A 116,632-nucleotide genomic window follows, 5' to 3' on the forward strand; every position below is an offset into this window, starting at 1 on the left:
CAATTTGAGAGAAGGTGATTTTCTATCTAATTCTGAAGCTTGAAGTTGAAATAGCAGAGTGATACCTGTAGCATTCTCTCCGGCTTCAAATGCACATTTGCACTTATATTTAAATGTGTTTGATTTGAGGCTCTAAAAATTCTTCACATAAAATTAATGAATGTCCAGCTGGTGTGATTCCATGGTTGAGCATCAACCCATGCACCCAAGAGGTTGCCAGTTTGATTCCTGGTCAGGCCACATGCCTGGGATTCAGGCTCCATCCTCAGCAGGGAGCGTACAAGAAGCAGGAGAAAGATGTTGATGCTTCTCTCTCATCAATCTTTCTCTCTCTCTCCCTCTCCCTTCCTCTTTCTCTAAAATCAATTAAAAACACACATTTAAAATTATCTGAAGCTCTATAGTGAATCATACTACTTACCATAGTGCCTCTGCTCTCTCAACAGCTACACCCATTTCTCAATGGGCATTTTGGGGGCTAAAGCTGCTTGCTCATTTCTATTTCAGGCATAAAGCCTAAAAAAGCCTTTATGGTAAATAACTCATGAAATAAGAATAGGTTCATGCATGTGTCTGCATTTCTGGTACCAGAATTTTAAGCAACTAAATTCCCTGGACACTAGATCTTTCTTCCTTGACCATCAATATTTTGTTGTTTTTCTTATTAACCCATGCATCCTCAATGAGGATAGTATCACTTCCCATCTCTCAGCTCCTCAATCTCTCCACTCACCCCTGCTCCACACCCCTGCCCTCCCAAAGACAAAATTGCTGCTCAGAGGGAGAACAAAACCTTACAATTTTTATGACTATAGTACAGATACAAATACAGAACATATGCAGTATAACTGTGGCATTAAAATTCCTTGGCGGAGGGGCAATTGGGGGGAAAAAGGTCTACAAAATTTCCTTAAGAAGAGACAATGAAAAAAGTTTTTCAACCTTGATTTTCTATTTTTTAAAATAACTTTTAAATTCAGAAAATAGAGAAGAAACAAATTCCCAAAACTCTTGCCACACACATGTGGCATTATCAAGCCCATAGTGCTTATTGTGTCAAAGCCCTTATGAAACCAACTCAAAAAGAGTGGAAGCTTTTTCTAGAAATAAATGATAGAGATTTGTTCAAGGTTTTTGGAGTTTGCAAATTGAGAACACAGCTAGGCAAAAACCCAGCAGTGTTCCAAAAAAGGAAGAAAAGGTCAAAGTTCTTACAGTAAAAAGTACATTCTTCAGAGGTATCAGTCCTGCACTCAGTCCTAGGATTGGTCCAGGAGGGTTATCAGTCAGATGCCAGGTGGACAGGATGATGGATGCCAGGTGGTCCAGAAGATGGGTGCCAGAGGGTCAGGTCATTTCCTGGCAGTCTAGATAATGGCTATCAGGTAGATGTCTATGTGAGTCTTTCAGGAAGTAATCAGGAGAGTGTTTAGGGGATAATTAGAGGGTAACCCAGAGGACTGGAAAGTTCAAAAAAAGCTTAAGTTCCCAGGCTAGTTAGAATAAGAATGGAATTTTTCCATATGCCTCAACTTTCATAATGTTAATAATATTAGGAGCTTGGTTAAAATGATTCCATTTTACATATTCCATATCTTCACTCTTTCCTCACCCTTTACATGTATTAATTTTAATATGATAATGGCCAACAATCCTATGACTTAATAGATTTAACAAATGAGGAAGCTGAGGCACGAGACAGTAAATAACTTGCTCAGGGTAACGCAACTTTGAGTAGAGGAACACATTGACCCTGAATGTTCCTTACAGTTTCCGATTCTCTGATTCCTTAGGTCAAGAGCTGGGTTATTTATGGGGTGTAGTCAGGACATTAAATGTGGGGTCAAATATGCTTGTTTGAGTGACTGGTGATAACACATTTACATCAAGGCCCTGGCGATCAAAAGATCCAGGAAGACATTTGGACTGCCCTTTTGATGACTCTCATCTCCTGCCAACTCTATTCATCTCTGCTTTCAACAGCTCTTTTTGCATCTTAGAGTTGGTGGAGCCTCATCAATGACATGCAGTTACTAGTAGTGTGAGGACGGAATGAGCCATCTCTTGTCAGTGGTACAGCATAGAGGGTAAGAGCACATGCTCTGGACTCAGAGTTGGATCTACTTGCTATAAAAACTTGGACAAGTTACTTTCATTTATTAATTCAGTCAATATAAATTGAGTACCTACTATGTGCAGGGCACTATTTTAAATGCTAAGAATACACCAGCAAATAAGACTGACAATGTTTCTGGCCTCATGGCATTTATATACTATGCCTCCATTTCCTTACCTATAGAATGGAGATTTTAACAGTTCATAGCTCAGAGGATTGTTCTGGGATTAGATATAGCATCATGTATATAAATAACAGCCCAGTACAAAAACTCAACAAATACTACCTATTATCGATAATACTATTCAACCTAGTCTACTTAGAAATATGCCAAAGGAACTTGTGATTTGTTATTGTCTTGCTTGTTTTATCTTATTTGAATATATTTTTTTTTAAATATTTTTTATTGATTTTTTACAGAGAGAAAGGGAGAGGGAGAAAGAGTTAGAAACATCAATGAGAGAGAAACACTGATCAGCTGCCTCCTGCACACACCCTACTGGGGATGTGCCCACAACCAAGATACATGCCCTTGACCGGAATCTAATCTGGGACCCTTCAGTCCACAGGCTGATGCTCTATCCACTGAGTCAAACCGGTTAGGGCTTATTTGAATATATTTTATAGTAGCCATTTCAATAGAAAAATCTTAAAAATGAAATTCAATATTTTCCTATATTATGTTTAAACTATTAAATAGAAAACAGAAATCATAGCAAAATTTTCCGTATTTATCTGTGACTATTTTATATCTCCAAGGAGAAGATAAGAAAAAAGTGCTATTTTTTTCAACTGTCATCACCCATACTTTAATGAGTATCTCAGAAACTATAAAATAGAGAGAGTGCAAAACCATTCCCTAAGAAAATTTATCGTGTGGCCAAATTAGTGAGTTGCATTCCCCATGCATGACCTTTTAAACTTGGTTTGAACCTAATATTGACTTTTAGTTTATAATTCTGACCGTTAAGGGACCATACTCAGGAATTTTGGAAGTGACTCAGGAAGAGACCAAGCAAGGGAGAAAGAAAGAGCTATCAGACAAAGAAGGCGGTGACTTAGTTGGTGCTAAGAAATATGACACTTTCCTATGCATATATTCAGCCCACAAACTCAGTTAACCACACAAAAAGATTAATGATTTAAGATGGAAGATTCCACACATCGTCAAAAGCTTGAAATTTAAGCCCAGTGTAGGGGAGTATAAATTGGCATACCCACTCTGGAAAATTGGAAGTTTTCTACCAAAATTCTACATGTGATTATCCTATGACCAAGAAATTCTACTCTTAGGTATAAACTGAATCAAAATGCAAATACTAAAGACATACAAAAATGTTCAAGCAGTATTATTTGTCAATAGACAAAAGTTGGACCCAACCCAAATTCCATCCACTGTAGAATGGATAAATTTAATATATTAATATAATGTAATACTGCGCCAAAATAAAAATGAACAACTATTATTATCTTCAAAAATATGAATAAATTATACAAACAATATTGAGCAAAGAAGTCAGACACAAGGATAAATTTAAAATTCCATTTCTATAAAGTTCCAAAGAGAAAACTAAAATACTTTATGATGTTAGAATCAGGGTAGTGGTAACCTTTGGGTAAGAGAAGGAGATAGTAATTGGGAGTGCACTTGAGAGAGTTCCTGGGGTATTGGCAATGTTGTATTTCTTGACCTGGGTTACAATTTCACAGTCATATTCACTTTAGGATAATTAACTGAGTTATGATTGCACATATTCCTACATGTATGCTACTCTTAAAAGTAACACACACACACACACACACACACACACACACACACACACACAGGATGGCTGGACTTAAGCCTCTAACAAATATAATTTTTTAGGATCCCCTCTCCCACAGTTGCTTCTTCAGTCCCACCATCTCACCGTTTTAGAGAATCTTCCCATTGTTAGTTTTGCTCTTTTCATTGTTATCCTGGGTGGTGGTAACTGAGTCCCACCTATGCCTCTTGCAGGCCTTGGACACCTAGCACAGGCCTCATCCCTGCCCTGAATAAGCTGTGGCCCTATAGGAAACCAACTTATTTGAGAAATAGGATTTTTAGAAATCTGGAATCTGGCAATATCTTTTTTTTCCTGGAAGAATTCTGGTATACTCTGACTTGCCCTCCTATCATCAGGCCATAGACACACACACAACAGCAGCAACAACACACAGCAAAATAAAATAAAACCCCAGCTCATCCAATGTAGTTAGAAGAAAGCAGAAGTGTAATTACACTTAGAGTGCCATCTGCTGTATTTTTTTGCCAAGTGCCTTAAACACCTCTGCTAAGAGCCATGTAATTTAAAACCTTTCTCTGAGGCATATTACAGACCTCTTTCTTGGGATTTAACCTTTAACAGAGTCCTAAGAATTCCTGTTAGGTATCAATTTGAGAAATATAGAATAACTACTGTTGTAGTGGGCATCTGTCTATGTTTTTGCCTGTGGTCCTGAGCAAGCTATGTTTGGTGACTTCCCCACTATAGAAACTGTGGAAAAACAAATATTGGATTTCCCAGATTCCTTTCCACCTCAGACATGAGCACATGAAAGGGGGTCTACCAATTAGGAGCATCTGTCACCTGAGCTTACAATTGGAGACTCAGAAGATAAAAAACTGAGACTGCCAGTTCCATTCTAATGACTTGTGTCCTGTTTCTATGGACAACAATGGGAACAGTTCTAGAAGCAAGGTATAAAAACTGAGGGTCTGAGATTTTGCCCTACTTTCAAGCTAACAAGTTCACCTCCCACAGTTTCATGGAAGCAGATAGAAGACACTAGACCCTTGGGTGAAAGACAAAAAACTCTGCTACTCATGGCACATCAAGCTGCATGACATCAGTGTGTGCACCGGTTCCCTTTGTCCCTAATTCTCAGAGGACAGTGCAGATGGGCCCGGGTAGCTGCCTAAACACACAATGGTTGTGTTACAGGAGAGGAACTTTTCATGGCCTGCTGGTAGAAGGGCAAGTCAGGGCACACCAGAATTCTTCCAGGAAGAGAAGAAAGATATTGCCAGATTCCAGTTTTTTCTATCCTATTTGTCTGGATTCTTTATAATGGCAATAAGCATATCTTCCCTTGACTCTAGAGGGAAATACAATCTCTACCTCCCAAGGCTTCTGCTCTGCAAATATTCTTGAAAGATAGTCTGGAGCAAAGCCTGTCAATGCTTCTGCTTGCAAGGCATGCAGAAATGCAAGATGTCAGAGGAGGATTGTCTCCTAACACAGCATTCAATGACCAGCATTGATGGAACTGGAGGCATCAGTTGCAGTGACTCAAAGGCTCTATGGTGCCAGTAGGGTCTTCACCAGCCCAGTTCTGCAGTGTTATTTCCAGCATTGGCCCTGGCTGCATTGTCTCTAAACCTAATTCTTTGACCCATCTGGAGTTATTGAGCTCTGGTCCATATTTTCTGTGTGGATCTTCTCACTGACACCTATCAACCTTGACTGATACACTAAAGATAAGTGAGGATTCACCTCACACAATTACATGGATGTGGGAAGAGTTTCATTTTCCAGTGAAGAGTGGAATGAAATGCCTATAGGTACCCATTCCTTGTCCTTTATTTTGGTTGGTTCATTTAGTCTCTTAGATGTTGGGTACATCATCTGCCTTCTCACCCACCTAAGCCAGGTGCAAGATCTCATCGGGGATTCTTAAAAGAAAAAGAATCTGTATCACCCAGAGGTCCTATGCTAGAGGTAAAATCCCAAGATAGAGTTTCTGAAAGTGTTGAATCCCTGGCCTGCAAGTTGCTAGAGCCCTGAAGATTTTATCTTAATCTGAGATTTAAAAAAACAAAAACAAAAAAAACACCCACAAAACAAATCAAACAAGAACAACTGTTTCATGGGGACCATTGATTAATTTAATCATTTGTTGGTCGCTTACTCCAGAACCACACTTCCTAGGGTGGGGTTCCACAGTTCTTGCAAGATAGAATTTTTGTTCGTTGATTGCTGGATAATGACATGACTTTTACTGTTTCTTGGTTAGGATACACTTTTATTGCTGAGAATCATTTAAAAATGTTATTTTTGAAAGATTGACTCGCACACAGGTCACAATTTACCATTACTATTTTAAAGGTCTGGACATTGAAGCTTAGAAAGGTTCAGTAACTTATATAAGGACAAAGAGCTTGCAAGTGGCAGAAACAGGACTCTTGTAGCATCTACACCAGTGGGAGGCATTTAGATGTCATCTAAATCTGTTAAGCTGACATAGTTTGAAAAAAATTATATTGTAGGAATATATTTAAAGATGTGGGAAAATGTTCACCATACAATAGAAAAAGAGGATGATTATTAAGAGCATGTGTACTCTAATACTAATTTGGTAAAATAAACATATAGAGTGACATATAAAGTGTGTGTGTGTGTGCGGTTGTGTCTGAATATATAGATGAATCTAAGAGTAAATATACCAAAGCATTGGTTCTTTCCATGTCTAAAATCATAGATGATTTTTATTTTCCTTTTGAAATCTCTATTTTAGAAATATTCTGGTTTTATAATAATAAGGAAATAGTTGGCTGTTTGCCCCAAAAGTTGGTCGGGTAATTGGTTAAAGGGTATATATTAGGGTTTTCCTGAAAAATAGAACAAGTAGGGTAAATACAAATATAAACATTTATTTATTTATTTATTTATTTATTTATTTATTTATTTATGTACTAGAAGCCCGGTGCACAAAATTCGTGCATGGAGGGGGGTTGTCCCTCAGCCCAGCCTGTACCCTCTCCAATCTGGGACCCCTGGAGGGATGTCCGACTGCCCTCTCACAATCCAGGACTGCTGGCTCCCAACTGCTTGCCTGCCTGCCTTCCTGATTGCCCCTAACTGCTTCTGCCTGCCAGCCTGATCACCCCCTAACCACTCCACTGCCAGCCTGGTTGATGCTTAACTGCTCCCCTCCCAGCCTGTTTGCCCCCAACTTCCCTCCTCTGCCGGCCTGGTCACCCCTAACTGCAGGGTTGATCACCTCCAATTGCCCTCCCTTGCAAGCCTGGTCCCTCTCAACTTCCCTCCCTTGCAGGCCGGGAGCCTCCCAACTGCCCTCTCCTGCTGGCCATCTTGTAGTGGCCATCTTGTGTCCACATGGGGGCAGGATCTTTGACCACATGGAGGCAGACATATTGTGTGTTGGAGTGATGGTCAATCTGCATATTACTCTTTTATTAGATCGGATAGAGGCCTGGTACAGGAGTGGGGGCCAGCTGGTTTGCCCTGAAGGGTGTCCCAGATCAGGGTGGGGCTTTCCTTGGGGCGTGGGGCGGCCTGAGTGAGGGGCCTGTGGTGGTTTGCAGGCCAGCCACGCCCCCTGGCAACCCAAGCGGAGGCCCTGGTATCTGGAATTTATTTTCCTTCTACAATTGAAACTTTGTAGCCTTAAGCAGAGGCTGGGCCTGGACAGGGTGTGGGAAAGCTTTGCTTCCCCTGTTGCTGCCGGCAACCCTAGCTTACTCTCTCAAGCTCCGTTCTGCCGCCATTTCTGTTTGAATTTGTTTTCCTTTTATAATTGAAACTTTGTAGCTTGAGTGGAGGCTTAGGCCTGCAACAGCTCGCAGAAAGCTTGGCTTGCTCTGTTACCTGGGAAACCTTGCTCTCTGTGGCTGTAGCCATCTTGGTTGGGTTAATTTGCATACTTGCTCTGATTGGCTGGTGGGCATGGCTTGTGGGTGTGTCGATGATATGGTCAATTTGCATATTATCTTTTTATTAGGTAGGATGTATGTATGTATGTATGTATTTGTTTGTTTGTTTGTTTGTTTGTTTATTTATTTATTTATTTATTTATTATGAGGGTTTGGCTCACATGCATATGGAGGCTGAGAAGTCCCATAATCTGCCATCTGCAAGCTGCAGGCCCTGGGAAGCTGAGGTGTACATGCAGTCTAAGCCTAAAAGCCAGAAGGCCAGGAGGGCTTATGTCTGAGGGCAGGAGAAGATGGGTGTCCTAGTTTAAGCAGAGAGCAAATTCTCCCTTCTTCCACCCTTTTGTTCTATTCAACCCTCAACAACTTGGATGATGCCCACTTACAGTTGTGAGAGTGATCTTTATTTAGTCTATCAATGCAAATGCTAATCTCTTCCAGAAATGTCTTCATGGACACGTGGACATAATGTTTTACCAACTATCTGGGCACCCCTTAGCCCAGTCAACCTGACTCATAAAATTAAGCATCACAAACAATAGCTTACAAAGCCTGCAGTGAGAAGGCAAGACTATTTGTATCATCATGTAGAGGGTGGTGTACAAAGCAGATGTGGATACCAACTGTTTCTAAGCCAAGCCTCAGGGTCTCATCCAAAATTTATCTTAGATTTTCTCATCTGAAGTCTCACCTGAGGGCCTACAGCTTTTATAAAACTTTCAGGACAATCAGATCTGTTTCCTAAAACAAAGGCTTTAACCTGCATCCCCCATCCTCACCCTGCAACATCAGATATTATCTCTACCCTTTAATGACAGATATTTTTGCAGTGAACAGGTAGACCAAAAACAAACTAACAAAAATCCCAAAACAACAACAAAAACATATTGGGCTTTAAACCTATTTTACCACCTTAAGCCCAGATGCTTGCTTCGGGTCCTTTCCTCTTTAAATTGTTTTGAATGCAGTGGTCTGATTTTCCTTTCAAACAGTGTAAGAGGTGAGGTGTATCAATTTTATTACTTTAAATTTTTTTATTATATAAATAATAGACATTCTTTTCAGAAAAATTGAAAAAATAAAAAAATACAATTAGAAAAAATACCAAAATAGAAGAAACTAAAAAAAAATCCTGCATAAATCTATCCCCCATCATCCAAGAACTACCAGAATTCAGATCATTCTCTAGGCACTGATAGAATGTCAGAGTAAGTTATTTCTATTGCAACAGCTTCCTTAGGCCAAGTCAATCTAGATTTTAATCAATCTAAATCAGATCTTAATGAGACATTTGCTGTCAAATATATTTTGTCTCCTTATCCTAGCCTGCATTGCAAAGGTCTCTTTTTGGCTCTGATATCAGGGCTGGAAGAGTAACCAAATGCTTACAAATGCACACCATTTTCTAGGATAGTTAGCTTGGATATTTACATGCTAAATGGCCTGTAAGTACATAGACAGACTCTGCTTCCTCCCTCCCCCTACTTAGCCCCCACCTTCCAACACATATAGCTTCTTATTACTATCTGGCTAATGAACTCACAGGATAGCTCAGGAATCTCTCTCCATCTTACTGGGCCCATCTGACTAACCTGCTAATGGGGAATTCACTTTCACCACTAATGGTAATGATGACTGTTGACTACCCCCATCATGCTAAGCACTTTAGTATACCAACTCAATAAATATTTATGAACTCACTTTGAAGTATTATTATCCCTGTTTTATAGATTAGAAAACTAAAATTCGGAGAAATTAATTTACTGTCTCAAAGGTCACACAGCTGCAAAGTAGCAGAACTAAGATTCAAACCCAGGTCTTGTTGATCCCAAAGCCCATTCTCTTAACTGTTGTAGTAAACAGCCTCACTTTCTGCAGACATGGTTCATGCTCATGGTTCTAATGATATAAGGAGAGAAGAAAACATTGGACCAAGATAGTATACACAGTCATCCACTGAAATCTTACCGCCCTAAAGATCCCACCTTCTAGCCTAAACATCAGTACTCTGGGGTCACGATTGCTACATGGTTGAGTATAGATATCTGTTAAATTATTATAGTTGGAACATAGCTCTTATCTCCCAGAAGTCCCTCTACCTGATATGATCCTATATAATAAAGAGCTAATATTCAAATTGTCTTCACACCCTCATGCCTTCACACCCTTACACCCTCACGCCCTCATGCCAGGGCCAGGGGACCTGAGGCCGCGCCCCCCAACCCAGCACTAGGGCTGGGGGACCTGAGGCCATGCACCCCGCCAGGTGGGACTGCACCTCCCGCCCAGTGCCAGGCCAGGGAACCTGAGGCTGTGCCCCCCACCCTGTGGGGCTTGATGGGGGTGGGGCCAGCTGGGTCTGGGTCTCATGTGATTTCAAGGTGAACGCAGATGGGCGGAGACTTGACTCTGGATCCCGTGGCATGCCCCAGACTCTGACAGGAGGGAGATTTTCATATACATTTTACTAATTTTCTTTCATCTCTGACACTTCTGTTATAGAGAAAGGGCAAATAGCAATATTAAAATATTTCCTCTACTTAATTCCCTTTTAATGTGCATGAATTTCGTGCACCAGGCCACTAGTTTCACATAAAAGAACTTCATTTTGGGATGCATACCATACATTTTTTACTCTGTACTTTTCTTTTCACCCTTTTCTTCTTCCTCAGATGATTGGGGGCAACAAGAACACATGTTCATGTATTTCTCAGTCTTCCACTCTTTTCTTGGACTTGAAAAGGTAGTAGTAGGAGACAGGGAGAGGCTTCTTGCTAATTCCTAGTCTCCCTTTCCTTGTAGGGAATCTGACAATGTGAGAACAGGTCATTGGGAAGACTCTAGGAGGCTATGTAATATACATAATAAAGAGAAAAGGCTTGGAGTAGAAGAGGAACACAAAACCCTTGGCGTAACTGCAACTTATAAAATACTAAAAATAAGGGAGAAAAATGAACATTGCAAAACAATTCCTTTGGCATCTTTGTGACACACGGCCATGTTTTAAATCACTATCTAAAGTTTGGATACCTAACGACTATTTCTTTGAAAGCAAAAGTGTGCTAAGAAAGAGTTACCAGATAGCAGAACATGATTCAAGTTTGGTCCTCTTCCTTCTGAAAATGAATCTTCTCACTTGCTTTATTGAGCCCATCCTGTCCTGTCTCCTTCAGGATTTTACTCTCTTCATTATCTCTTCCCATATTCCACGGATCTCCATCTCATTCTTTCTACCAGGTCCTCCCCTCTGCTTCCCTTCATAGAGGAAGAGACTCTTAGACCCTAGGACACCCTGATTGCCAATCTAGTACTTGCTTTCCTATGGGATAACTGTCCCATTCCTTTCCCAACACCCACTCCATTCCCTGTCACCTGGTTATGTGCCCACTCCATGACCAGTGATTGTAAATGGTAAAATCAACCTATCTTATTTTAAACTTTTTCTTGCCATCTCTGTAGCATGTGGCCCTGTGCATCATCCTTCCTTCTGGAGATCCACTCTTCCCCATGGTTCAGGCCTGTGGTACCTTCTCACCATGCTGTATCACCTCATTTTCTCACAGGACCTATCTCATTGGATTGTGTGGACTAAGTGAGAAGATGCAAGCAAATTACTCAGCACAGGTCCTGGCATAGGTGGGAGCCAATAAAGCTTAGCAGTTTTATAATTAATATTACCCACACTCAGTCACACCTGGCTCACTTACCTCTAAGATCATTCTTCCCGGGTTTCTCTTCCTTCTGCTACCCCAGTACATGTGGACATTTGTTGAGATTCAATCTTTGGTGCTCAGGCCTTCCCCATTCACTGTCCTTGAGACTTTCATCCATCCTCTAGGTTTTACTTATAACAGCTCAGTAGATGACCCCCAAATCTATATCGCAAGGTTAAAGTCTTAAGATTACTAGTCATTCCCACTTGGCTATTCTACATTCATATAAAATACATCACCATCTTACTATAGCCTATATTATATATTTGCTCTTTTTTCATTTCTAGTAATAGTAACACCACTCTTTCTGTAGCCCAGGCTGAAAAAACTTCCATGCACCCCTTCCTGTCCTAGACATAGTGCTAGATGCTTTATAGATATGGTTTCATTTAATCTTCATAAGAGTTCTATTGTATTTACTCATAAGGAACTGAGGCTTAGAGAAATTTACCAACTTGCTTTTGAAGTCCAATCTGTCCAACTAAAAGTACCCACTTTTTGTTCCCTGGTACTTACTACCCAACTTTCACAAATTCACTTCTCCCTTTGGAATATGTACCAGACAGAGGCCCACTTGTTTCCATGTGACATTAGAGTTTCACTTTAATTATGATCCTTATTGTCATATGTGTTGCAGATTTGCCGTCTTCTCCCCTCCATTCCTTTCTGTGCCTCACTTCTAGAAACACAATCCTTTATCCTTTGGCCTCAAATATGGCCTTCCTGTTTTACAGGGTTGTTAAGAGAACCAACAAACATTATGCCCAGGAAAGTATTACATACTCAGTGAAGGCAAATCAAATAATAACAGCTGGTGGCAAGCTAGCAAGTTTCCTGACTGTATTGGAACAGATTCAGTGACCTTCAGTACCACTTTCCAGATCTCAGTTTCTTCTTCTCTGAAGTAAAGAGGTTGGACTAAATGATATGTGTGGTACCTTCTGATTCTAAAACTTGAAGACTCTGATTGTTCAGAATGTACCCCATTTTTCACCTCAAGTAATGGTAAAGATTAATCTAATTAAACACACACACACACACACACACACACACACAACACACACACACACACACACACACTATTAAGTCAGAGTTCAGAGAAAGGCAATGTCAACAACCACTTAGAATATCCCCCTTCCCTGTTTGGAGGGGAGGGGGGGGGGGTCTCTTGGTGTTTATTTGAGTCTCTGAAAACATTAGTAATGTGTTAATGCAGAGTGATCTATAATGGCAAAATTTGTTATTTAATTGGAGAAACTGAATAAATCCGTATGTACAATGACAGATTCAAGATTAATTTGTTCCTTGGAATACAAAGAATCTGTTGTTTCCAAGAGACTTGTATGAAACTATGGTTTCATTCAAGGTCTATTTTGTACCTATTTTCAAATGGCAAATAACTAGCTATGGATTGAATTGGGTCCCCTCCCATCCCATAAATTCAAATATTGACCTCTAATACTCAATGTGACTCTTTGTGAAGACAGGACTTTGAGGAGTAATTGAGGTTAAATTATAACCTCTTCCTTATAAGAAGAGGAAGAGAGAGGTATCTTTTTCCTTCCCTCTACCTCATAGGAATACACAGTGAGAAGGTGGGCGTCTGCAAGTCAGGAAGGGAGCTCTCACCAGGCACCGAATCAGCCAGCACCTTGATGGTGGTCTTCCAGTCTCCAGAATTGTGAGTAAAAATTCTGCTGTTTAAGCCACCAGTCCATGGTGTTCTTTCATGGCAGCCTGAGCAGACTAAGATATAAGTGTTATCACATTATGAGCCTCCAGCAGCACATGCCTAAATATATATTTAGAGACCTGCTATTTTTACTATTTGTCCTTGGAAAAGGTCATGTCTTTGCACATACAGCCATAGATAAATGTAAGAGTTGTGTTTTAAGAGAGTATAATTCACTCCAGTAAAAACCTCAGTGTGCACATTTTCTTCCTATAACCAGACAATAGATTCTTTTTCTGCTGACCAAAGAAATTTAAATTGTAATAACCAAATATAATGCCATCTTGTGTGTTTTGCACTTTGTCTTTTACAAGAAAGCTGCCCAAACCTCCTGAATAGCTGTCAGATAATAGCTGAAGCCTAAGAAGGAGGATTTCTATTGCTTGAAGCAGCCTCAGGGGACACTGGACTGTCACAGGATCTGTTTTGACAATGAAGGTCAGACCCTATTCTACCACCTCCCTCCCTCTAGCCCTCCACGTTTCTATCCTTCCAAACACATCCTTTGTATCTGTAAATAAGCTGCAAAAAAAAAAAAAAGTCTTTAGAGAAAAATCCGACACCCCAAACACTAGAGGCACACCTTGGAGGTAGTGCGAGTTCAGTTCTAGACCACCGCAGTAAATTGTGTATCACAATAAAGCAAGTCACACAGATTTTGTGGTTTCTCGGTTCATGTAAAAGTTATGTTTGCACTATACTATAGTCTATTAAGTGTGCACTAGCATTATGTATATAAACACCATGAACATACCTTAATTAAAAAGACTTTCTTGATTAAAAATGCTAATCATCATCTGAGCCTTCAGTGAGTCATGATCTTTTGCAGGTAGAGGGTCTTGCCTTGATGTTGATGAAAATGCAATGCCTGCAAAGCACAAGAAAGTGAAGAGCAAGAAAATGAGAAATACCAGTATCCGTATGTATTCCACACTTACCAGCTAAGGTCTTATGTACCTAAGTCCAAGGGGTCAGATAATATCCGCTGAAGAGAGAATTTATGTTTGCATCAAATGTCTGCCTGGATATTGAAACGTTCCATAGTAGTAAATTTTATATCTGCAAAGCACATACTAGTTTTCAAAATGCTTTCACCCTCATTAGCTCCATAACTACCTTAAGAATGATCTAGAGCCATCATTCATGTTTTCTGTGAAAAAAACTAGGCTCAAGGAAAAGAGGCCCAGGCCAGATTCTAAATGGTAGGAGAGGACAAGGTTCCAGGAATTCTGCAACCTCGAGTGTACTGCCTATGGGGACATAATGGACATAAAATTCTCCAAGCCCAAAGTAACTAACAGGAAGAGAACACCAAAACATTACAGGAGAGGAGAGTCAAACGTGCCTGCAGTTTCCATTTTTGAAGCAGCTGTTTCCTGCACTTAGTGACCTGGGCAAGTTGCTATAGTTACGATGTAATTCCTCCCATGAAAAATAGGTTATTCAGAGTGTATTAGCTCCTTAATAGCATAGACCAGTGGTTTTCAAATATTTTGGCCTCGGGATTTCTTTACATTCTTAATAATGATCATAAACACTATAGAGAACTCTAGGGTGCTTTTGTTTATATGAGGTACATCTATTCGTTTTTACTATAGCTGTTAAATAAAATAGAAGTTTAAAAATATTTTATTAATTTATTTAAAATAACAAGCCAATTACATTGTATTATATTTTATTACAATGAAACTATATTTTCCAAAACCAAACAAAAATTGGCATTGTTTTTTTATTTTTACAAATATCTACCACATCTGCCTTAAAAGAAGGTGTCTGCATTCCAGCTGTGGCAACATCACACACAAAACTCTGGAAAACTCCATGAAAGAATGAGAGTAAAAAAAGTCAAATAGGGACTTACGTTTTTATGAAAATAGTTTTGATCTTGCAGACGTTTGAAAACCTTTGGTATAAACAATAACAAAACCCAGAATTTTAAGAATACATGTTTTTGAGAATATGACTTCTGAGATAGGTGATTTTAAGTACATAATAATTAATCAATAGAATCAATTGGGTATCTCAGTTCTTTTCTTTCTCTTGACTTTGAAGATAATTCAGAGCCAGGAAATTCTAACTCTGTGAAACAAAGAACAAGGCCTCCAGCGCATCTGGTCTCAGAAGGGACCCCCAGTGAGGGCGGCTTTGCTAATGCCAAACAAGTATAGGAGTACCTGGATGTAATCTTAGTTTCCTGATTAATATAAAACCTCCCTGCATGCTTGCTCTTTGTGCTGTCAGTTCCAACAAATGCGATTCAACGAGGATGTGGACAGATTGACATATTGGAGACTATTTCAAACTCTTGGACTTTTGGGTGACTCAGAGAGAGTGATAATCCTCCATTTGATGGCTAATCAGGATCAAAAAGGAGCCTCTTTGTCTTGAACACCAACACCCTTGGGCTCCTCCACCTTCTCAGGACAGATCTATCTCTGATGTTGTGAGACAGGAAACAACCTGAGTGCTGGCTGCGCGTTACTCATCCAGTGAGAAAAGTATTAATGCTTTGCCACTTGACACAGTTGGGAAATACTCAAATGCAGCATTACTTAATAAAGCAATTCAGAATGTGAATTGCTGGTCTTATCTATGCCATAAACTAAGCAAATGACAGGGAAGTCACCCGTCAGCTTTATGAAATAATGTGACCTCCCTTCCTTTATTCTTTCCTCAAATATTTATTATGTACCTGTTATTTATAAGGCACTGTGATACCTACAACTTCAAATAATTTGGCTACCGATTCTGTTTATTTTTAATTATTACATATTATTGTTTCTAAATAAGAGGAAAGCATGCCCATGAAGGAAAATTAAAATTATAATAAAATATAAAGAAGGCAAATATAATTCCCCATAACTAATCTCTTTGGGGTAATTTTAATAAACTCTCCTGTGTTTGTTTCACATTGTATAATAAGCAGCTTTAATTTTACTTAAAACTAATCATAGACATAATTTTAATGTCCAAAGTTGGTGATAAGTATCTCAATGAAGCAATCTTATGTCTTATTACAGATTTCCATAGGAGAAATTGCTTCCTGGGAGTAGAATTACTTGGGAAAAAGAATTGTGTACATTTTACAGTTCTGTTAACATACTGACAAATATATGCCCTGCAGTGTATCAAAATTACACCACCAGATGAGGGGACTTATTTCACTGTGAAGGGGCAGCAGAGCTTGCCACCCCAAAATATGCCTTTTGAAATATTGATTATTTTGAGCTGGTTATTTTTAAGAAACAAAAGATTTTTAAAGAATATTTGACACCACCCACCCCCACCTAAAATAATTCAGATAGAAAACATGCTTCAGTAGGGGAACGTTAGCATAGTCACCTTAGCATCTACAAAGTAAGTGTGGCGGAAGCTAAGCCAAGTCTGTCTATTAGATTCCCGTCTGGGTCCCATTGTTTCTGGGTGGCCTGGCAAGAATTTGTGTAGCACACATTTGCTCTTTCTCATCCACCTGTGAGTTGCCTACCTTCCCTTTGAAATCCCAGATCCTTATCTCCATCCTCTTAATCCAGAATGGCATCCAAGCCTCAACTAGCCAATATGTCCTCAGATGCCATATCCTTAGGGAGCCTCTGTATGTACATCAAAATAAATTTGTTCATTTTCTCCTGTTAACCTGTTTTGTGTTAATTTAATTATTAATCCAGCCAGAAGAATTTAGAAAAAAAAATATTTTTCCTACTCCTCAGCTTCATCCTCACCAGCATTGAGGGCAATGCTTATTTATATGCAATCTTTGCTAATAAGCTTGGTAAGAACAAAAATCCTATCTTTAAACATATTGCATTTTGGGTAAGTATTGAAATAGAATTTTTTTTTTTTTTTTTACTTTAGAGAGAGAGGAAGGAGAGAGAGGAGGAGGAGAGAGAGAGAAGGAAACATCGATGTGAGACTTAGTTCCTTTGCCCATTTTTTCCCTATCCTTATTGGGTTTTAATTTCTTTTCTTTTTAAATTTAATTTATTGGGGTGACATTGGTTTGCAAAAAAATAGAGTTTTTCAAATGTACAGCTCAATAAAACATCATCTGCAGTCTGCATTGTGTGCCCATCACCCCAAGCAAAGTCTCTTTCTGTCCCATTTCCCCTCCTGGGCCCACCTCCACCCAGCCCCTTTCCCTCTGGCTATCACCACACTGTTGTTTGTGTCTATGTGTTATGTAACTATGCATATATGTGTTATGTATATATGTTCTTTCATCCAGTCCCCTCCTCCTCTCTGACAGGTGCCAGTCTGTTCCATGTATCCATGTCTCTGTTTCTATTTTGTTCATTGAGTTCCACATATAAGTGAGATCATATGGTGTTTGTCTTTCTCTGACTGGCTTATTTTGTTTATTGTTTTCATGTTGAGTTGTATGAGTTATTTTTTTATTTATTTTTTATTTTTTTTAAATATATTTTATTGATTTTTTACAGAGAGGAAGAGAGAAGGATAGAGTTAGAAACATCGATTAGCTGCCTCTTGCACACCCCCTAGTGGGGATGTGCCCGCAACCAAGGTACATGCCCTTGACCAGAATAGAACCTGGGACCCTTGAGTCCACAGGCCGACGCTCTACCCACTGAGCCAAACCAGTTTCGGCAGTGTATGAATTCTTTATAAATTTTGGATATTAACCCCTTATCAGATGTATCATTGGCGAACATCTTTTCCATTCTGTAGGTTGTCCTTTTGTTTGCTAATAGTTTCCTTTGCTGTGCAAAAACTTTTTAGTTTGATGTAGTCCCATTTGTCTATTTTTCTTGTTTCCCTTGCCCACGGTTCCCTTCCTTCTATACAGCTAAGAGAAATGTCAGCGATTTTACTGCCTATGTTTTCTTCTAGGAGTTTTATGGTTTTGAGTCTTACATTTAATCCACTTTGAGTTTATTCTTGCATATGATGTAAGAAGGTGGTCTAGTTTCATTTCTTGCATGTATGTTTCCAATATTTTCAACACCATTTGTTGAATAGACTTTCTTTACCCCATGATATGTTCTTGCCTCTGTCAAATATTAATTGCCCATAAAGACATGGGTTTATCTCTGGGCTCTTTATTCGGAACCATTGATCTATATGTCTGGTTTTATGCCAGGACCATAAAAAAGCAGCTTGACTACAGTGGCTCCATCTTCTTTCTTCACTCTGGTCCTCAGAGTCTAGGCAGCAAGACCGTGAACAGTTACCGCTATAAATATTTATGTGGAATTCTTTCGTTTCGGAATACTTTTTAGGAATCTGGGTAATCGTGACTGTAGGTCATGAGATTACCTCGCTCAGACCTGCAAACACAAATGTCCATCAGATCCTGAAATGCCAGTGGGGGTGGGGCATATAGCGGTGATGGGGACTGTGGAAAACTGAAAGGCATCTTCCCAGCCTGAAGAGGGCACCTACTACTTGGCTCTGGTTGATGGTTGCTAGAACCTTCCATGGACCAAAGGTTGCCAGTTCTTCTAACTTTTCAGAACAGGGCCAAAAGTCTGAATTTTCGTGAAATTTTCTGATTTAAACATTTGGAACCAAATTCAAAATGAGGAAAACAACGACACCGTTGCTTCTTAAAAACCAAGGCTGCGGGGCTGCCTCCAAGAGTCCAATCTCTTTATTTTAAAAACCAGTGCCGGAAGGAAAGGTCTAACAAGTTGAAATGCCTGAGGCTAAACAGGTCAGTCAGTGATGGAGCCAGAGCTAGATGTTTGATCTCCAAGGGGAAATTAGATGAGGAAAAACACACCCCACTCCCCCTCTCTGCCTCTGCCCTTGCTTTTCTCACTTGCACGTGACCTCCCGACCAAACTCAGCAAAGGTGGAAAAGTGCCGGCTTCATCCAGCAGCAGCAGTGTCCGTAAAACATTTATAAATTAATAGACTCTTTCTAGCCAATAAATGTGGCTTTAGGTGTCAGATCGGATTTTAAATCTTAACTTCTGTGTCTCCGTCACGGAAAAAAATAAGAACTGCTTATATGGGCTGCGGAGAGGATGGAATAAGATTTCAATGTGTGCAGTGTCTGGCACAATACCAGGACCATACTAAAGACCCTGCACCTGGTAATTGTAATAATATCAGATGATGTCATGATAGTTTGCATTATCCATGGGGATGGGGATGGGGTGGGGAAGAAGATAAAGTATTTCATGGTGGGGGTAGGTTATGGATACATCTCAAGATGGAATTCCTAATAGGAGGTATAGGTGGGATTTTCTTTTAAAACCCCATTTTTGCCTGACTCCAGTGGAGTTCATGGTCAAATCCATCTGCATCACGGTGTGCACACTGCAGTCTTAAAAGGCACCCATTCCTGTCCACATTGGCTAAACGAATGGTGGAGCAAAAAATGAGAGTCCAGGTGGTTCTGGGCCAAGAAGGGGACTTGCTGGGTTTCACATGAGAAAGTCGCACCCATTCTTTTTCCTCTCGCTCTAGTCTAGGGCCACCGCAGGGACCTGCTTCCACCTGCGAGCTTTTTCTGCAGAATGCGGGAGGCCGCAGTCGCGGAAGAGGGGGCGGAGGCAGAGGCGGAGGCGGCACCCAGGGGCCGGGGCAGGGGAGGCCGGGACCATCGCAGCGACAATTTCTTTTCCTGCTGCAGGGGCGGCTGCAGCGCACTCGGATCAGCCCTGCCTGCGCGTGGCTTTACTAGGTCTCTGATCGCCCCCTTCTCTCTCTCCCCCCCCCCCCTCCCCCGCCCCGCCCCCGTGCTGCTGGGCCCCCGGCAGCGAAGGGGAGGAGGAAGAGGAGAACAACGCACGCTGCCTGCCCGAGCGAGGGAAACTAACAAAGCTCCATCGGTCCACAGAGAGGGGTGGACGCACGGCCGAGGCCAGCGAGCTGGCGCCTCCACGCCGGGGGGCCATAGCGCCGGGCTGCAGTGCCTTCTAGCAAAAGCCAGCGCGGCCCGGGCTGCAGCGGCCAGACGGATGCCAAGGCCACACGACAGGCGCGGGGGCAGCCGCCGCAGTCGCCGCCCCGCGCGGGCTCCGGACATGCAGGACTGCTGGTGAGTAGGCGCGCGCGCTGGAAGCGTGAGTGTGAGTGAGTGCGCACCGGCACGAGCGGGGGTACCCGTCGGGTCCGTGTGCACGGTGGCCTGGCGCGCCCCTGTCCCTCTTCCGATGGCGGCGTCGGGTCTGGGGTTTGTTCCGCGGGAGGAAAATGTTTTTTTTGCTGGTTCTTCCCTTCCTTCAAGTGCCCCGATCGTCCGCCTGCGTCTGCGCTGCTTCTGTGCGCCCCCAGCCGGCTCCTGGGGGTTCCTTTCACCTTGATGGGGAAGGCAGGAAGCTGTGGCTCTGGGTGGCAGGGCGGGACTCTGGCAGTGACCTATAAGCGTGTTTCTGGTTCCGAGTTGGAGACGGTGTCGACACTGAAAGAGATCGGCGCACTGTCTTTGGGGGGGTGCGTGGTGTGGAGAGGGAAGGGCGAGGGTTGGAAGAGCAGACCTTTTGCCCCAGCAGGCCATGTGGCATGCCTCTAGACGAAGTTTACTTTTATGGCGTTTATTAGCGTCAACTGTCTTAAGACATTAAGTAATTCATGAGTAGTTTACGTCTTAACTGAATACCTTTAATGAAATGCGCCAAGAAGTATAATGTCACTAGAACAATTTTCCAGAACTCTCTAAAACAACCCACACTGCTGATATCCAAGAGCCTACGGTGAAATGAAAAATGCTACAAAACCTATATCACTTTATTAACCAATGCCACCCCAATAAACTTAATTTTAAATTGCGTACGTAATAGGTAATTCAAGAAACAGAAGTTGATCTAGAAGATATGGGGGACGGGGGGGAGGATCTTAAGTGTTTGAGTGCCTTGGGGATGGGGTGGCTGTCTGGAAATCAGGTGGTTAGGAAAACAGACATCTTTCAAACTAAGCTCCACTGAGCACAGTGATTTACAAACATCCTGTTAGTCACTAAGAAGAAAGTGAAGCCCTAGGTTTTAAGGAGTTTCTGAAACTATAATGAATATGAGTAAGATGCTGATTTATGATTTCATGTTCAAGGCCCTGTCAATGGTAATAAATACAGCAGGTTTGTTCCAGCAGATAAATTACACCAGAATTTTTTTTTAAAGATTTTTTAATTGATTTTTAGAGAGGAAGAAAGATGAAGGAGAGAGAGAAACATCCATGTGAGAGCAGAACGTTGATCTGCCGCCTCCTGCGTGCCCTCTACTGGGGTTCTACCCTGAAACCCCGACTTGTGCCCTGACCAGGAATCAAATCGTCAACCTTTTGATGCACCCAACAACACCCAATCAACTAAGCCACACTTGCCAGGGCTACACCTGAATTTTTGACTTCTGTGTGAAGTTTTTGTTCATAGTTTTCTATGATGGTTTTATAGAGATTAAGCCACTGGGTTTTATTTTTTTCCCAGACCTTGTTTCAATGGACAATCTTATTTATGTTTGTGGAATGGATGCTCAATTAAGTCTCAAAAAATGTACTCTATAACTGTATTATAGTAGCATTTTGTAGCTATAAATATCTTTTTTTTTTTTAAATTCAAGTTAATGCCTTTGAGAAATAGACTCCTCCTGTTTACCACTGGCTCCATTACAGCTTCTTTATTCAAAGCCATGAAATGTTACTGGAATCTACCTGGAAAATGAACTGGCTGCTTCTTTTCAGTTCAAGCATCTATCCAGCACATTGTTGGCCACTTGGGAATCTAGCTGGAATTTATGTATCAGTTGATTCTTGGGAATTTTAAAAAGAAACTTGTTTTTTGTGTGTTTTGTTTGTTTGTTTAAATAAAACAAGCATCATTTAAATGACCACGCAGAGAATCCTAGTCTCTTGCCCATATTGTGGTCTTGAGGGCCAGTTCTTGCCTACTTTTGCCTTGTTTCATAGGACTGATTGCCAGTGTGAGGCTTAGAGAGAGACATTGAGGGGAGCAGTATTCCTGAGGAGATTTGCTTCTGGAGAGGAGAGTGTCTCTGGGGTGGGTTCCTGAGAAGGACTGATAAACGTAGTTAAAGAACTGTGAGTAATAGTTCCTTTTTTTATTATTATTTAGCACCTAGGACTTAACTAAACCGGTTTGATCATATTCCTCCTTCAAGGACTCTTCCCAATCCTACTTACAGCTTCTGTCCAGGGAGTGAGGTTGCTTTTCACAGAGAAGAAAGGCCTGGTGATTCTTGCTCAACCTGTGAGGGCCAGAAGAAACATGTAGATGCTGCCCAGGAAATGTCAGGTGCCTTCTGGGAGGACACATTTACACACTAGAGACAGTTTAATCCACTGGATTTGGGATTCCTGTCTAAAGCTAGCATTTTTTCCTCAACCCTGTGAAAGATTTATAAGGAACTTCAAATGACACCGCAGAAAATGACTCATAGTCATCCCTGAAAATATTCGAGTCAGCTTTCTGTCCCTTCGGGGCTAATGGATCACAGATGCTCAATAAATGTTGGTTAAATGAAAAACAAGCCTAGAATGTCTTTACTTCCCAACTTAACTAGTTCACATCTAGTATTGATTGTTTTTAGTCATAACTTTATATGAACCTTTCATCAAATTGGAGCTCATGCATATATTCAACTAAGATCGACTTCCTCCATCAAGGAACAATAACAATCCCTTCGAAATAAAAACAAACAAACAAAAAGCACTGTATTGGCACCTGTTGACTTGCTCATTCCATGAACATGTGAATTGTCCAGCGGGATGTGCGAGTTTACATTAAAAAAAAATCCTGAGTTGACATCAGAATGTTCAATCCAGGAATAATCTGGATGTGCCTTTTGTCACAAATTATTTGCATTTCTAAGCAAACCACATGAGTTTCTAGTACAATCCAGCATCTCCTCATGCTAAATGGAAAAGCTAATGAAACCTTTGGCAAATGACTAAGTCTTCACAGCACATAACATTTGATTTTCTTTCTAAATTTTAAATGAATCCGTGGTGTGTTTGTCCATTGATTTGGCTGGCTTAGGAACTAATTAAGATTGGTGGTTACTTAGTAATTTATGTTTATTAAAAGCAGCTCCTTTATATAAGCACAGTAATTCATGTTTTAATTGCTCTAGTTAGCCTTTTAAAGTCCTCTTGGAAATGGTTGCATTGTGTGATGTTGGATATTAAGAGTGCTATGCTTTATATTATTATTATTTTTTAATAGTTCTGACTTTCCATTCCAAGTCATTAGAAATTTAGCCCATGATTCATGTTCTAATTTCAGGACTAAAGATTTGAAAGCTGTCTGAAGTTTGCCTGGATATTAACATGATCATGCATATTAATAATGCACATTTTCTGTCTGTCATTCTTCTGTTCATGTCCTCCAATCAAGCTTGTTTTATTCTGAATAAAAATTAAATGAGATCCTTAAACATTTAATTTTTTTTCTAATAGGCTATGTTCAAAATAAATACAATAAAAAATTGCTATCACTGTGTTGAAGTAATACAAATACTGATATCCTCTGCATAATGAAACATGGCGATTCTTATCAGTATTTACTTGATTAGTAGGAACTTGAACAAGGGTTAAAGGCCTGTTTCTTTCATACTTTACTAAGGCCTGTGAAAGCCAGGGAGTGGAATTTTGATTAGATAAGGTGGCCAATTCAAGGCTGGTTCCTTGAAAGGATTAAGTGATGAAAGCATCTTTTCGGGAAGAATATTTTGGCCATTGGGTGGGGAGTGGATTAGTGGAAGGAGGGAGTGGAGGTGTTAATCTGGTGTCAGAGAATGATAGTTGGATTTTTAATCGAAAGGCTGCAATGAAGAAGCAAAAAGTTGAGACAGTCAGACATCAGAAGTCTTTGTTTTATGTGCAAGAGAGATAGTAAAGCTATGGCACAAGGGTCATCATTCACATATTCCACATTCATGGAACATCACCCACATTCTTTTCTGTTGAGCCCTAGTGTAACCTCAGAATCTTGCAAACATTTGACAGATATTTAGTAAGAAATATTAGTTCTTGAACATGTCCTATACGCCAGGCACTGTGCAAAGGCTTAACACATCATCTCAAGGATGATGGCGTAGTTAGGAACATGAATTCTTTTTGCCATTTACTAGTTGTGCGTCCTTGGGCAAGTTACTAACTTCTCTGAGCCTCAGTTTCCTCATCTTTTAACAGGGATATTAATTTCCCTCTCATAAGGCTTGGGAGAGGGTTAAATGAATAAATAGGTATAAATGGAAAGTGATTAGAAGTGTCTGGCAAAAAATTGTGCTATATGTGTTTGTTGTTGTTATTTATTAATTCATAAAACAACTTTAGGCAATAGGTATCATTGTGCAAATTTAAAAATTGAGGTACAGAGAGATTCTTGTATAAAATTGTTGCTATTTTTACTTGATGTTTTAGTATTTTGTAGTGGTATTTTTTATTAAGTGCTTTATTAAGAAGTGTTCCAATTTTGTGTTTTTACATTTGCTTTAAAAATTGTTTATTTTTTGTTTTTGCCTGGCAGTTGACATATGCAACACATATTAATTTGTAACCTCTCTCCTTATACCCAGTGATTCTGAGCTGGAAGAAAAGGAGGTATGTCTCCCTAATATAGTGTATAGCATATAGCTCATCCTATATAATAAAAGCCTAATATGCTAAGTGTCTGACCGTTTGACCTTTCAACCAGTCGCTATGACATGCACTGACCACCAGGGGGCAGATGCTCTGACCGGTAGGTTGGCTTGCTGCTGGGGTCCGGCCCATCGGGACTGGGTGAGACTGGCTGGACATGCCCTGGAGCCCTCCCACGGTCCCTCCCCAGCCCCGATTGTGCAGTGGTGGGGTCTCTCGGCCTGGCCTGTGCCCTCTCGCAATCTGGGACTCCTTGGGGGATGTCGGAGAGCCGGTTTTGCCCTGATCCCCACAGGTCAGGCCGAGGGACCCCACCAGTGCACAAATCTGTGCACGGGCCTCTAGTATTATATATTATATAAATAATGTGCAATGTAATATTATGTAATTATATAATATATATTACATACATCATATGAAGATGTTATATGCATTATATTAGGTATGTATTATACATTATATATGTATTAGTGGACCCGTGCATGAAATTCATGCACAGTGGGGGGGGGTGTCCCTCAGCCCGGCTTGCACCCTCTCCAATCTGGGACCCCTCAAATGATGTCCTACTGCCGGTTTTCAGGGATCGGACATCTCTCTCGCAATCTAAGACTGCTGTCTCCTAACTGCTCACCTGCCTGCCTGCCTGATTGCCCCTAGCCACTCTGCCTGCTGGCCTACTCTTCCCCAACTGCCCCCCGCTGCCAGCCTGATCACCCCCAAATGCCCCTCTGCCAGTCTGATCATTCCCAACTGCCCCCCTCACTGACCTGATCACCCACAACTGCTGTCCCATCCTGGCCTGATCACCCACAACTGCCCTCCCCTCTTGACCTCTAACCACCTCTACCTCGGCCCCGCCACCATGGCTTTGTCCAGAAGAACGTCTGGAAGGTCTCCTGGAAGGTCTCCCAGTCTAATTAGCATATTACCCTTCTATTAGCATAGATAGAAGCCTGGTGCACAGGTGGGGGCCGGCTGGTTTGCTCTGAAGGGTGTCCTGGATCAGGGTGGGAGTTCCTTTGGGGCATGGGGTGGCCTGGGCAAGGGGCCTGTGGTGGTTTGCAGGTATGGCCAGCCTGGGTGAGGGGCTGAGGGCTGTTTCAAGCTGGCCACACCCCTTTCAATGTGGGGGGGGGGTCCCACTGGGGTGCCTTGCCAGCCTGGGTGAGGGGCTGGTGGCTGTTTTCAGGCTGGTCACACCCCCTTCAGGGTGAGGTGTCCCGCTGGGGTGCCTTGCCATGTGGGTGAGGGGCTGAGGGCCATTTTCAGGCTGGCCACACCCCCTTCAGGGTGGGGGTCCCCACTGGGGTGCCTGGCCAGCCTGGGTGAGGGGCTGATGGCTGTTTGCAGGCTGGCCAAGCCCCCCAGCAGAGACCCTCACCCCATGGGGGTGTGGCTAGCCTGGGTGAGGAGCTGAGGGCCGTTTTCAGGCTGGCCATGCCCCCCGGTGACCCAGCCTACCAGCCCCTCCTTGAGCGGAGGCCAGGGCAGGCTGGAAGCTTGGCTTCCTCTGTCACTGGGGGCAACCCAAGCCTCCTGTTCGCTCCAGCTCCATGGCCACCACCATCTTTGTTGGGTTAATTTGCATACTCACTCCTGATTGGCTGGTGGGCGTAGCAGAGGGATGGTCAATTTGCATGTTTCTCTCTCTTTTTTTTTTAAATATATTTTATTGATTTTTTTACAGAGAGGAAGAGAAAGGGATAGAGAGTTAGAAACATCGATGAGAGAGAAACATCAATCAGCTGCCTCTTGCACAACCCCTACTGGGGATTTGCCCACAACCAAGGTACATGCCCTTGACCGGAATCTAATCTGGAACCTTTTAGTCCGCAGGCCGACGCTCTATCCACTGAGCCAAACCAGTTTTGGCATGTTTCTCTTTTATTAGTGTAGATACATGATATAATGTATACATTATATGTTATATATAATATGTAATGCATTATATTAGGGAGACATTTATATTATATATAAAGAATGACTGGGTATAAGGAGAAATGTTACCAATGAATATGTGTACATTAAATTACTGGGCAGGTATCAGTATTCTGAAAAACTTCTATGCCATCCACCTCTCTCCACACTCCTAGAATCTTATATATCTCCCATTCATGACTGACAGTGGAGTTATGATGACATTTTATAACTGTGTTTATTCAGAATGTTTTATAGAGTAACCGCAGAGTAAATTTTAGCTGTTCTTAGACTTATTGAAGTAATTATGTCTTAGTTATAAGAGGCCAGATTTTAATCATAGGTGGGAAGGCTGCTACAGCAACCAATAATACAAAATTCTTAATTCCCCCAATGCTGCTTTAAGATGGAATATGCCATCATCAGTTTTAATATTTTAACATTATTTTAGTCCTTATATTATTTCTTGTTCTCATAAATAACTTTCAGAAATGTGTAACTAGTATTGTTTTTTTCTAAGGAAGCAAAAGCTTTTCTTGGTCTTATGTAAAGTTTGTGAGTAAAACATGACTATTTAGTTGAAGAAAAATGTTCAAATCTCTTTAAAATATGATGTGCATCCTTTGTTTTACCTTTTTTGTAAATTACACGTTATTATTTAACTAAACTTCAATTCCTTGTCAAGGAACTGTTTTTAAATTTAGTGAGTTTATCCACTCCTCTACTGATGGGCACTTGGGCTGTTTCTAGATCTTAGCTATTATTAATAGTGTTGCTATGAACATAGAGGTGCATATATTCTTTCTGGTAGATGAGTGGATAAAAAAGCTGTGGTACATTTACACAATGGAATACCATGCAGCCATAAAAAAGAAGGATCTCTTACCCTTTGAGACAGCATGGAGGGACCTGGAGAGTATTATGCTAAGCAAACTAAGCCAGTCCGAGAAAGACAAGTGTCAGATGATCTCACTCATATGTGGAATCTAATGAACAAAATAAACTGATGACAAAATAGAAAGAGACATAGTAGCATGGAACAGAGTGACCAAACTCAGACCGAAGGCGGGGAGGGGTTGGGTGGGAAGAGATTAACCAAAGAACTTACATGCATATATGCATAACCCATGGACACAGACAATAGTGTAGTAAAGGCCTGGGGAGAGGGTTGGGGACAGGGTGGAGGGTCAGTGGGGAGGAAAAAGGGGACATATGTAATTCTTTCACCAATAAAGATAAATTTTTAAAAATTTAGTGAGTTTAAACTTGATTAAGGATAATAGAATTTGAGTTTTGGTGAATTTGGTGTTTTGTTCTTTAAACGTGTGCTATACTTATGTTTCAGTGGCATCATAGTGACTGAACCGCAGATTCAGTAAGAGTTCATCTAAGACCTAACTGTCCAGGGACCCATCACAGCTTACTAGTATTCATTCTGATTGTTTGATTTGATGACTGTCTGGGAGAATTTGGAAACAGGAAGCCAGTGATGACTCATGTTGAACCCTCTCTGGCTCGGGGTGAACACTGCCTGCCTGTTTCGCCTTTTTCTGGGTTCAGAGAGAAACTCCGGTGTGGGTGCCTTTTGATAGTGTTACATTTCAAACTTCAATGGCTGGGCAATTGTGCGCCTTTTAATTAAAGGTGGAAGAAAGACTATAATCAGTAATGCTGATCTTGGTTAAATTCAGCTCAGCTAAGGACCATGTGATTGTATTTTTCCTGTTGCTGGAGCCATAGTTTTAAATACCGGAAATAAGCATTTCGACCATCGAGAAGAGAGCCCTTTCTGCTTCAGTCTTCTGGTGGATGGACTCTAGCTCTTTTCGAATCTGTTTTGTTCTTGCAACGTTGGTTTGTAAACTGTCCCCCAAGGTAAGTTTTCTTTGAGAAGAGGAACAAATGAAAAGAGAGGCCTGGAGTAAGTCCTGCATATGTTTCTGATTTTGTTCCACGGGGCAGAGAAACTGGAAACTGAATCAATATAGTACGTTAAGAAAAATAAATAAAAAGGTGAAAATCAATTGGAATTGTTAGTGGGTGTGGAACTTTATTTTCTCAATTAAGAAATAACTCAATAGATTAAAATGTAGGATTTGAAAGAAATGTAAATGACCATCACTGTTACGACATAAAGGTTATTTTTCTTTGGCAAATATAATGTTATTGAAAACCTTAGAAAGGTAACTAGGGCAGTGCTTCTCAGACTGGTCCTCCCGCCCCCCAAAAATAAAACAAAATATCTTCCATACCACCCCCATAGATTATTCAGTAAATTTGGGTGAGGCCTGGGAGCCTTTATTTTGACCACCTTCTCGAAGGATTTTTGATACAGGTGGTTACTTAAACCACACTGAAAAAACCTAGGTAAGAGCTAACTCTAATTTTATATTCAGATTTGTGCTGCTTTTGTTATCCTTTCTGCATTTTACCTCCTGATTTCCATAGACATATTCATGTAATCACATACACATCAATGCTGCCTTGGAGTTTTCATAATGGCACTCTGTGAATATTTCTCTCTTTTCTGTGTCCAGCGTGGCTAGAGAGCAGTCCGGTTCCTGAGTAAGGGGCTGCTGGGAATTGAGAAAATGAAAGAGACAGACACAGAGATAGAAGGGAAAAGCTGGGGCCGGGTGGGACTACTGTCCTCTGACAGGGACAAGGACCCAGAGCCAATACAGCATGTTTATTTTATATAGCAAAAAACAGGAAGTTTTACTAAAAGTCAAGACAAAGGAGATTATTCGCATTCTTGGATGGGCCCCCGTGGTATTCATTCCTGGTGCTTGGCTGGATTTAAATAACAAAACCCACGCCCTGGCACCTGGGCTGAAGGTCAAGCTGACAACACTCCTGCCTCTGGCAAAGCGTGTTTCCAGGACATGGCTCTGCCAATGCCACTGGATTCAGCTGACAATAATTACAGAAATGCCCATGTGCCTTCCCAGGCGCTCTCTACAGCACTCTATACTTGTTTCATTTTCTTATTAACACCTGTTTTTTTGATGGACAGATTCAGAAAACCACAGGGCTGGTGGGAATTTTTAGAGAGAATGGCAGATGTTAGGATAGGGCATAAAGTGTTTGATCAAAAAAAGGAAGTAGGGGAAGACATATATTGGGGGACAGTGGAAAATGAAGTCTAGTAATGCACAAGAAAAAAGGTCAGATCTCTGACCCTGAGGGGCTTGTGAGGGTTTTTATAACTCTTTCTGTAGGCACTCGGTTACCAGAATGCATTTTGGAACAGAGAGCTAACCTGATGAAATAAGCATTACATCGGAGCTAGGGACATACAGTACCTGGTCCAGATCAGAGGATTAAGGAACACATGGGCAAAGCCAACTGATTTATCATCATAAAGGCCAGAGGGAAAAAAGGTGAGCAATTAGAGCCTTGAATTTGGCAGGACTGACTTTGAAGGGTTTGTGCAGCAAGGTTCTCTGGCTCTGTGTTCCAGATCTGTAGCCGGTATGTTTCTATTTCCAGCAACTGCATGTGCAGGGTGTGACACTAAGACCACCCAGCTCAACCAACAGGCCAGACCAGCCCCTCTGGATTTAGCCCTTGAATAGCTACTACAACTAAACTGCCTTAACAATATTGCAAAGCAAGGGGGACGCAATTATTCTCAATTTAGATCAGAGAAACAGACTCAATTATTTATCAAAAGTCACATATCTGGAAACACAGATGTGGCAGGGCTAGACTTCAAATCTGGAGCTACCTACACAAAACTTATAGGCTTAAAAAGTGTAATTTGTCTGATTATGAAGTGAAACACGCTTGTAACAAATTGTACAGAAATGAACTGAATGTGAAATCCTTCATGATTCCATTTTTAAGAGAACAGCAGAGAAAAATTCAGTATACATTGTTTGGACTATTTTCTTGCAAATGCCAATATACATTAAATACATGTATTATAGGATGGAGTCATCCAATCTAATAAAGAGGGAATATGCTAATTGACTGTCACACCCTCACAAAGATGGTGGCACCCGCAGCCAATAAGGAAGGAATATACTAATTGACTGCCACACCCTCAAAGATGGTAGCACCTATAGACACAAGATGATGGTGCCCAGTCCCCTCAGCCCTGCCAGGGTGGCAGGCGCATGACACGGCCAGGCCCACCCCCAGGTGGGTCCAGCCGCTCTGTGTGCCTGCCTCTGGAGTCCCCAAGTCCCCTCAGCCCCCCAGTCACCCAGGGCCAGCCTGAGGTGCAGGCAAGCCTTGGACGGTGGCTGCCCAGCCAATGCCTGAGGCGCAGTCAAGCCTCAGATGGCGGCTGCCCAGCTGATGCCCAAGGCACAGGCAAGCCTCAGATGGCGGCTGCCCATCCGCCCAGGGCCGCCCGAGGCTCAGGTAACCAGGGCCTGGCCAAGGCTTGCACTGCCAGCAGTGGCAGCAGCAGAGGTGTGATGGGGCATTGCCTTCCCCTGATCGTGGATCGCCTCCCACCCCTGAGGACTCCCAGACTGTGAGAGGGGACAGGCCGGCCTGAGAGACCCTCTCTCCAGTGCATGAATTTTCATGCACCAGGCCTCTAGTACTTTATATTATTCTACAACTTGCTTTTTTTCACTTAATGCTCTAAGTTGAACAACTTTCTGATTCATTGAGTATGGATGTAAGTCCTTTCTCATGGCTTCACCCACCATAGAGATTCTTGTTTGTTTGTTTTTTAATCTTTATTGTTGAAAGTATTACATAATTCCTCCTTTTCCCCCCCATTAACCTCTTCTAGCCTGCTCCTGCCCTCTGCTCCCCCTCCCCAGGCCCTCACCACCCCACTGCCTGTGTCCACTGATTATGAATATACATACAAGTAGAGATTCTTTATTTTAAATAACCCCCTTCTGATGGCTATTTAATTTTATTTCCAAAATGTTAATATTTTTAAACCATGCTGTAATGAGAGAGAGAGAGAGAGAGAGAGAGAGAGAGAGAGAGAATGAGAATTACTTGGGTAGGATAGTCAATGAAGAAAACTTAGAATTGAAATTGCTTGTTCAACAGAAATGCGTATTTAAAAAATCTTTTTTTTCTCCCACCCAGTGTAGCTCAGGGGTTGAGCATCAACCCAGGCACCAAGAGGTCACAGGTTTGATTCCCAGTCAGGGCACATGCCCAGGTTGCAGACTTGATCCCCAGTGGGGACCATGCAGGAAGCAGCAGCCAACTGATGTTTCTATGTCTCTCTTTCCCTTTCTATCTCTCTAAATATCAATAAAAAACATGTTTAAAAGTTGCCCATATTTTGTCTTTGTAGCAGTTACCACTGTTTTAATGAGATAATGGTGCAGATAATTGTTTAGTATATTTATACCTATCTGTCCCATCCCATACCTCTAGCAGAATGTAAGTTTTATGCCGAAACCGGTTTGGCTCAGTGGATAGAGCGTCGGCCTGCGGACTCAAGGGTCCCAGGTTCGATTCCGGTCAAGGGCATGTACCTTGGTTGCGGGCACATCCCCAGTAGGGGGTGTGCAAGAGGCAGCTGATCGATGTTTCTCTCTCATCGATGTTTCTAACTCTCTATCCCTCTCTCTTCCTCTCTGTAAAAAAATCAATAAAATATATTTTTTTAAAAAAAGAATGTAAATTTTATGAGATCAGATACTGTCTATCTCTTTGCTCACCATTGTATCACTAGCTGCTAGCACAAAGTAGGTGCTTAATAAGTTATTTTGGATAAAGACATGAATGAATGAATTTATTTGGTACTAGCTGTATTTGTGAGAAAGACATATGCAGCCTTGTAACATAGTGAGTGAGAAATCAGTTGGATGTCCTGGTGGAAATGGATGGAGGTCATTTAAAGACATAGTGCTAAAGTTCAGGTTAAGCTTTACTTGAAACATGAAGAAAAAAAAATGGTGTCTTACGGAATAAAAGTATGTTAAGAGGAAAGACAAAAATTAATAGTTGAGATGCAGGGTGAAGGTAAATGGGAGGAAAAAGGAAATATGTCTACTTTTTGAAGCCAAGGCCAGAGTTTGTTCTAAAGTAGGAAATATTCAGCTGACCAAGGCCAGGTATTTGGGAGTAATTTGTAACACTCTTAGAGAAATTTTTTTCTGTTAGAGGGAGTCTCAAGTTTTAATGTGCATAGAGGTCTCCGGGGCGGCTTTGTCTAGTTTTATCAAACTAGAGACTCATGGGACGCCCTTCCCAGAAAGTCTGACTTGCTGGGGCCTAGGAATCTGTTTCTTGTAATAACCACTCTCCTCTTCCACCAAGTAATTATGGGGTAGATCGTCTAGGAATCACTTGGAGGAAACTTAACATTAAAGTAGAGGGATGTCAGCTATGGGGAAGGAAAACAGGAAAGGGGTGAGTAGTGAGCAAAGAGGACCAGCAGACCGCCACCTGCTGATTAAGGGTTTAGAAATGGACGGCTGGGAAGGTCATGGATGGACACAGACTCTTTTGCTTTTGTCCACTGCGTTGAAGAGATTGTGTAGGGCAGTGGTCGGCAAACTCATTAGTCAACTGAGCCAAATATCAACAGTACAACGACTGAAATTTCTTTTGAGAGCCAAATTTTTTAAACTTAAACTATATAGGTAGGTACATTGTTACTAACTTAATAAGGTTCCTCCTAAGCTGGCCTTTGTTAAAATATCAAGGGGCCAAAGAGCCGCATGTGGCTCGAGAGCCGCCGTTTGCCGACCGCAGGTGTAGGGCACGACTGAGAATGTGAACGCAGCTGGCTCCGGGAGCGTGTGGGACAGTTAGGGATGCCTTTGGTGTTCACTTAGGGTGCCTTTGGTTTCCTCCTGCTTTTGGTGTTCTCTGCGGTTGGGGGTCAGGGGAGGGGCACTAAATGAGAAGTGTTCCAGGAGAGCTTTTGCTTTTCAATCGTAGTGCTGGACTCAGTTCATCTTGTTGAAGTCCTGTCCTTAGAAAATGCATGAAAATTAAATAAAGCTCATTAATAATGCCTAAGGACTGACCTCATCTCTGAGCTTCAGGCGACTGGCAGGCAAGAAGATGATGTTATTTTAAAAATTTATTTCTGACTCATGCTTCATTGAATTAGATGACTTTTGGATAGCATTTTCTTAAAAGCAAATTGCAATGAAAAGGAAAGCATGTACATTAGAATCTTAGCGGCTTATGGGTGGCTTTTCTTTAGAACACATAATTTCCAGGAAATTTTAGTATTTCAACAAACAGGATAACAAAAGGAACATGCGCCAATGGATTTAAGATGGCAAAGTAAGTGTGTACAGATATGAATTTCTCCCTTACACCTAAAATTTATTTTCCAGTGTTTTCTTAGGCATATTAATTAAATCATCTCATTAAAAAAAATCGAATGGCATTGAGTCTAAAAACATCAAAGTGACCGTTGACTTACGAACTGAATGTTTAAATCTTTCACGATGAGCCGCACAGGTCATTTTTTTTTCCCTAAAGCAGGTCCCCATCTGTCAGAACATGACTCAGGAGATCCTTCTTTCTGCCTGTCATTTAAAGTGGGAGAATGACATTCTACCTCCCTTTATCCACATCAGGTTAGATCACTGCAGCCACAGTCTACGTTATGACAACTTCCTTTGTTATTTCCAGCTCAGTACCTGGCACCAAGGTCAGCACGAACTCTGACCCAGTGGGGTAAAGGAAGGCTGCTGGTTGGCCAATTAGAATGAGACTTCAGGGGGTGGCATGAGGTGTTTGGCCTCCCTCACCTGCTGATCCAGTTCACCACAGCCTTCAGGTTGACAGAGTGCCAGGGAGAAGGTGACGCGTTTGGGCGAAGTCTCGCTGGCTCTTCTCTGGTCTCTAGGGAGGTTGTTCACAGCCTGCAAGTGTCTTCTCTGTATTCGGGAAATATGGCTTTGGGTGTGAAAGTGGGTCAGGGTTCTGAGCTCAGCCACCAAAAAGGTATTTAAAAAGAAAGGAAGAAAAGCTAAAAGGGTCACACCATACACACTGGGCCACACCCAGATATTTTTCTCGCTGTTCTGTCCTGGCGTTATTTGCTGCTGGTTTTTAGAGGCTGAACTGCCGAGCTGCCTCCACATTTCCTTGGGGGAAGTTGGGACACGGAGACATCAGATTGGGACCCCGCGACAAAGGATTCTGCTGTTGGGCTGTGCCACTGTGAGGGCGCAGGAAGAGAACTTTCATCAGCTCAGAGCTGTGAAATGGCACTTTGGAGAGGGCTCCTGCCCCTCGCAGGCCACTCGTGGACCACACTCATTTTTGCCACATGCCCTCTGGGCCCCTCGGGGAACTGCTCAGTTGGTTCCAGGAGCTACTTGTTGGCTGACTCCACGGGGCATAGAGGGGTTGTCCTTTGTGTGCTCATTGTGGATATATGGTCTGGATATCTCCTCCGGGCTTGGTTCCCCAAGGCCTTGTATGTGAGGATTGACAGGAAGCAGACACTCCCCTACTCTTCTTTTTAATTTTTTAAAAAAATATATTTATTGGTTTCAGACAGGAAGGAAGAGGGAGAGAGAGATAGAATCATCAATAATGAAAGAGAATCATTGATCGGCTGCCTCTTGCATGCCCCCAACTGGGGTTCGATCCTGAAATCCGGGCATGTGTCCTTGACCGGGAAATCGAACCTGGGACTCAAGTTCGCAGGCCGATGCTCTATACACTGAGCCAAACCAGCTAGAGCTTCCCTACTCCTCTTTAAAAGGATATTTAAAGATGAAAATGGTTGTGTCTTCAGAGGCTACAGTGAGGCAAAGAGGCTAGAGATAAAGGCAACAAGACAGGAAGCTCTAAAACAAAGGGAACTTCACTCGCTAGGGGTACTTAACAGGTTAAATGTGTCCCAGGCTGTAGTGCAGATGTTATCACATCAGGAATGTGGGCTGTACTGGGGGTGGAGAGTGAGGAGCAGGTTGACATTCAATCAGGCATTCCTGATGAATGTTTTCTATTAGCGTACACCACGCTGGAGTGATGAAGCAGGTGTGATGAGCCGGCATGGGAATGAGGAAAGTGAGCTGGGAGGGTCTAGTAAGGATGACTAGCAAGTAGCTACAGGGCCCACGTTCACACCCAGGCTGACTCGCTACGCTGCCTTTGTGCTCTGTGCCCCAGCGCACGTCAAGCCTCCTCTGAGAAAAGAGAATTTATGTTTTATTCCTGCCTGATGTTGAGTGTTTTCCTCCTGCCTTTGGTGTTCTCTGGGCATCTTGTTTCTCCCTTACACCTGAAGTTTATCACACCATAGCTGCTGAAGTGTGAGGAGCTAGAGAAGTCAGCTCTGCCAGCATCTGGCTTGATCCACTGCTGTGCACCTCCCCGTCCCACCCAAGACACTGTCACCTCTCCCCACTAACATCCTGCTTCCTCCCTTGCCCCCATAGTCTATTCTCACCAGCACACCCACAGGTCTCTTTGTAAATGATAATGTCATTTATATCACACCTTTGCTCAACACCCTAATAGCTCCCCATTTCACTCCAAGTACAGTGAAAGTCTGAATGTTGATCTGTAAGGCCTCCTTACTTTCCTTGCCTCTCTGATTTCTTTTCCCACCATTCCCGTCTCCACTCTTTCTTTTTTCAAGAGGACACATTATCTTCTAACTTACTATGTACTTTATTTATTCAAAATGTTTACTGTTAACCTGTCTCTCCTGACCAGAATGTAGACTCCACAAGGGCAGAAATCGTGCAAACTTAATCCATGCTCCACATACCTAGAACAATGCCTGGCACATCCTAGGTGGACAATGGATGTTTGTTGAATGAATATGTGATTGAAACAACGAATAAACCTGTATTGAGAGAATTAAGTGAGCTACCTATAAGTTTTTAAAGACTGGTGCATTTGGGTGGGGAAGGACATATTTTAGCATGGATCTAGAGCAAAATATTTACTAAGCTTGTATTACATGCCTGGGAATGTGATGGGAAGTATACTGTAGACTTTAAGGAAATTGCTTCTTCATTCATTAATTTAACAAATATATATTGAGCCCTTACCAAGTAGCAGGCACTGTTCTAAATGCAGGATAGAAGATAAATAATAACAATGAAATGTTCCAGATACTGGGCCCAGTGGTGCCAGATCCTCTGATATATATAATATTTTTTAAGAGAAGCTGAAATCTGAATTTTTGTATGAATCTCCCAATTTTTAAATTTTAATAACAAACTAAAAATTTTAAGTTTACTGTAACAGCTAAATTAAACCTTTATAATGACCAAATATTGCCTTTGGGACTGTAGCTTATATCTGTTATGTTTGAGGGATTATGTGATACTGGTTCTAAAGAAGTGAAACTTCTGGATGGATAAGTGGGATCTCCCGGGCTGGGCAGGTCTCAGGGGCGCTGTGGGAGGGAAGGAGGAAGTGAGGATATTTCTGCTTCTCCCTGTACCTGGGCCAAAGGTGTGGAGGGAGGCGGGGCAGGCTTAGTGCTGAGGTGGGAGGGGTTAGGGAAGATGTGTATTTCATTATCTGTATTGGCAATAGTCTCCCTGAGTTGCACTGAATCATCCTTTCTAGGTTAAACTTATTGCATGTGTCAGGATACAGCTGCCTAAACAAAGACAAAGTATTGGACAAGATGGAAATTCGTCTCTGTCATACTGGTCTGCGTGCAAGCAAACTAGACCACTCCCCTTCTCTTCTTGCTTTGCCATGGCCCCTCCTGGTGACTGAGGATGGCTCACCTGTGTGGCAGTATTCCAGCCAGCAGGAAGGCCAAGGGCGATGGAGAAGGCCATGTCCCTTCCTTTAAAGGGTAGGATCCAGACTTCTATTCATACCCCATTGGCCCGAGTTTGGTGATGTGGAAAATGTAGGTTTTACCTGGGTGGCTTTATAGCAGCTAAAAATATATATTTTTATATTAGAAAAAGAGAATGGGTATTGCAGAACAGGCAGCAGTGTTGCATTTGCTCCCATGGGCCTCAGGTTGTATGAGGTAAGGTATCTCTTACTGTACGTTCAGTTTTCTAATTATGTTAGCAGACCCCAGTAGCACAAATGGAAGATGGCACTTGACATTCATTTTTGCCTCTTTTAGATTCTTCTATGTGTCTGGTTAGATTGGAGTAGCATGCTCTGTTTTGTTTTGCTTTGTGTGTTTGTGTGCATAGTTGGTGTAGAGCAGCAGTTTTGGTATTGGGACCCCTTTCATTCTTAAAAATTGCTAAGGACACTAAAAAGCTTTGTATGGGTTATATATATTTATATTCATATTCATATCTATATTTACCATATTAAAAGCTAAAACAGACATTTAGAGGCATATTCAAGTAAGCATTGCATGAACTTGAACCTCTGGAAATCTCCACTATGCAATTGTTAGAGGTTTATGGTAAAAAGCAAATAATGTTTCAGTAACAATATGAAGCTAACTAGAGGCCCAGTGTACGGAATTTGTGCACAGGTAGGGTCCATAGGCCTGGCCAGCCATCATGGCCAATCTGTGGGGCAACTGGCAGGGTGATCAGGGGTGTGTGATTTGGGGTGATCTTCCTGGATATGTAGCCTCCAAGCCCGGTTTCTCTGGTCTTCTTGGAAATTTTTTTTTTATAAATAATTTTTTATTTTCCAATTACAGTTAACCTACAATATTCTTCCTGGAAATTTGTGATCTTTCCATTATCCTCTGAATTCAGGAATCAGTGCTTTTACTTACAAGAATCCTGCTTGATACACTCTCAAATGCAGTGTCTCTGGAAGGATTGTTTGGAAACCTCCTGTGTCAAAATCACCTGGGCCACATCCTAACATGTCGTGCCTATTGGTGGGCTTACAACTGATGGGTTCAGAACCTTGTGGGGGAGTTCTAGGAGACTGCATTTGTAAAAAGTCCTAGGTTACAACGGGGGAAAGGGAGGACATACTAGTATGTAATATTTTCAACAATAAAGATTTAAAAAGGGAAAATAAAATAAAAACAAAAAGTCCCAGGTTTATGTAATTTTTAGATAAAGTAAAATTTAAGAATCACTGGTTCTTATGTTTCCAACTTCTTAAATGATTTGTTTTCTGTTTAAAGATCTGAGTAACCCCAGAAGGTTTTGCAAGGCCCTAATCAATGACTAGTATTTCTTTGTTCCATTTTCTTCCCACCCAGCTCCAAATTCCCCAAAAGCCTCTTTGTTCTGTCTCTTTAACACTTGTAATGTCTTTTTTTTTTTTTTCCTGGTTTATTTCTTCTCACTGAGTGGTGGTAATTCCCCAAATGGGATTGCCTACATTCAATGGTGCCTGAATTAATTTGGGTGTTAAACTACACTGTGACCATGACCCTCCAGGTTATTTCTTTCTGGTGCATTTCTGCAACTTGCAAGCTTAGATCTCCAGGGATCCCCGGAGAGAAGGAAGGGGCAAATCTAGAATATGCTGTGTGACTTTCCTTGAAGGGTTTTTCAGCCATGGATTTAGGCCAAAAAAATGACAGATGGGTTGAATGATCTACTTCTGAGATTTCTAGAATCACAGAATGTTATAACTTGAGAGAATGTGGCTTACCCCTCTCATTTCATAAATGAGGAGCTGACGAGGAGGTCTGTGTCCGTCATCACATCAGTGACTAGTGGCGTATACAGGCCAAAATACGTTTAGAAGAAGTAGGAAGGGGTGATGCAAAGCTTGACCTAAACTACCATAAAGAAGAAGGAGGCTCACGTTTGAGTGATTCTTTGAACTTGGGCATATTCACTTAACATCTCTGAGCCTCAGTTGCCTCAACTGCAAAATAAAGATTCTAATAATAGTTAAGATTTATAGGATATTGGCTGTGTGCTAAGGACTATTCTAAACACTTTATATGCTAACTCATGTAATCCTCATCACAACTGCATGACAGAGGTACTATTATTTACCCCATTTTTCAGATGAACAGAAAGGGCAGATAACTTACCTGCAGTCACACAATTAACAAATTTGTTTTCTATTGCTGCTTTACAAATCACCACCAGCTTCATCACTTTATTATCTCAGAGTTTTGTGGGTCAGGAGTCTGGGGATAGCTAGGTCTTCTGCTTGGGGTCTCACAAGGCAGCAATGGAGGTGTCCAGCAGGGTAAGGGTCTCATCTGAGTCTTGGGGTCCTTTTTTAAACCCACGGGGTTATAGGCAGAATTCATTGCCCTGCAGCTGTGGAACTCATGGCTGAGTCCTCAAGGCCAGCAGGAGAGTGTCTCCCTCTTTGAAAGGTCTCACCTGATCATGTCTGGATCACCCAGGAGAATATCCCTTCTGGTTAACGTGACATCATATGATTAGGGGCCTTAATATAGCTGCAAAATCTCTTCATCTTTGCCCTACAACATATATAAACATGAGAGGAATATCACATCACCTTTGCTATATTCTATTGATTAGATGCCAGTTACAGGTCTTGTCCACACTCAAGGTTATGGGAGTTAACCCGTGGATACCAAGGGACAGGAATCCCAGAGTCATCTTAGAACTCTACTTCCATAGTAGGTAGGGCTTAGTTTAAGCCCAGACTGACTTAAACAAGGAGTCCATGACCCCCGAGTTCATACTCTTAACCACTATGATCTTTCTCACTTGGAAGAAGGTAAACCCACTTAATAACCTTGCATAGAATTCAGAGTAAGATAATGCCCAGCAGATTCATTCTGGGTGCTAAGCAATAATTAATTGTCTTCACACCTCCACATTTAAAAAACCATAGCCACCTGCAGTTTTGTATTTTCAGGAATTTATTTCCAATGGTCGGTCGCTCTAAAAAACTGAGATTATTAAAGTTACTTCAGTTTGTTCATATTCTTCTGAGGCAGACATAACCCTCAAGGTTTAGATTTGAGGCAGGAGTTCTTTAAAAAAATAACCCGAGCCCAGCCGGGATGGCTTAGTGATTGAGCTCAACCCATGAACCAGGAGATCATGGTTCGATTCCCTGTCAGGGCATATGCCAGGGTTGCAGGCTCGATCCGCAGTGGGGGCATGCAGGAGGCAGCCAATCAGAGATTCTCTCTCATCATTGATGTTTCTATCTCTCCCTCTCCCTTCCTCTCTGAAATCAATAAAAATATGAAATTAAAAGTAAATAATAAAATAAAATTATTAAAAAAATAATCTAAGCTCTGCTTTTTTGTTTTTGAGACAGATGAAGTGATTGAGAAGAAACACTTAACACCCTCATTTTGGAGACAGAACGCCATGGACCAGCCATTTACTGTGAATTCTCTGGTAAGAAGCACCAACTGCTATTTTACATATGGTTGGAAAACCCAAAAAGGGGAACGGAAACAAACCAAATGTGAAATGAATCACAGTTACTTCAAGAAGTTTAGCACTTGTCATTTATCATCCATCTGTGTGGTCCTCTCCTTTGAGGAAGTGACTAATAAAGCCATCTTTGCTAGAATTAAAAATAATTTTTTCCCACATGATTGTGAAGTGCTGCTTTAGCCGCTTAGATTCTAGAAGTGTAGTCCTTTCGCAGAACACACTATTTGAGAAGAATGTCAAAGTTGACTTTGCAGCAGGTCTATCTACCACTTCATTGGGCCTCAGCTTTGCAGATAAAAAGTGGAGGCTTACCTTGTGTGGTAATGACCGAGGGAAACATTTTAGAGTTAACACCTAAGTGTTGCTTTGGGATCTTGTGTAAATGTCTGCATGATTGAAACGCTTGTTTTTCTCGCTTTTCCACTTTCAGCCCAACACCGTGCACATTTTCTCTAGTTACATCTTAGAGGAAGCGTGTGCAGGAGAGGAAATAACAGGGACCTTGGGATCACATGGGCTTATTCTGTGTCCCAGATCAGTCTTCGAGCGTGAATATAGGCACATTATATAACCCCCATGGCCCTGTTTTTGTACTCGGTGCCTTATGACAATTGGAAACAATATTTTTAATGTCCCCAACCTATCGCGGGGGCTTGATAAGTGGAAGTTATCATTACCTACCCTCCCTCCTGATGACACTCACTGCAGCCCTGTGGGTAACCCTGAGAGCAGCAGTATATTGCATACCCTCTACACACAACGGGTCATACTTATGAGGAGTAAAGGAACATTAAAAATGTTGTTTCCAATTGTCATAAGGCACAGAGTACAAAACAGGGCCATGGAGGTGATATAGTCTGCCTATTCACAGTCAAGACTGATCTGGGAGACTGACATGTCTTCTTTTCCCTTCTGCTCTAAGTTGAACTGGCTTCCCCACCCAGTCACAGGAGGGATAGCTGGAGGCCTCCAGGGTGGGGAGCCCAGGCCCTGAGAGCATCCTTGGGGAGAAACAAACAGGGAGGAGGAAACACGCCCACATTACTGCAGGCCGAGTCAAAAGAGTGATAGAAAGTGCAAGAGGCATGAAGAAACCCAGTTATATATGGCTCTCTGGTTATATATTAAACCTCTAGAAGCAAGAGTCATTCCAGGTCTCTAGGATTCTATCTGCTATAAAATTACCACCCAGGTAGACCAGATGGCCCTGAGAAACCCAGTTTATGTATGGCTCTCTGGTTATATATTAAACCTCTAGAAGCAAGAGTCATTCCAGGTCTCTAGGATTCTATCTGCTATAAAATTACCACCCAGGTAGACCAGATGGCTTTGGAAAAACTCCAGGAATCTAATTCACTGCACCTGGCTCCTGAAGACTGGATCAATAATTCATGGCCGGACTAAAACTATGTCTATTTTGATTTCTTTTTAAATTTTCTACAGATCTTAATCAAATGCTCCGCCCACACCGTAGTGAGAATTGCAACCTACCCTCTGACAACCTGAGAGAGACTTGGGAAGCTAAATTTGTTCTGGGATAACTCGATTCTTGGAGCGTCAGGAACTGGTAGAGTGGTCTAAAGCAGTGCTTCTCAAACTGTCACATGCGTAAGGGCCTCTGGGAAACCGGTTACAACTTCCAGCCTATCTCCAGAGGCTTTGAGTCTGTGGAAATGAGGTGGGGCCTATTAGGAATTTGCATTTCTGAGAAGCCTGGTGGATGCTGATGCTGCTGGCACAGGGAAGCACTGGCCTAAAGCAGGGGTCCGCAAACTGTGGTCTGAGGGCCCAATTCATCTGCTTGTCTTTGTCAGTAAAAATCTGGAACACAGCCAGGATCGTTGTGTTAAATACCATGACGTGTGGCTGCTTTCACACCAGCACAGCTGAATAGCTGAGGTGGAGACAGTATGACCCGCAAAGCCTAAAATAGGTGCTGTATGGCCTTTAACAGAAAACAAACAAACAAAAACTTGCTGACCTTTTTGCCTTTCGGGAGCACTTTCTCCCGAATAATTGAATTATTACCTTGAATGTGTATATGTTGTGTTTTTCCAAATGTGTACGGATGCTGTTTTTATTTTTATTTTTTTAATATATTTTATTGATTTTTTACAGAGAGGAAGAGAGAGGGATAGAGAGTTAGAAACATCGATGAGAGAGAAACATCAATCAGCTGCCTCTTGCACACCCCCCTACTGGGGATGTGCCCGCAACCAAGGTACATGCCCTTGACCGAATCGAACCTGGGACCTTTCAGTCCGCAGACCGACTCTCTATCCACCGAGCCAAACCGGTTTTGGCTGGATGCTGTTTTTATTAATAAAATACAAATATATTCATATCGCTGACTTTTTCTTCATAATGTTTTATTATTTTTGCAGTCAGGGATGAATTAGTGTAATTACTATTATGTGGAGGTCTGAGAGTCTTAATGTTAAAAAAAGGGGGGGGGAGGCAGGTGACCATATGCAAGGAAAGGCTTCTCTGGGACTTACCTGTGGAGTTCTATTCACTCGGTAAAGACGCAGGGAGGCCCTGGAATCTCCTTATTAAACTAGATATGTTCTGGGACAGAGCTGAGTCCTCATAGCTGTATCTTGGAGACCCTTCGGAGTAGAAGGACACGAGCCCTCCCCTGGCAGGAATCCTTTGCTTGGTCTGCTTCCCATGGCCCAGGATGGAAACGCCCATGAAGAAAAAGAATCAATGATATTTCACTTGAAATGACCTTCAACATTTGCATACCAGGAACTGCCACATAATTGTGCTCTAAAACCTAAAAGAGATCTACCCTCAAAAAAGGAAAATAAAAGTATATTCATCCTTGGAGATGTGCATCTTTTTGTGTGTGTAGATCATATGTTAAAGGAAAAAGACGTTGCTTTCATCATCTTATTAAGTCTTATGAAAAGCTTTCCTTAGATATTGGTGTCAGGTGTTTAGGACAAAGAATACATCCATCATTTCAGTCAGATTCATTTCTTCTTATAATCAGAGGTTGAAACTTTGCTTTGCAGAAAAAGTTAGCTGCTATGCCCGACCACACGGACGTGTCCCTGAGCCCGGAGGAGCGGGTCCGAGCCCTCAGCAAGCTTGGTTGTAACATCACCATCAGCGAGGACATCACTCCGCGCCGCTACTTCCGATCTGGAGTAGAGATGGAGAGGATGGCATCCGTGTACCTGGAAGAAGGAAACTTGGAAAATGCCTTTGTTCTGTATAATAAGTTTATAACGTAAGTCTTTGAAATGAGAGAATTGGAAATATATCGACGTGATATGTTGGTGAGACAGTTTGGATGCCGGGAATGTTTTCGTGTTCAGACCAGTTTTACAATCTCCAAAAACATGAAATGTGTCGGTTTTTAAATGACCAAGTAAATGTCCTCAGAGGCATCCCCTATCCTGTGCGAGGCGTGGGGATGGAGAGAAGGTCAGGGATGTGATGAGGACTATGAGATTCCCTCTCACTAGGCCAGCATGGTAACCTGCATGTCCCTGCCTTTAATTTTACTCTTCTCAAGTAAAATTTCTTATTTCATGCCATTTTACCCAGCAGGAATGCAAGCTTTATGAGAGCAGGAGCCACAGCGCAGCTCTCTCTACAGCCTCTGGAACATGCCATTCACATTTTAAAAATTTGATTTGATGGGTTGAGTCCGGGGGATGAGTTAGCAATGGTAAAAGGATATGATTCCAGGATAGAGTGTAACAGTTTGATATTGTAATTATTAAAAAAAAAAAAAACCAACACATACAATTTATTTAGCTGTGTAATAAGCTAAGTATAAAGGAATTTCCAAAATGTTGAGGGAAAGTGGCTATCTCAAAACAGCCATGTGAAAATATCATACTTCTCATTAGATAGATATTGTTAGTATATATATCCTAGTTTAAGACTTAACAGAAATGGGATTTGGATTTTCTTTACCAATTTGCCAGTTTACTGGTTGGGAAGATCTGTTAGCAATACTTATTTAATCTAAGCTGAAACCCTTACTTTTGTTTTAATTGAATGTCACTTGTTGATTAATTTCACTAGTTCAGTTGGGGACTTAACCTGCGAACATTTGAGAAGTCGGTGGCTGGCAACCTTTGATCCACCTGGCACAATCAATTGTTTCTAGAAGGTTAAACAATAAATATGAAATTAGAGGTTATCAATTGTCATTGATTGCACATTTCTCCAAAAAACTTTAATTTCCTAACTGGTGCAGGTTACCAACTGGTAATATTTCTTTTTCACTTTCTGTTCAAATTTTGCACACATTTCTATGGAATTGAAGGTGTGGGAAAGGAGAAAGGCCACTATACTCTCAGTTACTGACTAATCAGAATATATTAATCCTCCCCGGTCATTACCCATGTGGTAATTGGTAATTCACTTACCTTCCCTGGGCCTCACTCAATTCCTTATCTACAAATGACTTGAGGATGAATATCTCTGAGGTCTCTTCAACTCGAAATGTTTGTGACTTTATTCTATTTAAAAAGACTGAGGCAACTAACAATTTATGTCGCCTCTTAAAGACTTAATTTTCTCATTTGAGAAATGAGAGTTATGATACCATTCCAGGTTACCCTATAGGTGACATGACGAATGCATGTGTGCTTTGTAAACAACAGAACATCAGTAATTATAAGGTAGCACAGATTAGCTGATCAAAAATAGTATTTATAGCCCATCACAATCAATGAAGGGTCATTCATTCATTTAACAAATATTTATTGAGCACTTATTATGAGCAGTACACTACTGTCCAGGCTGGGGAAACGTCAGTAAGAAAATCCCATGGAAACAATATCTCGTGGAAGCATTACTTTTAGTTCACTGTGTCTGGAAGTGATGTACCTGGTTGGCTTTAAGGATTTGCCTTTACTTCTGCTGTCCCCGGTTCCTCAAAATGGAACAAGAAAAATAATTACCTCCTAATTAGCACCTAATCCACTAGGGATTCTGGCTGTTATTCCTCTTGGTTACAAATTTTCAATTAAGAGTTTTTGATATATCCACCATGACCCTACTGAATCACCAGTGGTCTTTTGAGTCTTTTTCAATCATGAGAAGGGATCATATCGATCTTTCCAAACTCTTACATTTTTACGTGATACTCTGTGTTGCCAGCTTCACGCATAAGTATGATGGTGCTGTGGTGGGATTCAGTAGCCAGAACCCTGAGAGGGACCAAGTGATTCCTGGTCTATTTAGGAATCATCCTGACCCTCTTAACCTCAGGGCTTAGTTTACTGAGCTTAACACTCCCGTGAAGCCAAAATCATACTCAATGCCATTAGGCAGGTGAAATGAATATAGGTTTAATAATACTTTACTTAGCATGTCCTTGTTGAAAGGGAGGCTCATTCTCATGGTAAAATGATCATTGATCTTTTTCTGTCAGATAATGCTGAGACGTGCTTTCTCCTTCTCTAGCTTGTTTGTAGAAAAGCTTCCCAGCCATCGAGATTACCAGCAATGTGCAGTCCCCGAAAAGCAGGACATTATGAAGGTATTGTGGGGTCGATTCTCCCCTGCGGCATCAAATGTCCCACAAGTATCCATTACTGGTTCACACCCCCTTCCTTTCCTCCTCTGTCTCATCCTCTTGAGAGTTTAAGCACAAAGATTCATTCCATTAGCCACGATGTTTCGATTTCTTCTTCGACCTTTAATCATCATTTCTGAGCCAGTGTGGGCTGTCTAATTGAAACTGAAGTGGAGGGAAGGGGAAGAAAAGAAACAGATCAAGAATGTGCTCAATCACTTTATGGCGTGAAGAAGAAATTATTTCACCATTTCTCCCAGAGTTTGACAGAATGGCTATCTATTTCTCCATACTTGAGACATTCTGGCTGGGTGTAATTATTCCATGCAGTCCTGAACCCCCAAACTTTGAAAAGCATTGAGTATTAAGGTGCTAGCCTAATAGGGAATAAAGGGTTTAGGGGGGGAGCCTGAAATATTCTCAAGGAAAAGGCAGATTGTTGAAATGTATTTATTCCTCATCAACATTTATAACATATATAGTTTCAAATATCTTTACCTGAGAATGAATCCTTTTAAAGTAACATTTAAAATATCTTTTTCATGTATTAGTCTTAAATAGTTGGGGTTGCTTTTATATGAAGGAAGATAAACAATGTAGACAAAGCCAATCACAGCATGAAATGTTAAACAACTCTCCAAAGGTATTTTACCATATAGTGGAATAAAGGTTTTCTTACCAGTTACATAGAGCCTGACGCTGCCTGTAAGCAGAACTCAAAATTTTGTCAAATGGTCATCACTATTTTATAATTTTTCTATGCACACTTCCCTGAAGGGTCATTCATTTCCATGCCATTGTGTAGCATTTCCCCTCAGTTCTCTTGTTCATTCAACCTCAGAGGGTTCTGTATGGAAACAAAAGTTCCCAGGCTGCCAATGTGACTCATTTACTCTAATTTGGGGTTATTGTTGTTTTTGCTTGTAGGAAAAATTATTCAAAAGCATTTCTTTATGCTTGTTGGATGGATGGATGGATGGATGGATGGATGGATGGATGGATGGATGGATGGATGGATGACAAAAGATTATGAGAACAGAAGTTTAGTGAAAGAGCCTGGAGATTTGAATTCTAGTCATAGGGGGCAAGCCTTTTAATTTCTTTAGGCCTTTGTTTCCTCATCTCTAAAGAGAGGGTGGGGGATTGTGCTTGGACTATGTCAGGTTTCTCAGCCATTGAGAGTCACTGGGAAGTTGTTTAAGATCCAGATTCTCCAACCCTTACCCTTCCAATAAAGATGTGGATTCAGTAAACCTGGGTTTAGGCCTGGGAATCTGTGTTTTTATGGAGAGTTCCTCAGTGCATTTTATAGTCTGTCAAACCTAGGAGCACTTATCTATCATGTTCTTCAGTGTCCCTTCTGGGTATGATGACACATCGTTACATACTGTGGAATGTGAAGTTGCAAACCGACTGCCTCAAAATGGGGTATCTATCCATACAAAATGCAGATATGCATTGCAGAGGGGATCATTTCTCCACTCCCCTACTGAGAAGTTACATTTTGGAGCCTAGAAAAGAGATCTATTTTCCACCATCATCTTTGGTTACTTGTGTTTTGATTTCTAATTCACATTCCAGCTGTTTTTCTTTCTCAGCTGATGATCTGAAAGACTATACTGAAAACCCCACTAATCAATATGTATATATATTTTTAAAAGAAACTGAAGGAGGTTGCATTTCCAAGGACAGATGAATTGAAAAAGGACCTTTTAAAGAAATATAACGTAGAATACCAAGACCATATGCAAAGCAAAGTAAGTCCAATTGGTACATTTATTTAATGCTTTTCTGTGCAAATATATTTTTGAATTTCATTTTTATATGAGTTTTTAGATGTCATATACATTTGATTAAAAATTAAAGATGCAGTGATGTAACACCAATAAAAAATTCATGTTGATTTCCGGGTTAAGCACTTGCACCAAAGATGTGGTATTTTCATTTCCCTCCAACATCTAATAAAGTGATGCATTAGAAAATAGATTTCCTACAGAGATTTTAATAGAGCTTTTTGATCAACTCTTGCCAATGTAACCTTGAGCCAGCTGCCTGCTCTTTGGTGATGAATAGAGCTCATAGGTGATAGGGAGAACAAGTATATGGTTTCTGATGTATCTAATTTGCAGACCTTAGAAATGTGAATTAGATTCTTACATATTGCAATCAATACTTCACGGAGGTAGAATTATAATCGGATGAGTGAAATATAATCATATCATCAAGGGATGATGGCTTCTGGATTCTCATTAAATAAAGAGTAAAAATGATAATGAGACTGAAAGGCTTTGAAAGAAGACATTGGCCAGTTTATAGGAGACTCAAGTTGAAAACATGAATTCTTAATGTTTTCAGCTTTCTTACAAGGATTGTTTTTGCCTTTTCTGTTCATGTATTTATGTGCTCTGGGAGTTATCACCTTTGCTGACTCTGACTTCAGTTAGTCTGAACACGGTCACAGAACTTCTCTGTGTTCTTTGAACATAGCCAGAGGTGAGGTTTGAGTGATGTTTTTGACTAAGTGACAGAGAAAACGTTGAAATCAGAAGATTCCTGCAAGTGTGGATATTGATGACTTGATTGGATTTGAACTATGAAAGATAAAATTGATTCTGGAGGCTCAGTCAAAGCAACGGCAAGGGAAAAAAGCCCAGTTAAGTCTCTTTCACACTCAGCAATGCGTCTGGCTGCCCCCTCCAGATTTCCTTGGGAGAAACAGCCTCGGCAGCTGTTGCATGGTCTGACTTCACAGTCCACAGTAGTAGCATCCCACGTGTATGACATGTAGTAATCTCCTTTATGCCTAGGAGAGATGAACAGACACACTGGTGAGCCCTGGCTACAGACAGCACCAGTGTTACCTGGGAGCAGTTAGAAATGCAGAATCTTCAGCCCCACCCAAGCCAAACTGAATCAGAATCTGCCCTATAACAAGTATATGGTTTCTATGTGGGGCTGTAAGCTGTGCCCTCCCGCCACCCAACTACCTTACAGTAGCTCCCAAAGTCTAATTTCACAGTTATTTGGTGAACTTCTTTTTAAAAATTATATTCTTACCTAATAGTACCTGGATATTTTTGATAAGACGGGAACTTGGGAATCTCCATTTTAAACAAAAGTGCAGGTTTGTTGTACTAGAGATGATTGGACCACATTTTGAGAAATGTTTCTTATTGATCTCCCTTCTCTGTAAAGTTCCAGCAGTAGGAGTTCTGGAGTCATGTGCAAAGGGTTCTAGGGCAGCCTGTCCCACAGAACGGCCTGCGATGATGGGAGTGCTCTGTGGAACTTGCTGATAGGGGGAGACACTAGCCACATGGTACTCAATTCCTAGCAGGACTGAGGAATTGAATTTCTAATTTCATTTCATTTAATTTTAATGTATTTAAACTAGAGGCCTGGTGCATGAAATTCGTGCACTGGGGGAGGGGGGCATCCCCTCAGCCCAGCTTGCACCCTCTCCAATCCAGGACATTCCTCTCACAATCCTGGACTGCTGGCTCCTAACCACTCACCTGCCTGCCTGCCTGATCACCTCTAACTGCCCCCCCTGCCAGTCTGGTCACCCCTAACTGCCCCCTGCTGGCCTGATCACCCCTAAGTGCCTCTGCCTGCTGGCCTGATTGCTCCCAACTACCCCCCTATCCCCCGGCGGTCTGGTTGCCCCCATCTGCCCCCTCACTGGACTGGTCACCCAATGCAGCCTGCTGTTCAGTCATTTGGTCTCCCCTCACTGCCCCCCTGCCGGCCTGGTCGCCCCACGCAGCCTGCTCGGTTGTTCATTCGTTGCAATGGCCACTTAGGCTTTTATATAGATAGATTGAAATAGCAACCTATGGCTAGTGGCTACTATATTAGCCACTGCAGTCTGGGGTGATATAACCACTTCTGAGATAGTTTGTTCCTCAGGGTTTGGTGAGTCAGGCTGAGCAAAGCATCCTGACCTTGATTTTCTAATATTTGAAAGCGCAGGGGAATGGAGGGAAGTTGACTGTCATGGCCTGTCTCTGGTAAAATATGAGTGGATTTAGAACCGCTGCCCGAGTCAGGTTAAGGGGCTTTGGCTATGACCTTATATATTTTCCTCACTGTCACACGAGTGTCCCTACGGGCAGATGACAGTATCTCGCTGCGGCTCTGTCTGCTGGAAGATTGAATGTCTAATCCCAGTGTGATGTTCTTGCCTTGGAAACTAACCTTTTGCTCTGGCAACCACATGTTTTTTTAGAACAAATATAGAGCCGAATTTCTCAAAAAACTGGAACATCAGCGACTGATAGAGGCCGAAAGGAAGCGGATCGCTCAGATGCGCCAGCAGCAGCTGGAAACGGAGCAGTTTCTGTTTTTTGAAGATCAACTCAAGAAGCAAGAATTAGCCCGAGGTCAGATGCGAAGCCAGGAAACCCCAGCGCTGTCGGAGCAGATTGATGGCAGCACTTTGTCCTGCTTTCCCAAACACCAGAACAATTCCCTGCTGAATGTATTTGCCGACCAACCTAATAAAAGTGATGCCACCAATTATGCTAGCCACTCTCCTCCGGTCAACAGGGCCTTAAAGCCAGCTGCTACTCTCAGTGCCGTTCAGAGTAAGTGTGCAATGGGCCCCTGCAAGACATTGAATCTCTTCTAACGGGACCGTATTTCTCATCTGGGAGGGCCCTCATTTCCTTATCAATCGTGGCAGGACCCCCTCCATCATATGTACGCATAGACAGAGCTAGTCCTTCTGTACCGTGTGACTTGTACTATATGGAACCTGAAAATTCCGGATTTGCCCCTGAAAGAGCAGAGACTCAAATACACAGGACTGTATTCGGTCACGGTACAGAGAGTCTAAAAGAGAAGAATTCCAAGCATTATTTTTTTCTTTCATGTATTTTATCAAAGAAACACATGAATCTTAAACACTGTATGCTGGGGATGAATGTTGAGAAACTTGTTTGTCCAGAACTTTGCTTGGCAGTTTGAATTTAAATAGTGAGCATTGCCCTGGGCCTCCAGATGGCTTATGGGTTTCTGCCCACAGTGAGTGCTGCTGGGCGCTGCCATGTCTGTCCTGGCAAGTTCTCAGAAGCATATGGGGCGTTCTTCCCGGCAGACACTGTCAGATGGAGTTTATGTTTCTATTTATTTTTAAAAAGTCATGGTAGACGACCAGTTTATAAATTGAGCTGCTGCTCATTATTCTTGAAAACACCATCTTTTTACTTACCACCAACTTTCCTAAAGATATAAGTAACATAAAGTAACATATGGGAAGCACAGTAAAGAGTATTCACCCTGTGTCTTATAGGATGCAAGGTGTCATCTGTGTAGCCTGTGGCTTAGCAGTACATCGGCTCTGAGCCAGAACAGAACTCGTGCTTCCGTGCACATAGTTGATCCGGGGCATGAAATGTAGAAGTGCTTGCCCTTTGCCACCTATTTGTAAGTTTAGGTCATTTTACCTTCCTTCTAGTCACTGTTTACTTTTAAGAGTTTTAAACTAACACATGGAAAGTGGAGCATCCGGTCATCTAATTTTTGATATTTATATTTATTTGCAGTCACTCGCCAAAAACTGTTCTGAAGGATGGGATGTACGATTTGTGGGGGTTTTTTTTTAGCTTCTTCTCCCTTTTCTGTTTCTCAGATTTAGTAGTTGAAGGACTGCGGTGTGTAGTTTTACCGAGAGATCTTTGCCACAGATTTCTGCTGCTGGCAGAATCCAACACAGTGAGAGGAATAGAAACCTGTGGAATACTCTGCGGAAAACTGGTATGGCCTTTGTTTCATGTCTCTGCCCCGGAAACTTCCCAAAGCACTGATGTTCTTGTGATCAGCAGAGCAGAATGTAGTAGCTTCCTAGGAGTTGCAAATATTATTAACTTTTCAGAGATTAAGTTCATAAAACTACTGTCATTATTCATGAACTATCCTTCTAGAACATGGATGGTAAAAGTTCAGGTCTTCGGATTTTCAAAACCATCTAATTTTCTAAGACAAATTTTTGTTGCCATTGTTAGTTTCCCATACATTTATATAATTAACGCTGCCTGCTTTTATCCGTGGGAGGTATCGTCTTGCCACCACTTTTTGAGAGATGTGTGCAGTACAACTAGGGTTTTGTGGTGTCCTTTAACCTTTTGCACTCGGATGTCGAGTGTGACTCGACACGGTTAGCATCGGTAGCAGCTTGTATGTCGAATTGTATTGAATGTATCAATAATTTGAAATATTAAAAAAAATCCAAATAAATAAGTTTGTATGAAAAGAAACTCCAGTTTTTTATTCTACTGCCGCGCTTTGTAAAATCTGGGGTATTTAAAAAATTAAATCCCGAGTAGAATAAAGGAATCAAGAAAAAAGCAAGCGAGTGCAAAGGGTTAAGGCAATAGTTTCAACAAACGAAATCTTATGGCACAGGCCCTATTTAAGTATGAAAGATTTTATCTGAAATATGTGATGAAAGACAATGTCAACGTAGAAGGAAATAAAAGAGAGAAGATGAAATTAATTTCTTACTTGCAAGAAAGATGAATAATGTTTCTGTTGGAAGTGGCCTTTCATAGTCTCCTTGGGTATAAGTTTCTATGTCTGGGTATAGGAACATTGTCAGCCCTAAACATTCAGCTTAAGAACTGATGTTTAATGGAATGCATACTATGTTCTATTCTCCAGTACACATTCTCCTACGGTATTCCAGTGTTTCATCCTCCTTTAGGGGCTTAATCACAAGGAACAACAACAGCCTGTAATTATTGGAATCGAGAGTCTAGGAGTCTAGGAGAAAGGAAGCACAGATGGCAAGTACAGCAGAATGACCTGCCATCTTGGTCACCTTATTTGCCCTTCAGGGGGCAGTGTGCTGTGGATGCTTCCTCCCAGGACCATATGTTGTACTAAGTTTAATTGTTTCCTTCCTTCCTTCCTTCCTTCCTTCCTTCCTTCCTTCCTTCCTTCCTTCCTTCCTTCCTTCATCAGACAAAGATGTGCCAGACACTGTGCTAGGTGTTGGCCTTCGGTAGCCTACAAGAGCCACAGTCCTTGCCACATGACGCTTGCAAAGACTGAGACAGATGATTAATTAGAAATGGGGCTGGGTGCTCTCAGTGGAAGTGCAGGATCAAGGGAACGTGTAACTAGGAAACTGACCTTGTCTGGGAGGGTCTAAGAGGTGATCTTACCCCAAGCCTGAAGAAGACATAAAGTGAGCCGTGAGTGAGGGACTGGGATGGAGGGAAGAGCTGCAATGAAGGCTGGAGGAAGAGTGGCCAGTTTGCAGGGAGCCCTAAGACTAGAGAGAAGTCTGTGGCTTCCAAGCTCAGAAGGAGTGCTGTGGAGGGATGGACAGCTGAACACAGCATAACAGCTCTTATTGAGGCTCCTGCCACCTCTTTACAACCCTCTTCCTTGCAACTCTTATCTTGTAGCTGAGGCGGGTAATTTATTTTAACTTTCTCTTGATCTAATTGCAAATCCAAAAGATTACCTAATTATGGAAAAATCCCAGTGAGTCTCCCCATAGTAGAAGAAAATCGTAAGTCAAGAAGTGAAATCCAATATAATTAAAATAAAAACAAGACCATCAACCTCGAAAAGCCTTAGAAATCTCCTCTAGTAACACCACAGAAGTATGGAACTAGTGTTTCCCCCTCCAAACAAACCCACTATTATTTTGTTCTGATTTTCCCATTATAGATGTAATATATCTAAACATTATTTATTAACTAAACTGCCATAGACCAGCCTAGGATGCTAATACCTATTTATGGTACATTTTCTATTGTGAAAATGGTTTTCACGCTCCAAACTGCTGACTCACATTTTGGGCAAATAATTCATTTCCTAGTTCAGTACCTGTACTTTGTTTTTGAATTGTGATTGGGGGAGAGGTGGGAAGTGGGGAGGATGATGCAAGTTGTGGGGCAGAAAATTCAGAACTATATGAATTTTTTTCTGCCAGTTGTTTTATTTTTATTCCCCTGTCAGGAGATGATACCTTTCTGCTAATTGTTTTCCAGACGCACAACGAATTTACCATTACCCACATCATCGTGCCAAAGCAGTCTGCAGGCCCAGACTACTGCGACGTGGAGAACGTGGAGGAATTATTCAGTGTTCAGGATCAACACGACCTCCTCACTCTGGGATGGATCCATGTACGTTTGCCCTTTGGGTCTCAGTTGTGTGTGTGTGTGTGTGTGTGTGTGTGTGTTGTTATTTTCCTCCTTGAGGAAATTCAGCTTAATTTAAATAGTCCCTACCTTTTCAATATTTTTCAAGTCCAATAAATGGCATCACATCAAAGCATTTTCTTCAATGTTAAGTCTAAATCTGTCAAATCTGAATCTGGTGAGGGTTATATTTTGCTTTTTCTTACTTTTTTCAGTGATTTTCAGGTTAAAGGAGGGAGAGACATTTGGAAATTAGTGACTTGTTTCGCTGATTTTTACAGAGTAGAATGGAGGCCTAGTGAGATTTTTAACTAATTTGTCTAGACAATTATTAATGTTCCCTTTCCCTTTAAGAAAATGTTAGAAAATGTTTCTTTAAAACAGGTTTTTGTACATATTATGTAGGAACCATATATTCCACTGTACCTCCCCTGCAGGCCAATGATGTATATAACTGTATAAACAAGCCATGGATTAGGGCCTAAAGGATGGGGCTGAAAATATTGGGTCCTACCACCCACCAGGCCATCGCAGGAACAGGAATGGGCTTAGGAATTAAAAGATGTGAGTTTAAATTTCAGCTCTGCTAAGAGTTCATTATAGGGACGTTGGCAAGTTACTTAAGCAATCTGAGTATCAGCATTCCCATCCATGAAACAGGGATCAGAATAACTGATTTAAGGTGATGGTGAGTGTTAGTTGAGATAATGTCAGGGAATTCCTTAGCACATTTTTCCAGGGACTCAGAAAATTGCAGTTGTTGGTTTTGGTGCTAATACTCTACTTTTCTATCCTTAATGTAATCTCTCTGGGGATATTTTTCCATTCAGTCTCACACATCTGGGCCTGAGGGTAGGGACAAATCATCCCACCGTTATGGGGTACTTACTGGCCAAGATTTCCAGGGCACATCCTGGGGACCTTCAAGAGCCCCTGACGAATGACGTGACCATTTTTTTACTTGCTTTATAGAGAAGTACTGAACAGGGGCAGGACACACACACACACACACACACACACACACACACACACACACAGCCGCACCCACAATGTCACCGAACATTTGGTGTTCTGTAACTCGGGAGAGGAGAGGAGAATTCAGTCCCAGCTCCACATGTAAATTTCCATGTGCCCTTGGTCAGGACTCCTAACCTCCTTCCTTCCAGGTTCCCTCATGGGCCAAGTGGGGCTAATGTAAACCTTCTCTCCCTCACCAGATTTGTGTGAGCTGTAAGCAAGATGCCAGGTTTGAAAGCCTTGTGAAAAGTATAAACTGCCTCTCAAATACAAGAGATTATTTATAATGAAGAGTTTGCAAAACATTCCATATGTCTATTTGTTTTACTTAACAGTAAGTAATGTGCCTTACTGTTTGCTTAGAAATGGCTGAATTTTAAAAGCGTTATTTAGTTTAATGTGATTTTTTGTAACAAGAATGTATTTTAAAGCAAAATAAAAATTGTAGCAAATAAATTGTAAATAAACTTAGGAAGAATGACAGTCCATTCAATTTACTTACATCGAAAAGTCAATGCTAGTTTATCTTACAAAACATTTTCCTAATTAGAAATCAGAGTTTTTCCCTTATGTCCTATGTATCTAATGTATGTAATAATGAAATTGGGTCATTTACATAATGGATTTGGCATAATTCTAGAATTCCAGGATTTTGCTTTTCGTTTAGTTCACTATACCAAATTGTTACGGTTCAGTGAAAACACTAAGATGCTATATGTCTAAACTTCAGTGATTGTAATGACTTTTTGTGAAGATTTTTATCGGCACAATAATAGGAACAAATTCTCCAGCTAATTTTTTTTCCAGATATAAGTTAGTCACAGAAAAGAAGGGCTGAATTGGAATCAGGCAGATCTGGAGTTGAGTTTAGACTTCTCAGCTTCATGAGCTCTATGACCTTTAGCATGTTATTAACTCTTCTGCTTAGCTCAGTTTCCTCATCTGTGAAATGGGGATAATAATATCACTTCTCTCATCTTGTTGTTGTAAGAATTAAATGAGATCATTCATGGAAAGTCATTCGTTCAATTGCAATAAATGGCATCTGCTGCTATTGTTATCATTGTCATCACCATTTTTTTTTTTTTTTTTTTTCATAAAGGAGGTGAGGGAGGGAAGCACCATTCTCCTAGGAGACAGTTGTCGTCAAGGAGTAGAAGTGATTCCTCCTGGCAGCAACAAAGGGCTCAGGATGCTTTGTGTGCATTCAGTCTGGAACAAAAGGGACAGGCGGAGTGACTGGTCTACTTGACCGCCTGCTCGCTGCCTCCAGAGCCCTAGAGTTCCTCTGAACACGTCTTACTTTCTCACCGAGGCATAGACGGCTCTCTGTATCAAGGGAAGGTTTTCACTGAGACAGGTATCAGGCAGTCAGGCCCTCCCACCCATGCCTTCGCTAAAGATTTGGGTTTTAAAAAATTAGGCAATTTCCATTCCTCCGTTGAGCTCGGTCTTTGCAGACCGAGTTACTTTTTTCTTTGCAGAACATGTATCTTTCTGTAAATCGAATTTGGATAAAAATGAATGGATTTTTATCTTCATTCTAGTAAATAAAGTAGAAAGGAATTTTTAAATCTTCCATCTCTTGAACAAGCTATTGTTCTACATAATGGCATGAAGCTGTTCTATGAGCCCATGCCCGTTAGTTATGACAATATTAAATTAACGCCAGCGGATGGTTTTGATTCCTTCCTACGGGCTAGGCGCTGTGCTAAGCATTCCACATGATTGTCTCATTTACTTTTCATAATCCCATGAAGATAAGATTACCCTTATGTTAGAGTCGAAGAAATGGGCGTGGGGAAGTTAAGGAACCTTCGCGGTGCTCTGCAGCTAGACCCAGGCAGTGCATGCCAAGGACCTGGTTTCATGATGTAAATGGTCACATTCCTTTTTTGAGGGTAGTTGGGTTGACTGTGAATTTTAAAGTCATTGTGGCTGCATGTGTTTTTCATATCCAAGTATGAACCTCTGATTTGTCTCTCATGAATACGTGTATATATAAGCCCCAAATCTGGAAGATAATTCCTTTTTAATCTCTTCTCATCATGTGCATATTTATTGGCTGTGCAAGGTGAGTCCCAAACACCTTGAACAACCTGAAGAGTCCCGTTCTCCCATTGGTAGGGAATGGCGATCCACATATGGGTAACAGCACCATGTGGAGAACTTATTGAAAACTTTCCTTTCGTGTCCAGGGTTTTGTATAAAGTACCTCTGGGTTTCCAGTCACAGCTCTGCTCCTGACCAGCTGTGTGACCACAGGCAAGTTACGTAAAGGAGCCTCAAGGTCCCCGTATGGAAAATGGAGATAATAACGGAGGTATCTCCTTAGATGAGTTGTAATGATTAATTTCCAGTTCTGTCTTTTCCAATAAGCAGAAAGGACATGAACACTCCCAAGAAACTCTTCTCAAAGTCATAGTTATTCCAAAGATGCAAAAAGGGAAGGTATATGTCAGCAGACACTCTAAAAAATTTCTATCTGGTTAATGATGGTAAGAAAGAAATAGCAAATAACTAGTTTTCTCTTCGAATGGTCTGTGGCCTTGCCTAAGACTCGGCTACCCCGATAAGATTGTCCTCTTCTCTTTTCATAGACACATCCGACCCAAACTGCATTCTTATCCAGTGTCGATCTTCACACTCACTGTTCCTATCAGCTCATGTTGCCAGAGGCGATTGCCATTGTGTGTTCACCAAAGCATAACGAGTAAGTGAATGAGTAAGTGCATGTGGAGGGGCTCCAGTGAGGCTGTGACTGGGGCTGCTGGGTCCAAGCGTGTCCCCTCCAAAAGGCAGGCACACCATGCCCTTGGGGGGAAAAGATTGGTGGCAGTCAGTTCCCATGCACCTGTAGCTCTACAGTCTTGCTTTTCAAGGTCCTTTTCAGTGGGAGAATCACTGGTTCTCTTTCTCCAGTTAACATGACCTTGAAGTGGATAAATTAGATGTTATTATTCTAGTTTATCATTTGAGATGTTAGTTCTACTGTATTATTTCCTGTGGTAGGAAAATTTCCAGCCTTCGTTTAATTACCTCCAAAACCTTTCTAGGTTTGGGAGACGATTATTATTGTAGAGTGATTATAAGCACAGGACCCATGTCAAGTTATATAGGAATCCAGTCTGCACCCTCAAATGGTGTGTTTAGCAGGATGCCTGACCACTGTGAGGCTGGGCCTCTTCGTCCCTGACACCTGCCCATCACAGGTTGATGTGAGCAGGAAATTCAAGATGATGGTCTATGTAAAGGGCTTAGCATGGTGCCTGGCACCGCAGCCAGCACTCCGTAAATATTTGCTGTTGCTATCACCACTATTGCCATTGTTAAGACAATTAGGAAGATCTGCCACCCGCAGTTTCCTCCAGGGGGCCTCGCTTTTCCTCTGTGGTCTCCCCAGCAGGTCAGCTGCCTCTTGCCCACGACAATCTTGCAGGTGTTTGGAGTTAGCACTGGCCCCTCCAGTGTTCCTCACCTCTTGGCCAGTCATCGTAAGATTGGTTCAAAAAATCACTGTGGAATTCCTAGTTTGCGGTGCCTTCCTCCTTCCCATTTGAGGAATATGCTTGTGCCATTCAAATAAAGCATCAGGAGAGCCCAGACGATCCTTAATTGTTGTACCTTTCCTTCACCCTGAAACTCAGCACTGGCATCTTCAGGCTCACCAGTGCTGGCATGCTCGAGGTCTCCACCTGTAAGAAGAAGGGCTTTCATCCGCACACCAAGGAACCAAGGCTGTTCAGTGTGAGTAGACCCTGTTGGATATTTAATTTTAAAAAATATATTTTTATTGATTTCAGAGAGGAAGGGAGAGAGAGAGAGAAAGAGAGAGAGAGAGAGAGGAAGAGAGAGAGAGAGAGAGAAACATCGATGATGAGAGAGAATCATTGATCACCTGCTTCCTGCACGCCCCACACTGGGGATCAAGCCCGCAACCTGGGCATGTGCCCTAACCAGGAATCGAACTGTGACCTCCTGGTTCATAGGTCAAAGTTCAACCTCTGAACCATGCCAACCAGGCATAGATATTTACTTTTTTACCTCCTTACTTTTTTTAGCAGTATAATATGGGATAAAACATTGTAGTGCTTAGTTTGGAGTTTTCCTATCTAGAACATTAATTATTATTTGTAATTTGTCCTATTATTTTATTTACTGGCCCATGTCACATTTCTATTTATGTATCTGTATGATACTTAAAATACAGTTTTCTTCAGACTCCAAGTAAGCAAACAATCCTATCTAATAAAAGAGTAATATGCAAATTAACCACCACTCCACTACACCCACAAGCCACGCCCACCAGCCAATCAGGAGTGAATATGCAAATAAACCCAACCAAGATGGCTACGGCCACAGAGAGCAGGAGGGAGGCTTGGGTTTCCCCGGCAATGGAGGAAGCCAAGCTTTCCACCTGCCCTTGCTGGCCTAGGCCTCCACTCAAGATTACAAAGTTTCAGTGATAGAAGATACATAAATCCAAACAGAAATGGCAGTGATGGAGGAAGCCAAGCTTTCCACACACCCTGGCCAGCCCAGGCCTCCGCTTAAGGCTACAAAGTTTCAATTATAGAAGGTAAATAAATTCCAACAGAAATGGCTGCGGCCACAGAGCGAGCAGAAGGCTTGGCTCCACTCCAGGCTACAAAGTTTTAATTGTAGAAGATACATAAATCCCAGATACCAGGGCCTCCACTTGGGTTGCTGGGGGGCGTGGCCGGCCTGTAAACTACCACAGACCCCTCGCTCAGGCCACCCCACGCCCCAAGGGAACCCCCACTCTGATCTGGGACATCCTTCAGGGCAAACCAGCCGGCCCCCACCCATGCACCAGGCCTCTATCCTATCTAATAAAAGAGTAATATGCAGATTGACCATCATTCCAACACACAAGATGGCTGCCCCCATGTGGTCAAAGATCCTGCCCCCATGTGGACACAAGATGGCCACCACAAGATTGCCAGCAGGGGAGAGCAGTTGGGAGGGACCAGGCCTGCAAGGGAGGGCAGTTGGGGGTGATCAAGCCTGCAGGGGAGGGCAGTTAGGGGTGACCAGGCCAGCAGAGGAGGGAAGTTGGGGGCGACCAGGCCTGCAGGGAAGAGCAGTTGGGAGGGACCCAGGCCTACAGGGGAGAGCAGTTGGGGGTGACCAGGCCTGCAGGGGAGGGCAGTTAGGGGCAAACAGGCTGGCAGGGGAGAAGTTAGGCATCAATCAGGCTGGCAGGGGAGTGGTTAGGGGGTGATCAGGCTGGCAGGCCGAATCAGTTAGGGGCAATCAGGAAGGCAGGCAGGCGAGCAGTTGGGAGCCAGCAGTCCTGGATTGTGCTAGGGATGTCCGACTGACCGTTTAGGCCCAAGCCCGGTGGGATCGGGCCTAAACAGGCAGTCGGACATCCTGCAAGGGGTCCCAGATTGGAGAGGGTGCAGGCTGGGCTGAGGGACACTCCCCCCCCCCTCCCCGTGCATGAATTTCGTGCACCGGGCCTCTAGTTCTTAAATAAAATGATATTGAATGTCTCATGAATGATTTCCACATAATGTGGCTACATTAATTTTTTTCATAGCGGTTCAAAGAAAACTTCTTAATTAGCGTTGTGTAGCCCGAAAGAAACATTATCTGGCTACAACTTTTCTTTCTAACTGATTCCTTGGTGGTTCTCTGGCTGTAACATCTGAGAAACATTAGTTTGAAGTTAGTATTTATTTTAAATAAAAATTACTTGGCAGTCTCTGTAAATGTTTTCTTTTTGTTGAAAATGGTTACACATGATTACATTTGTTCTTATTGGAAATATTTTTTTGAAATTAGGAACATTTTTAAATTAGGAAATTCATATTCCCTCCCCAAAGAGAATTTTGTTAAACATTATGATCTAAAGACATTATTTTTTCTTTCCTAGGTATGCAAACATGTGCTGGTAAAAGATATAAAAATAATCGTGCTGGATCTGAGGTGACCTGTTCTGAAGATTAGCACCGTTACCACCGGATACCTGCCCATGGACACGTGGTCCCTAGGTTTTCTCAAGATGTTTCCAGAAGTGACTGATATTTTATATTTATACATTTTAGACCAGAAAGTTTGATATTTATTGCTCTTGTGCATTTTGAAGTTTTCTTTTTGGGTTGCTCTGTCTTAAGAGTGGTCACAATGATGTTAAATCAATACCCATTAATGGAGCCAACTACTATGACCAGATAATAAATTATGCTGCAAACAATAATATGACCAGTATTTAAAGAGGTCTCTGTGTACATTTTCAGAGCATTAGATGTTTTGCTATATTTTTTTTCTCATTCCTATAAAATATAATTCCAAACAAGGAATTCTGAGGAGCAGGTGGTCTCCAAGACAGGCCATCTGCTTCCACAACCTTTCCCTGTGCTAGGAGATGAGCTGACCCCACATGTGAGAAGAACTGTGGCTGCATATGGGCTTCATATGCTAAGAAATTGAGGATAACGTCATTCAGGGAAGAGTGGGTTGTCTGTGGAGCTGGACTTGCAACGTTAACCTGCCCTTAGCTGGTGGTGTCTGTAGATGCAAAGCCCCATGCATAAGGCAAGCCACACTCTAGTTCTATAGTCTAGGATCTGCAACTTCCAATCCCACAAGTTGTCATAAGGCAGAAACAAGCCACTGAGCTACCCATAGCAGGCTCTTCCTGCGTGAGAACTGGAGCAGAATCTGGGTGGCGCAGTACTAGTATTAGGGAGTAGACCAGTGGGGGAGGAATGCTACCTCGTCCACACACACAGTGCAGGGAATACCCCTCTTTATAAAACAGGAATCATTGAACTTTGTAGTGGGTGCTAGTACATGCAGACAAGGTCATTTAGGCAACTCAGATATAAAGCCAGGAGGAAAGCGAAGGCTGGGAAAGCTGTGGTTGGCATACAAGACATTGACTGTGAAACCTTAAAATTGTTTACTCCAGTGAGTCACTGTCTGGTTGGGTCCTGGATGTAACAGTGGGATGATGGTGAATCTGCAATCTTGAGTCTGAAGAGGATGCTGAAAATTCCTCCGCAGCTTTTGCAGAAGGAAACGCATTTACGGATTGCTCAAGAAATAAGCTCCATTATGTTTCCTCCTAATAGAAAGGCTGATGAATAAAAAAAAGAAAACAAGCAACTAGATGACATTTGTTCCATTCCTGACTTTAGGCAAGGTTTCCTTGCCAACAGAACTGAGGTGTGTGTACTATTGATTTAGCAGATTCCTGTCAGCAATAAAATGTTTTACCTATCCAAGTTTGGCCTAGGGAAATACATCATTTTTAATTTGTTTCATTAGAAAAAATAACTTATTGAGGTGAAATTCACATAAGATAAAATTCAGTGACATTTAAGATATTCACAATGTTGTGTAACGACCACTTTTCCCAGCCATTGGTAACCAATCCGCATTCTGTGTCTATGGATTTATCTATTCTGGATATTTCCTATAATTGGAACCATACAATATGTGAATTTTTGTGCCTAGCGTCTTTCACTTATAACTTGTTTGAAGGTTCATCTACACTGTACCATGTATCACAGCCCTTTGTGTTTTTTTAGGGCTCAGTAATACTCCATTGTATGTATTTACACAATTTGTTTATCCATTCATCCAGTGATGGAGGTGTGGCCTGATTTCTCCTTTTGGCTATTGTGAATAGTGCTGCTATGAACATGTGTGTAATGTACTTGTTTCAGTATCTGTTTTCAATCCTTTTGGGTATATATTTAGGAATAGAATTGCAGGGTCATGTGTAACTGCATGTTAACTTTTTTATGCCAACGTGTTTTCCACAGCAGCTGAACCATTTTACACAGCAATATATAAGGGTTTCCATTTCCCCACGCCTACAACAACACTATTTTTTTTTTAAATTATAGCCATCTTAGGTGTGAAGTGGTTATCTCATTGTGGTTTAGATAGAGCGATACATTATGAAGTTAATTCTTTTAAGTCAAATTTTTGACAATCAAATCAGAGTTGATGAAGATGCTGAAGAGTGTGCTAGAACTCACTCTCATGACAGACACTCTGATGGTTGTGGAACTCCCGTCCTAGGCCTTCTGCACATTGGAACCATGCGCAGAAGCAGAATTTTATTTTGTCAAGGATGGCCAACTCTTTTGACTGGGTAGGGTTAGAAAAACTTAAAAGAGAGAACGACCAACAAGAGCCCCCAGTAGCAGCACTCTATTTTATTTTTAATTTTTTAAAAAATATATTTTATTGATTTTTCACAGAGAGGAAGGGAGAGGGTAGAGAGTTAGAAACATCGATGAGAGAGAAACATCAATCAGCTGCCTCCTGCACACCCCCTACTGGGGATGTGCCCACAACCAAGGTACATGCCCTTGACCGGAATCGAACCTGGGACCCTTCAGTCCGCAGGCGGACGCTCTATCCACTGAGCCAAACCGGTTTCGGCAAGCACTCTAAAATACTACTCTGCTTTCCACTGAGCTCAAGGCTTATGCATTTGGAAGGGTGAAGGCTGACTACTTTGGAACATACATCTGAAATCACAAACCTTTTTTTAAGAAAAAGGGCTCGTTCTAAATTTGTAGGATAGGATTCACCTGCGTAATATATTTTTTGCTGAGTAGATGAAGCCATTTTTGTAAAGAAAGGCTGAAGTTATATGATTTTAGGCCATTTCTTAAGGAGTTTCAGGTTGTAGATTTATGCAGAGAGATCTAAGGATGAAGAAAATAATTGATACAATGAAAGGATAGAGGAATGAGGCTCAAACTAAATACGGAGGGGGAGAAATAGAAAGCGTGATCTAAGAATATGAAAAGAGCATCTTTTGATTTGGTGTGTCTACAGTGCCACACATTTTTCTCCAAGAACAGGAAATCTGCTTAAGAACACAGAATTTCAGGTCTCTGAAAAACTGTATTAACTACACTGTAGGAGCTTGTTCTACCATTGGCTGTCCTTGAAGGTAGCATATGTTTACAAACCTAATCAGGCGAATCATAATCATTTATATTCCCTTTAGTCTTTAAGGAGCGTCAAGTTACTACATGAAGAATATTCTAGAATAGCTGTAGCCATCAGAAACAAATTAGAATGAGAGGTAGTGTTTGAATGTTCATTTCCCAGATGCATTTCTGAAAATGAGATAAAGAATTTAACCTGCAAGATGAAATGCTTGAGAATGGCAAATGAATCAGAGACACCAAATTTCTCACTGGAAATTTCCCTAATTGCTTGTAATTGGTGTCTGATTTCAAGACAGACATTTCACAGAGAAAATGTTATGAATTCTACTTTAGAAAATTATAGTCAAGTCATAGTTGCATTTTTAAAGTCTATGTGTGATCCAGTTTTGGGGGTTCTCCTTCCTGTTCCACATCGGCAGCACACTCTCCCACTTCTGAGCCTCTATCCTGAACACAGTCCTTGCACATCCTCCACCCTAACCTCACCCCCATTGCTTCCCCCTTGTTTTCCTAGTTAACTCAGTCTTTTTAAAGTTTTTATTATCTATTACATTCAATATTATTTTGTATTAGTTTCAGGTATACCACATAGTGGTTAGACAATGATGTACTTTACAGAGTGGTTCCCCGATATTTCAAGTACCCACCTGCCCCCATACATAGTTATTGCAATACTATTGACTACATTCCCTATGCTATAATCTACATCCCTGTGTGGCCCTGAGAGCCACCTCCCTCCCTGCAATGGGAAATACCTTATCTGCTCTGTGTCATAAGTCCTACTACAGAGACTCACACTCAGCTGACTGCACAAATGCTGCTGCATTAACAACCGAGAATTATTCACTTTTTTAAAAAAAAAAATTAGTAACGCTTCCTCCCACCTATCTGCTCACAACAAAGGCTGTTTGTTGTGAGTCAGTCTTACTACAAATCCACGCCATCCTCGGAGGTTGCGGGTGCCTATTGTGGGAAAGTTGATGATCATAGAAGAAGGCTGTTTTGCTATTGTTCGGGGAGAGAAGAGATTCAGGAGGCAGCCACGTCTGCACGCTGCCGGTTTTCTCTCTTCTGGAAATTCACGTGAGGCTCATCAATGAGACTCTGCCACTTGTTCAGCCCTTCAAGTCACTGGGCACCTTATATCATCAAGGGGAGGCGTTACTGGTTGATGATGGGAGAAGGTGCGCAGGCACGGCAGCTGGGTGCTCGCAAGGAAAGGAAACTTCACTAAGGCACATTCAGCGGGTGTTTCTGGTTTTCCTGATTTCTGCCTCTGGCCATGCCTGCTTCGGATTCTTTGAGACTGCCAAGCACCCATTCCTTTACCAGAGAGCTCGCGCCCTCTAGTGGTAAACATCAAGCACAGCAGTACTCGGACTTCTACTTGAGTAAAACCTAAAGTGATGATGGGAATGGTTGGTGCTTTTGCTTAAATTATGAATGTGGTCTATACACGAATCCTTCACTTTACGTCTAGTGGGTTTGACGTTTCCTTGACCGATAAGCATACATTTGCAACTGGAAAGTTTCCCTCAATCATAGCATGTTACAGTGGTTCTCGAATTTTGATGTGCTGAAGAATCACCAGAGAAATAGGATTAAAACTCAGGTCCTTAGCCTCAACTCCAGAGGTTCTAGTTCAGCTTTGGGTGTAGCCCAGGATTCTGACCATTTAAAAATGAGCCCCTCATAAGCTTTGTCTGTGTGGCCTGTTCTTTGAGAAATGCTGGCCATTGCTCCATCTGTAGAAAGGCAGTAAGAATACCTAGCCCATTGGGCTGCTGTAGTATAAAATAAGGTCCTAATATAAAGGGCTTGAGACTTTGCTAAAATCTCTCAAACAAGTTACAGCTGGTGACAACATGCCCCAAACCTATCAGTGAAAGGCCCAAGACCTGGTATAGCGCCAACCTGCCTTGATTCACAGCTGGGCCTTGCCTGGGCACCTCCAAGCCCAATAAAAAAAAGGGGAGGGGCTTGGTATAGGATCTGGTCATGACAGGTAGCCAGCTCTTATTATTTTTAGTATCAATCCTAATTTGCTCAAACCATAGGGCCAGAGCCGATCCGGGGAAGCTTGGATGTCTAGACCAAATGAGCACTAAATCTTAGGCCCCAAGGTCTCTACAGTGAGATGCTGCCATAAACAGAGACCCCCTCACTCCCAAGGACAATCAGTGGCTACACACAGAAGGACCAGTAGCTCCCTGCTAGGAAGCCCCTTGTGATGCTAAGCTGCCTGGGTAGAGACAAAGACCATTAAGGACAGGGAAGGTGTTTTTATACATCTTTGCACCTCCCAGGTCAGATGGGTAAAATAGAAGTTGAAGCTAGCAGTTCTATTCCTTCGTCTCTAACATGAGCATGACAATAATATTTTCACCATACAGTTATGAAGAACAAATAAATGAGGTTATGTGTAAAATTCTTTGTATGGTGACTTCCAGTGGTCCTTGGAAAGTATTGTCACCTGTCGCATCCCTTCTGGTGTAACTGTGTCTTTAGTATCCTTCCAGAGACAGATACTGATCTGGAGAAGGGAAATAGATGCTCCAGATGTGTAATGAGATTTTAGAACCGTGTTTCTTAATGTTTTTTTAAATCTGTTTCCTCTAATAAACTTAAAGTCATATCTTCTTTTAATATATACTTATTAAGTTTAATATGTTGTATATTAAAAGTCATATTTGTGTGTATGTATAAATATACAGGGTGTCCCCACAAAATGTATACACACTTTAAAAACTGATAACTCGCCCTGGCTGGTTTGGCTTAGTGGGTGGAGCGTCGGCCTGCAGACTGAAGGGTCCCTGGTTCGGTTCTGGTCAGGGGCACATGCCTGGGTTGCTGCTGGATCCCCAGTCGGGGGCGTGCAGGAGGCAGCCGATTGATGATTCTCCTCATTGATGTTTCTATTTCCTCTCTCCCTTTCCCTTCCTCTCTGAAATCAATAAAAATATATATTAAAAAAATAAAAAATAAATAAAAACTGATAACTCACTTAATTTTCACTCCTTTTCAGGTTTAACTGATTTGAAATAATGGGTGAAGCCAGACTAGGCTTTGAACAAAGAAAATTTATCCTAAAGTGCCACTAGACTATTTTTTATGGGGATACATAAAAGATAAAGTTTATGGTATAAAAGCAGCAACAGTTGATTAATTGAGGGCCCACAATTACCAAACGAAATGAGTCTTGATGTTTGCAATTCCATTGCTTTGCATTATCAGCAGTGCCTGGACCAGAACGGTCATCGACTTGAAAACAGGCATTGACCAAAAATAAGACTTATTTCTGTAGATTATTTAAAATTTTGAAAACGAGCTGTATATTAATAAACACTGACTTTATAATCATTCAAAGTGTGTATACATTTTTAGGGGACACCCTGTATATATGAATGTATGTATACACACACACACACACACACACACACACACACACACCCTTTAGGCTAACTGAGGTTTTGAAAAATATATTCTTTTTTTATTTCAGAGAGGAAGAGAGAGAAACATCAATGATGAGAGAGAATCATTGATCGGCTGCCTCACAGGAACCAAACCGTGACCTCCTGGTTCATAGGCCACGCCAGCTGGGTTAGGCTAACTGAGGTTTAAACAGAGCAAAGTAATATAATTAGTCAGCATGTTGTAAAATCAGTGTGGATTATCCTATTGAAACATTTTAATCTACGTTTATATTTATCTTCTATGTATTTTCAAGGTCTTTCCACTAACATCATTTAGTCGGAACTTCTCATATTAATGCGATTCTACCCTTATCTGGGTAATACACGCATCCTAGTCGTGTCATGTCCTCGGCTGCCCCACTAGAGGGAGCCATTCTGCAGACGGTGAGGTCAGCCTAAGAGAACTGTGCGACATCTGGGTGCTGAAGAGAGGCCAATGCTACAGGTGACAGGTAACATAGTTCAGGTTTATTAAAAAACACATAGGCGACAAGTCAGAGCGTTGGCAAGGAATGATATGGAGAAGAATTGAAGGCATTATTCCACAAAACATTCACAGTTGTGTGCTAGAGACAAAGAGAGCAGGGAAGGATTTTAGAAGCATTTGCGGTGGACAATGGATGGCCCGGCTTCATCGTACTCCTGTTTGCTGATCCACATCTGCTGGAAGGTGGACAGAGAAGCCAGGATGGAGCCGCCAATCCAGACTGAGTATTTGCGCTCCGGAGGGGCGATGATCTGTTGGTCAGGATGAGAAAGGAGGGCCATTAGTGCGCTAGGGCGGGACCTGGGCTTGTACCAGGGTTGGGATTTGGTGGATCTGGCTGAGGCCTCATGGACATCAGAGACAGTCTGTGCTGGCAGATGTCTAACCTTAACCCTAACCCAAGGGACTGTGAATAGCTTCTGGGTTTAGAGATTCTTCATCGAGCGCATTTGTTTTTCTGGCTTCCTTTACACAGTCTATTCCGAAGCACCCATTATATCCCACCACATCCAGTCTTCCGCTGGGAAAGCTGCAGGTTGGCCCCAAACCCTGCAAGGCCTCCACTCAAGAGCCCTGATGATGTCTTTGATTTCCATGAGCCGAGCCTCAGAACTCAGCACAACATGCTTTCTATAGAAACAACCACCTGAGTCTTCAATGAAAAGTTTGGATTGTGCCAGAACTTATAAGTTTTTTCCCCTCCCATCTGATTCATTCCATGGAGATGCACTGTGTAACAGCGAGGGGCTCAGGGTTCCCGGCTGGGGTGACCTTTTTCCCGGGACAGGTCCTGGGTAATCTGAACTGGCTGACAGAGGCCTGACATGGCAATATTTAATATGCTAATATTTCTTAAATATTTGAATGAGGTGCAGAGAGTGGTGAATCAGACCAGGGGTCTTGTCTACCTGCAACAACCCCCAAAATGGCTGTGGCAAATTCCACTCCAGACTTGGATATTTGGGTAGAAATGAATATGGACACTTCGGCCAAACAGACAAGGCATTGCTGAAACCACAGTAAAAAAAGGTCTAATTTCTGTTTATCCCCCAAGCTCTGGCTGAATATTTATTTTTAATACAAATAGTTAATATTTACTGAGTATTTGTTATGTCCCCAAATGCTAAGCATTTGTCCTGATGTGTATTATCTGATTTAGTTTTTTTTTATTTAATTATCTGATTTTAGAGAGAGGAAGAGAGAGAGAGAGAGAGAGAGAGAGAGAGAGAGAGAGAGAGAGAGAGATCGGTTGCCTCTGGCACAAGTCTCAACCAGGGATCAAACCTGCAACCTGGGCATGTGCCCCGACCGAGAATCAAACTCACCACGTTTTGGTGTATGAGACAACGTTCTAACCAATGGAGCCTCACTGGCCAGGGCTCATTTAATTTTCCAAACTACTTCTAAAAGTAAGTATTCAATTACTCCCATACTACAGATGAGGAAACAGAGACTGAGAGAGGTTTAAGTAACTGGGCTAGCTCACACTGGTTGTGTACACATCAAACCCAATATTCAAACTCTGACCTCTCCCAGGTGTTTTTCTGGTTTGGTCTGGTTGGTTTAGAAGTCACCTTTTTATCTGGGGTAATTTTAGATTTACAGGAAAGTTGTAAAGCTAGTGCACAGAGTTCCTGTAGACCTGTCCTCCAGTTTCTGTTTCCCCTAATGTCATGATCTATGTCCTGGGATTTAATGGGTGTCTCTTACCACACTGGAGCCCAAAGTTCCACATTCATTTCTATTCAAGAAGCCAAGTTTGGAGAACTAGGAACTATGCAACTCGAGCTACAGCCTCTCTCCATAACATACCCCCAGCCTAGGCTGCCTTTGTCCGTGAGCCCAGCAGCTGGGTTCGCCTGGCTCCCTTCGGGGTGGGAAGAGGAGGGAGTGAGAGCAGACCAGAGTCCTCAGAAAATGGTCTCATCTCTCACCTGCAGTCTCTTAGAGCCGACACTACAAAGTCCTTCAGTCCAGCACTCTTTCATGTGACCTGCATACCTTCTCCAAAAAAAAGGGAAGGGAGTGCAAAGAACAGAACTTGTTCGAGTGCTTTTCATGTGTGTGAACTGCACCTGCACCGCTCCTTCTGCTGCTCCGTGTGACTGGGGCAAGAGGTTGCCAGCGCGGCCTCTGATTTCACAGAGCGATAACAGCCTGTGAGAAGTCACCAACCCTCTGTGAGATTGCCTCCAAAGAATGATCGCTGTTTAACCGCTGAGCTCCCTTGACTGGGACTCAAACCTGACATAATACAGGGGTCCCGGGTGGCTCCAGGACTGAGCTTGGTCACCCTGTGCTTTTGAGTCCCTATATCAAAAGGTGTGCCAGACAGACAGATAAAGATCAAATTCTCGTTCCTGGCCACTGAGAGGGGCTCACGTTTAGTAGTGGAAGAAGAGTGCATGCTATTGAACGCACAGGGTTTAAACCTCTTCAGAAATGTATCTGGCTCCTCTGTCACTTTTTTTTTTTAAATGTTCTACACATGAGATGCATTATTTTGTGATGAGGAAACGCAACCAAATATGCATTTTAAAGAGAAATGGGCACATGGGCAGCTTTGTTGATCTCTATCACAGCTGCTAACCATAGCTGATAGATAAGAATAATTACAGATTAAATGTTGTACAAGATAATTCAGCTTCTCTTATGAGCTGGATTGACTATGTCCTAGAAGGTGTAGAATTTGTGCACCCGGACCCTCTGCCTAGCCCTAAACCCGTGAGCACATGTGACCAAGATGTGGCCTCTGCAGAGTCCTTCACGCCTGGTGGCAGGGTTGGCACCAGCACAGCCAGGGGGTCTGTCACCAAACTGTACCTTGATCTTCATGGTGCTGGGTGCCAGGGCCGTGATCTCTTTCTGCATGCGGTCAGCAATGCCAGGGTACATGGTGGTGCCCCCTGAGAGGACGTTGTTCGCATAGAGGTCCTTCCTGATGTCAATGTCACACTTCATGATGCTGTTGTAGGTGGTTTCGTGGATGCCAGCGGACTCCATCCCTGGAAAAGAGATGCAGGCCATGGTCCTTGTTGGTTGGTAGACCCAGGTCAGACAAGGAAGAGCTACATGGAAGATCTTACACTGACTGAAGCAAAGCAGACATGATAATCGAGGAACCTCCCATCTCAGAAACCAAAAGGTCCTTGTAATGCTCCATGTCCTCCTACCTCTTGTCTAGTGAGGAGGCCCTGCTGGGAGGAGGGGGCCTGCAATGCAATGTCACCAATTTTTAATACTCACTACTAAGTCTGGTTTGAATCAGGGGCAAAGTCTTGAGACTCCCTGTAGAAGGCTCCACACTGAGTCAGTGTCGCAGCCATTGCTTACAACTCTCCCACGTCTCTCCTTGGCTGCTGCCTCGTTCTCACCCCTGAAGCTGAACCTTTGGAAAAGTGCTCATCCCATTTGCACAAAGACTCATCTTTCTTCCATCTTGGCAATATTTTTTTATCTGAGCCTTCTGTTAATTTCTGATGTGGATCTTTTAAACAGAACCTCCTAATAGCCCTTTATCTTTTGCAATGCTGTGATGAAGAATAATAAAAATAGTAATAGTAATAATAATAATAATAATAATAATAATAATACCTAACTATTAATTTCTGACAATATCTAATGATTATTGCTAGCTTGTTTTGGCCAGCCACTGGGCTAAGTGCTCCACACATATCTCATGGAATTCTCACAGCCACGCTATGACATAGACACTGTTACAATCTTCATTTTATAGATGAGGACACAAAGGCTTGGGGAAGTTAAGTGATTTTCCCAAGAACATGAAAGTAGAACTAATACTCAAACCCAAACTCACCCCTCCCAGAGTCTTCCCTCTGTAAACAGCTCTGCTAAGCTTTCTCTCGAGGTCAGTGCTAATGTCGGAACAGACTCTTCCATTTTTCTCTCCCCCTCCCATTCCCAAACTCTCAGCATTCAGTACGCCCTTCCCAGCCATCCAGTGGCTCGAATGTCCTACGCATGAATAATATTTGACTTTCACCCTAAACCACACACCAAGAATGCTTGTGGATTAACTACTACATAGTGTTGCTTGGAATGAAAAGTCCTTTCCTGGCCTTCTTAAGTCTTCTCACTTGATAAACATGACCCTCTTTGCCCTGGTTTAGAAATGTGTTTGGCCTGGTGGCCCTGTCACATGTCCCCACATGCAGAAGAGCTCTGGTGGCCAAAGGCTGGCTGAGTAGGGGGAATGGGGTGCCCTCCCCGTCCCAGGACGTGATGCTGTTGCCTACCGATGAAGGAAGGCTGGAACAGGGTCTCCGGGCAGCGGAAGCGCTCATTCCCAATGGTGATCACTTGCCCATCTGGCAGCTCATAGCTCTTCTCGAGGGAGGAGGAGGATGCGGCAGTGGCCATCTCATTCTCAAAGTCCAGAGCTACATAGCACAGTTTCTCCTTGATGTCCCGGACAATCTCACGCTCAGCTGTTGAGATACAAACATTAGGGTTTGCCCAGGTGGTAAAAACCCACCCTTCCTACCTCAGTCCCTCCCACAGTACTGGTTCCTTCAAAACAGTAGGTAAGTTCAATATTCTGCAACCTCAAATTCATGGTGGTCATTAAATTATAGGCGCACCAGGGAACCACTTCTGTTCCTAGCCGAGTGCCTCACACATCGTAGACCCTTAGAAAATATCACCTAGCAAATGGTGACAGGAATAAAAGGAGCTGGCTAGAGAATGGCACAGAGCAGGAAATCCTTTTGCTCGTTGTGTTTTTGCAGGATTCACTGATCACTCTCTGTTATAAAGTTTTACAACAGTTAGTTATATTTGTATTTTCAGCTGACCTGGAAGTCTTATGCTGAAAAAGTCTTTTGGGGGCCCTCACTGTTTTCAAAAAGCTCTGGAGATCCATGTCACCTGGGCCAGGTAGATTCCAATTCAAACCACTGGCATATTCATCACCTTCTAGAGAGGGGCAGGCCTGGCTCAGGACCAGTCCTATCCAGGAGTCTCCAGGTGCATGTGGAAGGAGGTGTGGAAGAGAGGGAAGGCAGACACCTTTTGGACTCCTGCATTCCGAAGTTCTAAGCTATTGGTTCCATCTGGACCCTGGGAACCTTTTGGAAGTTTCTTGTGGGTACTTGAGGGACGTAGACTCAGGAACAAAACTAATTTAACTCCCTACTCCTGGAGGAGACTTTAACATCTTCAGGGCTCAAACTTGGAGCCTAGAATAAGCCGCAGGCATGTTCAGAAACCTACACATTTAGACAATGACAAACTGGTGAGGATGTCCCAATGTCTCTATAACATGACTCTGCTTCTTGTGGGTGGAGACCAGGTGGCACCAGCTCAGAGTCCGAAGATACACATCTCACTGCCTGCTGGGTTGTTCTTAATACTCGCTAATAACTATTGCATGCTCACTCTGTGCTGGGTTTCCACGTGCATTATCTCATTTACCACTCACAACCACCTGAGGGACTATGGCTTAGTGAGGTTGGGGACCTTGTTCAAGGTCACACAGCAAGTGAGTGGTAGAATCAATCCCCAAGCCTGTCTAGATGTCTCCAAAGATTGCCAATCACCACGCATACTATCCTCAGTCTCTGCACTCTTTTCTGTTTGTGAGTGGAGGGGACTAAAAAGTGTTTGGAAAACCCAACTCTGACTAGCTCATCGTACAAGATGGCTATTACTGTTCTTCCAAGGAAACAGCATAATCATTTTGCGATTTTATCCAATAATAATAAAAAAAAAGCCATGCTTGGCTCTGCAGTCTATCTGCAGTCTCCCTCCCATCATTTCCTTGGATAGTCACTGTGGCCTGTAAGTTACTAGGAAGGACATCACTTCCGTTCATTCCCACGGGCCTCACCCGTAGTCACGAAGGAGTAGCCACGCTCCGTCAGGATCTTCATGAGGTAGTCGGTGAGGTCTCGGCCAGCCAGGTCCAGACGCATGATGGCGTGGGGCAGGGCGTAGCCCTCGTAGATGGGCACGTTGTGGGTGACACCATCTCCAGAGTCCAGCACGATGCCTGCGGGACGATTGAGCACAATAAAAGTCACAACAGCAGCCCACATGTGACTTGCTGGTCTAGGAGAGAGGACATTTCTAAGCTTCTTATTTGAAAGAAATAAAAGAAAGCATTTGGTAGGCTAGGAGAGGAGGGACAGGCTGGGGGGGGGGGAGGGAGAAAGAGTAAGAAGAGAGAAACAATAGAATACGAGCTCAAGGGCTCATTTTTAAAAGTTGACAATAGATCTATTAGGCTTAGGATGGCCCTGTCAATTCTCAGTAACCCTCAGTCATCACAACCCACCTACTTACAACCATCAAGTCCCATGACTGATGGTGTATCCAGGAGGCTCCCATTCCTCTCAGGTACCTACCAGTTGTACGTCCAGAGGCGTAGAGGGACAGCACCGCCTGAATAGCCACATACATGGCTGGGACATTGAACGTCTCAAACATAATCTGCAAAGCAACCCAAAGAAACTCAATTAGTGACGCTGTTAATCTTCTTGTTGGTGAATGCAGATCTTGGCTTTTCTGTCATAAGGAAAAAGACCTTTAAACCTGAGGCTCAGATGGGCTGTGACTGGCCTACTTCTGTGGTTTGTCTGTGGTTCTATGTAATTGGTTCCACTTTTTATGTAGTTGCTGGGTCAATGCCAGCCCTAGATTCTGAGGTCGCTCTGGCTGCGGTGGAAGAAGCCCTGTTTCCTGGCAGAGGACCACATATGAGGGCCAACACGCCACCCAGCTCAGGCATTCCAGGGACACGATTAGAACAAGAGCTACTCTGAGTCACCCGTGGCAAGCTTGTGCACACTGAGATGCCCACAGGCCTGCATTTCTCCATCTGCAAAATGCCCCCAGCTCTGACTGCTCACTAGAATGTCTGACATCATTGGCTAGAGAGCCATCATTCTCAACTATTTTCCTGCCTTCATGCCATTCACAGGAACAATGATGCCCGTTGGAAACAACATGTCTTGCTACCTGGAGCGATTCCCCGGCACACATTTCCCTAGAGATTAGCTGCTCGTGTGTTGCTGTCAGCACTGGGAGCTCCTCCCAGGAAAAGGCCTTGCAATCTTTACATGTGTTATTCTCCAAGCCCCAAAGATTGTGGGTCAATTCCAGGCTGCGGCCACTTCTACGGTGTGACCTTGAGACATTCACCTAATGTATTTGAGTCTCAATTTCATCATTTACGTAATTAGGATAATGATACGTTCTGCTTCACACATTGTTAAGATTTAAAGAGACGATGCATATAAAATGCTTGGCCCAGCGCTTAACCACAGTGAGCATGAAATTGACATTAGGTGTTTTAATTGCATAGCTCGCTCAAACCGGAATCCTTGTCTGGCTGCTGGAATGGATGGTTTCCTGCTATAAGTCACAATAACGACGGTAATAACTGTTACTCATTGAATGTGTCGTGTACCAAACACCAAGGTACACATTTCACATTGTGCCTCGCGAATCTTCACATCGAGCTTTTGAAAGGTAATAGTACTAATAGTCCCAACTTTTAAACAAAGAAACTGAGGCTCTGAGAAATTACGTGGACTGCTTAAAGTTACATGGCTAATAACTGACAGATCCAGTTTTCAAACCTAGATCTGTCTGACTTCAGAACCCAAATTCCCCACTGTGTGTTGTCCTGCATTTTGAAATGACTTCTCCTCAGAAGCTTTGAACCTAAATGAAATCTCTTCAAATGCCCTATTGCTCGTGGAGGTCAGAGGGGAATAGCTCCTGCAGTGAGAATGTGAGTACCATTAGGATGCTCCTGTCCTTTGGCATCCCCAAGTTCCTGGAACGTTGTGGGTCTGGAGGGGACTGCTGGGCTGGGCCAGCTCTCTGCTGTCCTGTACACCCCCTTCCAAATGGACTTTCCCAAACCCGAAGTGCTGGGCCCCAGAGTGGGTATTTACCTGGGTCATTTTCTCCCGGTTGGCCTTGGGGTTCAGGGGTGCCTCGGTGAGCAGGGTTGGATGCTCTTCTGGGGCAACACGAAGTTCATTGTAGAAAGAGTGGTGCCAGATCTAGGGGGGCGATGGGGGAGAAGCACAATGATGTGATGTTGGGGCACGGCAGACCCCGAAAAGGGACCAGCATGAGCTCCATGAAACCGGGGCCACATAAAATGTGACAAGTACTCGTTATGTGTCTACCTTTTAACCAATGAGACTGACTCTCCAAGACTCCGAGTAACTTACCCAGGGATTTACAGCCAGTAGATAAATGAACAAAAACCCAAACCGGGGTCTGTGAGGCAGGATGGTGTAGTGGGTAAGGCACAGCCTTTGGAGTCAGGTCTGAGTTCAAATCCCAGCTCAGCCACTTCTTGGTTGTGTGCCCTTAGGCAAACTTTAACCCCGTTCAGCTCCAGTCTCACCATGGCTCTTATGGAAATCATTAGCATGTCTTGGCGAGAATTAAATAAGGAAACCCTAGAGTTACTGTTTAGCCCAGTGCCTGGCCCAGAGTAAACCTTATTCTTCGTCTTCTTGAACCCCTCATTCTATTTTTGTTAATGTTCATGGGGAAATGACTTAGTTAAGTAACAGGACAAATGAATGAAAACATGAATGGAAGGATGAAGCTGACCTGAAGACCTAGTTGCCTTTGTAATTCTTTAGGAAGTTTCCCTCTGCGGTGTATGCTAAACAAAGGCAGGTCACCCTGCTTCCAGCCTCCACCCCACCCCACCCCCCTTTGGGCCATTGCAGCATGACGTTTAGAATCAGGGCCCTGCAGCCTGAGAGCCCAACCTGCAGTGAAGCGCCAGTACCTTTTCCATGTCGTCCCAGTTGGTGATGATGCCGTGCTCTATCGGGTACTTCAGGGTCAGGATGCCTCTTTTGCTCTGTGCTTCATCGCCCACGTAGCTGTCTTTTTGTCCCATTCCTACCATCACTCCCTAAAAAGATTCAACGCATTTCGAGTCAGCCTCTCCCCAAACTTATGTATTGATGACAGTCCAGTCACAATGGGCTAAATTACTGGGAGACCAAGTTCCTCTTTTGGTACCAAGAGCAATATGTTGAGTCCTATGATCACTATGTTCTTAAGCAACATCTCTGAGTTGATTGGAAATAGCCCCGAATCGGCCTCCAGATGGCAGAGGACCCCCTGGGGAACGCAACTTGAACTGTGTGTTGTACCTTCTGTGTTCCTTGATGGGCAGAGAGATTGTTTGTCTGCTTTGCCGCTATAACAAATTGCCTGGCACATAGTTGTCATGCAATAATTATTTGTTGAATGAATGCATGAAATGTTACATATAAGTTAAGTGACATTTTGTTTCTCATAAACTGTTCTTTTAAAGCTGAATATTATTTTTCTAATCAAGCTGAAGCATTATGTCTATAAATGACCACCAGTGCTTGATTTCTGACCAATACTAATTAACATTAAGACATTTGTCAAATGTATTTTTTTTAATCATTAAGGTGACACTTAAAAAAAGGAAAGAAAGAATTCTCACTACTGGAATGTTAAACTGCACTACAGTGACTGCTCTAGAATTGCAAAAACAGTCATGGCTACTATAGATCCGGAGAGTGGTTTGTGCAAAATACCTCCACTGCACATCGTTCAACAAAGAGACAGTTCATTCATTGGGCGAGGCTTCTGTTATTTGTTCTTGAGAATATACACCAAATTGAGAGCCATAGATATCAATGCGCAAAATACATTTCTGATGTGAAGGAGAATTTCTGGCATGAAATTCTCAGTTTTTACCATGTGGCTGCACCAACATTTTGTTTATACAAAATATTATGTAAAAAATTACCATGTGGCTGTTCAGATATATTTTGTTGACAGCTAACTGTGTGTAAAATTACAGTTGGTAACAAAGCTTACTTTCATCTAACATCAAGCTCTTTGAGAGCGAATGACCTGGGTTTTAGTGTAGTTTCTTTCCAAAGAGCAGGTATATATTAGAGGATGATAATGATGATAATGATGATGATGATGATAATGACAATGATTATATTTACACAAAAGAGAACTTACGAAAAAGGGGCAAACTTATATCTGAAAGACACCCACCAGATAATCTGTGTTGTATATGAAATTGGCACTTATTTCTTGACATTCATCACCAGAGGTGTATTCTTAGCCAGGTTACATAATTTTGGGGAAGCAAGCGATAGACAATCTATGGATACCCATTGGCACTCAGACATAGAGGGGCCTAATCTGTAGCCCTGTTTCTCTCTGTTCCAAACAGACTCTGGCTCACCTGGTGTCTGGGACGTCCCACAATGGATGGGAAAACAGCTCTGGGAGCATCGTCGCCAGCAAAGCCCGCCTTGCAGAGCCCAGAGCCATTGTCACACACCAGGGCGGTGCTGTCCTCTTCTTCACACATCTCGGCTGGAGTGCGTCACAAGGTCCTGCAGGGAGCAGGGAGGAAGCGGCCCCAGCTGTAATCCAGCAGTTGTGACACTTACCTGACCACTCCCACCGTCCAGGCTGGGTTTGGGGCCCCTCCTCTGGGCTCCTAGGGCACCCTCAGCTGTCCCTTATCTAACGCATTTATCTCAGAGCACTTTCATTAGACTGCTGGCTTTCTATGAGTCAAAACTCTCACTGTCATGTTCGTACACCTGGCCTCTAGCACAGTGGCTGACATGTCTCACGTGTTCGTAAGCACTTTAAACACTGACTAAATGAGCGAATGAATGAACAGCTGCAGAGACCAGTTGGGAATATCAGACCATGAGACGAGATCTTCACAGGGACAAGTCACTAGTCACATGTTAAAGAAGTAAATGAAATTTGCTGTCAATATCCACTCAAATTCACATTTCTTTACCTATAGCTTAAAATAATTTTTTCAAAAATGTAGATTTTGCCCTGACTGGTTTGGCTCAGTGGATAGAGCGTCGGCCTGCGGACTGAAAGGTCCCAGGTTCGATTCTGGTCAAGGGCATGTACCTTGGTTGTGGGCACATCCCCAGTGGGGGGTGTGCAGGAGGCAGCTGATCGAGTTTTCTCTCTCATCGATGTTTCTAACTCTCTATCCCTCTCCCTTCCTCTCTGTAAAAATCAATAAAATATGGGTTTTTTTTAAATGTAGAATTTGAAGGATATGCAGTATAAAAAATTTGGAAATGTTGAATGGCTGAAATGTTTAATGTAAAATGTTTAAAAGAAAAATATCTTGAATCTTGAGGACTTTTATTTTTACCCTTGATAAAACAGTAGGTCCATGAAAACATTCTAATAAGCAGGTGCTTTAAATTTTAGGAGCCAAAGTTAATCTCCATTAAGAAAAATCATGGTTAACATAAAGTCCAACAAGTGAGGGAGAATCTAATAAATTACTCACCATGTAGTAGATTACTTTGCTGCCATTAAGAAAGATAAATAAAAGGCTAAGCTACAGGTATATTCTTATGTAAGAGAAATAGGTTAGAGGAAGTAACCTTGGTGATCCCATTGAAATGTATTTTTATACATTGCAAAATGATTAGTCACATATACCAAGATACTGATGGGGGTTATTTTGAAGTGGTGGATTTTGTATATTTTTATCTTCCCCAGTCTGGGCATGTACTCTGAGGCAACCAATCACAATTGCTCGATGTTTCTCTCTCACATTAATGTTTCTCTCTCCCCCTTCCTTTCTCTAAAGTCAATAAAAAACATATTCTCCAGTTAAGGTTAAAAAAAAACAACAACATTTAAAATAATGTATAGGCCTGGCTGGTGTGGCTCAGTGGTTGAGAATTGACCTATGAACCAGGAGGTTGGATTCCTGGTCAGAGCACATGCCTGGGTTGCAGGCTTGATCCCCAGTAGGGGGCATGCAGGAGGCAGCCAATCAATGATTCTCTCTCATCATTGATGTTTCTATCTCTCTCCCTCTCACTTCCTCTCTGATATCAATAAAAATATTTTTCTTAAAAATAAAATAATTTATGGTGCTACATGCATTGAGTTCTCAATAAATACTTGTTCTTTAATGATTATTAATAGCATTGTATGACTATTATCGTTATCAGATCTTTTTATTACTAGTCTTTGCTTTCTTTCCACGGTGCCTCCAAGCTTAGGAAGAAAACCCTCAATTTGAGGATTCCACTTGTAAGAATGGAAAACGGGCCTTGTAAATGGCTTGCCCTTTCTTTCCTCACCCTTCCCTGTGGGATTCGGCTTCTTTCCTCGCCGATGAAGAGGCTAGGAGAGAAGTGAGAAATGAGTGCAAGGGAGACAGATCAGAGAAGCACTCAAGAGTCCAAGGCATTTGCCAGAGGCGCCGGCACCAGGATCACAGCCTCTCTTCAGATGTGCTAAGCAGACTTTCCAAACCAAAAGTAAGAGCTGAAAACGGGATAAAACGTTTGGAAAAGGACACAATACCAATGTGATGGGATGTTCAGCATGATTACATGTCTTTAACAGCCCTTTTGTTGGGCAGGGAGGATTTGGTGGGAGTGTTTGAATTTACTGCAGAAAAAGTAGGCTGACCCTCAGCATCAGCTAGCATGCAGACAAAAAAAGCTCAAAATTCAGTAAATATATTTTCATTTAGGGAAAAAAAAAAGTCCCAGAAGGATTTTATCATCTCTAAAAGGAGCATGGTCCTTACAGAAGAAGTCTGTGTCCCCGGAAAGGAGTGGCTCAGTGATTTCCAACTCTTATCTAACCTGCCTGAGCAAGACGGTTTGGAGCACGCACAGCATTTCCTAATTAGGTAAAACACACTCCAAAGTCTGCTTTTGGAACTGCACCCGGGTCAGGGGGTTTGCTCCAACCGGGTGCATCTTGTGCCAAAAATGAGTAGCTAGTGGGAGGGCAGGAGGCGGGGAGGGGGGAGGGAGAGAAGGGAGAGAATGTTGCAGTTCCCAGCTCATCTGTCTTGAAAAGCAAACCATATTTAGTCATGAGTCACAAAATGGAAAGGAAAAAATCTCAGCGTGAAAACTCCCAATTTCAGGCCGAACCTGCCAAGCCCTGATTTATGGCAAAGTTCAGCCGGGGTGGCAGGGCTGGCTCCAAGGTCCTGCCTGCCTGAGCAGGCTGAGAGAAATGCAAACCACACATGCAGAAGGCTTCGGCACAGGCAGCTGTCAGATGCTCTCTCGGCTCCCTCCCTCTTCACTTGCACAAAAAGATTCAGTTGGTTTCCTGCTGTGCTCTGCTGCAAACCACCCAGTGGCCAGACCAACTGCTGAGGTGCAAGCTCACCGACACATTCAAGAGGTATACCTTCCCCACAGAAGACACTGCCGGTTAGAGGCAGAGGAACCCAGAAACAAACACAAGCAGCCAACACCAAAGACCAGGCAACTGAAATCCAGCTGCAGACACCTTCGCTGCACCAAAAATCCCGTCCAATGAAGACTCGCCACACCACCTCTGCACCCCAAATACTGGAGTTTCCAGTGCCTAAATATAAATCAATGTGTGATTTATGCAAATTATGAAAATGCAAACAGCTAGACTGCATCCCTGAAATGTGTTACAAGACCTGGGCTGTTGGTTTAGCATAAACAGATTTTACCAGGTGACACACATTTCATTTCAACTTCCTCTCCCTCTCCTCCCCGACACCAAGCTGCTTCTTCGCCTTCTTTTTAATGTTAGGTAATCAGAGCTCAAATTTAGTAGTACAATCATATGAGTAGTACAATCTTCATTCAGAAATTTCAGACTGCCTGAGCCCAGCCAAATCCCTTTGGACAGCGTCGGATGATACTGGGTAGCATCAGAGCTGCTGGCATCGGTAAGTCACGTCCCTGGGCAGTGCCACTTACCCTGACAGCGCTGGCTGGGCTTCTCGGCTCTGGGTGATGTTCAGGGAAGCTGAACGCTGAAGGGTTATATAGCCCCTTGGCCTGCACCCCTCCCACTTGCTTCCCAAACAAGGAACAAAGACAGACTTGAGCCAGTCGTTCAGTCTAACACAACCATATAGGGACCTCAGCACAAAACTCTCTAATCTGGGTGGCCAGCGGCCTGGGTCTCTTCCACTGCATTCCACGGCGCTGCTCGTGAAATGGGAGGCCGCTCAGCTGCCTGGGGAAGATAAACACCCCAAGCCTTCAGAACAACTGCGGAACCTTCCCGAGGCACTGAGCCGGTATTAAGGGGGCAGATGCAGGCACGGGTTGCACATTCCTCGGAAGATGCCAGCCTGCTGTCCTGCTGGCATATTCTGATGAGCTGAGAACCAAAAAGAGCGGCCTTTTAGGAACTCTCCAACAGAGGTGGCCAGCAATAAAGAAAGATATTGCTTCCATTGTCCATAAATAGACTCAGGGAGTGACGGTTTTATGGTAGTCAAGGCTGTTTATAAATGGAGTCCGTGAGCGGTGTTAATGGAGTAGGAATTGAAGTGGAGACAGGGCTGCTGGGCTGTGTTTCACAGAGGAACTTGGCAGTCTGCATTACCATAATCACTTTAGTGCTTTGGTACATGATATATGTCTACTCATTTGAGCAATTTAGCAGCACAACTAACAGAGTGTCCACTCCGTGTCCTGTCACAGAAGCAGTTTGAGAGAGAAAAGAGCATGCTTAAGGGAAGTCTTCCTGACCCTCTTCTCTCCCTACTGACCTATCTGACAGGTGATAAAGCAGGTGACCCAGGGATTTCTCAAAGACAGGTATTGAATGAACGCCAATCGGGCCTTAAGCTCTCATTCCCAAGTGTCAATGTCAACCTCAATGGTTTTATATTGGTCTTCCCTCCTCCTCCAAGCTAAGGTTCTAACTCAATTTATGATTTTTAAAAAAAATACTTTTTGATTGGATACCTTGAATATTTCTGGGCTGCTGACATCCAACATGTGCAGGAAAAAATCCCAGAATGAATGGCTTTATTTTACAGCTGTGGCCATCTATTCACTCATGTTACTGTGCCAGGTCTGTTTGATTTACGCTATTGATGTATTTCTCTTTGGGAGATTGCACTGTTGATTATTTTAAATTTTCAAATAGACTAAGACTAAATGTTAATAAACTTCTCTGTGTTGTTCAGAAAACTGTGTGTAGTTTTTATCAATTGGAAAACACAACTGTCCAAATGTTCAAATATGGAGATGACATAATATAACATAAAGTTGAACATTTGGAATTAAGCCAATAGTTTTTCTAGCAGGGATGATGTGAAGTAAAAATTCTATATTTTCCTGATTCAGAGGCAATTTGAGTAGAGGTGGGGTTTCCCGCTCCCCCCACTTCTGTCTCAAGCAGTATCTGTGTAGCCCTTGGTAACTTTACTAAGTGAATGTTCCCTTAAACACCAAAGAAAAGAGTTTTGGTATTTACCTTTATGATTCTTACTAGAGGCCCAGTGCACGAAATTCGTGCATGGGGGTGGGAGGGATGTTGTCCCTCAGCCCAGCCTGCAGTCTCTCCAATCTGGGACCCCTCAAGGGACCTTCATTTTTTCCTCCAAGAGTGTGGTGGAAAAACCCTAGATCACCTTCTTGGATTCTTATAACCCAAGTTACCAAGAACACTGCAAGTGGCAGCGTACAGGTAGCTTAGCCAATGAGCAGTCAGAAAAGGTGTTTACTCTCAAACTGGTTTGGCTCAGTGGATAGACTGTGGGCCTGCAGACTGAAGGGTCCCAGGTTTGATTCCTGTTAAGGGCATGTACCTTGATTGCGGGCACATCCCCAGTGGGGAGTGTGCAGGAGGCAGCTAATCGATGTTTCTCTCTCATTGATATTTCTGACTGTCTATCCCTCTCCCCTCTTCTCTGTAAAAAAAAAAATCAATAAAATATTTTTTTAATAAGGTGTATCCTCTGCAGCTCATGCAGCCCCTGGGTTGTGACCACTGGGCTAGGGGCATGTCCCTGCCACCCAGTGGTGGCTGCCGGGGTCTCCACACACCCCAGAGGCCAGCAGCCATCCCCCTGTGGAGGGCGCTGGGCTGGGGGTGTGGACACGAACTGCCACTTGGTGCTGGAGCTTGGAAAGCCTCTGGGGCTGGGCAGGAACATCCCCATCTCCAAACGCCCCGAGGCCAGCAGCCAGCCCCACCATGGGCCCCAGGCTGGGGGCATGCAGGGACCCTGGGCAGCATGCAGCGGTGGCTGCCAGGGTCTCGGCACACCCCAGAGGCCAGCAGCCAGCCCCTGGTCATGGGCGCCTGGATGGGGGCATGGCCCCAAACCGCCGCTTCATGCGCGAGCCTTTGCAAGCCGCTGGGGGTGGGGCGGGAACATCCAGGAGGCTTGGCACCTGCACCCATAGGCTTTGAGTGGCCAGGGGGTGTTCTGGGACCCTTGCCGCTCAGGACCTAAGCGCGGGCCTACTGGCTAGGAGAGGCCTGGGCCCGGAGGATGTTTCTGGGACCCAGGCCACTCAGCGCCCACATATGCAAATTAACTGCCATCTTGTTCACTCTGATTGGCTGTGGGCGTAGCGAAGGTATGGTCAATTTGCATGTTTCTCTTTTATTAGGTAGGATGTCATTTTCTTCCTTGACTATAGTGTACATCCACAGCCCTGACAGTAAGTAGACTAGGATGAAATAAACAGACATACAAGGAGACACTTCAAGGTTTAATTTTTCTTACAAGCTTTTTTCCCCTTTTTCTTCCCTTCCTCTTTTCCTTCTCTCCCTTCTCCCCCCCCCCCCCCCTTTTTTTTTTCTCTTTCCTTCCTTCTCTCTTCTTTCCCTCTCGCTCTGAAAATAAATTTCTTAGCAGTTGATTAAATGGTCTCATTGTCTGGGCTTGAGATTTATACTTTCATACCCCATCCAAGTGTCTTCCGTGAAAGAAAGCAGCCGTTGATGAGAATGTGTGTGTACGAAGTAATCTCCAGTCGAGTGGCCAGATATTCTCTGGGGCTCTCAGCCATGTATCCAAGGAGCTATGGAGCAGTAAGGAAAATAGCTTATGACTTGGTTGCAGTTCAGAAAAACTATAAAATAAATTCTAAACTATAAGCACAAAGTCAAGAATCATCTCCAGATGTGTTCTACAAACCTCATACACCATCTTAATAACATTATTCAGTGATGATTTATTATAAATTCCCTGAGATCTGGGACAATTTTTAACTCTTTTGGGACCCAGTCCAGAGCTGAGTAAGGAGTGTGTGCTCAATAATTGCCTAACAATTTCTTAATTATTCTTTATCCCCAGAACTTGTTGATTTAAATTAGGCCATGTCGATACTGGCAAACACCTCAATAATATGGATGTCTGGTAAGGAAAATGATTTTCTGGTACTGTTGAAAAATTGGGCTGTAGGAATTGTTTTCTCTAGACTGGTCACACTCATTAGCTATTTTGTTCAGTTCATAAAATTTGTTTTGTCTGACAAGACACAGTGAGAGCAAGGTATCCTTTCCATCTCCCATTCTTGAAATTCTCCAGGTTCTGGAATCCACAGGACCAAAGGCTGAGTTCTTCTAAGAGAACCCAAGCAGACAAACTCATCAAACCCATGTTGGTACAATGACCACTCTAAACCACATCTGCAGGGATTTTCCAGGTTCTATTCTGTTCTGTTCCTCACTTGATCCTAACAGAGATTCTTCATGGCAAATTTGATTTGATGCCTCCTATGGGGATGTGAGGAGTGGTATCTGGGTGATGTTCTAATTCTCAGTAGATGGTGTTTATTTTCATAGTGTTCTCATTTATTTAAAAGTCTTATAAGCTCAAAGAAACTCCCATAAGAGAAGACACTTGGCATACTAAATGTAAGAAAAATGTGCAGCGTAAGGAGGGAATGTGGTGGCCATCGGCCCTCAGACCTCATCTTAGTGTAGAGGCAAAAACTCTTAGATTCACACACAAAGGATTTTGATTCAGAGTTCAAGTTCTAGATCTACCACTTACTAGCTCTGTGCCCTCTCTCTGCCTCAGTTTTATAGGAAAAATGGGGTTACTAATGATACCTTATCACAAGGTGATAATGAGATGTGAATAGTTAATAAACAAGAAGTACCTAGAACACTGCCTAGCCCACGGAAGCATTATGTAATTATTACCTGTTATTATCATGGAGTTCTGTGAGAGGATGTTAGATCTAGACCTGAGAAAGACACTTTCTCACACAACAAAAGTGCAGAGGTAAACACTTAGCCAGAAGAAAGTGACACCTTGTGCTAGTTTCCTGTCGCTGCTTTGACACATCACAACAAATGTACCAGCTTCAAACAACAAACGATTATTGTAGTACAGTTCTTGTGGTCAGAATCCACAACAGGTTTCACTGGGCTAAGGTCAGGGTGGTGACCTTTCCTCTAGAAGCTCTGGTCAGCCCCTTCCTCCGCCTTCAATGCCAACAGCGTAGCATTCAAATTGCTCTTCTGACTCTGACCATCCAGCCTCCCTCTTAGAAAGACCCTGGTGATTGCATTTGTCCCTAATGGATAAGCTAGAATAATCTTTCCATTTTAAGACCATTAACTTAATCACATCCGCAAGTTCACTTTAAAAAAAAAAGTTTTTATTGATTTTAGAGGGAAGAAGGGAGAGGGAGAGAGGGATAGAAACATCGATCAACTGCCTTCACACTCCCTACCCAGGATCGAGCCTGCAATCTGGGCATGTGCCCTCGAACCAGTGACCTCTTGGTGCATGGGAGGACATACAACAAACTGAGCCACACTGGCTGGGCTCCCTTTAAAAAAAAAAATCTGTGTCAGATAACACATTCACAAGCTTTGAGGATTAGTATGTGAACGAGTTGGGGAGGCCATTACCCCATAAGCCCATTCCTTCACACACAAATGTATTTCCTGTTGCATGTCAAGACATGTATCACAGTTTCTCAGCTTAAATTTTTTTTCACCTGTGGCATTGACATTAGCTATATTGCTAACATTTACTAGACACTTAAGAAATAGCATACAGGTCCTATGTTAGGAAAGGGACCAGAAAACTAAAACTGTGTGCCCATGGTCTCATAGAGGACAAATAGGAAAGTAGAGTAAGCTTGTTCACTTCTTTAGTCTTTCAGAGTGTCCAGAATATGCCATGAATTTCAAGTTTAAAAGTGCACCTTCAAGTACTATTTTATTTTATTTATTCACTTGTACAAGAACAAAATGCGTGTTGGATTGCAGAATAGCACCTTGTTAGATTTTGGAGCCAGAACAACTCCTAACATTCTTGTTGTCACCGAAAGATAACTTGGGAAATAACGTTTAACCATGAAGCACAGAGAGCTTTAAAAGCCGAGTTAAATTCCTGGAGGACAAGGGCACTACTTATTGTCCCTTTGTTAACAGTGTTTACATTTTGCCTGCTTTTCACCTTATCTACCCTCCCTCAGAAGTGGTGTGCTCCAAAACTTCCTCAACAATACTGAACAATGGACGTTTCCATTAACAAATCAGACTCACAGCGTAAGACCTTTGCCCGTGTCATCCCTCTGCCTGGAACATCTTTCTGCAATCACCTCTCTAACTCCACCCCTCACTCAAGTTCTTCGGGCTCTACTCATCCTCAACTCAGTTAGGTGTCACCATCCCCCAGTAAGACTTACCTGCCCACCTCCACCACCACCCCATTTTACGTGGCCCTCCTGTTTGCCTAGACCACACTATGTCCACCTCTCTCGTAGGACTTACTTCATTGTTCTGTAATAATACCTCTAACTTCCAGGCTAGACTGTGTCTGAGGGCAATGACTAAGTTAACTTCACCTTTGCATTCCTAGAGCCTACAGCATGCAGTAAATGTTTTGTTTTGTTTTTTTTTAAGTTTATCTTTGTTGTTGAAAGTAATACAGATGTAAGCAGTAAATGTTTCTTGAATGGAACTTCATCAAACACAGGAAATGTTTAACAAGTGGTTTTTAAACAATAAAGGTCGAAGGTATTCTAAGGAGAGGGCAAATAATAATAATTTCAATGGCTACTTATCAGATAGTACTATGAGCTATTTTTTTACTTATATAAACTCATTTGATCTTCACAGCAACCATAAGGGAAAATATTATTCTTTTTTTACAGGTGAGAAAACAAAGGCTCTGATAAGTTAATGTTTCACAAAAGGCTTCATAGCTAGCAAGGGGTGGAGCAGGGATTCTGATCCAGATATGTCTGAGTTTGACCAGAGACTGAACTCAAGCACATACACAGAGGTGTGGGCAGTGGCCTGGCTGTCAGCATCCACCAAGCTAGCAGGGAGCAAGAGGCTAAACCATCATGCAAAGGCAGATGACTTCACTATTCAACATCCCTGCCTCATGAAATTCTGGGCACACAAGACAATGCTCTCACCAGCTGGCTTAAGTTAGAAAAAACATTCCCAGCATCAGATCCTCCCTTCTACCCCAACTAGACTCAAAGCTCCCAGCTTCCTGCTGGCTGAAGCTCTCCTTTACAGAGGCCCTGGATCTCTAGCATGACTGGCATGGTCTACCCATGACTGAGGGACGCGAGACTTTCAGTGATTGAGCAAGTCCCAGGCAAGCCAGGGTAAGCTGGTTATTCTTCACCAGTGATAAGAGTGGCCTGCCCTGTGTATTATTCATAGGGCATGTGTAGGGGCTCTTCCTTTCAGAGGCTCTTGAAGAAGACCACAAATGTCCCCTCCACACCAATGATATACTAGTACACCAGCTTTGTCCAACAGAACTTTCTACAAAGATGGAAATATTCAGTACCTGCACTGTCCAATACAGTAGCCACTAGCCACATGTCAATACACGTCACTGCAATGTGGGTAGGAATTGATTTATTTCATTTTAATTAAATTTATATAGTCACATGTATCTAGTGGCTACCGTATTGGACAGCACAGGTATAGAAAAATAATTTTTAAACTTCACTGTAACTCGAATCATTTAAGAGGATTTTAAAAACATCAATGCCCAGGCCACACTCCAGATCAATTAAATCAGACCATCTGGGATGGGACACAGGCATCAAAAGTACCCCCAACTACGAGAACTTTCAGAGCAGACCAGGGTTCTCAAAGGATGGTCTGTGAATTGATTGCATTGGAATCAACAAGCGAGTGTGTTAATAATACAGAAACCTTGAACCCCTTCCCACCCAAACACACCTTCTAAATCGAAATCGCTGGGGAAGATCCCACGTTAAATTTTTTATGATAAACTTTTCATTTTAGAATACATTTAGGTTTATAGAAAAGTTGTAAAGATAGTACAGTTTCCGTATACCCCGTATCCAGTTTCTCCTATTATTGACATCTTACATTAGTATGGTACATTTGCCACATGAATGAACTAATAGTGATACCATGTTATTAACTGAGATCCATACTTTATTCAGATTTTCCTAATTGTTTTTTTTTTTTTTTATTCCAGGATCCCACCTAGGACACCCCATTACAGTTAGTCGTCATGTCTCCTTAGGCCCATCATGGCTGTGACAGTTTCTTAGACGTTCCTCATTTTTAATGACCTTTACAGTTTTGAGAAGTACTGGTCAGGTATTTTGTGAAATGTCCCTCAGTTGGGAATTGTCAGATGTTTTTCACGTGATTAGACTGAGGTTATATGGTTTGGGAGGAAGACACCAGAGGTTAAGTGCCATTCACCTCACTACATGCTGGTTAAGGTTTGTCAGGTTTCTCTACCATAAAGTTACTCTTCACTCAACCCTTTCCATACTGAGATGTGGGCATCACTGGGCGAAGGGGCAGAATCGCATGACATTCCGGGGCTCTTTCCAACTCGATGACACTCTGATGCTGAGTGTGGATGACATGATGGAAGGGTGGATTCGCTGGGTTTCTGTGGAGACTGATAGTCACTTATTTAGTCTAGAAACCAAGCTGTGGGTCTTCTAGACACAAATCAGTGAATAAATATAGAATTGTTGATATTACCGCCATGGAGTGTTTGGGAATTGGAACCCAGCACATCAGAGGAGAAAAAAAGCCATACCAAGGAGGATATATGTAATGCTTTAGACCAGTCATAGACACAGTTGAGGAGTCAGCTAAAGAAGAGAAAGTATCAGCTGTGATCAGCTAGAGATATAATGATGGTGTGGTGGAGCAAAGGATCCTGGGATAAAGAAAGCCATGTATAGAGGGTCACATGGCCGTGAGCAGTAGCGGGCACTTCAGCGCTGCAATAGCATTACTAACAACAAACAGCCATTCATCTGTAAGCATTATTAGGCATCAATTGTACTATTAACATATCCATTCTTTAAATTAGGAAACTGAAGCTGAGTTCAAGTAACTTATCCAAGGTCACACCATCACTGAGTAATGGGTTTGGGATTCAAAGTTAAGTCTCCATGACTTTGAACCTGATGTTAAAACAAAGGATTAACCAGCTGTATTCTGAGAGGGTCAGGGCATTCCCAAAGGTATCCAGAGGATGTACTGCACATACTACTACAATAGCTGAGACGCAACCATGTTCCCACTCAGGAAAGTAGAACAATGAAGTGTCTTTATTAAAGTCATTGACTTCAGAGAAACAACATGGGAAAGGCAAGCGGAAGAAGAAACCATCAGCAAGAGTTTTGGCACATGAACTGTGGAGAGAGTTTATGGTGTACAAGGTATTTCAGAAACTCATTTATCACTAATGGAAGCCTTGAACTAGCAACGAAGCTCCAAGAGGAGAATGTTTTGTTATTTCCTTTTATAAACCACAGCAAATCTCTGCAGCCTGGACCCCCGCTTGGCTTCAGCAAAGCTGCAGTGCAAGACTTGACCTCTTGGTTTCTCAGCAGTGTTACATTTCAATAATCAAGGAAATGGCCAGTGATGTGTGGGGAGGCTTGTGAGAGGCCCAGAAGCCCGGCCACACAGGAGCAGCTCTGAGTAACTGAGAAGGTTCATTCAGAAGTGAGGACCCTGGGGGAGACACGAGGGCTGCCTGGCGCACTGAGATGATGTGAGGCAGAAAAGTGGGCATCTTTCATATTCCTTCTGAAAGTATAGCCAGCAGTAGGGGTTATATCTGCAGGAAAACAGATTTCATTCACCTTCACCTAGAAACCTAGGTTCAAGTTTCTAAGAATCCAATAACAGAGGACTAATTGCTTTTCGGAATAGAGAGTGCCTTGCTTAATTAATTGAAAGCAAGATGGTTCCAGGACTATTATAGAACAGCTTCCTGTACTGTGTGGGAAATTTGAAGAGACCTTTAAGTACTCTTAACTGTTACTCTCCAACCTTTTGATACTGTATGAGTGACACTGTACTGTGTCTTGAATGAGTATTACTGTCCATCTCTGTCCCTTAAAAAAATAAGAGAGATCATCCGGCCTCCCTTTTTGGTATGCCCATACCATATGACAATGCTATAGACCCGTGGTCGGCAAACGGCGGCTCGCGAGCCACATGCGGCTCTTTGGCCCCTTGAGTGTGGCTCTTCCACAAACTACCATGGCCTGGGCGAGTCTATTTTGAAGAAGTGGCGTTAGAAGAAGTTTAAGTTTAAAAAATTTGGCTCTCAAAAGAAATTTCAATCGTTGTACTGTTGATATTTGGCTCTGTTGACTAATGAGTTTGCTGACCACTGCTATAGACTAGTTACCTTCTAGCTAGACTTAAAGTTTCTTTCTTATTCTGCCATCACACCTCTGACTGGTATCTGTTTGTTCCAACAGGCCCTAAGTCTAGACTACACATCCATCTATTTTGCATAGAATATCTACATATTTTGTACCAGTTGGCCTCTTGCCCTCTGTGTAGCTACAAGAATTCAACTATTAGGAGAGCAAGAACACTCAAAGGAGGCTCCCTCCCACGCCTCTCATTTGCTGCCTCCTTGCAATTTTCACTCCAACCTTTACAAACATTTTAATGTCAAGTTTCCTTTCCCCACAGCACACAGGCCCTCATGCATCCCATTTCCAGAGCCTGAGATACTTCTCTGCTTCTTATTCTGCTAAGTCATGCTCCTGTCTTACTTCAAAAGCCTGCTCTAATAAACACTGTTAGGTTAATTTTTCCACGTTGAGAATACACTCTCGTTCCAGTGGTTTTCTTATCACATTTCCTGGTTGTAAGCGCTTGTATTTTTTCACATCCTTCCTACACTCTCCATTAGGTTGCAAACTTTGTCAGACAGCTGCTGCGATGGAATTTTCTTAGGACACACTGTCCTTCCACATAGAGTGGGAACTCAGGAATGTAGTTAGTTACGCAACTTTTTATTTCCCCAGAACCTTAAAAGAGCTGCAGTGACCATCGCAGACATTGTTAATTTCAGGAAGTTTTCCTAGCTTATTTTAAGAAAAGAATAGAAAAAATGCTCAAGATAAGAAAGTTCTCTGGCTCTAGGTTTTCTTTCGCACATTTAAGATTTATAATTATGACAGCTTTGTCTTCTTCGCCTGCAACAGAGTGTGGCTGTCTAGCATCCTGGCTGCAGGAGGTCACTAGTCTATCAATAGACATCTACTGGCCCTGGCCAGATAGATCAGTTGGTTAGTGTTGTCCCGATAGGCCAAGGCTATGAGTTTGATTCCTGGTCAGGGCACATACAAGAGTCAACCAATGAATGTATAAATAGGTGGAGCAACAAATCAATGTTTCTCTCCTCCTTCCTCTCTCTCTTTATGGAAGAAACAACAACAACCATATACTGCCAAAACCCAATGCACAGACAGAGCCTCGGCCCCTAGGCCAGAACAGGTTGGGAGATCAGGTGAGTGGGCAAAGCCACCAAGGGTGGCCATCACACTTCTCTTTGCACTTCTGCAAAGGTCAGATTTTCCTAGCGATTACTTTTCATGTCATATTTAGTCTACATGTTTTTTATTTATTTACTAGAGGCCTAGTGCACGAAATACGTGCGGGGGGGGGGGGGTGTCCCTCAGACCAGCCTGCACCCTCTCCAATCTGGGACCCCTCGAGGGATGTCTGACTGCCCTCTCACAATCCAGGACTGCTGGCTCCCAACTGCTCGCCTGCCTGCCTTCCTGATTGCCCCTAACCACTTCTGCCTGCCAGCCTGATCACCCCCTAATCACTCTCCTGCCAGCCTGATTGATGCCTAACTGCTCCCCTGCCAGCCTGATTGCCCCTAACTGCCCTCCCCTGCAGGCCTGGTTCCCCCCAACTTCCCTCCTCTGCCGGCCTGGTCACCCCTAACTGCCCTCCTCTGCAGGCTTGATTACCCCCAACTGCCCTCCCTTGCAGGCCTGGTCCCTGCCAACTGCCCTCCCCTGCTGGCCATCTTGTAGTGGCCATCTTGTGTCCACATGGGGACAGCCATCTTTGACCACATGAGGGCAGCCATCTTGTGTGTTGGAGTGATGGTCAATTTGCATATTACTCTTTTATTAGATAGGATTTTTAAAAATTTATTAGGGTGACATAGATTCACAAAACCATACAGGTTTCAAGTGTACAACTCTATAAAACATTCTCTGCCCACTGCATTGTGCACCCATCACTCAAAGCAAAGTCTCTTTCCAAAACTATTTTCCCCCTCCCCTTGCCCACCTCCACTCCACCTACCTCCTTTCCCTCTGGCTATCACCTCACTGTGGTCTGTGTCTACATGTTATGTAAATATGTTTTTTTGGCTAATCCCTTTACCCTCTTTCATCTAGGACCCCACTTTCCTCCCCTCTGACAGTTGTCAGACTGTTCTATGTATCCATGCCTCTGGATCTATTTCGTTCCTCAGTTTATTTTGTTCATTAGATCCCACATGTAAGTGAGGTCAAAAGGTACTTGTCTTTGTCTGACTGACTTATTTCCCTTTCTGAGTGAAGGAGCAGCAGACTCCCTGTCTCTGTCTATGATATGCCGCCGTTCTGCCTGATTTTCCGCTAACCTATTATCGATCACCATTATGGCTGGTCTCTGGGATAGCCTTACAAAAAGTAAATTGTTCCTTAAATGCAACTAACCAATGTTTTCCCCGCCCCAGTCCTTGAAAATAGTGAGTTAGAGCAGAGTTTCTTAAAACGTGGCCTAAACTTATAGGACCATCGTCATTGGATCAGGAGAGCCGTTTGTTAAATGTACATTCCTGGGGCTCACCTGAGCCCAATTCTCTGGTCTGGGGCTCGGGGATGTGCATGTAAACAAAAGCCACCCAGAAGCACTGGGAAAGAGGGCAGGAGGAGAATCTGACATAGGGCTCGAAAGTGTAGAAAAAAGAGTGAGGCTTTTGTTCTGTTTTAGGCTCTTCCACTAATTGTCTTTGTGGCTTTCAGCAGCCTACTAGCTCCTCCGGCTTTGGTTTTGTCATCATAACCGCTGAAACTGTCAGTGTGGGGGACTATATATTCTAAGCCCTTTTTACCTCTGCCTATTTCTGATTAAAATAAAAACTCTCCTTGTGACATCTATAAGGCACGAGGCCAAAGGGGTTGATAGTTTTCACAAAAAGAACCTGAGATTTAAATACAGTGTTGAAATTCTGCCCCGGGAGTCAGTCCTTATCATAGACTGGCTGTGTCGGTTTCCTCCTTTGCAAAATGACAATGACACCTGCTCAACCCCCTCACAGGGCCCCTGAGCTTGTGGGATTTACACAAAGACATAAACTTCTCAAGTGTCTTGAAAACTATAAAATGCACATTATCAGTTGTCGCCTGAATTAATCAGGTGTCTGGGAGATGCTTAAATGCTGCTGTCCAGAGTGATGTGGAGGCTCTGGGGCCTTAGGTTTCCATAAGAAGATCCCGAGGCTTGAGCGAGAAGACGCTGTCAAGAGGACTGATGGGCACTGAGGGAGGGCAGGCTGTGTGCCAAGGTTGGCCTGGGAGTTTACACAACACTCTTTTTTAGCCTCAGACATATTTTAGCCCCTAGAAAAGAAAGGGCCCCGCGAGATATCTTTGGTCGCTTCAAGAATCCTAAAAGCTGCAACTTGGAATTCGAGGCATTCACTTCCTTTTCCACTAAAATTGAGACTCTATAGGGTAATTTCCTACTGAGGAGCTCCCCCTTCTTTAAAAGCTGATTGGAATTTGAGGTCGTTGGGACAGGCCAAGACTCTGATTCTCTGTCACGAAAGGCATCATAGAGCAGGAGCAAGAGTGTCGGCTTTGGAATCAGGTTGGATTCAAGCTGCCAGTTTTTCAACCACTTATTTTGAGTCGTTGGGCAAATCATCCAGCACCTCAGCTACCCGGTGTTCTCCTCTGTAAAACAGAGTGGGGTCACATCTATCTGGCCAGGTTGTTGTGAGAACTGATGAGAAAACACAATGGAATACTGAATTCTGGTGACTTTCAATATTATGTTCCTCAGCATGACTCCGTTCTTATGTGCATCTTATCATAATACATATTGCCTAAACCCAAATTGCTAAACCCAGCACACCCTGGTAACCTCCAAACAAACAAAAATAAGCATAAGAACCCTTGTTTCTTAAACTTTCAAAGAAGAAAAGTAAACTTATAAAGTAGGACATATCCTTTATACTAAAAGGCTAATATGCAAATTGTCCAAACTGCAGACCAACCGATTGCTATGATGCGCACTGACCACCAGGAAGCAGAGGCTCAATGCAGGAGCTGCCCCCTGGTGGTCAGTGTGCTCCCACAGGGAGAGCGCTGCTCAGCCAGAAGCCAGACTCACGGCTGGTGAGTGCAGTGGTGGTGATGGGGAGCGGGCTTAAGCCATTAGTTGGACATCCCCCGAGGGCTCCCAGACTGCGAGAGGGTGCAAGCCAGGCTGAGGGACCCCCCACCCCACCGCCCAAGTGCACAAATCTCGTGCACTGGGCCTCTAGTTATTTCATAGTTTTCTTATTATAAGCCATGTCTTAAGGCCAACTGAAAAACAAAAACAGGCTGAATCTCTGTGAATTACTTCAGCCAGTCCAGAAGCAATGAAGGTTCACACGCCTGAACCTATTTTATTTATTTTTAAAGATGTTTTATTGATTTTTTTTTTTTTTGAGAGAGAGTAAGGGACAGGGAGAAAGAGAAACATTGATGTGACAGTGAAACATCAATCAGCTACCTCCTGCGTGCCTCCTACAGGGGATCAAGCCCAAAACCCAGGCATGTGCCCTGCCCAGTAATAGAACCTGTAACCCTTCAGTGCAACGGACAATGGTCAACCAACTGAGCCACATCGGCCAGGGCACCTGAACACATTTTGATCATCACTAAATTAAAGATAGGGAGATGGCTAACGAAGTTGTCCTTCCCCCACCCCACCTCCACCTCCATCTTGGGACACTACTTGAAATAAATATAAATTTTAATTTTTTTTAATGAATGGTATGACAAGATTTTGATGGTATGATCATCACACTACAAGCTTATATTTTATCCAGAATTCAAACAACTATAGGGCCCAGAAAACAATTGCTTTTCTGCTGTAACATATAACAACAATTGAGATTGTCCAGTTGTGACCTTAAGGTGTGTCATGTGTGACATTTTCTCAGAACTAAAATATTCAATTCAATAGTATTTTATAAATATACTAGAAGCCCGTTGCACGAAGTTTCGTGCAATAGACTTTCCTTCACCTGGCTGCCGGCACCAGTTTTCCGCCAGCACCAGTTTTCCTCTGGCCACCCGCCAATCGGAGCGCCTCCCAAAGGCTGAGGGCGGGACTCGGGAGGCGCTCCGATCGGGATTGACCAGAGGAAAACTGGTGCCGGCAGCCATGCAATTGGCCACCCCAAGTTCCACCACAGGCGTCTTCCGCCAGCCCCATGGGTCCTCCCACAGCACCAGCCGTTTAGGCTGGCGGGGGGCGGGGACTCGTGAGTTCCCGACCCCCGCTCCTACCGCCAGCCAATCGGCCACCCTGAGTCCCGCCCCCTGCGCCTCCAGCTGGCCCAATCGTGGGCGTAGTGGAGTGATGCAATTTGCATATTACCTTTTTATTATGTAGGATAATACTAGAGGCCCGATGCACAAAATTTGTGCAAGCGTACGCCTTCCTTCTCCCAGCTGCCAGCACCGGCTTCCCTCTGGTACCCGGGACCCAGGCTTCCCTCTGGCCACCAGCAGGCACCCAGGACCCAGGCTTCCCTTCCAGCCTTGGCTTCATCCGGAAGGTTGTCCGGAAGGACGTCCAGTCTAATTAGCATATTATGCTTTTATTATTATAGATATAGGTATTTGTATTTAACATGTATGTCATATATTAAATTTGTAAACATATAACTCAGATATGTTAGATTTAGTAACTCTCATTTATCCAGAACATCTGACTAACCATGGTATGTATGTTTTTGTATTGTCACATCTATGCATTTAATTAACTTCCTTATTTTGCAGCAATGTTTTTTTATGTAATATAGGTAATTTTTCTTAGGTACAGAAACTCAGCAAACTACATGTAGGGTCTCTGGTCATCTAGGGCTTAAAATTCATAACAGAATTAAAAACATGTTTGTTATCCTGAATCCATGGCAACAAGAACTCTAATCAAAAACCAGCTGTGGATGCTGGTAACTGGGCACACCACTGGCCTGAAGGAATTCGGGCCAGGTCTGTACTGCACACACATATTTGTCCATGGAGGACTTTTTTTGGTAGAGAGGAACAGAAAATCCTGGCTTCTTCAGAGAACTGGTTGCGGGCAATCCCTCCTCCTAAAGTAGTCAAAATACCACTCCAGAGAACCTTGACTTTATAAGGGAAGGCAGCTTCTGAGTCACAGAAAGCCTGCTCCTGCCTAATCCTCACTGGCTAGCCTGGAAGGAGGCTCTGCTAAAAATGTTTCAGGCGACTGTTGACTTAGGAATTTCTGTCCTCTTTTCTAGTAACAGATTGTGTGCCTGCTGTGGAGATCCTGCAGGTCCCTAGACCTCACTCACCCCTTTTAGAGTCTCCTTCTTGGAAAATGCATGTGGATGGAAGAGTTCCCAGACTTTGAGAAGGAAACGTTTCAGTCTGTCAGAACTTTGTGTGTAGGTTTGGTATTTGGGGTACAACATTGCATTATTTTATTTGTCCCCAGACTACATACAGGTGGATTCTGAGTAGATTTTTCTGAATCAAGAGAAACATCCCAGAGAATATCAAGTGTTCAGAGTTTGGAAAGCTGCTATCAGTGTTGTATTAGGTCTTTATTTTTCCCCCCCACATTGAATAGTACTCCAGACAATGTTAGAGGTCCGGCTTTGATTGTTGAACCAGGAAGTACACTCCTAAGTAGTGGGAGTTGGGGGAATTGGAACACGTTGTTTTCATCAGATAGAAATAGATATTTCTAACTCTCCGTTCGACTTGCCACTTCTTTCACTCTCCCGCCCATAAATTTGTTGACTTCAGTGCCAATATTCCATCCTTAAGACAACTGCTTTGGGAGAAATGAGTATTCCGCATTCTCAGGCTGTGCCTGAGCCCATGCTGTGATCTGAGAGGACGCTGTGCCTCTGATGTTCCATTAGAAAGGAAAATACATACCCAGAATGGCCGATTGTCTGTCCCGTAAAGGACTCTCAGATTTTGGCTTCACTGTTGTGCTCATTTTGTAGCTGGTTTACTCCTGCTCAGACTTTCTGACCTCTAAGATAATTTCTCAAGGAAGCCTTCGCTGACCACCACACACCCTCTGAGCTGGATCTTGTTATAAATTTTAACAGCACTCCACTTTCCCCTCGTGGTACGCATCAGTGTTTGCAATAGTATGTTTACATATGATTATTTCATTACCATCTGCCTTTCTCACTAGGCGAGGGCAGGGATCTGATGGCTCACCACTAACAGGAGCTCAGCAACTATCCCACATGTGGATGCTGATAAATGATAAACTCTTCTTGGACGATAATTTATGATGAATAAAGGCCTCTAGTTGTTCAGGAAATAGGCACTGTTTGAAAAATACACTACCAGCTTCTTCTCACTCACAGGCAAAGTCATCACTCCATTTAAGTAGACTTATTTCTCCAATAAGCATCTCTCCGCCTCCTATTCTACTTTCAGGAAACACCTCAAAATCCCAATAGTCCTGTTGGCCTGCTTTCTCTCGCCTTTGAGTTCCCTTGGACTTCCATCACTACTTTTACCCCAAGGTTTCCTGGGAGCTCAGACCCCTGCTCATTGTTATGCCCAGAGTTCAGGGTCCCCAATAATCAACCACTAGGGAGCCTTTTCTCCGATGCAAAAGCAAAGAGTCTTTATTCAAACCCGGGTTTGGCTCCCAGCCTCCTCCTGACGCAGCAGTGGGGCCAGAGAGCGAACTCCGGGGGAGTGATGAATTATAAAGGGTTGGACATTTGGGTGGGCTTAGGGAAGTGACGTGGGTTACAGAGATTGCCTAATTTGGACTGAATCTACTTCTCTACATTCCTATTGGCAGGTTCATGCAATTGTTACATTCTCGCGGTTTTCTAAGAAAAAGGAGTCTGATACATAGTTACACAGGATGGAGGGTACAGTACATTTTGTGCTGTCCTGCTCTGCCCTTTCATTCCCCCCTTGTCTTGGGACACCCGGCTCAATCATGAGACGGTTTGCATTTCTACTTTGTCTCTTACTTCTGGCCAAGGCCTTTAGTACTACAGTCCCCAACAGTACTGTCCACAGCGAATTCCAGTTCCTCTCCTGCAGGTGTCGAGATTCCTCCTGGCCTGCGTGGAGCCCAGGCTAGGGATCTCACGGGTGAGGCCGCTGGTTGCCAGGATCCAGGCCGTTTCCTGGTGCAGGAGCTGGGAGTGGTGTAGCCAGGTCTGGACGCCATCTACTTCAACAGCCGTGGGCGTGCTCAGGATAACAGTGTAGCATCCCTCCCAGGTTGGGGTGAGTCCTTGGGCAGTGACCTTCTTTACCCACACCGAGTTCTTGGGCTGGAAGGGATGTACAGGGTCCGCAGTGGGCACTGGCAGAGCATCACGAACAAGCTTATGGGTGGCTCTCTGGGTATACTGCAGAGCCTGTAAGGACTTGAGTAAGGGAATGGTTATGAATTCCAGCTTTCAGTTTCTTCCTGACCCTGGAAAGGAAGCGGCAGGGGGAGGTCTATCATATATGATCTCTAAAAGGGGGAAACCCCTACTGGTAGGGGGTACACCTGGCCCATAAGAGGGTGAAGGGCAGGAGGTTGGTCCAGTTTTCACCGGTTTCTAAGGTAAATTTAGTTAAATTCTTTTTTTGAGTCTCGCGCATGCCTGTCCTAAGGCTTGAGCTATATTTTGAGATATCTTGGCTACAAAGGCGGGGCTGTTATCTGATCCTATGACTACTGGCAGCCCGAATCTAGGTATAATCTAGCAACTATAGAGGTAGTTTCTGTCCTAGTGGGGTATGCTTTAACCCAACCCGAGAAGGTATCTATGAGAGCTAGCAGGTACTTGTACTCTGATGCTGGTGGCTTAATTTCTGTGAAATCTACCTCCTAATGCTCTCCTGGGGAATTTCCCTGGGGCCTGAATTTCTAGGGGGACCTTCTTACCTTGCTTAGTATTTATCTGTGCATAAACTGTACTTCTAGTGACTATGCTTTTAATTATTTTATCTAAGAGTACCTGCCTTGCAGAAGTTCAGAAGTCTTGGTGACGCCAAGTGGGTAGCCTGGTATAACTGGGTAACTAACGTCCAACCTATAGCCTCTGGGACCAACAGTCTGTCATCTGGTAGGGTACACCAACCATCCGGTCCTTTAATGGCTTGCTTCTCTTCTGCCAATTCCTCCTCTTGTTTGGTATAGGAGGAGGTCTGCATAGGTCCAGGTACGGCAGGGTTACTAAAACTTGTAAAGTCCCACTGGTTTTTGGGCGGCTTCCTTGGCAGTTTGGTCTGCGGCTCTATTTCCTCTGGCTTCAATTGTCTTCCCTTTCTGATGTCCTTTGCAGTGCACTATTGCAACTGCCCTTGGGAGCCAGATGACCTTTAATGTGGCTAAAATTTCTTCTTATTTTTAATGTCCTTTTTCACTGCAGTTGGTAACCCTTTTTTCTGGTGGATGGCACTGTGTTCCCATCGGAGGGCCTGGATTAAGGCCAAAAGCTCGACTTTTTGTGCCTTGGTTCCCCTATTCAGGGACTGCGCCCAAATGGTGTGGTCCAGGGTGACTACTGCTGCCCCTGCATATCGGATGCCATCCTGAACATAACTGCTCCCAACTGTGAACAGTACCTTGTCTGGTGATGATAGCGGGGCATCTGTCAGGTCTGGGCGAGCCGTTTGTACTGCGTCTGTTACCTCCGTGCAGTCATGAATGGGTTCCTCTGGGTCATCATCTGGAAGCAGGCTGGCAGGGTTGATGGCCAGTGTCTTATGGAACCAGATGCAGGGCTGGTCCAGGAGAAGAGCTTGGCACTGGGTGATCCTGGTGTTTGACATCTATCTCTCCAGGGTACCTCGAAGGAGGGCCTCCACACCATGGGGTGTTGTCAGGGCTAGTTCCTGGCCCAGAGTCTGCTTATCTGCCTCCTTCACCAGCAATGCTGTGGTGGCCACTGCCCAGAGGCACGCTGGCCACCCTGCTGCCACGGGGTCTAGCCTCTTAGGCAGATAGGCAGCAGGTCTCTTCCAGGGACCTAGAGTCTGAGTGAGAACCCCTTTGGCAATGCCCCTTACCTCACTCACGTAGAGGTGGAAGGCTTCGTGACGTCTGGTAAGGCTAGGGCAGGTGCTGAGATGAGAGCCTTCTTTAGCTCCTCAAAGGCCCATTGTTCTACTTCGGTCTAGTTCAGTGGCTGCATTCCCCCAGTACTTGAATCTAGAGGTTTAGCAATCTCTATGAGCCCCGGTATCCACAGGTTGTAGTATCCAACTGCCCCTAAGAATTCCCGCTCCGTCCCGCTCAAAGGATATGATGGCAGTCCAAATAGTTTCTGTAGGAGGTCACGTTTACACAGGGGGTACAGGCATTCTGGTATGACCAGAAATGAATGAGTTACCGTGTTCTTTCTGAGGTCCATAGTCCTTTTTTATGTCTAAGGAAAAACAGGCAATTTGTCCGGTGGCTTCCTGGACTGCTGTCTTCTTAGAGGTTATGAGTCCCACCGGCTCTGTCAAGACTGAATAGGCTGTTCCAGTGTCCACCAGGAAACTAACAGGTTTGCCCCCCCACTTGTAAGGTTACTCTGGAGGCTTAATGGAAAGGAACCCCGGTCCTGTCAGTCCTTTTCCTCTAAGTTAAAGACCCTTGGAGTCTGAGTCTCCCCTTTCTGCTTCTCTAGCTAACCTGCCAGGACATTTTCTCTTCCTGTGCCTCTGCTTCTTATAATAGGTATACTAATTCCTTCCTATTTTCTGCTGGCTTTTTCTTCTTTCTAATATTTCTCTGTTCTTTTTTTCTTACTATATATATATATAAACTTTTATAAATTTTACAATTTCAAATTAGTCTTTAAACCTTCTTCTATGTCTTTCAAAAATGCATAACTATGCCTCAAATCTTTTATTATTTTAAAATATTTAGAAAAGGCAGAGGGAGAAGGGAGCAGGCTCAGCCATTTGAATTTCAAACTGTCATATTTTTTTATAGATAATACTCTCAGATTCTGATAAGCCTGGAAAGGGGAATTTCTAGCTGCCGCCTTTAAGCCCCCTATAGAACACGGTGAAAAGTGTCCAAGGAGTCGCCGAGGGTTCTTGGGTCTTATTGGGGCGGAGGGGGTCACAAGGGAATTTCCCTCCTCGTTGCTGCCTCTAGCCACTTAAAACAACCCCTGGAGGGGATAGACACTGGGTGGGCAGAGGCAGGGAGCGCAGCGCGGGTCCCACTGAGGCGTTTTCATCTGGCAGTCCACTCTCTGTTCCCACTGGGAAAAGCGCTTGCCTCCTACTAACGAAAGTGGCGTGGGGGAACCGGTGACCCCTACACTGTAATCAGACTCCCTGACCTTTCTGAAAAGCCACTCTGCTTGAGTGTGTTTCTATTAAAAATTACTGATTTTAAAATTATAACTTAAGAGTTGCTACACACACACAAGGACCAAGTGGCCTACAAAATATTTTCCTTTTCTTTGAAAGGTTTTACAATGTACATTAATCACATCAAACTTAATGACCAATTGAGACAAACAGTTCTGATACTGTTCCTCCACCACTGATTAAGACTGGGTGGTGGCAGGTGTCAGAAATAAGATTCATTTAGGTTTTGAGCTTGCTGGGCAGACTTGGTGACTTTGCCAGCTCCAGCTTCCTTCTTATAGTTAATTTTAGAATGTGGTCTCTGCTTTAAATCTCTTTGGACTACAATTGTTATAACTTTATATCTTCACATTAATAAATATAGACAGAAATGTTGTTAGGCAGGCCGATTCCCCCTCTGACAGAGAGAAAACACCCCGGGGAAAAAAGAATCCCAGTGGCCACTCGGGGGGGTTGCTACCTGTCAGAACACTCAGCCTTCAACAAATTAAATGTGTTGTTTTTTCTTCTATATACGAACAAATAATTATAACCAGGCAGACAACAAAATATCAAACAAACATCTGTCCTTATATCATTTCAGTAAATAAGTATTCTTACATTCTTGGGATCTAAGCAGATAACAGAAACACTGCCTCTAAGTCCCCTGATGGGGGCCTCCCTTTCTTATCGTCGCTTTTTCTGGCTTCTGCCATAGGCCAGTGGGCGGGACCAGTGTGTTGAAGGAAAAATCATCCTGCAGTCCGGCTCGGGGAGGGACAGGTTACACATGGAGCGTTGTTTCAGGAGAGGCAAAACCTTGATAAAAGCTCCGTAATTCAATCACACAGTCAAAGGTTAAACTGGAAGGGAAGAACCACTCAATGTCCTCTAAGAGGATTTTAACAAACTGATAACAAACTGACAAAACCTTGACAAATCAAAACTCAATAAATAATATATACATATAGGGCCCAATTATGACAGAAAATATAAGACAAAAAGACAAAACAAACAGTCCTGATACCAACATGACAAAACACAAAACAAACACCTGTTGAGAGGGAGAGCCTCCAGCCCCTTCTGGGGGGTCCCTCTCTCCTCTCGCAGCAGAAGATTTCTTGTGAGCTGAAAGCCTGGATGGCCTCCTGAAAGAAAAGATTTTTAATCCAGTTACAGATGCTATTAGAATCAGGATGAGAGAGGAAGGGAAAGTCCAGGTTATGTCCTCTCTGAGGATCCTAATAACTGAAAACAGTAAGTTAAACAAACGGTTAACGGGGTCTATAAAGAGTTAATAGTAACTTCAGCCTTAGTTCCACGTTGGACTATGATGTCACAGGCCGGGGCAGGGCCTGTACATCTCTCCGTGAAGCTGTAAGGGGAGTCTCCCAGCACCAAAAGAGATAAGGAAGCTGTAAATAAAAGTTCTTTTGTTCTTTGAAATGTTATAAATGGATACTTTTAAATCAACCTTAGAACTTTAAAATTCAATTTAATACAGTAAATTCACAAATCAGAGCAAACTGAAACCTTCATTTATACAAACAGAGGAATTTTTATCATCTAAGTGGGCTTATTCCCTCTCTGACGGAGAACAAAGGACTCTTAAGAAAAGGTGTCTCAGCAGCTGCTAAAGACCTTTATATTCCGCCATAGCAGGTCCGCCCTATCTTTAAATAAATTAAACAGCAGAAAGAGATAACAAATATTTTCACATTTATATTTATATACCAAACAGTCTGAGTTTTTGACTCCTACTAGATATTTACCAGAGTTTAAACAGTCACCTGATTAATTTGCCTGAGGAAGCTCTATGGCCTTGGCGGGGGGGGGGGGGGGGGGGGGAGGAATTAAGCTCCCCTTTCCACTCACTTGGAGTGGACTGAGTCTATCCCATAATGTCCATCCAGTAAGTCCACAGAAGTCCACAGAAAGACACAAAAACCAAACAGACAAAGACACTGAAAAGCTGGACGATGGCCCTGTGCCAACTAGCGGGAGCGACCCGCTTCGTCCCTGAGTTTTGAGGGGAAGCCACTCCCCTCCAGACGGGGGTTTTTACGCCCCTCCAGACGGAGAATCAGAGCGTCCTCTGACCCTCCAACCCAAGGTCCACCTGTGCGTCCACTTAGACCGTTTTTGGGCAATTCAGATTTGGCTTCAGAAGCGAGCTCGCGCAGAACAGACAATACAGACACTTACCGCGGTCAGTCAGCAGTCAGACTCTTCGGATCGGGTCCCTCGTGGGTATTGGGGAATCCCGGACGAGCCCCCAAATGTTATGCCCAGAGTTCAGGGTCCCCAATAATCAACCACTAGGGAGCCTTTTCTCCGATGCAAAAGCAAAGAGTCTTTATTCAAACCCGGGTTTGGCTCCCAGCCTCCTCCTGACGCAGCAGTGGGGCCAGAGAGCGAACTCCGGGGGAGTGATGAATTATAAAGGGTTGGACATTTGGGTGGGCTTAGGGAAGTGACGTGGGTTACAGAGATTGCCTAATTTGGACTGAATCTACTTCTCTACATTCCTATTGGCAGGTTCATGCAATTGTTACATTCTCGCGGTTTTCTAAGAAAAAGGAGTCTGATACATAGTTACACAGGATGGAGGGTACAGTACATTTTGTGCTGTCCTGCTCTGCCCTTTCACTCATCAGAGAGGGCGTTCAGTTAGCAATGCTGGGACCATCTGAAGAGATCTAGTTCTAGCCACGCACAGCTCAGACCAGCAGTGAGTACTAGGGGGCAGGAAGGACATAATAACAGCACATTAAAATTTCATTTGGATAATTCAGAAATTAGACAGTCTAAACAGCTCTAGAATTTCTCATTTGATATTGATGAATCCAAAATCTGACAAAGAGATGTCTGAGTTTGTGTCTGTAATTAGGATTCCATCACCAAAAGATAGAATATAAAGACAAACTTTGTCTTCCTTTATCCGTATCCTTCAAAGGATACAGAGTAATGGAGTAATGGAATATGGAGTCTGATTTTCAAGTACTTCCCAGATAAATTGTGCATTTGGGCAGGAAAGGGTTTTCTAGAACACCTAAGCTGGAGAAGGCAGACATTTTTCTTACCCTCAGTTTTCCTAAAGTTTAAAACTTCAACTGCTTGAATGGGCATCTCATTTCCAAGCAGGTATATTTGTTTTGTATCCTCAAATTATTCATTCAAGCTAAAGAAAAATACGAACATAGAATGAGCCAACCCCATGCAGGATGCTCTGTAAAGGCTCAATGGGATGTAACCATAAAATTCTGTCTGAGTCTTTGTCCACACGTCCCATTTAAATTCAAGTTAGGGTCTGGGTGTTTGGGTAAACAGTATAAGCCTAAGAATGAGTGGGAGACATATGTCCTTCCAGCTCATCTGCTACAGGTTTAGGTCCAAATCTTGTTATTTGACTAATTCTTTCCTCTCTAGATGATTTGGGTTTGAATTTTTCCAGTTGAGCTTTCCAGAAGCAGAAGGGACAATGCTAACCACTTGAAGAGTTGTCTGGTGGTTTCTTTTCACTAGTAGGACATTTGTAAAAGCAGAACTATAACACAGACAAGCACCACAGCATGTAGCATCTTCAGCAATTTGTTCAATCTCTCTTCCTGCCATGCCCTGGTTGCACCATTTTCCCCCTAGAAAATAGCCAAGAATGGGTGTTCAGGGGGGGGGGGGGCATTCATATGGCGAGCTGATCTGTAGCTTCTCCAACAATTTATTTTAGCCAGAACTGTAGTTTCTGGAGAACAAAAAAGGCCCTGCCAATGGAACCACTTATTAATTATCCATTTTTAATTAAATGAAGATGTTGTCCATTGCTAACAGTTAAGAGGAGAGGATTTTAAATTCAGCTATTGACTGGCCTTCAAGCATCAGGAAAATAAAGGATTGGCTACTATTAATCTATATAATAAAAGGCTAATATGCAAATCAACCAAACTGCATAACGACCAGTCGTTATGACACACACTCACCACCAGGGGGCAGACTCTCAATGAAGGAGCTGCCCCCTGGTGGTCAGCACGCTTTCACATGGGGAGCGCTACTTAGCCAGAAGCTGGGCTCTGCAGCAGCGCTAAGGATATCCGACTGACGGCTTAGGTCCACTCCTGAGCGGGCCTAAGCTGTCAGTCAGACATCCCCCAAGGACTCTCAGACTGTGAAAGGTTGCAGGCCAGGCTGAGGAACCCCCACCCCTAGTGCACAAATTTTGTGCACCGGGCCTCTAATTTTTAATAATGATTGATGTCACTATTACTGCTCTGGGATTATAATATACATCCTTAAATTTTCAGTCAACTTAGACTTACTATTGTACCATTTCATGGACAATGTTGAAACCTGACAAGTGTATATTTACTCCTCTCTTTTTTGCAATGTACATTGTAAATTCCACACAATGGTATAATTTTTGCTCTAATATTCTCTACATTATTTATATTTTAGTATATGTGCTCTCAGAATGAGCATTCCATTATCTTTTGACCTGTTTCCCCAATCATTATTTGCACTGAGAACCCTAAAGGCAATTTCATATAGCATTCTAGGTATTTTACATGGCAGATATGATTACTTTGTGTGTGTGTGTGTGTGTATGTGTGTGTGTGTGTGTGTGTGCACCCGCGCGCTGAGCTATTGAAAAGAGCCATTATAGAATACTAAAGCAGATTGAACCCATATGGAGTTTGTTGTTTTATTTTAATAGCTAACTTTGTAAGTCTCTAGTCTTTCCCAAAATAAATTATAACTTCTAAGTTTCATTTTTCTATTTTTATTTTGCCTGGACCTTCCCTTCCATCCCCCTCATCCTTTCCTCTGTGTGACCCATAGAGTCAGAAATTCCACTGTATTGGGCTAATTCCTGGCACTGTTTCGGAGACAGAGCCCATGAAGATTGACTATGGAGATCCCTGCCTAGACCTAATGGATTGCCACCCTTGGGGACCTCCAGGCTATCATCACCATCAAACAGAACAGCATTAAGGGACTCAGGAAGTGGGATATGTTAATGCGGAGAGTGATAGGGTAGTACCACAGATTGGGGGGAGGGGAAGAATTAAGAAATCTTTTCATAAAGTTCACAGGAGAAAGAACACTTTATTAGAAATTGTCTTCCTCCCCCTTATTAGAAATGGTGTCTCTCTTCCCCTTTCTAATCATCCTGGTTCATCAATTTATCAAGAACTCATGGATGTAAGGCAAGGAGCCCTGTAGGCCTTATTTAGGATGCAATGCTGTGCTTGTTCCCCATTCCCTTACCTCACAATCCTCTTTAGAATGGACCATTCTTTCTTCAGATACAAAGTGCTTAACTGAACGAATCCCAGCTGCTCCTCATTCTTTTACAGACATTTGAACAAAATCTATATTCTTCTTTTGCAGCTGAACCAAACTCACCTGGCAAACTAATTTTTGTCAGGCCAAATATAAACAAGTATACATACACTTGCATACATAATTACTTGCTTGTTTTTCAAAGATATGTAAACATACTATCAGAGCTATAAGTTTTTGTTAAATTTTAAAACTAGGACTAAACCAGGCCTTGAGATGAACTGTAAATATAGCCTGACTACAGTGATATTTCATTTGGCTTGAATCTTTACTAAAGAAACCGGGCTCCCAAACCCCTATTTAGGAAACCAACAGCAAATAGAAAAATGTTCTTGGTATTTTTCCCAAAATAGATGTCCAAAGAATTTGCCCTTTAAATGGGATGCCTTATGTATTAAATGTGAGATTGAAGCTAAAGCCCAACCCAATTAATTTTTAAAATGTGAGAAAAGCAATTGTCATAGCATGTAATTTATTAAATGTTGGTGATCTTTTCCAAAATGAATTTCTCTGGTAGTCTGATAGATCAGTTTCTGGTTATTAAGCTAATAAAACTGTTTTTCGTGAATTCCACCTGACCATTGACCTTGGCATAGCTCACTGAAGACTCGGTTTGGTAAAGTAAATCTTTCTTTTTAATTAGGAAGCGTTTTAGCGAACCTGACTAATGGTCTATATGTGGAATGTGGCCCCTCTTTTCAATAATATTCTCAGTGATTGGCAGGAGCAGGGCAACTTCCTGGGACAAACAGCAGAGGGTTATAAATGGTCTAAAGCTCAGTCTCTGGAGTTAGCTGAGCCAGTTTCAAACCCCAGATCAGCAACCTGATGGCTTTGTGGCCCTGGACCATTTACTTCACCTCTCAAATTGCATCTTTAAAGTGGGGGGCAATAAGGTTATTTGGGCAATTAAATGCGATAATGCGATTTGTTTAGGGCAATGTCCAACGTGTAATTAATGCTCACGCACTTAACTATTATTACAGATTGTATTGGTATCACGTTAAGTTACCAACTGCAGTCAAAGGGAAACAGTGTTGTAAGCCACCCATTATAAAAGACAACTCTCAAGCAAGAGCAAGCAATGACATCGCCTCTGTATTTTCTAAACCTTTGAACATGTGGATATTTTCAGGTTTGTGAAGAAGACTTTTTATAAAAAGGGAGGTGATAAGTCAGAGGCAGAAGAAGCCTCACGTTGCAATGAGGTACTGGCCCGTGAAGAGAAATCAGTTAAGGACACAAGTTCTGTGATTTTTATTAAGGAAATGGATAATACACAAGGGTTTGGTTTCTGTTTGTTACGGATTACAGATAACAAAACCTTTTCTGTCATTCTTAGTTCCCCAGAACTCTGATACATCAAGCATCTCAGATGGAAAGGCAGGGAGAATATGGACATACAGAGAATGGAGTCACTAGGAAACCAATTCGTGGGTTCTGGACTCTGTGAAACTGGGGCCTGGCCTGCTTTTCCCCTGGATTGGAAGCTGCTTAAAGGTAGGAAATTTATTTCCATTCCTGCATCTCCAGGACATAAAACGGTGCCTGGCACACAGTGGGCTCTCGATAAATATTCTAGGATAAAAACAAGGACATAAGCTGGGAGATACTGAACTGTTCCGGTACTAGGAGCCTGCCTTAGATTTGGAGAATGGTTAGTGTGGTATTAGTGTAGAGACGAATACTGTAGTCCTAATACTACAGTGTAACACCACAGTACCATAGAGCTATAATTCAATGAGTTTAATTTAGAATCAATATTTGTGACAGAGGCCTCATCTAGCTCCTTTTCATTAGATTCTTGAATTGTTTCTAAGATCTGTGGTCCCTCTCAAGCATAAGGCCAGAGCCAAATGACCCAGCTGTGAATCTAATGTCCTTTCGAGATTAGGACTCTTTCATAGATTATGATTAGGAATTTTTATTAATAAATAATTATAGTAATTATATAGTATGCAATGATAATATATAATTAATATATTAATAGATAATATTATTAATATTATATAAATGCCAGAGCAAAGATGAGAAGAGAGTATTTAGTCTCAAAGTGGTTGAATAAGTTTGGGGTCAATATATTGGTTCATTCTGAGTGTCATGCAAAACGGAGAGAAAATTAATCATATTTAAATATTCCTTCCATTGTACTAATCTAATTCAAATTTTTTGCCTCTCAGATTTTTTGTAATTGTAAAGCTAAAATCCACTTCCTCTTTATATATGTAAAGAATCCTGAGTATACTGAGCAACAATTCAGTGATATGATATTGTATGATATAAAAATGCATGCTAAGTATTGAGACTGATTGTAATTTCAAATTAACACAATTGTATTCTATTGACATTTCAAATTGTGTATCTATAATTAAAAAGGCTATGATAGTAAGAAAATGTTGACCAGAATTTCTTTAAAATATCTATAGTAATAAAAGGGTAATATGCAAATTGGTCACGATGCCCTCATAGTAACAACTGAACAGCAGGCTGTGTGGGGCAACCAGGCTGGCAGGGAGGTTAGTGAGGGAAGACCAAACGACTGACCAGCAGGCTGCGTGGGGTTGACCAGGCCGGTGGAGGGGTTAGCGAGGGGCTACCAAGCCAGCAGAGGGGGGCAGTGAGTGGTGACCAGGCCAGCAGAGGGGGGCAGTGAGTGGTGACCAGGTCGGCAGGGAGGGCAGTTGTAGGCAACCAGGCTGGTGGGGGAGGGGGCAGTTAGGGGCGATCAAGCTGGCAGGCAGAGGCGGTTAGGGGTGATCAGACTGTCAGGAGAGGCAGTTAGGGGCGATCAGGAAGGCAGGCAGGTGAACAGTTAGGAGCCAGTGGTCCCAGTTTGTAAGAGGGATGTCCAACTGCCGATTTTGGCTGAAACCGGCAGTTGAACATTCCCCGAGGGGTCCCAGATTGGAGAGGGTCCAGGCTGGACTGAGGGGACCCCCCCTCCCCATGCATGAATTTCATGCATCGGGCCTCTAGTTTTATTAAATAAAGCAAAATGCAAATGTCCAGGCACTTGGATACAGTTGAGGCTTGAAAAATGGAATAATTCTTTCTTTTATTAAACATTATTAGACCTTACTATAGCAGTGTTTGTGGAGGGTGTTTACATTGTCTCGGGTGCTTAACTCTGGTTTAGGGAGTGTTGCCTAGGTCCCCAGATTCCTTTGGATAAACAGCAAAATGTATTTCTGTGGATCCCAAAGGAGAAACTTAATTCCTGCATGTCTGGCATCTAATGAATTAATACTTTTGTGGACTGGATTATTTTAAAAGTTCCTACACTTCCTTTCACATAAATGGTGAAACTGAAAAAACATAGCTGTCAATGCATTTGTCATAACTCTACAGATCCTGTTTTCTTGGACCCTGGGAGAGCTTCTGTCAGGCCTGCTCTAACCAGTCTGCAAGTGTCAGGAGAAACAAGATTCTATTCTCTTGGAACCTAACCGCAAAGCAAAGAAGAAATGACAGCCAGCCAGGCTCATGCTGAGAGGTGGGTCTAGTCATCAGCCATGCGCAGTCTGGAGTGTCAGTTCACCTAACTGCCAGGGAACCTAGGCGATCATCCTGAGGGCAGAGTTTATTAAAGTGGGTCTTCTCTCCCAATTCTGCAAGTTAAATTGTCCCAACCCCAGGGACAGCTTCTCCATAAAGCCTTCTGTGATACCTAAAGCTTGAAGCGACCCTTCATCTTCATGTCTCTCATAGCAATTTTGCCTCTCCTACATCTACACTAATAAAAGAGTAACATGCAAATTGACTGTACCTTCATGATGCTCACCAGCCAATCAGGAGCGAGTATGCAAATTAACCCAACAAAGATGGTGGGTTAATTTGCATACGCAGGTGCCGAGCGACCGGGGGCAGTGCAGAACACCCCAGCTGCTCCGGGCCTCTGGGCAGCGTGGGAAGACGGAAAGGAGGCTCTGGGCTGGAGTGAAAAGGCAGCTCCAGCCGGAGTGTAGGTGGTGCCTGCAGCCAGGGGAAGGAAGATCCATTCTTGCACGAATCTTCATGCATCAGGCCTCTAGTTAGTAATAACACTAATAGGAACTAATATTCATCAAGAAATTCCTATGTGTCAAATACTGTACAATACCCTTGCCATGAATTACTGATACCCTCCTAATAAGCATATAAAGTACATTCTGTTATCATTTTTTTAATACTTTTTTTTTTATTATTGATTTCAGAGAGAGGGAGGGAATGGAAGGGAGAGAAACATCAATGATGACAGAGAATCATTGATTGGCTGCCTCCTGCACACCCCTACTGGAGATCGAGCCCATGATCCAGGCACGTTCCCTGACTAGGAATCAAACCATGACCTCCTGGTTCATGGGTCAATGCTCCACCACTGAGCCACACCTGCCAGGCTGATATCATCTTCTTTATACAGATCAGAAAACTAGAATATCAGAAAAACTAGGAAACTTCTCCGTGCCCATGTAACTAATGTGTGTGGAGCCAGAATTTGATTTCCAGAGTCCATGCTGTTAGCCCATAGATTATTCGGGCCTGCATATGTTCTTCCAGGGGACAGGGCCCATATCCTATTCACCTCTGTTCCCTAAATCTTCCCTTTCTTCTGTCCATGCAAAGATAGTGACTTGTCAAAAATTCCATAAATATTTTTGCAAGTAAAGCCCAGAAGCGAATTGCTCTTCAGGCCCACTTCTGGGCCAGGATAGGCTGGTCTGTTATTGCTTCCTCACTGATGGATATGAAAAGGCTATATAGCAATAGGTATGGAACAGAAGATGAAAAATCATCTTCATATACCACATACCTTCAGAGTTACAAACCAAGTGAAAGCCAAACCGCGGTAACCTAGAATGTTCCTCTTCTCCCTCATCCTGTTTAAGAAGCCCAGTCTGTTTTCCATGGCCACCCCACTGTCTACACCTAGAATCCTACCATCTTCCATGAGATGACAGTAGAGGAAGTTGCTTCCATTCAAGTGAGCCTTTAAAAGCAGAGAGGGGAAATGTGGCTCCTACAGACAGAAGGCTCGGTCCTCAGAGGATGCTGACCCCTGACAATCTCCCCGTGGAGACATCTGTGCACAGTTCCCCTGTCCTGATCTACACCCACACTAAACAAGTCCTTCTGTCTCAGCTGTTTATTGGAGGAAATAATAGGATGACCAGAGGCAGGAGAAAAAGAAATAAAGAATAAATGTGCATAAAAAATAGGAATTGGTGAAAAAAAAAAAAAAAGCAATGCCATGTTGTTTTATGTTTAAGAACATGGTCCACTGCTGTTAAGCTGCTTCTAACATGGGTTACACTGGTGTGTGTGTGTGTGTGTGTGTGTGTGTGTGTGTGTGTGTGTGAGAGAGAGAGAAATAGAGAGAGAGAGAGAAAGAGACAGAGAGAGAGAGAGAGAGAGAGAGAGAGAGAGAGAGAGAAATAGAGAGAGAGAGAGAGGAAGGGAGGTGAGAACTGAGATACAGAAAAGAAAAAAACGAGGTCAGCAAGTTTCCAGGCTCTGCAAAGGGTGCTGCTTCGGCAGCCCGGGCTCCCACGGAAGCCAGGTCTTGTGATTCATCACAGCCCAGATTCTTGTTGACTTCAAAGAGAGATGTTCACCAGAAGTTGCCAACATTCAGAAGGGAGGAGAGGCTGGTCAAACAACTGTCAAGATCCCTTGAAATATACGCTACTCGACTTGGGATGATAGTAAACTCTGGTGCAGCATCAATAACCCTAAAAAGAAGGGGAAGTGAACGTGAAGGCCGCAATGTGTTCATCACTGCGGGGCGAATGGCTCTCTTTGAAGGAACTGCCCACTGCTTTACCCTTCATCATCATGGTTTATGGACTTTGCACAACATGGGAAAAAGGTCGAAAATTCTATTTGGGGTGAGGGCCAAATTAGTATCCAAGAAAAGAAAAACAAAATGAAGAGATGCGATCTGAGGAGGTGCCCAGGGAAGGCCAGAGGGGCATTTTCCAATTCTATCCCATGTCTACTGTGTCACTAGAGCCACACAGAGGTCCCTGGGCAGGGGTGGGAGACATGGTGTCATAGGAAGAGGGAACTGTGAGAGAGGTGGGAAAGGTGAGATGGGGAAAAGGGTGGGAAAAGGTTAGGCAACGTGTTTTAGACCCTTCCAGAAAGTGTCCCAGCCCTTGATAATAAGTTGCTCAGATGTTTGCAAAGTTTCAGATGAAGCCTCTATTTAAAAACCAACAAACACCAGGAAAACTGTCTCATTCACCTAAAAAGGCAGGAGATATCAAGATACTGTGCAAAAAAAACCAGGCTTTAGAGTCAGACAGAACTGGTTCCCTTAGTTGCCTGTTTATTTGAATAAGAAAAGTTATTCTTTGGTTCAAATCCCAGCTCTGGAACTTACTTGCTGTATGACAAAGACAAGAACCATAACTGCTCAAAGCCTCAGTTATGGCGCCTGTATAATGGGTATAAGAAGATCTACCTCGCAGAATTTGTATGAGCATTAAATGAAACCCTATTTCTAAAGCCCTTAGAATAATACCCAGCTCATATTAAGTGTTTTAAATGTGTTCGGTATTATTATTAAAAGTTAATCTAAAGCTGCATGCATCCTAAGTTAATAGCTTTTAACATTAAAAAAAAAACACAATAGATTTTTTAGATGACAGATCCCACCAAGTTTAATTTTTTTTTTAAGGAGAGGAAAGTTAGACATAAAAGGCAGAGTATGTGGCACAGGACTGGAAGCTACATGGTCCCACGACAGGAATAAAGAAGGCAGAGATTCACGGAGGGGGGAATTCATGGACATTTATGGTCACATTATTCTGATTGGCTGAGGGAATCAGCAGGCTTCTGGCCAGCTTTCCTTCTGTTCACAGAAATAAAATCTCAGTGTGTTTGAAAATGAACTAACTTGTTTCTTTCTCTTTTTTTCTTGACAGGAAGAATTTATTTATGTAGTCAAGGCAGACTTGTTTCTGCTAAGTGAAAATTAGGCCTAAGTAGTATTATCATAAGCTAAATGTGCACTGGATAAAAATGTGTTTATTATGAGCGGATTTAGTGTGTTGATTTTCCTACATTTCCTATCTACTACCACAGAAGAGATCCACGAATAAGAATACAACTGGCCATGATGTTAAAAGTAGAGACAGCTAGTCTATCTGTATGCGATCAAACTGCACTGGTTGCTGGTTTCCCTGAGCTGGTTAAACCTTTGCCAACACAGTGATCTTTCCAGATGTTGCCGGTGACATCACGTGGGGACTTGTGGGAAATACAGGATTGCATGCTCTTCTTCAGACCTACTGAATCAGAATATACATGCTCATAATGTCACCCAGTGATTCATCTGCATATTAAGGTTTGGAAAGCACCGAGTTAGAGTTATGGTCACACAATGTTAACGATTGCAATCTTTATCTCAATCCAATTCGCATGGGCAAGACTGTTAGAAGGGAGAATGAATGTAAAAAACTAAGTTTCTTGCTCAATGCAACACAGAGATTCTTTAGCTCACAAAATTGCCATCTTAGTAAATAAGTATGATATTTATTTATCCTAGTAAACAATGTGTTCAACGGAACAACAAAACAACGAGGTTTTGTACTTCCTTAGGGCATTGACGATTTGATCATAAGGTCACTGATGCAAGTTTTTTGAAGGGGAAGTGGATTCAGCCCAGACTTCAGAAATTCACTTCTGTTATCTAACAACTGTGGGACTGTGGGTAAGTCACTCCACAGTTCTCATCTGTCCAATGAGATGAGAACAGGACCTACTTCATGAGTCAGTTAAGAGGCTTAGATGAGTTAACAGGTATGAAAGAACTCACAAAGTTCCCCAGCCCTATGTAGCATTAGATATTATTATTAACTAGAGACCCAGGTGTCCCTCAGCCAGCCTGCACCCTCTCCAATCTGGGACTCCTCGAGGGATGTCCAACTGCCCATTTAGGTGGATCCCGGTAGGACATCCCTCTCACAATCCAGGACTGCTGGCTCCCAACTGCTCGCCTGCCTGCCTTCCTGATTGCCCCTAACTGCTTCTGCCTGCCAGCCTGATCACCCCCTAACCATTCCCCTGCCAGCCTGATTGATGCC

At 42.9% G+C, this 116,632-nt stretch overlaps 2 protein-coding genes across 3 annotated transcripts; one reads left to right on the forward strand and one right to left on the reverse strand.

Annotated features, from left to right (window-relative positions):
• Positions 1–19,982: 19,982 nt before the first annotated feature.
• STAMBPL1 (STAM binding protein like 1) lies at positions 19,983–61,984 on the forward strand. The gene is made up of 11 exons (XM_054728902.1): positions 19,983–20,265; positions 40,821–40,903; positions 43,966–44,183; positions 46,379–46,454; positions 48,152–48,247; positions 50,719–51,076; positions 52,123–52,247; positions 54,494–54,631; positions 58,264–58,376; positions 59,311–59,410; positions 61,566–61,984. Exons 2-11 carry the CDS (start codon positions 40,874–40,876, stop codon positions 61,620–61,622), a joined length of 1,311 nt encoding a protein of 436 aa, XP_054584877.1. The 5' UTR covers positions 19,983–20,265; positions 40,821–40,873; the 3' UTR covers positions 61,623–61,984.
• Positions 61,985–68,530: 6,546 nt separating this feature from the next.
• Positions 68,531–82,371, reverse strand: ACTA2 (actin alpha 2, smooth muscle). Of its 2 annotated transcripts, XM_054728918.1 has the most exons (10): positions 82,335–82,371; positions 80,712–80,754; positions 78,812–78,965; positions 77,354–77,482; positions 76,494–76,604; positions 74,937–75,021; positions 74,420–74,581; positions 72,828–73,019; positions 71,395–71,576; positions 68,531–68,822 (listed from the first exon to the last, which is right to left on the reverse strand). In XM_054728918.1, the coding sequence occupies exons 3-10, from the start codon at positions 78,938–78,940 to the stop codon at positions 68,679–68,681; spliced, it is 1,134 nt and encodes a 377-aa protein (XP_054584893.1). In that variant the 5' UTR covers positions 78,941–78,965; positions 80,712–80,754; positions 82,335–82,371; the 3' UTR covers positions 68,531–68,678. The 2 variants fall into 2 exon arrangements, with proteins under 2 accessions (XP_054584893.1, XP_008151189.1); XM_008152967.3 differs by lacking the exon at positions 80,712–80,754 and having other exon boundaries at positions 82,335–82,368.
• Between the last annotated feature and the right edge of the window lie 34,261 nt (positions 82,372–116,632).

Source organism: Eptesicus fuscus, chromosome 17 (genome assembly GCF_027574615.1).
Source record: "Eptesicus fuscus isolate TK198812 chromosome 17, DD_ASM_mEF_20220401, whole genome shotgun sequence".
Taxonomy (NCBI): domain Eukaryota; kingdom Metazoa; phylum Chordata; class Mammalia; order Chiroptera; family Vespertilionidae; genus Eptesicus; species Eptesicus fuscus.

Coding starts and splice junctions, on each gene's coding strand:
- STAMBPL1 (XM_054728902.1), top strand. CDS start 40,874: ATGGACCAGCCATTTACTGTGAATTCTCTG. Junction 51,077..52,122: donor TACTCTCAGTGCCGTTCAGA/GTAAGTGTGCAA, acceptor TCTGTTTCTCAG/ATTTAGTAGTTGAAGGACTG. Junction 59,411..61,565: donor AGGAACCAAGGCTGTTCAGT/GTGAGTAGACCC, acceptor TTTCTTTCCTAG/GTATGCAAACATGTGCTGGT.
- ACTA2 (XM_054728918.1), bottom strand. CDS start 78,940: ATGTGTGAAGAAGAGGACAGCACCGCCCTGGTGTGTGACAATGGCTCT. Junction 76,605..77,353: donor ACTGGGACGACATGGAAAAG/GTACTGGCGCTT, acceptor TCGCCCCCCTAG/ATCTGGCACCACTCTTTCTA. Junction 75,022..76,493: donor ACCGGGAGAAAATGACCCAG/GTAAATACCCAC, acceptor GTTGCTTTGCAG/ATTATGTTTGAGACGTTCAA.